At 37.2% G+C, this 120,760-nt stretch overlaps 2 protein-coding genes across 3 annotated transcripts; one reads left to right on the top strand and one right to left on the bottom strand.

Moving 5' to 3' along the window:
• Window positions 1-18,095: 18,095 nt before the first annotated feature.
• On the bottom strand, window positions 18,096-18,590 carry LOC132495779 (large ribosomal subunit protein mL51-like). The gene has a single exon (XM_060107717.1). The coding sequence runs from the start codon at window positions 18,588-18,590 to the stop codon at window positions 18,096-18,098; it is 495 nt and encodes a 164-aa protein (XP_059963700.1).
• Window positions 18,591-56,198: 37,608 nt separating this feature from the next.
• CASD1 (CAS1 domain containing 1) lies at window positions 56,199-119,756 on the top strand. Of its 2 annotated transcripts, none has more exons than XM_060107904.1 (18): window positions 56,199-56,528; window positions 63,892-63,988; window positions 64,532-64,652; window positions 81,165-81,209; window positions 82,235-82,297; window positions 86,581-86,625; window positions 87,051-87,174; window positions 88,386-88,600; window positions 90,449-90,871; window positions 91,912-92,001; window positions 97,854-97,973; window positions 98,976-99,132; window positions 100,502-100,581; window positions 102,841-102,942; window positions 105,747-105,887; window positions 106,407-106,484; window positions 109,228-109,320; window positions 118,374-119,756. In XM_060107904.1, exons 1-18 carry the CDS (start codon window positions 56,396-56,398, stop codon window positions 118,638-118,640), a joined length of 2,394 nt encoding a protein of 797 aa, XP_059963887.1. In that variant the 5' UTR covers window positions 56,199-56,395; the 3' UTR covers window positions 118,641-119,756. The 2 variants fall into 2 exon arrangements, with proteins under 2 accessions (XP_059963887.1, XP_059963888.1); XM_060107905.1 differs by lacking the exon at window positions 56,199-56,528 and adding an exon at window positions 57,840-57,870.
• The last annotated feature ends 1,004 nt before the right edge of the window (window positions 119,757-120,760 follow it).

Raw genomic sequence — 120,760 nt, 5'->3', positions numbered from 1 at the left:
AAGAAAAAGTGCCTGTGAAGGAAGTCTGAATAGGGAGGAATAGATTTCCCTCCACCTTCCCCCTATCCCTGGCAAAAAGGAAGTTGGAAAGAGGTGAGTAAATGAAAGAGGGTACCAGAAGGACCCTGGGAGCTTTGGAGCCCAAGAGAGCTTGCTACCTGGGAAGAAACAAGTAGGTAGACCTAATTAAGGACCACTGCCAAGAGCACTATTCAAGTGCTCAGATGATGAATGGAAGCTGAGAAAGCAGGAGCCTTCACGAGTGAGAATGTCACACTACTCCAGTTGGTCCTCTCTTTAGCAACGAGAAAGGACTTTAGAACCCAGTGGTTCACCTATTGATTTTGAGCAGTGGATGCCTTCTGGGGTACAGGATTTTACTGTTTGAATAACCCATGGAGGAAATCCTCCTGATTATAATATTTTAGGCCCTCTCAAACCGAAGATAGGACAGATGAAATCCTGGACAATTAGTGTAGTAGTAATGATGGGGAAATCACTCCTTGCGTTTCTGTTGCCAGTGAAGGGGTACAGAAATGAACAAGATTTTATTTTGTAAGTGGCTTAAGAGACTGTCCTACATCTGAATGATTTGTAAATATATAATAATTCATGTTCCTCTTTATTGGTAGTTACTATTAGAAGTGTGGGCAGTTTTAGTTACTGAACCAATCTTTGAAGTAAAGAAGTAAACCAGACTTTGAAATAAAGAGTACAACCAAAAATCGTATTAAAAATAATTGCAGCGTATGTAACAAATCTGATGCAAAAATAGATTTTGTATAGGCCCTACTAAAGTAAACAAACTACAACAACAAAACCCTGAGAAATCGCTGTAACCTTAAAGACCGATTTCCTGTGTTGAGTGGGTTTATATCTCAAGCCTGGAGAAAGAAGCAAGCTCTTGTCTTTCACACTTTCATTGACCATCATTATGCCCATTCAAATCTGCCTAAATTCCATCCACACATGAATTCATCTCTCCCTTAAAAGGTTCCATAAATGACAAGCCCAAGGGAGCATTAGGTTAGATGATAATTTTCAAAAGAAGATAAAATGTCTCTCATATAAATATAAAATTAACACCTGTCAAAGATGTTATTTAACTCATTAATTAAAGAGGGACCCATTTCAATGGGTTTAAAAAGGAACCTCAAAGAAGACATACTTTTGAGTCTGTAATACTGAGATGAATTTGCAAAACTGGTTTTCCCATAGGAGGAAAAATGTTTTCCTTCGATTAGACAGAATTTTTTTTTGCATGTCTACAGACAAGAATTATTTGCATTGTTATACATTTTCTACAACTTAACTTCACACTGTACAGAGTTGTAAAATAGCTTAGAGACAAAGTTGCATATCCCTAAAGGTTCAGATAATCCCCAAAGGCTCTAACATTACATTGAATATATAGACAGTAATCTCCTTTGCTTATCCTGAAGTCATAAATTTCCCCATTACAAATATTACTTGAATACAATTTTTTAAATGTCACAGCTATTTCCTCAATTCTCCAAGTCAAGCTGAAGATTCTGTTTTAAAGGAAATGTTCATCATTCATGTGGATTATAATAAAATGTCAAGATTTTTGATAATTGTCAAAGTATCAATGACAGTGAGTAGGCAGAAATGATTAGTTCCTATTCTGATACTTAGTAGATATACTTACAGTTTGCAAAAACTTAGGCAAGGATAAAGAGAGAGAAAAATATTTTGTCAATCATTACTTTAAAAATAATATTCAGCAGAAGAAACATTTTTTTTGTTGTTGTTGTTGTTGTTTTTTTTCTTTTTGCGGTATGTGGGCCTCTCACTGTTGTGGCCTCTCCCGTTGCGGAGCACAGGCTCCGGATGCGCAGGCCCAGCGGCCATGGCTCACGGGCCCAGCCGCTCCGCGGCATATGGGATCCTCCCAGACCGGGGCACGAACCCGTATCCCCTGCATCGGCAGGCGGACTCTTAACCACTGCGCCACCAGGGAGGCCCAGAAGAAACATCTTGATAGTCATCAAAAGCAATATCAATAAATATGTTTATATGTACTGTAATATTTCTGGGTAGAACTAAGATCAATAGAAGGATTCTGTTAATTCTCAGAAAAAGGTTATTGAGAGAAAATATAGCAAGTAGCTCAAATTTTATTAGAGACATTTTAAAGAGACTTGGGCCACTCAAATTGTCATTCTTGAAATATGTTTTACACTCTAAGACAAACAAAAATACAGTGAAGTAAATGCTAAGGATAAGTGACATATTAACTATGGATCAAAATATTGGTATAAAAAGGTTTTCTTTAACATATTACATATCACATACATTGAGGTCTCTTATTATAACACAAAGAACCCCAGCCTGCTTTTATACATTTTGAATTATCATATCTCTGTTTAATGTTGTAGCACTGATATATAATTTTAGGGCACTCTCCTTAGAATTTATTTAATGCCAAGGCTTTCAATCACAAATAAAATCCTGAATTATAACGCCAGGAAAGTATCTGATTTTTTAAAGAATATTACTTGCTGATATGACAGAACTATATTACAGTAAAAAGTAGGAATTTTCCGTGTATATTTTTCCAAAGAAAGCTGGGAAAACTCTGCTTCCAGCTATTATAGAAAAGTATATATCAGAATAATTATCTTGCCAAAATTAATCATACAATGCATAAAACAACAGTTTGACACATTAGAAAATACTGATGGCAGGCAGAACTTGAGAATCAGCAGTCCTGGAGAGAAGGCAAGCACACTGAGGTGAGCCTCTGCACTGTGTTTTTCCTCAAGGCACCTGCAGATTGGCAGCAGAGAAACAGAGGCTAAACACAAAGACAAACCTTGCTTGTAACACTCTCATTGGGCTGAAGAGACAGAATTCAGAGTTGAGGGTAGCCAATGCGGTTAAGACTTGAAGAAAATGAGAAAGCACATAAAAAGAGATATGGGAACATATGTATATGTATAACTGATTCACTTTGTTATAAAGCAGAAAGTAACACACCATTGTAAAGCAATTATACTCCAATAAAGATGTTAAAAAAAAAGAAAATATACAGATGACAAATAAGCACATAAAAAAAAAGTGTACCTGAAATTCTGCATGCAACTTCCCTGCAAATAATTTTCCAGCTCTGAAACCGAACATACAAAAAGCAAGACTCCCAGAAACCTAGCCAAAATTAGTAGTATGCCAGATAGTTAAGCAAAGATCTTGGCAGTATGGTAGTACTGAGAACATGTAGAACATAATTCAGGGCTCAAAAAGTAGAAGGGATGTAGGAAACACCCTTATGATTGCACTTGAGACCATAGAAAGGGTATACCCTAGAAATAAGGACTGTGTGCTGAGAATGAAGACAAATTTGGACAAAACCAATCGAATCAGAGTAGAGAATCCACCTTCAACTAGATCAAGATGATCTGCCATATCTCTCCCTGTCAAAATTAAATTAAATTATCTTGGGGAAAGACATCATCACCTAGGACCCCTGTAATTTTTCATTCAGGATATCAATATTCCATCAAATATTACTAGAGAAAACAAGAAATTGGAACATATAAAAATAGTAAAAATTTGAGAATAGAAATAGAACTAAAGATGACGCAGATATTGGAGTTATCATTAGATAATGTATTCTTTTTTTTTTTTTTTTTTTTTCAGTACACGGGCCTCTCACTGTTCTGGTCTCTCCCGTTGCGGAGCACAGGCTCCGGACGCACAGGCTCAGCAGCCATGGCTCACGGGCCCAGCCGCTCTGCGGCACGCGGGATCTTCCCAGACCAAGGCACGAACCCATGTCCCCTGCATCGGCAGGCGGACTCTCAACCACTGCGCCACCAGGGAAGCCCAGATAATGTATTCTTTAAAACAGAGAAAAGGATGGAAATTTTTCACGAAAACAGTTATCTACTAAATAGAATCAAGCAGAAATTGTATAAATGAAAAAGATAGTAATTGAAATTAATAATCCAATACATGAGTTTAATAGCAGATAAGGCAAAGTAAAGATCAGTAAACTGAAAGAGAATAACTAGGAAACATCCACTTGAAAAGTCAGAAAGAAAATTCAATGGGGACAATTCAATGGGAAAAGAACAATCTTTTTTAAAGTGGCACTGGGAGACTTCCGGGGAAGATGGCGGAAGAGTAAGACGCAGAGATCACCTTCCTCCCCACAGATACACCAGAAATACAGCTACACGTGGAATAACTCCTACAGAACAACTACTGAACGCTGGCAGAAGACCCCAGACCTCCCAAAAGGCAAGAAACTCCCCACGTACCTGGGTAGGGCAAAGCAGAGATATTCCCGCACAGAGGATCAGTGCCGACTGGCACTCACCAGACCGAGAGGCTTGTCTGCTCGCCCGCCGGGGCGGGCGGCGCTGGAAGCTGAGGCTTGGGCTTCGGTCAGAGCGCAGGGAGAGGACTGGGGCTGGCGGCGAGAACTCAGTCTGAAGGGGGCTAATGCGCCACAGCTAGCTGGGAGGGAGTCCGGGAAAACTCTGGAGCTGCCGAAGAGGCAAGAGACTTTTTCTTCCCTCTTGGTTTCCTGGTGCGCGAGGAGAGGGGATTAAGAGCGCTGCTTAAAGGAGCTCCATAGACGGGCGCGAGTCGCGGCTGAAAGAACAGAGCCCAGAGACGGGCGTGGGACGCTGGGGCTGCTACTGCCGCCGCCAAGAGGCCTGTGTGCGAGCACAGGTCACTGTCCACGCCGCCCTTCCGGGAGCCTGTGCAGCCCGTTACTGCCGGGGTCCCGGGAGCCAGGGACGGCTTCCCTGGGAGAACGCACGGCGCGCCTCGGGCTGGTGCAACGTCACGCCGGCCTCTGCCGCTGCAGGCTCGCCCCGCACTCCGTGCCCCTCCCTCCCCCAGGCCTGAGTGAGCCAGAGTCCCCGAAGCGGCTGCTCCTTTAACCCTGTCCTGTCTGAGCGAAGAACAGATGCCCTCCAGCGACCTACAGGCAGAGGCGGGGCCAAATCCAAAGCTGAGACCCGGGAGCTGTGAGAACAAAGAAGAGAAAGGGAAGTCTCTCCCAGCAGCCTCAGAAGCAGTGGATTAAAGCTCCACAATCAACTAGATGTACCCTGCATCTGTGGAATACATGACTAGACAACAAATCATCCCAAATTGAGGAGCCAGGAGTCAGTGCTGTGCCTCTGAGGAGGGAGAGCCAACTTCAGGACACTGGTCCACAAGAGACCTCCCAGCTCCACATAATATCAAACGGTGAAAATCTTCCAGAGATCTCCATCTCAACACCAGCACCCAGCTTCACTCAACGACCAGCAAGCTACAGTGCTGGACACCCTATGCCAAGCAACTAGCAAGACAGGAACACAACGCGACCCATTAGCAGAGAGGCTGCCTAAAATCATAAACAGTCTGCAGACACCCCAAAACACACCACCAGACGTGGACCTGCCCACCAGAAAGACAAGATCCAGCCTCATCCACCAGAACACAGGCACTAGTCCCCTCCACCAGGAAGCCTACACAACCCACTAAACCAACCTTAGCCACTGGGGACAGACACCAAAAACAACAGGAACTACGAACCTGCAGCCTGCAAAAAGGAGACCCCAAACACAGTAAGATAAGCAAAATGAGAAGACAGAAAAACACACAGCAGGAGAAGGAGCAAGATAAAAACCCACCAGACCTAACAAATGAAGAGGTAATAGGCAGTCTACCTGAAAAAGAATTCAGAATAATGATAGTAAAGATGATCCAAGATTCTATTTCCAAGATCCAAAATCTTGGAAATAGAATAGACAAAATGCAAGAAACAGTTAACAAGGACCTAGAAGAACTAAAGATGAATCAAGCATCGATTAAAAACACAATAAATGAAATGAAAAATACTCTAGATGGGATCAATAGCAGAATAACTGAGACAGAAGAACGGATAAGTGAGGTGGAAGATAAAATAGTGGAAATAACTGATGCAGAGCAAAATAAAGAAAAAAGAATGAAAAGAACTGAGGACAGTCTCAGAGACCTCTGGGACAACATTAAAAGCACCAACATTCGAATTATAGGGGTTCCAGAAGAAGAAGAGAAAAAGAAAGGGACTGAGAAAATATTTGAAGAGATTATAGTTGAAAACTTCCCTAATATGGGAAAGGAAATAGTTAATCAAGTCCAGGAGGCACAGAGAGTCCCATACAGAATAAATCCAAGGAGAAATACACCAAGACACATATTAATCAAGCTGTCAAAAATTAAACACAAAGAAATCATATTAAAAGCAGCAAGGCAAAAACAACAAATAACACACAAGGGAATCCCCATCAGGATAACAACTGATCTCTCAGCACAAACTCTACAAGCCAGAAGGGAGTGGCAGGACATAATTAAAGTGATGAAGGAGAAAAACCTGCAACCAAGATTACCCAGCAAGGATCTCATTTAGATTTGATGGAGAAATTAAAACCTTTACAGACAAGCAAAAGCTGAGAGAGTTCAGCACCACCAAACCAGCTTTACAACAAATGCTAAAGGAACTTCTCTAGGCAAGAAACACAACAGAAGGAAAAGACCTACAATAACGAACCCAAAACAATTAAGAAAATGGGAATAGGAACATACATATCAATAATTACCTTAAATGTAAATGGACTAAATGCTCCCACCAAAAGACACAAATTGGCTAAATGGATACAAAAACAAGACCCATATATATGCTGTCTACAAGAGACCCACTTCAGACCTAGAGACACATACAGACTGAAAGTAAGGGGATGGAAGAAGATATTCCATGCAAATGGAAACCAAAAGAAAGCTGGAGTAGCAATTCTCATATCAGACAAAATAGACTTTAAAATAAAGACTACTAGAAGAGACAAAGAAGGACACTACATAATGATAAAGGGATCGATCCAAGAAGAAGATATAACAATTGTAAATATTTATGCACCCAACATAGGAGCACCTCAATACATAAGGCAAACACTAACAACCATAAAAGGAGAAATTGACACTAACACAATAATAGTAGGGGACTTTAACACCCCACTTTCACCAATGGATAGATCATCCAAAATGAAAATAAATAAGGAAACACAAGCTTTAAATGATACATTAAACAAGATGGACTTAATTGATATTTATAGGACATTACATCCAAAAACGACAGAATACACATTTTTCTCAAGTGCTCATGGAACATTCTCCAGGATAGATCATATCTTGGGTCACAAATCAAGCCTTGGTAAATTTAAGAAAATTGAAATTGTATCAAGTATCTTTTCTGACCACAATGCTATGAGACTAGATATCAATTACAGCAAAAGAGCTGTAAAAAATACAAACACATGGAGGCTAAACAATACACTACTTAATAACGAAGTGATCACTGAAGAAATCAAAAAGGAAATTAAAAAATACCTAGAAACAAATGACAATGGAGACACGATGACCCAAAACCTATGGGATGCAGCGAAAGCAGTTCTAAGAGGGAAGTTTATAGCAATACAATTCTACCTTAAGAAACAGGAAACATCTCGAATAAACAACCTGACCTTGCACCTAAAGCAATTAGAGAAAGAAGAACAAAAACACCCCAAAGTTAGCAGAAGGAAAGAAATCATAAAAATCAGATCAGAAATAAATGAAAAAGAAATGAAGGAAACGATAGCAAAGATCAATAAAACTAAAAGCTGGTTCTTTGAGAAGATAAACAAAATTGATAAACCATTAGCCAGACTCATCAAGAAAAAAGGGGAGAAGACTCAAATCAATAGAATTAGAAATGAAAAAGGAGAAGTAACAACTGACACTGCAGAAATACAAAAGATCATGAGAGATTATGACAAGCAACTCTATGCCAATAAAATGGACAACCTGGAGGAAATGGAGGAAATGGACAAATTCTTAGAAATGCACAACCTGCCAAGACTGAATCAGGAAGAAATAGAAAATATGAACAGACCAATCACAAGCACTGAAATTGAAACTGTGATTAAAAATCTTCCAACAAACAAAAGCCCAGGGCCAGATGGCTTCACAGGCAAATTCTACCAAGCATTTAGAGAAGAGCTAACACCTATTCTTCTCAAACTCTTCCAAAATATAGCAGACGGAAGAACACTCCCAAACTCATTCTATGAGGCCACCATCACCTTGATACCAAAACCAGGCAAGGATGTCACAAAGAAAGAAAACTACAGGCCAATATCACTGATGAACATAGATGCAAAAATCCTCAACAAAATACTAGCAAACAGAATGCAACAGCACATTAAAAGGATCATACACCATGATCAAGTGGGGTTTATTCCAGGAATGCAAGGATTCTTCATTATACGCAAACCAATCAACGTGATACACCATATTAACAAATTGAAGGAGAAAAACCATATGATCATCTCAATAGATGCAGAGAAAGCTTTCAACAAAATTCAACACCCATTTATGATAAAAACCCTCCAGAAAGTAGGCATAGAGGGAACTTTCCTCAACATATTAAAGGCCATATATGACAAACCCACAGCCAGCATCGTCCTTAATGGTGAAAAACTGAAACCATTTCCACTAAGATCAGGAACAAGACAAGGTTGCCCACTCTCACCACTCTTATTCAACATAGTTTTGGAAGTTTTAGCCACAGCAACCAGAGAAGAAAAGGAAATAAAAGGAATCCAAATTGGAAAAGAAGAAGTAAAGCTGTCACTGTTTGCAGATGACATGATACTATACATAGAGAATCCTAAAGATGCTACCAGAAAACTACTAGAGCTAATCACTGAATTTGGTAAAGTAGCAGGATACAAAATTAATGCACAGAAATCCCTGGCATTCCTGTACCCTAATGATGAAAAATCTGAAAGTGAAATCAAGAAAACACTCCCATTTACCATTGCAACAAAAAGAATAAAATATCTAGGAATAAACCTACCTAAGGAGACAAAAGACCTGTATGCAGAAAATTATAAGACACTGATGAAAGAAAGATGATACAAATAGATGGAGAGATGTCCCATGTTCTTGGGTTGGAAGAATCAACATTGTGAAAATGACTCTACTACCCAAAGCAATCTACAGATTCAATGCAATCCCTATCAAACTACCACTGGCATTTTTCACAGAACTAGAACAAAAAATTTCACAATTTGTATGGAAACACAAAAGACCCCGAATAGCCAAAGCAATCTTGAGAACGAAAAATGGAGCTGGAGGAATCAGGCTCCCTGACTTCAGACTATACTACAAAGCTACAGTAATCAAGACAGTATGGTACTGGCACAAAAACAGAAAGATAGATCAATGGAACAGGATAGAAAGCCCAGAGATAAAACCACGCACATATGATCACCTTATCTTTGATAAAGGAGGAAGGAATGTACAGTGGAGAAAGGACAGTCTCTTCAATAAGTGGTGCTGGGAAAACTGGACAGGGACATTTAAAAGTATGAGATTAGATCACTCCCTAACACCATACACAAAAATAAGCTCAAAATGCATTAAAGACCTAAATGTAAGGTCAGACACTATCAAACTCTTAGAGGAAAACATAGGCAGAACACTCTATGACATAAATCACAGCAAGATCCTTTTTGACCCACCTCCTAGAGAAATGGGAATAAAGACAAAAATAAACACATGGGACCTAATGAAACTTCAAAGCTTTTGCACAGCAAAGGAAACCATAAACAAGACCAAAAGACAACCCTCAGAATGGGAGAAAATATTTGCAAATGAAGCAACTGACAAAGGATTAATCTCCAAAATTTATAAGCAGTTCATGCAGCTCAGTAACAAAAAAACAAACAACCCAATCCAAAAATGGGCAGAAGACCTAAATAGACATTTCTCCACAGAAGATATACAGACTGCCAACAAACACATGAAAGGATGCTCAACATCTTTACTCATTAGAGAAATGCAAATCAAAACTACAATGAGATATCATCTCACACCAGTCAGAATGGCCATCATCAAAAAATCTAGAAACAATAAATGCTGGAGAGGGTGTGGAGAAAAGGGAACACTCTTGCACTGCTGGTGGGAATGTGAATTGGTACAGCCACTATGGAGAACAGTATGGAGGTTCCTTAAAAAACTACAAATAGAACTACCATATGACCCAGCAATCCCACTACTGGGCATATATCCTGAGAAAACCATAATTCAAAAATAGTCATGTACCAAAATGTTCATAGCAGCCCTATTTACAATAGCCCGGAGATGGAAACAACCTAAGTGTCCATCATCGGATGAATGGGTAAAGAAGATGTGGCACATATATACAATGGAATATTACTCAGCCATCAAAAGAAATGAAATTGAGCTATTTGTAATGAGGTGGATGGACCTAGAGTCTGTCATACAGAGTGAAGTAAGTCAGAAAGAGAAAGACAAATACTGTATGCTGACACATATATATGGAATTTAAGAAAAAAAAATGTCATGAAGAACATAGGGGTAAGACAGGAATAAAGACACAGACGTACTAGAGAATGGACTTGAGGATATGGGGAGGGGGAAGGGTAAGCTGTGACAAAGCGAAAGAGCAGCATGGACATATATACACTACCAAACGTAAGGTAGATAGCTAGTGGGAAGCAGCCGCATAGCACAGGGAGATCAGCTGGGTGCTTTGTGACCGCCTGGAGGGGTGGGATAGGGAGGGTGGGAGGGAGACGCAAAAGGGAGGGGATATGGGAACATATGTATATGTATAACTGATTAAATTTGTTATAAAGCAAAAAAAGAAAAAGAAAAAGAAAAAAAAAGTGGCACTGAGACAACCTCAAATGCACGTGCAAAAGAATAAATTTGAACCATATACAAAATTAACTCAAAATGGATTGTAGCCCTAAAAGTAAAGCTAAAGTCATAAAACTTTTAGAAGAAAACATAAACCTTCAAGACCTAGATTTAGCAATGGTTTCTTAGGCATGACACCAAAAGCACAAGTGACAGAAAAGTTAAAGAAAGAAAAAAAATACATAAATTGGATTTCATCAAATTAAGACATCTGCACTTCAAAGGACACCACCAAGAAAATGAAAAAAAAAAAAAACCTCAAAGAATGGAAGAAAATATCAACAAATCATGTATTTGATATATATAAAGAATACATAAAGAACTCTTAAAACTCAGCAATAAAAAGACAAATACCTCAATTTTAAAACCGGCGAAGGATTTCAAAAGGTATTTCTCCAAAAGAAATATACAAATACCCAATAAGCACCCAATGTTCAAAATCATTAGTCAAATACAAAACTACAACGAGAAACCAGCTCCAAGCCATTGAAGTTGCTAAAAGAAAAAGACAAGAACAAGTGTTAGTGAGTTTGTGGAGAAATTGGAACCCTCATACATTTCTGATGGGATTATAAAATCTTCCAGCCACTTTAGGGAAAATGTTTGACAGTTCTTCAAAAAGTCAAACATAATATCAATACATGACCCAGCAATTCCACTCCTAGGTATGTACCCAAGAGAAAACATATGTCCATAGCAAAATGTATATATGAATGTTCAGAGCAGCATTATTTATAATAGCCAAAAAGCAGAAACAACCCAAATGTCCATCAAGTGATGAATCAATATTAAATGTGGGACCTATATGGGAAAAGAATCTAAAAAAGAGTAGATATATGTATATGTATAACTTGATTCACCTTGCTGTACACCTGAAACTAACACAACATTGTATATAAACTATACTCCAGTAAAAATTATTAAAAAAATATTAAATGTGGTATATCCGTACAATTGAGTAGCATTTGGCCATAAGAAAGAATGAAGTACTTATACATGCTCATATAGATAAACCTTGAAAATATTATGCTAAGTGAAAGAAGCCACACAAAGGTGATATTTTTGTGATTCTATTTATATGAAATGTCCAAAATAGGCAAACTTATAGAGACAGAAAGTAGATTATCAGCTGCCAAGGGCTAGGGAGAAAATGGAATATGGACTGATAATGGGTACAGGGTTTCTTCAGGAGTGATGATAATATTCTAAAATCAGACAATATTTGCAACTCTGTAAATATAAAATTAGACAGTATATTTACAACTCTATAAATATAATTTAAAAAACATTGAATTGTCATACTTTAAAAGGATGCATTTTATGGCATGTAAATTACATATCAATAAAGCTGTTGTAAATTAAGTTAAAAAACAAAAACAAAACTGAGAGAATTCAATGTAAATGTATGTGTAAATATATGCTAAAAGACATACTAGCAAGAGTTCTTCAGTTAGAAGGAAAATGATCCAGCTGGAAATCTTGTGATATAGGAATTAAGGAAAAGCACCAAAAGTTCAAAATGTAAGTAAATTTAAATTAATATTAGTTGATTTTTTTAAGTAACTTGTGTGATTTAAAATATATGGAAACTAAGACATATAACAACAACAGCATAAAAAGTGAGAGTTAATGGAGTGAGAATGTTTATGAGATCCTTACTTTGTCCAGAAAGGAGTAAAAACATTAATTCAAGGTAGATTCTAATTTAATGTAGATAGTAATAATTCAAGAATGCATGAAGTAATCTCTATATTAACCACAAAGGAATATTTTAGATGCATTACTATCAGGCATAGAAGTAGAAGAGAATAATAAAATATACTTATTAATTCAAAGTAAGTTAGGAAAAAAGAAAAAGGAAGAAACAAGCACAAGGAGAAATAAAATAAAATCAAGCCTAATATAGTAAATTTAAACACAAATACAATAGTAATTATATCAAATATAAATGGACTATATCCTTCAATTGAAGGACAAACTTATTCAAATAGATTTTTTAAAAATCTATATACTGCTTACAAGACTTTAAATGTTAGGAAACAAAAGTTGAAAGAAATGTATGGAAAAAGAGATTATATGCAAACACTAACCAAAAGAGAGGGGTTGTAACTATAGATAGATAAGATAAAGAAAACTTTAAGGAAAAAATTAATAACTAGAAATAAAGAGATGTGAAAATATGATTTTAAAAAACAGTCAATTCAAAAGTGTTTTATAATAATCTATATTTGTATGCACCTAGTAACAGAACGTCAAAATATGTAAAGCAATACATATTGCTTTACATATGTATTGCTTTAAGAGCTAAACTGGACAGAGCTAAATGGATAAATAGTTAATACACAATTATGGTTGGAGATATTAACAAAATTCTGGTAACGATCAATGCAGACAAAGATATTGGTAAGGATATATAGAAGAATTGAACAGCACAGTTACCACAATTGACCTGATTGAACTACATAGAAAACTCCATCCAACACAATAGAATTCACGTTCTTTTCAGGTGTGTATGAATCGTTTATCAAAATAAAGCATATTATCTCAAATATATTTGAAAGGATTGAGTTAAAAAGAATAAATTCTTTGATAAGTATGTAATTAAGCTAGAAATTACAAAGAAAGATAACTAGAAAACCCTCCAATACTTCAGAAATTAAACAATATAACTCTAAGTAACTCATAAGTTAAAAAATAATGATTGACAATAGAAAATATTTTAATTGAATGATAATAAAAATATATCAAAACTTCTGGGGAGGGCCTCCCTGGTGGCGCAAGTGGTTGAGAGTCCGCCTGCCGATGCAGGGGATACGGGTTCGTGCCCCGGTCTGGGAGGATCCCATATGCCGTGGAGCGGCTGGGCCCGTGAGCCATGGCCGCTGAGCCTGCGCGTCCGGAGCCTGTGCTCCGCAACGGGGGAGGCCACAACAGTGAGAGGCCCGCATACCGCCAAAAAAAAAAAAAAAAAAAAAAAAAAACTTCTGGGGAAAGTTAAAGGCTTAAGTGTATATATTAGGAAAGAGGAAAAGTTAAAAAACAGTTATCTATGTTTCTACCTCAAAAGTAGGACGTTAAAGAAAGAAAATAATAAAATGAGAACAGAATCAATAAAATAGAAACAAACATACAGAGAAATTTTTAAAAAGTGATAAAATGGATTGACTTCTAGGAAGACAAAACAAAAAAATATAAGAAAAGAAAATACAAATTACCATTATGAGAAATTTAAGTGAACATTGCTAAAGATTTTACAGTCATTCAAAATATAATAGGAGGATATTATAAACAATGTATGTCACAGAATTTGAGAACTGAGATGAAATGAAAAAAACTGTTGAAAAACACACCTTCCCTTAACTTATATAAGAATATATATATGTAAAATTAGAATAGTTGCATATTTGTTAAAGAAACTGAATCTGTAATGAAAAACTTTCCCATGAAGAAAAATCCAAGTCCAGATGGATCCGCTGGTGAACTACTACAAATACTAAAAAATAATAATAACAATAATTTTTCTGAAGAAGAGAAAAAGAGGGAACTCTCCCATGTTCTTCTATGTGGCCAATGTAACCTGACACCAAAATCTGTCAAGGATATTACACAAGGAAGGAAAATTATAAGCCAATATATCTTATGAACGTAGGTGCAAAAACCCTAAATAAAATAGTAATAAATTGAACCCAGGAAAATATGAAATCAGAAAGACACACACACAGAAAAAAAATCACAAAGTATTACCAAACTTGACCTAACTGACCTATAAAGAACAGTAATTCCAACACAACAGAATACATATTCTTTTCAAGGACATATGAAACATTTCACAAAATAGATATTATAATGGTCAACAAACCAAGTGGGATATATTCAAGGTATGCAAAGTTCATTTAATATATAAAATTCAATCAATGAGAGATCTACTTTCCGTCTGGTGAGTAAACTCCAACCAGATCAATCCACCCAGAGATAAAAATTGCCAATACAGGACAAAACACCATAACTAACTATAGGCATTGGAGAACAAACAAAAGTAAGCCAATTCTGGAGGCAATTTAAACTTGGAAGAGGGATAGCAATGGGGTGAATTTCCCATTTTTATAATTTGTAGAGTAAGAGGATATATTCATGCCATGAGTTTTAGGTTAGTTAAAACTCCAATAGAGTTTTAGGTTAGTTAAAACTCCAATAGAAAACTTTAGGATTTTTAGGCTACAGAACCAGAGGAGAGTTCAAAATGATCATAGCTGTTGGTAAGTGCTAGGGGATCTCACAAAGAAGAAAAGCAGGAAGCTCTAAATTTTCTGTATAAACTCTGTTCAAATTTCTAGTTGAATTTGATAAAATCCAACACACATTCATGATAAAAACTCTAAAAACTATCAATAGATAAGAATTTCCACCTCCTAATAACTGGCATCTACAAAAAACCTACAGTTAACAACATCATACTTAATGGTGACAGTCTGAAAGCTTTCCTCCTAATATCAACAACATTACAAGGATGTCCTGTCCTCTCTTATTACTCCTACTCAACATTGAACTAGCTATGACCTCCAACATAGCAAGGCAAGAAAAAGAAACTATAAACAAACAGGTCAAAAAGTAAGAAGTAAGTCTTTATTTGCAGACAATACAATCTTTTATATAGAAAACCCTAAGGAATATGTTTTAGAAATTACTAGAACTAATAAACAAGTTTACCAAGGTCACAAGATACAAGATTAATACACAAACTCAATTGTATTTCTCTATACTAGCAAAACAATCCAAAAACAAAATTAAGAAAACAATTTCAATCACAATAACATTAAAAATAATAGGATACTTACAAATAAATTTAATAATAAATTGAGCTACAAATTCAAGTTTGAGCTAATATTCAAGTTTGAATTACAGAACCAACAAAATAACGATCAAAATCCCAGTAGTTTTATTTTGTAAAAGTTAACAAGTGGGGACTTCCCTGGTGGCACAGTGGTTAAGAATCCACCTGCCAATGCAGGGGACACAGGTTTGATCCCCGGTCCAGGAAGATCCCACATGCTGCAGAGCAACTAAGCCTGTGCACCACAACTACTGAGTCCGCGTGCTGGAACTACTGAAGCCCATGCGCCTAGAGCCCATGCTCTGCAACAAGAGAAGCCACCACAATGAGAAGCACGCACACTGCAATGAAGAGTAGCCCCCACTTGCCGCAACTAGAGAAAGCCCACACGCAGCAACAAAGACCCAACACAGTGCCTCCCAAAAAAAGTTAACAAGTGATTCTAAAATTTATATAGAGATGCAAATATCTAGAGTAGCTAAAACAATTTCAAACAAGAAGAAAAAAGCTAGAGAAGTTACACTAACTACCTGATTTCAAATCATACTATAAAGCTACAATAATCTGGACAATGAGATTTTGGCATAAGAACAGACATACAGATTAATAGAACAGAACAGGCAGTCCAGAAATGAACTCACATTTATGGCCAACTGATTTTTGGCAAAGACACCAAGATAATCTGATGGGAAAGAAATAATATTTTCAAAAAACCAGAAAAAATATCCACGTTAAAAGTAAACTTAAAAGATGCAGACATAGAGAATGGACTTGAGGACATGGGGTGTAGGGAAGGGTAAGCTGGGACGAAGTGAGAGAGTGGCATGGACATATATACATTACCAAATGTAAAATAGATAGCTAGTGGGAAGCAGCCACATAGCACAGGGAGATCAGCTCAGTGTTTTGTTACCACCTAGAGGGGTGGGATAGGGAGGGCGGGAGGGAGACACAAGAGGGAGGGGATATGGGGATATATGTATACATATAGCTGATTCACTCTGTTATACAGCAGAAACTAACACAACATTGTAAAGCAATTATACTCCAATAAAGATGTTAAAAAATAAAATAAAAATAAACTTAGACACATCTTACATCACATACAAAGATTAACTCAAAATGGATCATAATACTAAATATAAGATTTAAAACTATAAAACTTTTAGAGAACATGTAGAAGAAGATCTTTGTGACCTTGGGTTAGGAAAAGATTTTTTAGATATGATACCAAAGCACAATCAATAAGAAAAAAATGATAAATTGAATTTTATCAGTATCTTTTAAACTTTATTCTTCAAAAGACACTGTTTAAGGAAATAAAAAGACAAAGCACAGACTGGGAGAAAATATTTACAAAACATATATCTGATAAAGGACTCATACCCCAAAAATATAAAGAACAATTAAAACTCTAGAATAAGAAGACATACAACTCAATTTTTTAAATGAGTAAAAGATTTGATGGCACATGAAAAAATGTTCAACATTATTAGTCATTAGGGAAAGGCAAATTAAACTACAATGAGCTACCACTACATCTGCTAGAATGACTGAAATCAGAAAGATTTAACAATAGCAAGTATCACTGAAGATGTGGAGACACTAAAATACTTTTATGCTGTTGGAGAGAGTGTGAAAAGACAAAAACAGTTTGGCAGTTTCTTGGATGTGTAAAATTATCATATGTCCCAGAAATTCCACCCCATGTATCTATCCATAAATAATAAAAAACATATGTCCACACAAAGACTTGTGCATGAATGTTCATAGCAGCAATATTCAAAATAGCCCAAAACTGTAAACAATACACATGTCCATTAACTGGTGAATGGATGCACACAATACGGTATGTCCATGCAATGAAATATTATTCAGCAATAAAAAAGAACAAACTACTGAAACTTGCAACAACACAAATGACCTCATAAATATTATGTTAAGTGAAAAAGACAGACACAAATGTTTACATAATGTATGATTCCATTTATATGAAATTTCTAGAGAAGGCAAAGCTATAGTGATAGAAAGCAGATCAGTGGTTGCCTAGGGCTAAAGGTAAGAATGGAGATTAACTACAAATGGGCAGGAATAAACTTTTGGGAGTGATGGAAATGTTCTAAAGTGGAATTGTGATGATGTTGCACAAATGCTTAGGTTTACTAAAATTTATCAAACTGTACACTTATGCTATACAAAATTGTAAATTACATCTCAATATATACTTTTAATCTTTAGCTGGCTCCCAAATCATACATATGTCAGAAAAATTCAGATAAAGATGAAAGAGCTTAACTGTGATTTTAGCTTCCACACAAGAGACAGAGTTTGAAGTTTGAGTCCAACTAAGTTTATTACCTACCAAAATGAACAAAAAAATCAGAATTTTTGGAAGACTATAACAGAATCCACAACATAACACTGACAATGTCCACGATATAATCTAAATTTTCTAAATATATATATATATATATTTTTTTTTTACAAAGAAGTCTCATTTTATTCTTGAAAGCATACAAATCCCTTTCCTCATAAGGAAGAGTACTTTCCCCTTCTCTTGGGTGAGAGATATGCCTCTTCCACAGTTCCCAGCTTTCTCTTCTACCGGTACTTGTACATGCCGGTTAAAGCGTTTGTAGAGATAGGTGATGCGTTTGTTCAGGTTGTGCAGGTCATCAATGAACATCCGATTTCCAACCATTCTCTTCTTTCGGATACAATGCTGCAATTCATTCCCCTTCCAGCCTCGAAGACATATGGGGCTCTTGATCAGTTCTTTGGGGTGCTTTTCAAAGTTTCCCAGGATCCCGATGTTGTCAGATACCCAAAATATGGCCCTTGTCTCATTCCAATGATCAACCACTTTGTGGGGAGGGAGGGTGACCCTTACATGGAACAATCTAGGAACACCCAGAGAGAAGCTTCTGCAGGCCAGCAGCACCTGGCCCCATAGGCTCCTGCCTGCCACCCAAGTGAGGCTCCCTGCCATTGCTCTCGTCTCCCCGACTACAACAGCTCACATCATAAGCACAGGAGGGAGGGCCAGATGTGGGCTTCAAGGAGATAACAAGAACCATCCCCGCTGGGTTCACAAGGGTACTACGTGCATGCAGCCATCTTGGGCTCTACCTCCTAAACATATATTTTTAAAAAAAAAAAAAAACAGGAAAATTTTACCCATTCTCAAGAGAAAAGACAATATAAATATCAACCCTGGATGATCCAGAAATTGAAATTATTAGATGTCAAAAATCTAGAAATAAGAAAATTAAAACCACCAAACCAAAATATAGTATTTAGTAAGAGTTTATTGTGCATATAAGAACAGTTTGTGAACTGGGATCTTTCAGATTTAAAACTAATATGAAGCTCAGGGGGATGACATTACAGGACGGTTTATAAAGTGAAAATGGTTGATTATTATAATGGGGGTTTCCAGATTGCAGGGGATTGGTTAAAAGTGATTATCTGATACCATTTTTAGGAAGACAACTTAAGTTTCTTTTATGATTATCAGAATCATTTACAAGAAGCAGTCCAAGTTAAGTTTCACTTGTTTTGAAAAATAAGCTAAATTAAGTTACACTTATGTGGTTTAAGTGGTTTTGTCTGCTCAGGGAATTTTCAAGTCTGGGCTCCATTTTGTATTTAATTTTAACACAGTCAAGGATCTTTAGAGCAGCTATTATAACTACACTCAGTGTGGTAAAGAAAAATAAGTATTTGAAGAAATAGCCAAAATTTTCCCAAATTTGGTGAAACACATAAACATAGAAGCTTGGTGAACCCAGAACATGATAAATATAAAGGAGCTATGTGTAGACACTTCATCATCTAACTGCTGAAAATCAAAGAAAAAGATAAAATCTTGCAAGCAGTCAGAAAAAAAATGACACAATTACACAGGAGAAAATGGTTCAAATGATCACAGACTTTTCAACTGAAACTATGGAGGCCAGAAATTCATGAAACAATATCTTCAGGGTGTTGAAAGAAAAAACTGTGTCAATCCAGGACTTCATATGCAGCAAATACATCTTGCAAAAATGAAGGTGAAATAATGTTTTCAAATAAAAGAAAACTAAGAAAACTTGTCACCTAACAGATCTGCTGAAACGCTAAATAAAATTCTTCAGGCTAAAGGAAAATGAAAACCCAGATCTTCAAGAAGGAATAAAAATACTTGGATGTAAATGTAAATACATGAGCTAATATAAAATATTATTTCCCCACTTAATCTCTTTAAAATTATATATATTAAAATATATCTAGGTGTTTAGGTCAAAAATTATAAAATTTTTGTGTGGGATTTATAATACATATAGATGTAACACATATGAAAATTATTGCATAAAGATTGTTTGTGGAATAACAGACCTTTATGGTTGTAAGTTTTCTACATTTTATGTGAACTAGCTCATTATTAATTCTAAATTGAAATGAAAAGTTAAGTATATCTATTAACCTTCAGAGCAACCACTTAACCTGGGATTATAATCTCTTAAAAAGCAAGACCTGGGGCTTCCCTGGTGGTGCAGTGGTTGGGAGTCTGCCTGCCGATGCAGGGGACGCGGGTTCAAGCCCCGGTCTGGGAGGATCCCACATGCTGTGGAGCGGCTGGGCCCGTGAGCCATGGTCGCTGAGCCTGCACGTCTGGAGCCTGTGCTCCGCAGCGGGAGAGGCCGCAACGGCGAGAGGCCCACGTACCACCAAAAAAAAAAAAAAAAAAGCAAGACCTGTGTTTTATTCATCTTTCATCCTGAATGATAAACCACTGAGTAATGAATCTAATGACTGAATAAATATAGTGAAACAGTTTGTTGAGATGTTTTGAATCGACTCTTTTAACTGGCACTTGTTCACAGCTGAGTTATGATTCTACTTTTAGCACAACTGGATGTAGTAAAGGCATAATAAATGCTATTATTATTATTATGTGTTCCTAACGATGCCTTTGGAACACAATAATGTCATGGGTCACAAATTTTGAATCATCAAAGAATAATCAATTCATAGATAAGGGCACAGATTTTAGAGTGCCAAGACTTAGGTTAGAGTCTCACCAACCACCTAGGTGACCTCTTAATTTATGTTTAAACTGAGATGGTGATCAAACTTGCTTTATAGGGCTGTTGAGAAGATTAAATAAAAATTCATGTAAATTGTTTAGCACGGTATTTGGGACAAAGAAAGTACTCAATAAATATAGGTTGCACTTACTGAAGGAAGTTTTGGGGTTGACAATACCTAATACAAACTCTTTAAAAATTTGTAATCCATGTGTGTATATATATATATATATATATATATATATATATATATATATATATATGTCAACTCTGTACTAATCAGAACATCTGATTAACCAGAACATCCATTCCCCAATCTTGGTGGATCACTGTGTTATGTGTTATGTAACTCTATCTTGTTATGAAAACTTCCACATTTTCAATCTAAAATACAACACAAATGAACTTACCTATGAAACAGAAACAGACTCACAGACATAGAGGACAGACTTATGGTTGCCAAGGGGGAGGGGGGTGGGGGAGAGATGGATTGAGAGTTTGGGGTTAGCAGATGCAAACTATTTTATATAGAATGGATAAACAACAAGGTCCTACTGTATAGCACAGGGAACTATATTCAATATCCTGTGATAAACCATAATGGAAAAGAATATGAAAAAGAATGTGTATGTATGTATAACTGAGTCACCTTGCAGTACAGCAGATATTAACACAACATTGTAAATCAACTATACTTCAATAAAATAAAATTTTTTAAAAAAGAGAGCTCCCACATTTTCAAATCATTTGTTTTGTTTCCAACAAATATAAAACAAGATTGGATCTACTATCCTATCACTTGAAATAGTAGCAACACAGATCCACTATCCCGCTGCAAAACCCTTGGGACGAGATGTCTTTTGGAATTCAGAATGTCTTGGATTTAAGAAAGTCATGACTATGTCATGACTTTAATACATAATTAATATGTATTAATAAAGAATCATTAATTAATGATTCATTAATACATAGGCCCTCCATATACACGGGTTCTGCATCTGGGGATTCAACTAACCACGGACTAAAAATATTTGTAAAAAAAGAAAATTCCAGAAAGTTCCAAAAAAAAATTTGAATTTGCCAGAGGCTGGTAACTATTTACATAGCATTTACATTGTGTTAGGTACTATACGTAATCTAGAGATGATTTTAAGTATATGGGAGGATATGTGTAGGTTATATGCAAGTACTACACCATTTTATATTAGAGACTTAAGCATCTAGGAATTTTGGTATCTGCAGGGGGGCCTGAAACAAATACCCTGCAGATACCAAGGGACAACTGTATTTACACAAAGTGGGGTAAAGTGAGGCTATAAATTGCCACAGATAATTTTCAGTCAGATCTTAACCACTTAATGAGTTTGCTACAATATGCGCCAATTTTTTTCAGGTTTTCAATTTTAGAATTGCAAATAAGGGACTGTGGACCTGTGATAGCAAACACTTAAACTGTATTTATCATGATCCAAGCATGTTCTAAATGCTTTATATATCAATATATTTGATCCACAACAAGCCTACCTGGTAGATACTAGGATTAGCCTCATTATACAAATGAAGAAACTAAGGCACAAAGAATTTAAGTAGTTTACCCAAAGTTACATACCTAATGAGATGTAGAATCAAGATTCTGTTCCAGAGCTCATTCCTTTACCAACTCGTTTTGCTGGTTTTCTGAATCTAATTTAAGTTCTAATTACCTGCAAAGCAACACATTTAAAGGTCATTCTAAATAACAATTTCAAAATTCACCTGGATATCAGTCATTTTCTGGCCAGAGACCATTAGGACTGTAGAAGAATGCCCTTGCTCTGTATGCACTCTTGCACTGTAAATGGAAATAGAAAATCTTACTCAAAGTTCCAATATGTACAATACCCACCAATATGTACCAATAACCACATTTTCTTTTTCTCTGCCATGCTGGCAGTGAAAGAAATAGCAGGGAGTGAGAAATTAGTGGGAGAGGCAAGCAGAAGGGAAAATAACATGTGAAAATCAATAGACTCCCAAGCGGGTAACCTTTTGTCATTCCCATGTGTTCAGCCGTCTCTTAAGAGAACAAGATGGCAAGTTGTCTGGGCTTGGCTAGAAGTTACAATGCCTTGGGTCTCCTAGAACTCCTCTTGAGAAATTATATAAAAGTCGCATTCGAACGCTGGTTATTGATTTAGAACATTTCTTACCTCTGATTCACTCAATGTATTAAAAACAACTTGAAAAACTTTACCAGAATTTTCTGCAACTTAAATTCAACTACAAACATATATTCTTTGAGGTCTCCTTAGTAACTGCAGAAAATCAAGTAATCAGCATTTTCCAAATTAGATTTCTTTATAGGTACCTAGTAACCATATTCTGTCCAAATATCTTCTGTTTAGGTGATTGGATTTGCAATCTAGGACATCACTGTTGAAAATGTACTTTTTTAATGAAATGTTTTCATTGTTAGTCAAAGAAACAAGGCATTCATTGTGTCCCTTGCCAAGCCGGATATAGTCAAATCTAGGCTGTGTCTGCAAGTTGAAAACCATTTTAATTATATGTCTATACTCCTGTTGGAAAACAATCTGCTTTATTTTGTACTCTTGTTTTCCTATTCTCATTTCATGCCTTGGGCCCGCAGGTAATCATAGTGTTGGCTCTCACATTTGAATAACAATTTTAGTGAGATTAGAGTTGGTTCTCCTTGGTTAAAATGTTGATTCACGGGCCTCCCTGGTGGCGCAGTGGTTGAGAGTCCGCCTGCCGATGCAGGGGATACGGGTTCGTGCCCCGGTCTGGGAGGATCCCATATGCCGCGGAGCGGCTGGGCCCGTGAGCCATGGCCGCTGAGCCTGCGCATCCGGAGCCTGTGCTCCGCAACGGGAGAGGCCACAACAGTGAGAGGCCCGCGTACAGCAAAAAAAAAAAAAAAAAAAAAAAAAAATGTTGATTCACTATAATACTGTATTTATGGTGTTTAGAGTACACACAGAAGGTGAAGAAGTCTAAGAACCAAAGGGTCCACAAGTTGCTTAATTCTAAAAAAAAAATGAAAAAGCTATGATAACTGGACCCAACTTGAAAGATCCAAAAAACAAATGAGAATATAACAATATATGAAATGAACCACCTCCAGACCCCAGCCTTGGATGTCATCAAGTATTAAAAAAGAAAGAAAAAAAGAAGCTTTAGATCAAATGGGCCAAAGTGGAAAAGGACAAAACTATATAGATGAAACTTTCAAACAACTCAGTAGCCCCTATTATCTCTCTCCCCAAGGACAGAAGGGTCATTACTGCCACTGAGGGACAGTGAAATATCCTCCTCATTGCCAAATTGAACCAATCTCCTCTCTTATGGGTGATCATAGCGAGGGTAAGTACACTAAGCGAATCAGGGAAAGAGATTGCCGGCAGGGATGTCTGCAGACAAGGCGTGAAAGAGCTCTTCTTTAGGTTTTACCAGGGCAATCACATTAAGGGAAGAGAAACTTTCAATCAACTAGAATGAAAAGGTTATTATCCCAGAAGTCCTCTTTTTTTACTTGGTTACAATTAAACATCATGGGTTAAGAAGAAGAAGGAAACTAGCATTTGAACACCACAGTGGTCTAGGCACTTTGTTCATGTGGTCTCATTTGATGTCATAATAAATTCTGTAACCTAGATGTCTTCTTCCCTCATTATACTGATGAGACTAAACCAGAAAAGCTGGGTAACTTGTCCACCATTAGTCTATTGGTAAGGGATAAGACAGGATTCAAACGTAAGGCTGTGTGACTTCAAAATATGTGCCCTTCCCACTGCTTTTGGAAAACTTTCTCTCCCAACAAACAGGTTCCCTCTTTCTTGCTTCTCTTCGCAGAAATATAAGCTCATTCCCTCCTCCCTACCTGAGGCAAGAATTCCCCTTCCAACTGGACCATCGTTGCCTCCCCTCAAACAGAGTCTCCTCTTTAATCAACCGTTTTACCTTGAACATCTTTAGGAAATCCCATTTACAAAAACACAGTGGTCTGGGAACCAGCAAAGTCAGGACAAAAGGACAAAATCCTTTCAAGATGTGCTTTTTGAAATGGAAGGAATGGACATTGTTTTTGTTTGTAATACAAATGAACTATTGGGTTTAGGTCTATTCTAGATCACCCCTCAAAATGATACTTGTGGGGCTTCCCTGGTGGCGCAGTGGTTGAGAGTCCACCTGCTGATGCAGGAGACATGGGTTCGTGCCCCGGTCCGGGAAGATCCCACATGCCGCGAAGCAGCTGGGCCCGTGAGCCATGGCCGCTGAGCCTGCGCGTCCAGAGCCTGTGCTCCGCAACGGGAGAGGCCACAACAGTGAGAGGCTCACGTACTGCAAAAAAAAAAAAAAATGATATTTGTGTACCCAAGTGCTAGTGATGGCCTAGACTACAGGCCTCTTCAGGGGATTCTGTCCCACAAGGATCTCTGAATCCAGGGATGGGAAATGTGGAAATGGACATTGAGCAATCCTCAAGTTCTTTCCTTTACTTTCTTTGTCTTCATACCAGACCTTACTGAACAGGTAAGGGAAAATTAAGGTGAGTGTGGGGTAAAAGGTTTGAAACTGCATATTAAATATGACTTTCTTAACAGTTTTGAGGCCAAAATAATGTATATGGCAGGGTGGGGTGGTGGGGAGGTAGACTCCAAGGAGAGTTACATGGACGGTGTAATGGCTATTTTGTCCAGGTCATAAAAAAGGCTTGACAAGGTATTCTCACCACAGAATACTTCTTTAGAAACCAGAATTTTTCTGTCCTTCAGATCTGCTGTTTCTCCTCTAGTCTGCAATTGGACAAATCCCTTCCTAGCTTTCTTTAACAGTGGATAACAGTCAACTCATTTTCTCAGTATTACTCAACTTTGTTGAACTCTCAGGTATTCTGAGAATACTTGTGATTTCTATGTGCTGCCCATATACACATTTTAAAAACTGCACTTGTAATCTTAATTTATACTTTATAAATGATAACCAGTTACAGTAAAAGTTTAAAGTAAAATTCCCCTGAAGTCAGTACATGAAGGATTACAGTTTTTCCCTGAGACTGGGAAATGAGGGAATATGAACCTTAAATGGTTAAGTTTAGGACACAATGACTGATAACAAGAGATATAAAAGAGAGAAGAAAAGCTCTCAGGTCAGTTAAGTTGACTGTGTTCTGAATGCATTAACAGTTAAGAAATGTTTATCTAACCAATTCCCTTAGTTCTGATTTCACATTCATCAAGTAAGTTTCAGGTTATAATTTTACATCTCATGTTCAATTATCTACAGAAAGAGAATGGACCGATCACAGACTACGGTTTCCTGACTAGTGTGACAACTGTACTTCTCATTAAAAATTAATAAATTGGCACTAAATTTTGGACATCAACCTTGTAAACGTGGTTTACATGAAACCATCACTGAGAAATGCATCCATTTCTTGAGCTGACTAAAGCTTCAGGGCTTCAAGCCTAGACAAGTCAGGGCCAAATGACTTACTGTGATAAATTCACCAAAATAAAGCCCCCTCACAGGGTTCTGTGAGGTGTCTACAAAGCCAGCTGCTGGCTTGGCCCTGACAACACACCTCTCACAGACTGGGTCTGTCTTCACATTTCTATTCCTTCTGTGCACCAGTGTTAACCATAGCAGCCCACTAACTCCTGGCATCCTAGCCAGCCTTATGGGCAGAAATTTACCACAAACAGCACATATTCTTCACATCTAATTGGGGGAAAATGCACTTTCATTGCTTTCTCATCCACTTGTGTCAACTGTCAATTATCACTTTCAGCAAGAAAAATGAAATTAAACAAGGGAAAGTCAATAATCACTGCCATCCTTTTGCCACCAAGAACAAGCTAATACATAAAAGATATTTTTAAAAAATATTCCAGACTTACAGACTTTTTCCAGTTTACATGGTTGCTTGTTTACTTTCACCAGTTTTGATAAGGAAATACAAGGTTTTTTTTTCTCTTTCTTGAACATCTAAGAGCAGACAGATTTGCACATCCATCATCAAGGTAGGATACTGTGAATATATTTTATTCATGTTTACCCATGTTATCTAGAGAGTTGTTTGCTTTTCTGACTATTTCTGGGGAAAAGTGAGAGCTCTACTTTACAGGACTATCACAAACAACCGTAATGTAATTTCATGACAGCCAACAGGAAGAAGCACTTCTCTATCGGTTTCCAGGTGTAAATTTGAATTAAATCAACTGATACTTATTGAGTCCCTAATTGTGTGCTCAGCACAGAGGTATCCCCAAGTTTATAGTCATGAAAATGTTATATTTGAAATAGGTTTTAGGAGACAGAGACAAGTGGGGTCTTCACTTGTTCTCATGTTGCTACCATAAAAAGTTTCATTTTTCTCTGTGAAAAATGAAGTAAGATCTAACCACATTACAGTCAAAGGAGAGTTAAAATTTAACTTAAACACCTTAGCCACAGAAGTCTTAGGTGTAGTGCTATTTGTCATTAATAGTCTTTGAGATTGGTTAATCAAGGGATGGCTGCTGCCATGCACAACGATGGAGTCTTGTGGAAAGAGTATATATGCTTCTGTCACTAGAAATGACAAGCAATATTATGATATAAACCACCCTATTCCAATTAATCAACAAAGTCTTGGTAAAAAGGGAGAAGAAAAAATGTTACACAATAATAAATGATAACCACAACAAATGTATATGATTTCTTACCTCTTGTATTAGCTCTTTTTAAATATACTTCTGTGCTTGTTTTAATAATGTAGGGGATGACATATCCTCTGAATGGATGAGGAGACTGAGGAACCATAAATTCCTCAGTGTCCTGGGGAATGTAACTATGCATTTTTAGGATAGCTTTGGAAAATGAGCGAGAGTGATCTCTGATGTGAAGATACAATTTTGCTAGGTTTAAAGAATAGACTATGCAAACAGTTAGGCTGTTCTGTTTCCCATGAGTGACCAACCATAAAGCCCCTCTGAGAACTACAAGATGCAATGTAGCTGACTAGAAACAATACTGAAAGTCTCACAGACTGAATTTTGGTGGCTTTCATACGTTTTTCTTTGTTTTGTTTGTTTGTTGCTTTCTTTGGTGAAGAATTTTTAATCTCCCTTCATCTCAACTTCTATTTATCCAGCCTTTTTCACAAAGTCTCTCAATCATTCCAGTGTAAACTGAACTAGTTTCTCTAGCCTCTGCAATTTAATACATAGGGGACATTTGTCATTAGCCATTCTACTTCTTAATAGCACTCTAACATCCTTTTAGGAAATGATTTCCCTTCTTTGTGTATTATCACAGTTGGAGAATAACTGTTGGGCCTGTCAGGCTCCCATCTCTAAATCCCGCCTGCGGGTGGGCGTATCAGCCCACTGAACGCTTTCATCCTACACTATGAACAAGTGAGGCAAGAACAAAACAAATGGTTGATAATCATATACAGGGTGTCAACATAACAGCAGAATCCTGGCAAGACTGTACTTCCGGCTTCTTTGCTCTTCAGAGCTACCTGAAATCCTCCCCATTCGCAAGCCTGGTCTCCCACCTAGCCTCCAACTGATTGTGAGAGTCCCTGATAGCTTTTGAAACAACTTCAGTTTTTGCTTAGTCAGTGAACTTCTGTTGCTTGCAACCTATATCCCTTATTAACATACATGTCAGTAACTGATTATATATTTTCCATAATTTCTGTACTTCAATTTTGTCTCCCCAACAGGATTTTTAGTTACAGAGTTAATATTTACTAAATGCTGAAAAATCTTACAATAATAGAAAACATAAACTAAAGAAGATTTTTTAAAATAAGTTATAAAGAAACAGACACTATAGCTAAAGTAACTTGCCACAGGTCATATACTTAGCAGTGGAATCACCAACCAGAACAAGGATTACCTGCTCTGCTGTTTATTACTCTTTCCACCAGAACAAGCTTCCTTCTTGTTCATTAAGTGGTTTTTTTTGGAAAACATTAACACTAAACTATGAATCATATTCTCAGATAATAGACAAAGAGAATATAATATGCCCTAAGAGCAGTTATACAGCACTCTAACAAAACAACAGAACTGCGTCCGTCATTTTAGGACATCATCCCACGGAGCTAACGGAACACAAGAAAGAATTCCCAAGAATGTGCCAAAGAAAGTAATTCCCCATAAGAACCCAAGGAAATACACTGCTATAATGATGACTGCAATAACTGATATACTATTCACAAGTCTTCATTTGTCATGAGCTTTATAGAGTTATTTCCATACTGAACAGAAAGTTTTCTCTCAGTTTCTTCCATGAAACAGCTGCAATACTTAATGTTCCAGGATTAACTAAAAGGTATCATGTTGGATTCAGAGTGACTATTTGCATAAGTGTGGGAGATAGAAGCTTAAGGATTATACTGAGAGATGGTGTAATTCATATTAAAGAAGAAGCCAGGAACATTGCTGCTAGAGGGCGGAGCACACGTCCCTTGCAGTCTATGCATTCTTTAACGTGGTTATGGAAGAACTGGTTCAAATGAGAGACAACACGCACTGCTCCTGCCAGAGATTTCCATCTCTGGAGTTTATAGCTAAGTCCAAGAGGAAAGGTTTACTCTTCTGGGAGTTAAATCATAAATATCAAAGAGCAGAACTTTTAGCTGCCATGCTTTCATAATTTTCCACACATTTTCTATTTGCTAGCAAATTAATAGTTTGTTCTTCTTTCTTTGGGCATGATTAATATGAATTATTTACAACAACACTTGGACCCATCATTTCAGTCTTAGAGCAAACAGATATATCATCTAGAATCTAGATGTCAGTTATAACTACTTAAGTATGTGCACCCCTGTGATGGGTAAGAATTTAATCCTCAGGAATGCAGAGTTGCGTGAGATGAAAAATCAAATAGCATAAATGAATTTTGTATAACTAGCTTGATATAGGAGTAGCATTGTGGTCATAAGAGAACAAATGTAAGATATCTTAATAGTTTTTTACCTCTGAGACCAGAAGTATTTAGAATTATATGATATGTGTGACCCATTAAATAAAATTATATTAACAAATTCAGAGTCTTCTACGAAGAGGGTAGGGCCAAGAAACTGTTTGAAAATTTTTTGAGGAAAGCAAAATTGCTATCAAAATATTTTACCATGGCCTACAAGGCCTTCTGTTACTTGGCTTTCTGCCCGTTTTACCAGAAGTATCTTCTATCACTGCCTGTCTAACTAAACTCCAGCCATACTGACCATTTTTCTTGATCTTACCTTGGGTCATTTTACACTTTTGCCCCAGAGTTTGGAATGAGTGGCTCTCTCTCATCATGGAAATTCTCAACCCAAAGAGGCTTCCTAGACCACCACAGCTAAAGTAGCCTCCTACCCACTCCCATCTTCATAATTACTTTCTACTTATTACTCTATTCTCTTCACAGCACTAATACCAAATAAAATTATCCCACTTATTTGTAATCAGTTTATTTATAGTTTGAAATCTATGGAGGAATGAGCATGAAACAGTTTTATTTTTTTCCAATCACTGGCTTCAACCTTGCACAGTTAAATTTTCCTTTCCTGCCTCTTAACAATAACTCAGGCAGCTCTCAAAGATGTTCGGTCACTTTCAGTTATTAAAAATTAGTCTAGTTCATTTTTAAACCTCAGTCTCATTCTCTTTCTCAGCATGTTCCTTCTCAATTCCTCTCCATTCCTACCAATATTAGGGCTTCTGGAATTGGGGATGAAAAGGGAAAAATAGGAAAAATAGCCAAGATCTTATATAACCAGGTGCCTGTCAATGGTTCTCTCTTGGTCACTGAGCCTTCTCTGGGTAAGACCCCCCGGCCTTTCATGTTCTGCTTGCAGCAAGCCTCCAACTGCTGACTCTTCAGAAAACCCAGAGAGATCCTTCACTTAGACAGTGTCACCCTGGCTCATGTCTTCCAACCTTCCCACAGCAGCTGCCCTAGTGGTATACCACAAAGCTCTTAGTGTCAAAACCTACTCACCAGGTGAGGTAAGAGAAGGTCAGCTCGAGTCCATCTACAGTTTATAGTGTCTACTTGAACTGCAGAACTCTCATATCCTTGCCATGCAAAGTTTCAAGGACAGGCCACTTCCTCTCTCTGTTCTGTCATTTGTTTCCAGGTTTTTTTCCCCCTATGTTAAAATGGCATAGAGGCTGATCAGCAAGTACATGCATAAGCCGATGATCCAACAGAAAATAAGATGCAGTCTCACTTTCTTGCAGATACCCCCAACCTCTATGGGTGGCTTTCTTGCAGCTTCTCTCACTTAGCTTTTGGAGTTAACAAACACTCACTTGACTTTTAGGAGACACCTCCTCAACTCCACCAAGCAGAAGAGGAGAAAATGCCAAGCACTCTCACTTTAGAGAGCTGCTTCGCTCTTTCTCTCTCCATCCCTCTCTACTCCCCTCTAAGAGAGACTGAATGGAAATGAAGAAAGGGGAGCTGGCCAAGCCTCCATGGGATGTTTGTCCCCAGTTCTTTGCTGTTGTCTTTAGAAGCTGAAGCACTCAACACATTTTTTAACCTCAGATTTAGCTCCTAAGTCATCAATATACGAGTAACAAAAAAGGTCTCTTTTACTTAGCATCCTGTACTAAACTTTATTTTACTTATGTGTGTTTATTTTTTAGTACCTCCCATGAGAGCAAAACTCTAAACAGGGCAAAGATGCCTTAATTCACTACCATATCCCCAGCCTCCAGTATATGACTTGATACATATGAGGCACTGAATAATATTGATTGATTGATGGTATAAATGCAAAAATAATGAAGTTTAAGGAAAGTTGTGGTTTGGGGGTTTTACTACTTCCCAGTGCTCAAAACAAGAAAAGGAGATCCTAGATCTACAAGAGTGACCAGACTAACTCTACTGTAACAAGCTAGTGATCAAACTGCAGTGAGAATCAGGGTTCCCCCCAACTTTTCCTTTTTTTCTCTCTCTCTTTCTTCCCTTCCTCCTCCATTACTGTCCTTGCTCGCTCCTTCCCTTCCTTCCTTCCTTAAACACGGAACAAAAATATGTAGTACCTCATATTCATACATAGGGTAAACAGAAAAGATATATTTATTTAAGGTGAAATTTTGAAATGTTGGGAAACCAGAACAGCAAGTTGACTAGTTTAGAGCAGATCTTGGATATAAAACTGAGTTTCAAAGGACCTTAAGCTAAGCAAACAGTAATATAGCTATAAACAAAGAACCTAGTGTTCTTCATATTTTAAATATGAAAAAGATTCCTGGTCATATAATTGCCTTTTCCCACAAACCTTTTCCCACTTCTTTTTCCTTAGTCAGAATATTCGCTTATCAAATTCACGCTGGGGAAAAAGAAAAGTACTGAGCAATGTCTCCCATGGTTCCCTTTAGGACTTTCCTAAATTCCCTCTTGAAGCTTTTCTGTAGGTCCACAAATGATTCCTGATTAAGTGCACCAAAAAAGGCAATATACTCTAATCCCAAAAGAGAAAACCAAAGGACTTACCCAGGAGCTTTCACACAAAGTAAGCATACCATTTTCAGTTAGGTTGCATGATTATTTGATGTGACCTTAAAAGGGGGGTCTAATGATAATGCAGTGTATGGCAACCCTCCCCCTCACCACGAAAAGACCCATTTTTACCATCACAAAGCTTGAGTTTCTAAAATGATCCATTCTTAAAATATTTCCTCACTTTTCCCTTCATTGCCCCCAACACTCTGCAGGTTTTTATCCTGACCCACATGGAGTAACCACTAAACACTATGGCAAACACCACACGTGTAATCAATGACCTTTGACCTCTCCTTCCCACTCACGACATCTGAACAACTAACAGTTGCACAGTTTTTAAGCCTAAAGCAGTCCTCAAATCTGCCCTGCCTTTCCCACTATTAAGCCAGTCAAGTGCACTGTAGAGAAAAAATTATGCTTCAGTGTAAAAGAATATGTATTATTTAGATCACACCTTTCCAAGTATCTGATTCTACTCTTTCATTAGTCTTGAGTTACTTTACAGCTCTGTAAGTTGTAACTGATAACAATGCACAATAATTATTGTCTATAAATGTGTAAGTTCTGCTTGGTAGAGAGTCAATTAACTTTTCTTCCTTCCCACCCACCACCCCTGAGGCCAGTATTACTTCGATTTTCACATTTATTTCAATATTCCTGATTTGCAAATATCTTTTTTTTTAATTTTCCCTTGAACTTGCAATACCTCACCAGTTTCCTCATTAATGAGTTAAATTAAATCTTTAACATCTATTCATTTTCATATTCGTATTAAGTTGTAATGTTACCTTTTTTTTTTTTTTTTTTTTTTTGCGGTATGCGGGCCTCTCACTGTTGTGGCCTCCCCCGTTGCGGAGCACAGGCTCCGGACGCGCAGGCTCCGGACGCGCAGGCTCAGCGGCCATGGCTCACGGGCCCAGCCGCTCCGCGGCATATGGGATCCTCCCAGACCGGGGCACGAACCCGTATCCCCTGCATCGGCAGGCGGACTCTCAACCACTTGCGCCACCAGGGAGGCCCTACCTTTTTAAAAAGAAGTATAGTGGGCTTCCCTGGTGGTGCAGTGGTTAAGAATCTGCCTGCCAATGCAGGGGACACAGGTTCAAGCCCTGATCCAGGAAGATCCCACATGCCATGGAGCAACTAAGCCCATGTGCCACAACTACTGAAGCCTGCACGTCTAGAGCCTGTGCTCTGCAAAAAGAGAAGCCACTGCAATGAGAATCCTGTGTACCACAACAAAGAGTAGCCCGTGCTCGCCCCAAAGAGAGAAAGCCTGCACGCAGCAAGGAAGACCCAATGCAGCCAAAAATAAAAAATTTAACATCTTTATTGGAGTATAATTGCTTTACAATGGTGTTAGTTTCTGCTTTATAACAAAGTGAATCAGCTATATGTATACATATATCCCCATATCTCCTCCCTCTTGCATCTCCGTCCCACCCTCCCTATCCCACCCCTCTAGGTGGTCACAAAGCACTGAGCTGATCTCCCTGTGCTTCGTGGCTGCTTCCCACTAGCTATCTATTTTACATTTGGTAGTGTATATATGTCCATGCCACTCTCTCACTTCGTCCCAGCTTCCCCTTCCCCTTCCCCGTGTCCTCAAGTCCATTCTCTACATCTGCGTCTTTATTCCTGTCCTGCCCTTAGGTTCTTCAGAACCAATTTTTTTTTTTAGATTCCATATATACGTGTTAGCATACGGTATTTATTTTTCTCTTTTTGACTTACTTCACTCTGTAAGACAGTCTCTATGTCCATCCATCTCAATACAAATAACTCAATTTCGTTTCCTTTTATGGCTGAGTAATATTCCATTGTATATATGTGCCACATCTTCTTTATCCATTCATCTGTCAATGGACACTTAGGTTGCTTCCATGACCTGGCTATTGTAAACAGTGCTGCAATGAACATTGTGGTACATGACTCTTTTTGAATTATGGTTTTCTAAGGGTATATGCCCAGGAGTGGGATTACTGCATCATATGGTAGTTCAATTTTTAGTTTTTTAAGGAAGGTCCATACTGTTCTCTATAGTGGCTGTATCAATTTACATGCCCACCAACAGTGCAAGAGGGTTCCCTTTTCTCCACACCCTCTCCAGCATTTACTGTTTGTAGATTTTTTGATCATGGCCATTCTGACTGGTGTGAGATGATACCTCATTGTGCTTTTGATTTGCATTTCTCTAATGATTAGTGATGTTGAGCATCCTTTCATGTGTTTGTTGGCAAACTGTATATCTTCATTGGAGAAATATCTATCTAGGTCTTCTGCCCATTTTTCAATTGGGTTGTTTGTTTTTTGATATTGAGCTGCATGAGCTGCTTGTATATTTTAGAGATTAATCCTTTGTCAGTTGCTTTGTTACCAAATATTTTCACCCATTATGAGGGCTGTCTTTTCATCTTGGTTATGGTTTCTTTGCTGTGCAAAAGCTTTTAAGTTTCATTAGGTCCCATGTGTTTATTTTTGTTTTTATTTCCATTCCTCTAGGAAGTGGGTCAAAAAGGATCTTGCTGTGATTTATGTCATAGAGTGTTCTGCCTATGTTTTCCTCTAAGAGTTTTACAGTGCCTGGCCTTACATTTAGGTCTTTAATCTATTTTGAGTTTATTTTTGTGTATGGTGTTAGGGAGTGTTCTAATCTCATTCTTTTACATGTAGCTGTCCAATTTTCCCAGCACCAAAAGAAGAAGAGGGAAAAAAGAGGCTGTCTTTTCTCCGTTGTATAGTCTTACCTCCTTTATCACAGATAAGGTGACCATATGTCCGTGGGTTTATCTCTGGGCTTTCTATCCTCTTCCACTGAGTTATATTTCTATTTCTGTGTCAGTACCATACTGTCTTGGTAACTGTAGTTTTATAGTATAGTCTGAGGTCAGGGAGCCTGATTCCTCCAGCTCTGTTTTTCTTTCTCAAGATTGCTTTCGGTATTTGGGGTCTTTTGTGTTTCCATAGAAACTGTGAAATTTTTTGTTCCAGTTATGTGAAAAATGCCATTGGTAATTTGATAGAGATGGCATTGAATCTGTAGGTTGCTTTGTGTAGTAGAGTCATTTTCACAATATTGATTCTTCAATTCCAAGAACATGGTATATCTCTCCATCTGTTTGTATCATCTTTAATTTCCTTCCTCAGTGTCTTATAGTTTTCTGCGTATAGGTCTTTTGTCCCCTTAGATAGGTTTATTCCTAGGTATTTTATTCTTTTTGTTGCAATGGTAAATGGGAGTGTTTCCTTAATTTCTCTTTCAGATTTTTCATCATTAGTGTATAGGAATGCAAGAGATTTCTGTACATTAATTTTGTATCCTTTTTTAAAAAAATTATTTATTTATTTATATATGGCTGTGTTGGGTCTTCGTTTCTGTGTGAGGGCTTTCTCCAGTTGTGGCAAGCGGGGGCCACTCTTCAACGCGGTGCACAGGCCTCTCACTATTGAGGCCTCTCTTGTTGCGGAGCACAGGCTCCAGACGCTCAGGCTCAGTAGTTGTGGCTCATGGGCCTAGTTGCTCTGCAGCATGTTGCATCTTCCCAGACCAGGGCTCAAACCCGTGTCCCCTGCATTGGCAGGCAGACTCTCAACCACTGCGCCACTAGGGAAGCCCATCAACTATAATCTCTTCAAATATTTTCTCAGTCCCTTTCTCTTTCTCTTCTTCTTCTGGGGCCCCTGTAATTCAAATGTTGGTGTGTTTAATGTTGTCCCAGAGGTCTCTGAAACTGTCCTCAATTCTTTTCATTCTTTTTTCTTTATTCTGTTCTGTGGTAGTTATTTCCACTATTTTATCTTCCAGGTCACTTATCCGTTCTTCTACCTCAGTTATTCTGCTAGTGATTCCTTCTAGAGAATTTTAATTTTCATTTATTGTGTTGTTCATCATTGTTTGCTCTTTAGTTCTTCTAGGTCCTTGTTAAATGCTTCTTGTATTTTCTCCATCCTATTTCCAAGATTTTGGATCATCTTTACTATCAATACTCTGAATTCTTTTTCAGGTAGACTGCCTATTTCCTCTTCATTTGTTTGGTCTGGTGGGTTTTTACTTTGCTCCTTCATCTGCTGCGTATTTCTCTGTCTTCTCATTTTGCTTACTGTGTTTGAGGTCTCCTTTTCACAGGCTGCAGGTTCATAGTTCCGTTATTTTTGGTGTCTGCCCCCAGTGGGTAAGGTTGGTTCAGTGGGTTGTATAGGCTTCCTGGTGGAGGGGACTAGTGCCTGTGTTCTGGTGGATGAGGCTAGATCTTGTCTTTCTGGTGGGCAGTACTGTGTCTGGTGGTGTGTTTTTTATGTCTTTTTTTTTGTGTGTGTGGTACGCGGGCCTCTCCCGTTGTGGAGCACAGGCTCCGGACGGACAGGCTCAGCGGCCATGGCTCATGGGCCCAGCCGCTCCGTGGCATGTGGGATCTTCCCGGACCTGGGCACGAACCCATGTCCCCTGCATCGGCAGGCAGACTCTCAACCACTGCACCACCAGGGAAGCCCTGGTGGTGGGTTTTGGGGTGTCTGTGAACTTATTATGATTTTAGGTAGCCTCTCTGCTAATGGGTGGGTTGTGTTCCTGTCTTGCTAGTTGTTTGGCATGGTGTGTCCAGCAGTAGAGCTTGCTGGTTGTTGAGTGGAGCTGGGTCTTAGCATTGAGATGGAGATCTCTGGGAGATCTCTTGCCGATTGATATTAGGTGGGGCCAGGAAGTGTCTGGTGGTCCAATGTCCTTAACTTGGCTCTCCCACCTCAGAGGCTCAAGCCTGACACCCAGCCAGAGCACCAACACTCTGTCAGCTACACGGCTCAGAAGAAAAGGGAGGAAAAAAAGAAAGCAAGAATAAAATAAAATAAAGTTATTTAAAAAAAAGTATATATATCATAAAAATTTTTTTAAATTATCGTTATAAAAAAAAGAGTGCAACCAAACCAATAAACAAATCCACCAATGATAACAAGTGCTAAAAACTATACTAAGATAAACATAAAAATCAGAAACTAGTCAGTCGCATACAGCAAACCCCATGTCTACAGTTGCTCCCAGAGTCCACCCCCTCAATTTTGGGATGATTCATTGTCTATTCAGGTATTCCACAGATGCAGGTACATCAAGTTGACTGTGGGGATTTAATTCACTGCTCCTGAGGCTGCATGGAGCAATTTCTCTTTCTCTTCTTTGTTTGCACAGCTCCTGGAGTTCAGCTTTGGATTTGGCCCTGCCTCTGCATGTAGGTCGCCCTCTGGTGTCTGTTCTTTGCCCAGACAAGATGGGGTTGAAGAAGCAGCTGATTGGGGGCTGTAGCTCACTCAGGCCAGGGGTAGGGAGGGGTACAGAATGTGGGGCGAGCCCGCAGCAGCAGAGGCCAGCATGACATTGCAACAGCCTAAGGCATTCCGTGTGTTTTCCCAGGGAACTTGTCCCAGGATCCCTGGACCCTGGCAGTGGCAGGCTGCACAGGCTCCCAGGAGGGGAGGTGTGGATAGTGACCTGTGTTTGCACACAGGATTCTTGGTGGCTGCAGCAGCAGCCTTAGTGGTTCATGCCCATCTCTGGGGTCCACACTGACAGTCGCGGCTCATGCCCATCTCTGAAGCTCATTTAGGCGGTGCTCTAAATCTCCTCCCCTTGTGCACCCCGAAACAATGGTCTCTTGACTCTTAAGCAGTTCCAAACTTTTTCCCAGACTCCCTCCCGGGTAACTGTGGTGCACTGGCCCCCTTCAGGCTGTGTTCACATAGCCAATCCCAGTCCTCTCCCTGGGATCTGACCTCCGAAGCCCGAGCCTCAGCTCCCAGCCCCCAGCCACCTTGGCAGGTGAGCAGACAAGCCTCTTGGGCTGGTGAGTGCTGGTCGGCACCGATCCTCTGAGGGAATCTCTCCGCTTTGCCCTCTGCACCCATTGCTGCACTCTCCTCCGTGGCTCCGAAGCTTCCCCCCTGCCCACCTCCCGCTTCCACCAGTGAAGGGGCTTCTAGTGTGTGGAAACCTTTCCTCCTTCACAGCTCCCTCCCACTGGTGCAGGTCCCATTCCTATTCTTTTGTCTCTGTGTTTTCTTTTTTCTTTTGCCCTACCCAGGTACGTGGGCAGTTTCTTGCCTTTTGGGAAGTCTGAGGTCTTCTGCCAGTGTTCAGGAGGTGTTCTCTATGAGTTGTTCCACATGTAGATGTATTTTCGATGTATTTGTGGGAGGAAGGTGATCCCCACGTCTTACTCCTCCTCCATCTTGAAGGTCCTCCCCACAATGGCACTTTTTAACATTCAAGGTCATCAGTTAATATGGCCCGCTTGGCCATCCTACTCCCCACTCTTTGATACCAAAACAGCCTAAATCATTGTTCTCTGAGTAAACCATAGAAGCTTTTGTTTCTTTTTTCTGGTTCTTCGCCAAGTCTATTCATCTATTCATGTCTTGTCTAACTCCACAGCTGGACCCATGGACCAGTGGATACACTGGACCACTGGGACAGTCTTGATTTCATAGTCAGGAAGGCATCTTGTGCATCTTGTGTATATTTATGCACAATCAAAATTTTTTCCTCATTGGTGACAGGACTATTTGGGAATCTGGTTTTATGATCTAATCATTAGGTGATCTCTGCCAGAATATAATGGGGATCAGTTAGGTGAGAGATGATAAAGAATCTGGTTTGTTAGCCTTTGTTTGTTTGACTATATGTAAACACAACTCAGTCAAGAAAACACTTTATGCTCACTGAAAGTAGAACATCACTTGAGATCTGCTTTAGTGAGTGTTTATGGTTCTGCATTTAATGTTAATCTATGATTGAGGTTGTAGAACTAAAGCTGCAAGCTCTTAGCAAGTCTTTTTATCTGTAATTGAGAAAAATATTTACCTCTCATTGTGTTTGATGTTTTCCTATCCTAGGATATATAAATTAATTAAATTATGAAGTCTCTCAAATCCGGGACTTCCCTGGTGGTCCAGTGGCAAAGAATCTGCCTTCCAATGCAGGGGACGCGGGTTTGGTCCCTGTTCTGGGAACTAAGATCCCACGTGCTACGGGGCAACTAAGCCCACGCGCCACAACTAAGGCGCTCATAGGCCTCAACGACAGAGCCCGTGTGCTGCAAACTACAGACCCCTTGCACTCTGGAGCCTGTGTGTCACAATTAGAGAGGGAAAACCCACATACCACAACTAGAGAGAAGCCCCTGTGCTGCAATGAAGAGCCCACGCACCACAACAAAAGATACCGCATGCCTCAATGAAGATCCCACGTGCTGCAGCTAAGACCTGACGCAGCCAAAATAAATAAATAAATTAATTAATTAAATAAAATGGTTTCTCAAATCCAAATAGCTCCATTCTAACTGATTCATAGAAAAATAAGCACTTATATAACTCTAATATTCCCAAATTTCTCAGGAAATAAAGAAATCAAACATAAGCTCAGGATCAGAAGCAGGTCTGTATGAAACATAAGTTCATGTAATAAAGTTTAATCTTTTACAAACTAGGCTGGCTTAATAACTTTTGGTGTGAAGACAGCAATGATTGTTCCCTGGTTTTATCAATATGCTCTTATTAGTTTACTATTGCTGCATAACAATAATTGCACAAACTTCTCAGCTTAAAGCAATACACATTTATTAACTCAGAGTTTCTGTTGATCAATCAAAGCTACTTTTATTAGGCCTACTGCAGTTAATGGAGAACACTACCTTGAGAGATTCTAGTAATGTCTCAAATGGGGAGATTGGGGAAGGGCTTGGGGATCTGGGCTTAAGTGGCTGAAGGTAGGTTTGTCAAGATAAGAAAACTAATTGTGATGGGGGACAGTCCTTGACATAATAGTTGAGGATTGAGGGACAAAGAAAAGTCAGCTTCTTGACATGAGTCTTGATAAGTAAATTTTTTAATAAGCTACCTATTTGGTCAAGTGAAAAATCTATCATCCTGACGGAGATAGAGCTGTTTGGCCAGAAGGACAAACTATATGGATAAGAAGCAAATAGTGAAATTGTTGATTGGCTACAGCTTTATATTCCTGGGCAAGAATTTCCTGGAACAAATATTAAGTCAAATTCATACAGGGGATCTCAGTTCTCAGTCCCAATAATTAAGCTATGTGAATACAAATGGTCTAAATAAATTCTTAAATTATAATTCTGATAAATGATTTTCTAAGTTGTTATATGTCAACTTAACCAAGATCTTTATTTAACTTTAAAACCTTGGACTACTCTTTTTTTTAAATTAATTTTTATTGGAGTATAGTTGCTTTACAATGTTGTGTTAGTTTCTGCTGTACAGCAAAGTGAATCAGCTATACGTATACATATATCCCCTCTTTTTTAGATTTCTTTCCCATAAGGGTCACCACAGAGCATTGAGTAGAGTTCCCTATGCTATACAGTAGTTTCTCATTAGTTATCTATTTTATACATAGTAGTGTATATATGTCAATCCCAATCTCCCAATTATTACCACCACCCCCTTCCCCCTTGGTATCCATACATTTGTTCTCTATGTCTGTGTCTCTATTTCTGCTTTGTAAATAAGTTCATCTGTATGATTTTTCTAGATTCCACATATAAGCAATATTATATTTTTCTCTTTCTTTTATTAAATTAATATTTACTGGAGTATAGTTGCTTCACAATGTTGTGTTAGCTTCTACTGCACAGCAAAATGAATCAGCCATACATATACATATATCCCCTCCCTTTTGATTTCCCTCCCATTTAGGTCACCACAGTGCATTAAGTAGAGTTCCCTGTGCTATACAGTATGTTCCCATCAGTTGTCTATTTTATACATAGTATCAATAGTGTATATGTGTCAATCCCAATCTGCCAATTCCTCACATTCCACCCCTTTCCCACTTGGTATCCATATATTTGTTCTCTACATCTGTGTCTCTATTTCTGCTTTGCAAATAAGGTCATCTATACCATTTTTCTAGATTCCACGTGTATGCGTTAATGTATGGTATTTGTTTTTCTCTTTCTGACTTACTTCACTGTGTATGATACTCTCTAGATCCATCCACATCTCTACAAATGACCCAATTTCATTCCTTTTATGGCTGAGTAATATTCCACTGTATATATATATATATATATATATATATATATATATATATATATATACCACATCTTTATCCATTCCTCTGTTGATGGACATTTAGGCTGCTGCCATTGTAAATAGTGCTGCTATGAACATTGGGCTGCATGTGTCTTTTTCAATTACGGTTTTCTCAGGGTATATGCCCAGAAATGGGATTGCTGGGTCATATGGTATTCTATTTTTAGTTTTTTAAAGAACCTCCATACTGTTTTCCATAGTGGCTGTATCAATTTACATTCCCACCAACAGCGTATGAGGGTTCCCTTTACTCCACACACTCTCCAGCACTTTTTTTTTTTTTTTTTTTTTTTTTTTTTTTTTGCAGTACATGGGCCTCTCACTGTTGTGGCCTCTCCTACTGTGGAGCACAGCCTCCGGACGCACAGGCTCAGCGGCCATGGCTCACGGGCCCAGCCACTCCACGGCATGTGGGATCTTCCCAGATCAGGGCACGAACCCATGTCCCCTGCATCGGCAGGCAGACTCTCAACCACTGTGCCACCCGGGAAGCCCTCCAGCATTTATTGTTTGTAGATTTTTTGATAATAGTCATTCTGACTGGTGTGAGGTTATACCTCACTGTAGTTTTGATTTGCATTTCTCTAATAATTAGCAATGCTGAGTATCTTTTCATGTGTTTGTTGGCCATCTGTATATCTTCTTTGGAGAAATGTCTATTTAGTTCTTCGACCCATATTTTGATTGGGTTGTTTGTTTTTTTGATATTGAGCTGCATGAGCTGTTTGTATATTTTGGAGATTAATCCCTTGTCAGTTGCTTCATTTGCAAATATTTTCTCCCATTCTGAGGGTTGTCTCCTCATCTTGTTTATGGTTTCCTTTGCTGTGCAAAAGCTTTTAAGTTTCATTAGGTCCCATTTGTTGATTTTGTTTTTATTTCCATTTCTCTAGGAGGTGGGTCAAAAAGGATCTTGCTGCGATTTATGTCATAGAGTGTTCTGCCTATGTTTTCCTCTAAGAGTTTAATAGTGTCTGGCCTTACATTTAGGTCTTAATGCATTTTGAGTTTATTTTTGTATACAGTGTTAGGAAGTGTTCTAATTTCATTCTTTTATATGTAGCTGTCCAGTTTTCCCAGCACCACTTATTGAAGAGGCTGTCTTTTCTCCATTGTATATTTTTGCCTCCTTTATCAAAGATAAGGTGACCATATGTGTGTGGGTTTATCTCTGGGCTTTCTATCCTGTTCCATTGATCTATATTTCTGTTTTTCTGCCAGTACCATACTGTCTTGATGACTGTAGCTTTGTAGTATAGTCTGAGGTCAGGGAGCCTGATTCCTCCAGCTCTATTTTTCTTTTTCAAGATTGCTTTGGGTAATCAGGGTCTTTTGTGTTTCCATACAAATTGTAAAATGTTTTGTTCTAATTCTGTTAAAAATGCCATTGGTAATTTGATAGGGATTGCACTGGATCTGTAGATTGCTTTGGGGAGTGTAGTTATTTTCTCAACGTTGATTCTTCCAATCCAAGAACATGGTATATCTCTCCATCTGTTTGTGTCATCTTTGATTTCTTTCACCAGGATCTGATAGTTCTGAGTACAGGTCTTTTGCCTCCTTAGGTAGGTTTATTCCTAGGTATTTTATTCTTTTTGTTGCAATGGTAAATGGGATTGTTTCTTTAATTTCTCTTTCTGATTTTTCGTTGTTAGTGTATAGGAATGGAAGAGATTTGTGTGTATGAATTTTGTATCTGGCAACTTTACCAAACTCATTGGTTAGCTCTAGTAGTAAAACCTTGGACTATTCTTAAATCTAGTTATTTAATGCAGAACCTTGGACACCTAGATGGTTTCTAAGTGAAATATAAATCTGAAATGTGGTCACCCAACATATTTTATATATATGTGTGTGTGTGTGCGTGTGGGTGTTTCTTATCGTGGATATATTTATTGGTCATGATAATGATTGTATTCATTTTGCTAACTTAAAAAGGTGAAAAATGGATGCATGTGACCATAGAGGGTTTTATGTGTGTATTTATGAGTTTTGTTGATTTACTGTGTATGACAGATTCTTCTACACTCCTTTCTAGTTTTCTCTATGAAATAGAAGTTAATTAATTTGACTGAAAGTTATTAATCATACCGGGAATGAAAGACTGCTAAAGCAATAGTAGCAGAAAAGTACAATGGTGAATGCAAGATAGTGGAATGTATTTTTGTTTTCAAGGAAAGGAGAGTAGTCTTTTCTTAAAGATTCTGGTTCTTCCTGAATGTGAAAAAGGATTGTGTAAGACAAATCTTGAATAAATATAGAAAATTATAGATTGGCAGGAAAAATTGTATTTGCCTCAAACTATAAATAATAAGCCTGAAAAGAAGCAATGAGATGGATTCAAATTTTGACAAAGTTCACTCCATTTTGATAGGTTTATTTATAAGATAATTTAAAAAGTAGGGCAGGGAGCTCATGAACCCCTTACTGCTAAATGTGATATTAATGCAAATCTAGAATTTGGTTTTCTATATGTTAAAATGACAGTTTATCTTGAACTCTTTTGTCTTCTGTTAACAAGGGGTAGTAAATAGTTATTCTTTTACATTCTGTGTGACCTGTCTGCATGTTGGAAATTCCATATCCTAACAAAACTGTTTTCTGTGTTTTGTGACAACTTTGTCGAGCACTTTATTACTAAGCAACAAAAACATAAGGTTCCTCATTTCTGAAAAAGCTAAAATTCCTTTCAATTTTGTTACCTTCTTCTTCTTTAGAATACTGTATTGTCACTTTGATTAACAGGTAGCCAATTTACTGTTTCTCAGGCACACCTGATCCTGTCTTAATAAATGATCTAAAGCACTCTAACTCTCTTGATTTTGCTTTTCCACCATCATATCTTACATTCAGAAAAATAAAATTTTCAGGATTTTCTTTACACATAAAACTTCTTTGAAATTCCCCTAAGGCCCCTGGAAATTCATGAAGATTTGTTCTTTGGCCTTATAAAAGAGGTGATGCCCCAAATAACTGTTTTCTTGACATGTGTCATATTTCTAGATTAGCTCAACTCTAGTGTAAGCACTGATCAAAAGAGTGGTCAAATTAAAGGGTAAATTTTATAGATAAAATATTATTTACATATACGTTTTGGAGATTGTACACATTATAAAATGAATTGGAAGGCCCTGGAGATTTCTCAGTGCTCTCATTGTCCATAATATGTTCTTACTCCCAGGAAAAACACTGATCAAATTCTTACAAAAAATTATGTACTGCATTCAATAGAGAACTTTACTGTCTTCTGCTTTGACATTGTTAGTTACCACAATATATTAATCATTTAGTGCTTGTCAAAAGGCTCACAGGTTAAAATTTTAATCTTCTACAAAGGAAAATCTCAGAATTTCATGGAAAGGACCATACCATGTACTCTTAATTGTTGATAGTTCAGTGAATAGGCTCATGAATAACAACTTTGGAGCATAAAGATAACATTGCTTGCACAATTGTCAGATATATTTGGGAATGACTTGGGATTTTCAGGACTCTTCTTAGTTCAGAAGGAGATGACTTCGTGAAAGAAGGCTGATGACCCAAGATTCAGTAGAACAAGAAATAAATACATAAAACTGAATGGGGACTTCCCTGGTGGTGCAGTGGTTAAGAATCTGCGTGCCAATGCAGGGGACACCGGTTCGAGCCCTGGTCCGGGAAGATCCCGCATGCAGCTAAGCCCGTGCGCCACAACTACTGAGTCTGCACTCCAGAGCCTGCAAGCCACAACTACTGAAGCCTGCGTGCCTAGAGCCCATGCTCTGCAACAAGAGAAGCCACCACAATGAGAAGCCCATTGCGCACCGCAACGAAGAGTAGCCCCCACTCGCCACGACTAGAAAAAGCCCGTGCACAGCCAAAAGTAAATAAATAAATAACAATAAATTGATAAGGAAATTTTAATTATAGTTATTTGGTTTGGAATACTGATGGCATTTATTTGTGAACTGTCTATTTTCTGATGCTTGATGAAGAAGTCCTCTACTTGGTAATTTATCTCTAACTCTCAACATCAAATGTAACTCTCAACAACAAATGAAACATTTAAAAAAATGGCTCCCTGGTGGCACAGTGGTTGAGAGTCCACCTGCCAATGCAGGGGACATGGGTTTGTGGCCCGGTCCGGGAAGATCCCACGTGCTGTGGAGCGGCTGGGCCCGTGAGCCATGGCCACTGGGCCTGCGTGTCCGGAGCCTGTGCTCCGCAACGGGAGAGGCCACAACAGTGAGAGGCCCGCGTACCGCTAGAAAAAAAAAAAAAAAAAGGCTCCTAACTCTCAGTGTCTCCTTCAGAATTTAGAACCAAATATCTTTAAGGAGTCTCCAAAGTTACTTGCATAGGGTTAAAAAGAAGCTGTCTTCCTTTCACCAGGTATCGAATTCTTATTTAAAAAATTGTGTGTTGCACCCCAAAAGAGAAGATTCTGACATCGTCATAAAAGGTTACACCTGGGAGTCATATTTGAAAATAAATGACATTTAATCAGATAAGGAAATACCATCATTAACAAGCAACTGTTGTATTTTATATGTGAAAACAATGCCTACAAATCCCACCTAAAAAAACTAGCCTGGTACCTGTTTTATGGTTAAAGCCTCACAGGTCAAAAGCAACATCACTTACTGGCTGGCCAGGAACCTCAGCATGTTGGGGACTTGAAGTGAAAAGGAGTTCACCAGAATTTATAAGAAATGAAATGAAATCCTGGTGCATAGATTTTCTTGGGCTTGGTTTCCTAATCTTGGGATAGAAAAAAATAATAGATCCTTTTAAATTATTGAATCTTATACTTCTTAATGACAATACTCAGCAGAATTTAATTCTTTGGGCTCTACAGTTGCTCAGTACTGAATGCTCAAGGAGGCATATCCGGACGGTTAATAACTTTTGCTGAACTGTGTAAACAATCACTCCAAAGCATAATGAAACCAGCCTTTTGTGTGTGTGATCAAAAATAAACCTCTAGAGGGGCTTCCCTGGTGGCGCAGTGGTTAAGAATCCACCTGCCAATGCAGGAGACACGGGTTCGAGCCCTGGTCCAGGGAGATCCCACATGCTGTGGAGCAACTAAGCCCGTGCGCCACAACTACTGAGCCTGCGCTCTAGAGCCTTCATGCCACAACTACTGAAGCCCGTGCACCTAGAGCCCGTGCTCTGCAACAAGAGAAGCCACCACAATGAGAAGCCCACGCACCGCAACGAAGACCCAACACAGCCAAAATTTTTTAAAATTTAAACAAACAAACAAATAAATCTCTAGAGATTATTTACCATCAAAAGAATGGGCTGTTAAGCAAAATTATTTAAAACTTGTAAATAAGGCAAAAGGTGGATGACAGGACATTTCAATATCATACAAGAGTATTGTTTAACAGACTAAACCAAGGATTATTTAATTATCTAAAGGAATGTATCTATGTTTGACTTGGTTATTTTCTATTAATTAAACACCCAGTCTCCATGACACACATGTTAACCAGTAGAGAGCAAATTTAAGAAAACTTCTGGAGAATTTACCAGTGACAGTGAACTCCGAAGGAAAAAAGAATCTTTTATTAAGCATCACCTAAGTGTAAAAAACTATACATTACTCATTTAGTCATAAAAACAACCTTGAGTGATAGGTCTTATTATCCTCATTTTACAAGTAAGAAAGCTGGGGCTTCCCTGGTGGCACAGTGGTTGAGAGTCTGCCTGCCAACGCAGGGGACACAGGTTCGTGCCCCGGTCCGGGAAGATCCCACATGCCACAGAGCGGCTGGGCCTGTGAGCCATGGCCGCTGAGCCTGCGTGTCTGGAGCCTGTGCTCCGCGACGGGAGAGGCCACAACAGTGAGAGGCCCGCGTAACGCAAAAAAAAAAAAAAAAAAAAAAAAAAAAGAAAGCTGAAGTTCAACAGGTGAAATGATTTGCCACATTATTTAGCTAGTAAATGGTGGATCCAGGTGTCAAACCCCGAATGTTCTTTCAAAGCCTACGCTTTTGTTTTACTACATTATTCTACCCCCGCAGTAAAAACTTTTTATTAATGACCACAAAGCTATACCTGCCACTTCTGCAAACCGAAAATGATATCTAAATGTCACCCCCCAAAAATATGCTAGTTAGAAAGGCAGAATTTCATGATGGGAAATATAAGTGTATGTTCTGTGCGCATAGAGTAAAAGATCTGTAAGTCATCTCCTGCAACCCACTAAGTGTTCAGTTGAAGATTGCTCTTTATCATCTAGCTAGATGGCAATTAGAAGCCTGTGAGACAAAGTATCCCTCAGGAAAAACTGGCTAAAGAATAAATCATTTAAAGTGCTTTACAGACATTACCTAATACATTTTCACACACCCCTGTGAGCTACACAGTGTTATACAAAAAGCAATCCTAATTTGTTTATGATCGTTCAAAGGTGACAGAGTATAAAGTGGAAGGCCAAGATACTGCTAACAACATTAGACTTACCTGAGGCCTTGGGCAGTTTTGGCCATTTCAGCTGAAACACCACTAAGTCAATTAACCTCTATTGTTTTCCTTAACCTGTTTAATGAAAATGTCAGTACCATTTGGGCCAGAGGGCTGCTGAAACCAGACAGGTCATTTAGAATTTTTTTCTTCCCTTCAAGTTGCCCCACTCTGATCTGATCAATGGTTAACATCCTTCACCTTAGAAACAATGGGAGATATTCATATTTGCCTTCCCTAAGGGATTTTTTAAAAGCTGTGAACTGTGAATTTCCAGCTAATTTAAAACAACTATTCTACAGAAAGGAGAATGTGTTTCAGCCCTTGAGGAAGACCCAGGGCAAAATAATTGCTACTCTATTATCCCTTTCCCCCCTTGATTTGTTAACTGTTGACAGGAAATGTTGATTTCACCTGAAAAAAAAACTGTGTAATTTGGGAATTAAAGTGGAAGATGAATTTTTCTGTCCTGGAGAAAGGGTACTGAGGGTGGCAGGGTGGGGCAGAATTTCACATGTGAAAATTAAATATGTGTTAGATTGTCTGGGCTTTAATTTTTAAACATATTTTGATGTAAACAAGAAGAAACTGAAGAACTGTTAGGATAATCTTTCCCAAGCTTACCCCCACTCCAGTCTTTCCCATGTCAGTAAGTGGTCCCTGAAGCCACCAGTTGCTCAAGCCAGAAACAGAAGTCACCCTTGAGTCTCCTTCTCCCTTGTCTTCCCACATGCAACTCCATCAGCATATTCTGTCCATTTTATTACTAAAACCTGTCTCTAATCTGTCCACTTTTTTTCCCCATCTCTTCTGCTTTCACCTTTGTCCAAACAGTAAAGTGAATGAGGGTAGGGAGTGAAGAGCTTTCTCAAAAGTACAGATACTTGGGAAAAACTACAATTAGTAGCAGAAGGAAAGGACATAGAAGAGAAGCTGAAAAGGTGGGAGAAGCAGAATACAATTGGGATAAGCAGAGAATTTAGACAGAAAGGACTGGACACCTAAGGTTGACTCCCAAGTGTTTCCCAATCTGAAGACAAGAAGGACAGGTGTGAACAGACTGTGAATTCAGGATGTGTTTCTTATACTGAAGACTATAATATCATGTATAAACTTTAACTTTATACAACTTCCAAATGATTACTGAGATTTCTGTATCATGTTTTAAGGTGAAATCTTCCAGATTAAAAAAAAACTAAACTAAAAACTAAAAGCATATAATAAAATAACTGAGTAATACTTTATAATTTCTTACTCTTTGGTATCAGTTTTTTTGACATTTGAGTACATACAAATCAGATATTTGGTTTTTGTTTTGTTTTGTTTTGGGTATACTTGATCAAAAAATCCAAAGGCCAATATTCAAATTCATGGTAATAAAAACACGTTTTTTCAGTTTTGTAGAGGAAATTGTTCACTTGTTCAAACAAGCCAAATTCACTTTGGAAAATATTTCTCTATCCCACAATCTTAAAAATTCTAGGAAGAAAAGTGTCTCAATTTTCTCCAGTGTTTTTCATTAAATGATTTTTAATCTGAACTTAAGAAATATTAATATTTATTCAGTTCAAGGCACATTCATGTATTAAAAGATAATTTTTAGAAAAGGATATGGCATGACTTTCATACAGATATAAAATGAACATGTGTCAAAGCTTTTATTTAATTCATTAATTAATGAGGGAACCAGAAAGATATTACAATTGGTTCAAAGGAGAATTCAAAGAATCACATATATACGGGCATTGGGAATGGTGAAATAAATTTGCTTAACAAATGTAAAACTTCAAAACTGCTCAGTATCCATAGAGCAATAATCAACTGAATCCCAATGAGATACAATTTGCATTTCTATGGACAAGAATCATTTGCATTACTATAAGTATTATATAATTTACAGCAATGTAAAATAACTCAAAGACAATAAAAGATTCAGAGACCCGATAGAATCTGATAATCTGGACAATGCCCAGTTTCCCACCAAAGACAACCATAATATCTTGGTCTATTTCTAAGTCTTTCACAAGTTTTCCCTACAAATAATATAAAAAGTATTAATTCCCTGTGCCCCAATGCATAAAATCTGGAGGGAGAGGAATGAAGAAGAGGAAGATAAACATAATAACTGAGTAGATTACAAGGCACAGTGGGATATGTCCCAAAAGAACTGATAGTTTCCCAATACACACAATATGCACAAGGAAGGAAGATATCTGTTCTGATTGGGTGCTGCCTTGTGCTGAAGGCATACTTAGCATAGACAGAAACAAAGTACTGTGACAAATCAGAGGAGGGAAAGAGTTAAATTCCCACAAGGAGCCATGGGGCTTAGTTCATGGAAGAGGCAAAATGTAGCAGGTCTTTAAAGGAGAAAGTTTTTCTGATGGTGGTAACCATTTCACAAAGTATGGGTATATGTGAAAAATCATCACGTTGTACACTATAAAGAATTTATTTGTCAATTATACCTTATTAAGGCTGGAGGGGGAAAAAAAGAAGAGAGATTTTAAATAAGTAGCATATGAGGTACAGGGGGGAAAGTATTCAAGCTAAGGGAATAGTAAGAAAAAAAGCAACAGATATATAATGTTCCTGGCTTGTACTCTAGCATGGTTGGATAAAATGAGAACTAAAGAGAAGAAATGGAGACTTAGGCCAAATCACAGACAACCTTACACGTATTAAGAGGCTGGGAATTCATTTTGTTGCAATAGAGAACCACCAAGTTTTCAAGCAGGGAAATGACAAGATCAAATATAAGCCTTAGACAAATAATTCTAGAGGCAATTGGTTAAAAAGGGATTGAAAAAGTGAGAAATTAAAGGTAAGGAGGCCAGTAGAAATGTGTTGCAATGATCAGGTTGGAGCCTAAACCAGAGCATTCTGGGCAGAAGGAAAGAGTTTTGAGGAAAGAGTTAACGAACAGAATACAGTTATTCACTAAGTGATTCTAGGCTTTTGACTGTGCACTCATATCAGTTAAAAATTAGAGCATATTTATTTAGTTATAAAATATGCACAGCTCTACCAATGAACTAATCCATGTAATCTGAAACAGTCATACATATTCACAAATTTTTTTTCTCTCAAAGAGAGAGAGGTTTAATTCATGTTCAGATGCTTAATTTATAAATGGCTTGTTAATTTTGATGGTATACAGATACTTCATATCTGTAGTAACTCTCATCTCATCACTTACAAGCAAGATCCGTGGTTTACAATGAGTGGATGTAAATTCTTATTTCAAATAATCTTGATAATTTTGTAATTTTTCCTGATTTATTACAGATTTACGTTGTTCATATATGTATATGCCAGGTATGATATTTGTATGTTATATAAGCTGTATATAATCTGTGTCAGGTATATATTATAATATATACACATACTTCTTTTTTTTAACCATGTAATGCAGCTGATGAAGAGTTTATTTTAGGAGAAGATTCCATGCTGTATATTCTTCTTGTTTGATAGTGCTTATATGGTTAGAATCATCTTTAATTCACATTCCCCATGGGGATTTTTAAAGCCACTTTCCATTTTGTGAGTTGAAGTAAGAGTAGATAATACAATCTGTGAATCCATTTGATAGGCTCATAGGCACAGTATGCTGAAAGTCAACAAATAAGGGAGCTCTTGTCCATCTCTCTCCCCCATGTGTGAACTCCCACTCTCCCCTCAGAATTCCTCTTCAAGTGCACTTGACATGACTCTACATATAGACCAAGTCAGAGTACCAGGGGAGGTCCTTATATTAAATATTAATGAAGCCTTATTTTATTGTATCTAGGAATGCTGAAATAACTTGCTGGGCTCACGATGGATCTGCTCCTGCTGAGCCATGCCATGTCAGCAAACCAAAACTTAGAAAACTTTCATATCTCTATAAATGCTCTGCTTGAGCAGAAACGCAGTATATCCAGTCAGGCAACCCCCAAAGAGCAAGCCAACTCTAAGCTCTATCCTTATTTCCTTGTTTCTTCTCATCCCAAACAAGGCTGACTATGTGGCCCCAGCCAACCAGACATTTTCTGTTTTTCTCTTCCTTGTTCTTTATTCTTTACCCTATAAAAGCTTCCACCCCATTTTACTGTTCTCTGAAAGGAGACTATCCACTTCATGAAGTGTTAAATAAAGTTTGTATCACCTAAAATGTCTTCTTTAATCATTTTTTAACAGGAATTAACTATAAATAGAAGCTTTGGTAATTTGTTCTCACTATCATAAGGCTTACCTTATGAACACACCTCCCCACTGAAACCCATACTTTAGATATGGCAGAGGAGAAAGAAGATGAGTCAGAGTAGCAGAAATGAACTGAAGGATAGTGGTGGCAAGGAATGAAATGGTAAACATAACAAGATGAATGGTTTTGAAAGGAAAATAAAACTGGTTTCCAACACACTGAGTGTGAGGTACCATGAGACACTCAATGAAGCAGTTTCTGAGGTACGTGAAAGAGGTCTGGAGCACATAACAGGAATCCAGGTTACATGCATGGATGCAGTGTGATAGCTGTAGTGTAGGTTTCCCAAGAAGAAAAGCAGGCAAACACTTTCATATAAGGGTTTGAAAAAGCAAGAGGACTCTTCTTGGAGATGCATGGGAAAGAAAAAAAAGAGAGCCAGAGGGTGTAGTGGTATGGAAGTCAAAAGAGAAGATTTTAAGAAAGCAAATATTTCAACAATGCTGCACAGTCAAGAAGGATAAAGCTAAGATAAAGACATTGGATATGGTAATTTAGGATGTGGTTGACATTTGAAACAGTGGTTTAGGTAACGGAATAGAAGCAGAAGTCAGTTTTCAAGTATTTAAAGAACCAATAAGTAATCAAAACAACACAAAAAAAATAGGAACAGTAACCACAGACTGTTCCTCCAAGAAGTCTGATAGTTAAAGGAGAAGACAGATTGTGTGGTGAATTAAAGAAGGTACGTGTTGGGCAAACAATGAAGAGGGAGAAATTGAAAGTAGAAATAAAGAAGGGAAACTTATGATACCAGGTTCTCAACTGAAATCTTATTGACACAATCAAGGACACAGATGAAAGAGACAGCTTTGGGAAAGAAGAGGAAGAATTTTTCAAGTCAGAAAGGAACTATAGTTAATTATACCATATTGCTTATTCAAAAGCTGCTAAGAGGGTAGATTTTTTTTTTTTTTTTTTTGCTGTACGCGGGCCTCTCACTGCTGTGGCCTCTCCCGTTGCGGAGCACAGGCTCCGGACACACAGGCTCCGCGGCCATGGCTCGCGGGCCCAGCCGCTCCGCGGCATGTGGGATCCTCCGGGATCGGGGCACGAACCCGTGTCCCCTGCATCGGCAGGCGGACTCTCAACCACTGCGCCACCACGGAAGCCCAAGAGGGTAGATTTTAAAAAAGCTCTCATCATAAGAAAAAAAATTCTGTAACTAGGTATGTATGCATGGTGACCAATGTTAACTAGAGTTACTGTGGTGACCGTTTTGCAATATATACAAATATCAAATCACATTGTACACCTGAAATTAATGTAATGTTATATGTCAATTATACCCAAATTTAAAAATCCCATCAGTATAAACAGTAATGAAATGAACACAGTGGAGCAGGAACAGTTTATACCAAAAGACTCTCACCTCAAAACTGAGCTCCTCCTATTGTGCTGGCTGGTCCTTTTCAGTCCTTTTTCCTGTCTTCTTTATCCCCATGACCTCCTGTGGTACAATAGGAAATAGATGTTTGGTTAAAAAAAAAAAAGAAGGGAAGGAATAAAGTGTAGTCAGGTTTTTTTGTTTGTTTGTTTTGTCTATTTTTGTTTTGCTTTAAGTAATGCATGGTTGAAAGACTTCCTATCAAATGGTTTCTCTTTTTATCAGATTATTAGGGTTGACGTAACCTGCTGAGCATTAGTTAAACATTCTGGACGGTTTAGGGATAGACAAATAAACATGGAGCCACTAACTAGTTTTTAGCATCATCAGATTTGAGTTTAAGAAAGTTCCGTCTGGTTAGAGAATGGCAGGGAGCTGTAAGATTGAATTTTTGAGACAAACATGAGGAAGATGAATTTAAGGGATAAAAAATTCAGGCAAGGGCTTCCCTGGTGGCGCAGTGGTTGAGAGTCCGCCTGCCGATGCAGGGGACACGGGTTCGTGCCCCGGTCCGGGAAGATCCCACATGCCGCGGAGCGGCTGGGCCCGTGAGCCATGGCTGCTGGGCCTGCGCGTCCGGAGCCTGTGCTCCGCAACGGGAGAGGCCACAGCAGTGAGAGGCCCACGTAATGCAAAAAAAAAAAAAAAAATTCAGGGAAGAAATCATGCTTTCACCAAGGCAACAACAAGGGAATGGAGAGGAGGCAACATATTTGAGAGTTATTTAGAAGGGAGAATGGAAGTGGAACAAGTGAAGGCTGAAAAGACAACACTATTCTTTCTAGAACTTGTCAGAGAAGGAAAGAGATGGAGAGGTAAACACACAGAAACACAGTCCATGGATGAGCTTTACTAACAAGATAAAATTATTGGTGGAAGGGAAACATCCAAGAGAAAGGGAAAGTTTAAAGAAGACAGAGAGAGGATGATTGACATAGGGATAACTGATGGAGTCATCAACAACCCCAAGAAAGGGGGACAGAAAGAGATTCAGAGCAGAGGAGAGGGATTAGCTTTAAACTAGTGGGAAGGAAGGAGGTCCACAAGCTATTTACAACATTTCAGAAAGCCTTCTGGAAATTGCAATTAAATAAAATGTCAAGTTTCTTTACTTTTGGCAGGCATTAAATCAACCCTGCAGGCTAACATTGGTTATCATACGCTGATCAGAAATTCTAATTTGCTGTTGATGACATCATAGAAATTTCTAGGATGTGATTGGTAGACCATATACTGTTAGCAGAGTTATTTATCTGTTTTTTACAATATCAGATTTAATTCTTCCAGCATGTGGAACCTTGGATCAGAAGAATGACAGCCAAAATTAAGCGACCATTTCCAGGGAACAGTGCCTAGTGTTTGTACACTTATTTAGCTTTATTGCTTATTAGCATTACTTCCATGACAGTGATGTATGTGATTTCATTTAAGTGACAAAATCTTTCAAGATATGGGGTCCATGGATAAAAACATAATAAAAAGAGTCCTTAGATGAAAAGAATTGGGATGACAAGATCTGTATAGTCCCTTCATATCTTACATTCTATCATTTTAAGAGGGGCCTATAAACACAAGTTCAGGAATGGCTAAATGGGAAAGTTGCAAAGAACACCTGAAAACACCCTAACTAATCAATAACTCACTCTAAACAAGGCAAGTAGAAAGGGAAGCAATGCAAATAACCGCTCCCACCTGGAAGGCAGCAAAGGTGAAACCAAAAGGAGAAAACAAAACATGGGGGAATAACAAGCTCTTAACCAAGGCAAAGGAGTGCTCCCTGTTTTGATAACCACGGAACATTAACCAACTTCGGGAGCAGGAATGACTATCCTGAGACGCTTTTTCATGTTTGGCCCATCCTAGCCAACCCTTGTGTAAACAAAAATTAAGAGTGGGGTTCTTTTCTCACCAACACCTACACTAAGCTAAGCTTCTACTCTGTACTCTTTGTACCTTCTACTCTGTACTTTGGTAGAGTTTCACCCACTGGAACTGGCCAAACCGAGGACTTTTTTTCAAGTTTCAAGAGAAATGGGCTTCAAAGCAACGAGTTAACAGTTAAGACTGGGGCTTCCCTGGTGGCGCAGTGGTTGAGAGTCCGCCGGCCAATGCAGGGGACACGGGTTCGTGCCCCGGTCCGGGAAGATCCCACATGCCGCGGAGCGGCTGGGCCCGTGAGCCATGGCCGCTGAGCCTGCGCGTCTGGAGCCTGTGCTCCGCAACGGGAGAGGCCACAGCAGTGAGAGGCCCGCGTACCGCAAAAAAAAAAAAAAAAAAAGTTAAGACTGGTCTTACCCGTGGGTTGGGTGCTAAGGCTACCAGCAGTCTCTACACCTGGCAAGCATGGGGGGCAGCCAGGCCAGATAACCTGACGATAAGCCTCGGTGACACTGGGGTGGTCTTCGCATCCTGCTGGGCAGGTTCGGGGAGTAGAAAGTTCACGAAAAGGTGTGTTGCGGAAGGAGGGAGTGGAGTGATGTGTACTTGTCTTCCGGAACAGTACTTTTATTGCCCCCACCTGGGCTCAGGTAGCGGCCAGTAAGCTAATTGCCCCAGGCTCGCGTTCAGGTCGGGGTGGAATCCTGCTCCCCTCTCCTCACATCCCCATGTCTCTGCCGCCACTGCCGCCCGCCGCAGCCCGTGACCCGGTGACCCCGGAGGTCCGTCTGGGGCCCGTGACCCCGGAGCACCGGGCATCCGGACCCCCCTCGCAGGCGCAGCCGCTATTAAGGCAGGAGGCTAAAGGGGAGGAGGAGGAAGGGGAGGAGACAGGCGTCCAGGGCGCCTGGGGAAACGGCACGGCGGAGCAGCGGCGGCGGGGCTGGGGGGAGGCCGCTGAGGCGGTCGCGGCCGAGGAGGGGCAGGTAGAGGCCGGGGGCACCGCGGGGTCAGGCTCCCCGGCGGGCGGCGCGAGTGGCGGCCGCGGGGGCTGGCGGCCGCTCCTCGCCTGGCTGCGGCGGCGGCAGCTCCAGTGCTGCCCCTGTGCGGCGCCCCTTCCCCGCTCCGCCGCGCGCTGTTGTCATGGAGGAACCAAGATGGCGGCTCTGGCCTACAACCTGGGCAAGCGGGAGATCAACCACTACTTCAGCGTGAGGAGCGCTAAGGTGCTGGCGCTGGTGGCCGTGCTGCTGCTCGCACTGTGTCACCTCGCCTCCCGCCGCTACCGAGGTGAGCGGGCCCTCCCCCTGCCCGGGCCGGCTGGGGGAGGAGGCGACGCGGAGGCTGGAGGCAGCCCCCCTCGCCCGACACACGCCCACGCTCACGCGGCCGCCCGCCGGCGCGCCCAGCCCGCGGGGGAGGAGGTGCCCCCAGGTGGCCCGGGCGGCGGGCCAGGCGCCCCCGACCGACCGAGCGGACCCCAGTACAGGTGGCCACGGGTCGAGAGCCCATGGTCCTGCGCCCCCCGAGCAGCCTGCGCTGGGGACGGGGGCGCTTACCCGGGCCTGGCCCAGTGGCTGCTGGGGTCCCGGCTCCTGCGCGGGCTGCGCCGGGGGAGACGCGCCAGGCCCGGGTCTCGCGTGCAGGCGGCCCTCGGGGGCCAGCCCCGGGCGCGTGAAGGCCAAGGCCGCCCTGCAAGGGGGCACCTTCGCCCCCAAGTAGTGTCGCCCATTCTGCGCCCTAGGGGTTCAACTCTTTAGCCTTTGTTTTATCCGGCCTCTGCCCTGGAACAGCGGGGCCAAGCTGTTTGACAGCGGCATGGGCCGCCCCATTTTCCTTTGCCGCCGGGTGACAGCTGGCAAAAGATGCTCTTGGCCAAGTGGAGGAGGTGTCACCCAGGCTTTGTGATTCAGAAACGTTTAAAGCGTTCTGGTTGCACACTTTTTACAAAGTAAAGCCATTGGGGCAGATATTTGAAAAGAAGTTACAGGTTGACAGGAGTTGAGTTGGGCAATGAAAACAAGTTGGAAGCAGTTTGAGAGGAGGTCTTCGGTGTGGGTTTTGAGACTGGTGTAAAGAGGAAAAGGAAATATAACTTCCTTGTTTCAGAACGAATTATTCTTCAGTCATCAAGGGGCATTTACTTGTCCTTGTTGATTGATTTTTCTCTTCATTTTCTCTGTAAAAATGTTACTAGTTTAGAGTTTGACCGGCTGAGGGAAATTAATAACGATAGGATCTTTTATTTGTGGCTCTTAGTATTATCGAAGCCATTATCTGGACAGCTCTTGGTGATTGTGAGATTAATTGGTCAAGATGTAATGTGTAACAGGTGCGCATTTAACGCATTTCCCGTTTAACTTCACACCTACTTTGGCAAAATATCCAGTAAAGGGGCCACTGGAATCTAAACTCTTCTCATTTTAGGGAATCTTTCAAAGTGAAGGACATTTTGATCAATTCTGCTGTTTTGTTTCTGCAGTGCTTGAGAATTAAAATTCTTATACTCTAGTACTGTACTGGATGAATAGCCCTTTATATAAATACACTAAATCGATTGAAAAAGATAAATTATTTATACCCTTTTGGCCTTTCTCCTCCAGCCTCCTATAGATCACCGCCACATGACCTGGTAAGACTTTGTTTCATCTGCAGTTGCTGTAACAGAAGTCCAACACTTTCATATACAAAATAAAGCTAGCAATTTGATGCATTAATTTGTGGTAATTTAAAAAAAAATTTTCTGACTGCTATCATTTTATGCTATTTTGGTATAAGACGACAGTAATCTAACTCAATTTTATGTATGTGGTAGTGGAGATAAATTTTATAACTGTGATGCTATGGTCCTAAATGTAAACATCTAGTGCCCCTCACCTCCCTTTTTAAAACTGTGCTTTTATCTTTTGATAAGCTTGGACCCTAATTATTGTATTTAGATTATATGTTTCATCCTTTCAAGTTCTCTCATCAGCAGGGAAAATAGAAGTCAGATGGAACCTTATGAGTCAGTGTAGCAATCTGGGATTGTTTATAAAGCCTCCTCCAGAAGCTAGTCATCAGCTTTCGTAGGTGCTTCAGTGTCTTGAGTGTGAAGCAGTACACCTGGTGTGTGTACATGCCCATACTGAATGTCAAGAACTTGAGCCAGGGACTGGGAAAAATAACGATCGTACCAGGCACTTTTTAGCCAACCTCATGCTTTGGCAGTGTGAAACTGAGTCAGATGCAGTGCCTTTCACACAAGGATAACCATACGCTTGAATCATAGTATCATAAATCTTTAGAATAAGAAAGGATCTTATACTAGATATAGAGGTTTAGGCTATATATTAAAATCTTCAATGCATGCTTATGAGTTTGCCTCAGGCAAGGTAGACTGAATGCAGTTGGAATACACATATTCAGTATCTCTTGCTTTACACACTACAGAAAGTAAAACATTACACACGACAGGAAGTAAGCCTTGGCAAAACTACATGCTATCAGTGAGCACTTTATTATATGCCAGGTGCTCTCTACTAAAGGTTTTACATCTTTTAACTCATTTTGTCTTTACAACCAGTCTATGAGGTAGATACAATTACCAGATTTCATCCTCCCCTCTTCTTCCCCCCCACCATTTTTAATATCTCTGTAATCAAGATGAGTTTTTAAAACTTTAATTGCATGTCAAAGTTTAATTGATAACATTTTTATCTACTGTTATATAAAATAATGGTGTATTTTATAATCAGTGGTCTTAGATTCAGCGAATTACAGTATTATTTACATTTTAAAAATGAGGCATGAGAGGTTAATTTGCCTAAAGATACACAGTTAGTCTGACTGAGCTAGGATTTAAAACCCAGTTAGTCTGCCTCATGTCATTATGTTATATTCTGCCTTTCTCAGAGCCTCTTAGACAATGGTGATGTATAAAAGGTGGAGTGAGAAAGCATTTTCCAGCGGGACATGGGTTAAACCATTTAAAAATACCAATTCAGCCACACAGTGCCAGCCAAGAGTTTTCTTATTCTTTTTCCAGTAAATGGTGATTTTCTAAAAGTTGCGTGTGTAAAGCTTACTTTTTATTACCTATGTTTATCTTTTTTCCTTCTTCCTAAACTCCAGGCTCACAGTCCAAATATGCTTTGCCCTTTTGCATATCTCACAGATATCTGATTTTCTCTGCCTGCAATAACCTGTCTCTCTCCTTGAAAGAAAGTACAGATTTTTCTTTCAAGTCCTGGTTCGGATGTCACCAGCACAGAAGTAGGAATTAGGAATTCAATTCAGTGTTTCTACAGTAACTAGTACATACTTATCATTTTGTATTATAATAATTTGTATCTGACAGCCCCACACAAACTTTGAGCTTCCAAGGGTATTTTATCCATCTTTTAAATCATCAGAGCTTAACACATGGTAGAAACTCCATAAACAATTATTGAATAAACAGATTTTCAAAGTCCTTATTTCCTTCTCTTTTCCTCCTTGCATTTCGTCCTTTTGGTTTTATTTTAATTTCGTGTTCAAATAGCATGTTCTGATCTCAACTTTAGAAGGTAGAGTTTTGTGGGGGTTTTTTGCATTCTTAACATTATTTTCACAAAATATAATAGAATGACCTTTTAAAAAATATTCTTTTAATTTTATTTTTTCTAAATTTTAACATTACTGAATCACAAAATGTCCATTAATACTGTGATTACAGACTAAAAACATCACTTCTGTGACAAGAAGCCAGTATCTGTAGCCTTAAGGGTAGTTCCAACCTGGATGAATTTAAATTTTTTAATTGTTAAAGTTAACTTGCTTCAAACGTCTTAATTTTGTTGAAATCTAATTCCTTTCTATCACTAGGCGTATTAAATGCAAATGTTAAATATTATTGCATGTTTTGGAGAAAAATAAGTTCAAAACTTCAGAAGTTAAAGCAAGAAAGAAGTAGCTCTAGGTCTCTCAGCCTTTTCTTTCTTTGACTGCTAGAAAGATCCTGATCTACATGACACCACTTGTAATGAGGCACTCCTAGCTTATCTAAAGAAAAATGTAAATTGTGACTTTTCAGCACAGACGAAAGTATAACTTGCTGAATTTTAGGCAAATAAAATATTCTGCAGATCATATTGTAAACTCTATGATCTGGTATTTTCATGGTGGATAGTAAGAAACGCACAGCCTTGGCAGGATGATTAAGTCTACAGTTTCAATGTGCCAGAGGTATTCTATTCAAAGGAAAATAAAAGCTACGGTTTATTTAGCACATCAGATGTTTTCTTTAGTTGTTCTATTTTGTTTTTCAGGTTTTTAAAAACTTGTTTGTCTTTTTACTTATTTTGTTTGCTCTTAGTATTTTTCTATTATAGAAAAATCATGCATGAAAACCTGAGACTTTAGATTGACAAACCAGAATGCTTATGCTTAAGATAACAGAATGAAGAGGAAGACAGCTATTCATCTAGATAATCTTTGTATTGGAGATAGCTGAAGTAGATAATTCTATCCCTTTAGTTGCTTGTTTTTTTTTTTAAATTGTGTTCCTAGCTTGATTTATCTGAGCACTTGGCAACTTTCATTTCACGCTGGTTGTATTAAAGTAGCTATCAAAATTATATGAAGCAATTGAAAATAATGACTGCGGTTTTTTTGTTTTCTTTTGTTTGGGGTTCTTCTGGGTAAATTTTGAAAGGAATATAATGTGCCAGCAGATGTTTACATGTAGTTAGTATGCATAATAAAAATGTGGCACATTAACTTATTTTAACATTTAGATTTACATTTAGTGATTTGATTTTAAAAATATTTCCTTCCCAGGAAAAGAGAACTAGTTTTAGAGTATAGAATTTTGTGGAGTTTTCTTTTTTAGATCCAGTTAGTTTTTAAAAATCAGATTATAATAGTATTTATTATTACTACTACTTTCATTATTTTGCTGACAAATATATGAAAGCCAGTCTCCTCTTGCCTTGTCATTTATCTAATTAGCAGTTCTTTTACTTTCCTAACAATTCATCATATTACATCCTCTCTATTAAAATAGCTGGTGTAGTTTTGTCTTTGGAATGGACCTTAACTGATGTGATACAGAGACTATTAATTTCAGATACAAGGATTATTTTTTTTAATTTGCATCATAAAATATATTATGAAGAGTCACCATTAACTAGCATTCATTACTAGGTTAAGAATTTCTTCCCTGGAAAGACCAGTAGTTTCTACAATACTGGGTTTATAGTGTCTTGGTTACTGACAACTTCAAATCTGTTTTGCTATGAGGTTTTTCTAATGTGGGTTCTTGAGATTAGAGCTTTTGTTTTCTACTAGCTGAACTACTGAAAAATAATGTCTGAGTAGTAATATTGAAGAGAGGAAGAAGAGTTTGGCATTTTAAAACACATTTTCTGGTGGAGAAAATTGGTTATTTTAAGACGTTGGTATGGTACTTCAGTCTCCACAAAATCATATTGATAACCCATAGACATGATTAACAAAGAGTATAGTCCCACACACTGAAGACTGATCAAGGTGTGTTCCTGTTTAGGCTTCTATTAAAAAACAAAAATCAAGTAACAACAACACCAAAAAAAAAAAAAAAAAAAAAAGGAAGGGATAAAGAAGAAAGAAAAACTTCACAGAATTAATACCAGTTATTTACAACTTCTTATAACTTTTTTAGAAAATAGATGGGTTACTAACTTTTCACTTGGTTTAATAGATGTATTTAGAGAGGTAGAAATGCTATAAATATGGAATTTTCATCCTAATTTTAAACATTTACTAGATTTTTAATAGGATTTTACTATATGGCCATTATAAAAGAATGCAGCAGGAGTGCTGTTTTTAGGAAATAATTGTGTGTTCCTTTAGTCCTTTTTTTTTTTTTACTCCTCCTTGATTGTTTATATAGCATAATTTTTTAGAACTAGTATTAGTTTTTAAGAATTGGAAAGAATTAAGAACTGATTATTTATAGTTTCTTTAGATGTTGTTAAAAAATCTTTCAAATACAGAAAAAACTGCTCAGGCTACATATGTAACTGCAAAAATGTAATAATTGGTATTCTACTTTCCTTATCTAGTTTTTCACCAACAGAATAATGCAGTATTTTCACTTTTCCTTCCTGTTCTGTTTTAGAATTTATGATACTGTGGTATCAACACTTTCATTATTTATGCATACCTGTCTTGTATTTGTATCACCATTATCTGTATGTTGACCAGATAAATGGATAACTGGATTGAGAAAAGAGATGTGTTCTTCTACTTTAACAATCTTTGGGTCTTCCCTATCCCCACCATTTTGTTCTGTAGTATTCTTTTTACCAGATGCCCTATCCTGACCTTAACTATTTGTAAAACAAATAGAGGTCGCTGTTGACTGTTAATAAAGAACTAGAGATGAAATTTAAAAACACATGTATTTTATCATAACCCCACAGTTAATGTACACATCTCTTTTTCCCTCATCCATTTGACATATTTGAACTTTTTTAATGTCTCCAGTCCCCTTTTTAACCACGTACATTGACCATGTACATTAAGCTAATGTACGGTAAAATGGCCAAAGGAAGCAGGGTAACCATCTGTCCCAGTTTACACAGGACTGAGGGGTTTTGCAGATGTGGAATTTTCTGTTTAAAACTGTGGCAGTCCCAACCACACTGGGAGGAGTTGGCTGGTCATCCTAACGGAGGCAAGAGACAATCGAGAGAAGTGGAGGGGCTAAATATTAACAACAGCATTCATTACTGATACTGATCATGTGTATCTTCAGCCACCATTTGACTAACATAGTTTTAAGTCTTATCTTTGTGAGATTGCAAAAGGATGAAAATTTTTTTTTTAGTTGCCTTAATTTAGGATGAAATTTTATTGAGCTTTTTCAGAAGTTCTTGCATAAGTCTTCCTTTGCACATTTACAGAATAGGAATACCCCACTTCCAGGGAAGCTGTGAAAATTAGGGAGTAGATTTATAAAATACTTCAGTATTTACTAGGTTTCCAGATATGCTAATGCACTGAGTACTATAATAATCGAATAGGAAGTCATTTCCAAAGTCTTCTCTTTTATCCCTTAAACTTTTCTTTCCCAGCTAGAAGTAGGAGTGATAAACAGATATAAAGGCTAGTTTGAGGCAAGGTGATGTCCTTGGAAGGAAAACCTGAAGCAGAAGGAACTACCAAAGCAGTGAATGTAGCATTGGGGATGAAGTATTTTCTAGGTAAAGTATCTGTCATTAGTGGCTCTTATCCTCTTTTTTTTTTTTTTTTTTTGCGGTATGCGGGCCTCTCACTGTTGTGGCCTCCCCCGCTGCGGAGCACAGGCTCCGGACGCGCAGGCTCCGGACGCGCAGGCTCAGCGGCCATGGCTCACGGGCCCAGCCGCTCCGCGGCATATGGGATCCTCCCAGACCGGGGCACGAACCCGCATCCCCTGCATCGGCAGGCGGACTCTCAACCACTTGCGCCACCAGGGAGGCCCTCTTATCCTCTTGAATATTAATATATTAATATTTGCTTCTCATGGATGAGTGATATGTACCTAGAAGGTATAGTGAAGTATAGAAAACTCTGTACTCCCTCATCTCAAAGGCTTAAATGGGGTCAAATAACCAACATATAAGAATTTAACTATTGTTTACAACATTATTGTGTTTAATTACTATAGGAAATGATTCATGTGAATACCTTCTCTCAAGTGGCAGATTTCTTGGAGAGAAAGTTTGGCAACCTCACAGCTGTATGATGCATAAGTACAAAATCAGGTAGTTTCTTCATTTTGTTGTTTGTTTTCTTTTCTAAGATGGGTCTTAATATCTGGTAGAAAAGCGTTGGTGAATCAGGGAAAGTGATAGATGGTACTTCTCTGTGTGATGGTAGAGAATTGCTGACAGGGTAGGAGTTGGGGGTGAGTCCAAAGGAATATTCTTGCTCTAAAGCATTAGGGAAAGCTTTGGACCAATCTGCTTTGTCTCAGGTGAGAGATAACCAGGCCCAGGGCAATAGCCCATGAATGAAGGACTCTTGCTTTGGGACTTGGATAGCTACCTCATGGAGTTATTCTGAGACAACAGGTATAAAGCACTTACTATGGTTAGAGTACATCTGAAACACTTATTAGATGAGGGCTGTTATTATCGAGAATTAGTCGATCATACACGGACTGGTAGGTTAAACCTTGCCACCTTCTAAAGCAACATAACTGTGTATGTAATAATGCTGTACTACTTTCTTCACAAATTATGTGCTTTGAAAAGTGCCAGTATGCTGACTTTCCTTATTCTAATTGATGTCTTTGTTGATTTCAGTGAAGCGAAGAACTGCCTTGTAGATAAACATATTGCATTCATTGGAGATTCCAGAATTCGTCAATTGTTTTACTCTTTTGTAAAAATAATTAATCCCCAATTTAAAGAAGAAGGAAATAAGGTAAATTTTGTCTATTCATTTCATTAGCATATTGTTTTAGAAGTTTGCCAACTAGTTATAGGAGGAATGTGCCTTTTCTCATTAACAAAAGGAACTATAAAATTTTACTTTGGTTTTAGGAAAGGTGGAGGGGGAAAACAGGGACAATTTGCCATAATGGGCAACATAAGAAAAAGAGGTGGTGGGTAAGGTATTGGCAAGCTTTTTATTGACTTAAACTTTTCGTTTTCAGAAATATTAAAATTCTTTCCATGGAAAACTTTTTTAAAAATTGTAGAAAGAACAAAGAAGAAATATCCCTTATCCTCCTTTTAATATTTGACATATTTCTTTTCAGACTCTTTTTTGGAAACAAAATTGTAATAGTTCAGCATGTACAATTTTATATCTTCTATGCCCACCACTTATCCCAGTTTACCATATTATACAATCAACGTATGCATCTTCATAATGGCAGCATATTATTGAATGGATATAATGTGATTTTATATAATCTCTTAACTTTTTGTAGCTTTCTAATTTTTTTTATTTTACAATTTAAAAAAGGACATTTTTATTACATTTTTGTGTGAAAACTGCTTTTTAAATTATTTCCTTAGGATGGAATCTTTACAATGCAAATACTAGGTTAAAGAATATAAATGCTTTTAAAATTATTGATTATATTGTTAAACTGTTTCAATCTATACTGTAAGTAGCAATGTACATTGGGACCTAATTTTCTGTAACCTTTCTGGCACTAAGCATTCATGCTATATAGTTAAAATGACAGTGTAACAAATGTCTGCTTTTTAATTTCTCATTTTAAAAATGTCTTTTTTAAAAAGCTAACAAGTATGAACATCTTTCTGTTAATTAATCAATTTGTTAATTAGTTAATTTGGGGGAAATTATCTCATCATATCTTTGTACATTTTTAAGTGATCTAAGGTTCTAATCCCTGCCTCCAATTGCACATGGTTGGGAGTGGGTAATGGCAAGAAGAAAAAAGTAAAGTACAAAAAGTTCAGAACTGTAGGGGTAATAGCTCATGAATTTACGATGAAAATCTACCTGTACACATCAGCTTGCCCAGCGGCAAGGAGTTGAAAAATCAGGGACTTAACAGCTTAAGTAGCTAGTTTCACAGTGATGATGGTAATGGATACTAAGTCTTTAGGAACTACTCCTTGTGAGAAGAGTCTATAGGCTATTAGAGATTTTGTCTACCAGGAAAAGCTAGTATAGATTTTAAAGCTGAATAATAGAAAACAACAAAGTCAACCTTTCATTTTATTTGGTATCTATAAATGTATTTTCCACTTGTATTTATACATACAAAATTATACAGAAGAGTTGAAACTATTTAATGACCTGAGATTCTTACAGTTTAAAGTAAAAAACTTAGTAAACATTTAAAAAACAGATGTCTGATTTAAAAAGACATTTTTAGTATTTCTAGGCCTAGAATAGTGTGACTCTTGAAAATTGGAATAATGTATTTGGCAACAGTTGAAAAAAATCTGTAATGGTTTAGTCTATAGCCAAAAGTAGGTACAATATGGTACACTGTTTCTGAGCTCTAGGTTTCCAATTTTTATTTTCTAGAGGTTCCTAGTTATCCCACAATTATCAGACAAGATACATTTTATTTTATATGCATTTAAAAAATAAAGACAGTTTGTCACAGTCTTAAAGAGACAGTTATTGTGAAACTATTTAGATTAAACTGCTAGTGGAACATTTGCCAAATTGTATTTTACTTATTCTCTTGTTTCTGAACACCTTGAGGACATGTGTATCATCATTATTTTTTGAATACGTTTCTTGTGCCTGGCATGTTGTGAAGTCAATTTTTTTTTTTTTTTTTTTTTAGCCTTGGTAGTGGGATTCTTTAGGTGGAATAGGAGTATTGAAGATAATATTTTTTTGAATTTATTTCTTTTCTGTATTGGGGCAAATTTTTTAAAAAGGAAGCTTTAGAGCAGGATTTTTTTTTTTTCAAATTATATTTTGTGGAAGACTAGTTCTGTACGAAGCTCTGGTCAAATAAGTTTGGGCAGAGCCAGATACCATATCCCCCTCTTAGATGGTTTTAATTTAGGCTAGGATATTAAAAACTTGAGAAGTCTTGCTGTAAAGAAACCTGTTTGTGTTACTTCCAGCCAGAGGGCAAGGTAGATACTCTGGGGGCCTCTTCCACTTCAAACCAACTAGATCCTAGATTAAAAAAATACTTGTTGATGTATTTCTAAACTTTGAAATGGGAGACACACCCCCCAAAAGGAACAAACTGTGAGGCAAAACCAGAGATGGGAACAATAACAGTAGGCATGCAATAGAGATTCAGGTTGCCCTAAAGACAGATGCCAGTGGCTGCAATACCCTATATGTAGAAAACTAAGCTTTGAGCCAGTGTATTTATCAATAGTAATATTGGGAGCCAGAGGACAGTAGACTAATAACTTTAAAGTTCTGATAGAAAGTAAGTTTCAACCTAGAATTGTATCCCTAGCATACAGATTCCTCTGTTCTTGAAATATAGGACATTTTTCAGATAAACAAAAACTGTGAGGGTTTACTGCCACATTAAACTTATATTAAAGGGTTTTCTAAAGAATAAACTTCAAGAAGGAGAGAAATAATTCAGAAGAAAAATGATCTGAAACAATGGTTAAAGAAAATAGTAAACTTGTATATAAATCTAAAGTGTCTGTGTAAAATAATAATGTCTTTTTACACTTTACAAAAAGACAGTACAATAGCATATAAATCAGAGAGAGATGACCACAATTAAAGTGTTCTAATGTCCTCTTTACTCTTTAAGGTATTATTTTACTGTTTTAATTCATCAACAAACTACACAACACTTTAATGTTTATTTATTTTTATTTATTTATTTTTATTTTTGGCTGCATCAGGTCTTCGTTGTGGCATGTGGGATCTTCATTGCAGAATGTGGGATCTTTTTTTGTGGTGCACGGGCTCTTCCTTGTAACACATGGGCTTCTCTCTAGTTGTGGCACGCGGGCTTCTCTCTAGTTGTGGTGAACAGGCTCCAGAGCGCATGGGCTCAGTAGTTGTGGCACGCAGGCTTAGTTGCCCCATGGCATGTGGGATCTCAGTTCCCTGACCAGGGATCCAGCCCGCATCCCCTGCATTGGAAAGCAGATTCTTTGCCACTGGACCACCAGGGAAGTCCCCAGGTATTATCTTACTTTAGAACTTAAGTTGATGCCCTTTAGTCCAAGGGCAAGGACTAAAAGGATGGAATTAAGGTGGGTAATTCTAAACCAGAAGAAGAAAAAAATTAAAACCAAACTCATCTAATACCAAATATAATGCACACATGTACATACACATGCACACATGCATATATATATTCCGATACACATACATATATATATGAACATTTATATGTACATGTAAAAATCAGTGTTTACATTTCATATGTATATAAAAATATGTGTATGTGTTAGGGAGCTAGAAATCAAAAAGTAAGATAATAGAAACATTTATAATCAAAATAAATGTAAGTAGTCTAAACATGTCAGCTAAACACAGATTTTCAGATTGATTTTAAAAAGAATTTTCTGCTGCTTAAAAAGATACCTGGGCTTCCCTGGTGCCACAGTGGTTGGGAGTCCACCTGCCGATGCAGGGGACGCGGGTTCGTGCCCCGGTCCAAGAGGATCCCACATGCCATGGAGTGGCTGGGCCCGTGGGCCATGGCTGCTGAGCCTGCGCCTCTGGAGCCTGTGCTCCACAGCGGGAGAGGCCACAACAGTGAGAGGCCCGCGTACTGCAAAAAAAAAAAAAAAAAAAAAAAAGATACCTAAAACAAAAGGACATAGGAAGGATTTAATTTAAAATGAGAAGAGATTTACCAGACAAATATTTATTTAAAAAGATAAGTTGTATTAATATAAGACAAAATAGATTAAGAGGCAAAAAGCCTTATTGGGGATACTTTTTAGTGACAAAAGATTCAAATCACTAGGGAGATTTTGAATTGTAGGCATTTAATAAATTAGCCCTAAAATTTATAAAGCAAAAGTTAACATGATTACAGTGAGAAGTTGACAGATTCTCTACCACAGTGGGAGAATTACTCACTGCTCATGCAATTAATAATAGTGCAAGCAAATAAGTAAACATAGAGTAGACTGTTAACATGCTGATTTTACGAACTTATAGTTCAGTACTTAAAGCATACACTAAGACATCAGAGAATATATTTTTTCAAAGCACACATGAAATCTTTTTTTGATCACATATTGGGCCATTAACCAAGTCCTGACAATATCAGAGAACTGGTATCATTCTCTGTTAGGTAAGTTCCTTTGTATTCTAACTCATTCTGATAAAAATTCTAGAATCCTACAGTAAATGTGCCAATGGTAAAATGCTAGACACATTTCCATTAAACTCAGGAAGAAAACAAGGAAGTCCATTATTGCTGCTTCTATTCAATATTGTATTAGAGATCCTTAGCCAAAGAAAGATATAAGATGTAAGGATTAGAAATAAACTTGATACTTTATAATAGTTATCTACACAGAAAATCCCAAAGAATCTATAGAAAATTTACTAGATGTAATAAAAATTTTAATAATATAGCTGATTATAAGGTAAATATATGAAAATTAATTGTAATTCAATAAAGCTGTTAAAAATTAATTGCATATCTACTTGTCAGGAATATAGAGTTCAAAAATGTTATTTAAAATATACTGTAATAACAAAATAATAACAAAAAGCACATAGTACATAGGAATAAACATAGTAACTAAGGAAGGTGTATATGCAGAAAACTCATGAAATTTTATTAAAAGACAATTTAAATATAATTAAATGGAAGTTATGTACTGTATTCTGGAATGGGAAGACTCAATATTGTAAACATGTCAGTTATTCTCAAATTAATCTATAGGTTCAAAAAATTCTAACAGGATTTGTTGTAGAACTTTACCAGTTCATTCCAAATTTTATATGGAGGGCAGTGGACCAAAAATAACTGCAAGAGATCTAAAGAGCAAGGTAGAAAGGACTTCTCCAATATCAAGACCTATTTTAACTAGACATCTTTTAATTGACAAAATGTGGTATTGGGAGAGCTAAACAAAGAAACCAATGGAGCAGAATATACAACTCTAAAATAGACACAGTCATATACAAAAAAAACTTAACAGATATGCCATTGAAGATCCATAGGGATAGGAAAGTCTTTCAATTAATGATGCTGAGTCAATTGGTTATATAACGGAAAAAAGTGAAATTGGACCCTTACCTCACACCATCAAGTATAATCATTTCTAGATGAATTTAGACTTAAATGTGAAAGTCAAAACTTTGAAACCTTTAGAAAAAAATATAGAATATCTTTGGTACCTTAGGTAGGGATAAGTTTGGTACATAAGAAACAAAAATGCTAACCATAAAATAAAAGATGAATAAATTCACACTCTTTAAGATTACGTGTTCATCAAAAGATACCTTAAAGAAAAAAGACAACTACAAACTGGGAGACGATATTTGTTGCATATATCCAAGAGATAAAAGGAACCAATTAATAAAAAAGACAACCCAGTAGAATAAAAAGAGGAAAGGCATGATCAGGCATTTCACAGAAAAGGAAACATAAATCCCAGTGTAAATCTAAAAGATGTTTAACCTCATTAGTAATAGGGGAAATGCAAATTAAGACCATAGTGAGATAGCATTTTATACCTACTTTAGTGGCAAAATTAAGTTTGACAATGGCAAAAAGTATGAAGTCTAACAAGATGTATTAGAGAGGCTGTGTCTCAAACCACTGGTGAGGGTACATTGTTACAAACACTTCAAAAAATAATTTGCATTATTATGTGAGGGTGAACATTTGTATAGTCTATGAACATTTAGAACTATTACAGAAAGTGACTCATGTAAAGAGATGTTCAAGAAGGTAACTATCGGTGCTGTTTATAATCTAGATTTGGTGCATTTTATCAATTAACCTAGATTCTAAAAAAATAACGAATATAATATTTGATGTGTATTGATAAAATAAATTGATATATAAAATGAAACTAAAGAGACATGACAACTAAATGCAATACCTGTTTTTTCTTTTCTTTTTTATTGAAGTATAGTTGATTTACAATGTTGTGTAAGTTTCAGGTGTATAGCAAAGTGAATATATATATATATTCTTTTTCAGAATTCTTTTACATTATAGGTTATTAAAAAATACTGAGTATAGTTCTCTGTGCTATACAGTAGGTTCTTGTTGGTTATCTATTTTATATATAATACTGTGTATATGTTAATCCCAAACTCATAGTTTATCCCTCCCCCCACTTTTTCCTTTGGTAACATTAAGTCTGTTTTCTATGCCTGTGGGTCTATTTCTGTTTTGTATATAAGTTCATTTGTATCACTTTTTAAATTCCACATATAAGTGATATCATATGATATTTGTCTTTGTCTGGTTCACATCACTCAGAATGCTAATCTCTAGGTCCATCCATGTTGCTGCAAATGGCATTATTTCATTCTTTTTTATGGCTGAGTAATATTCCATTGAATATATGTACCACATCTTCTTTATCTACTGCTTTGTCAGTGGACATTTAGGTTGCTTCCATGTCTTGGCTGTTGTAAATAGTGCTACAATGAACACTGGGTGCATGTATCTTTACAAATTATGGTTTTCTCTGGATATATGCCCAGGAGTGGGATTGCTGGATCATATGGTAGCTCTATTTTTAGTTTTTTAAGAAACCTCCATACTGTTCTCCATAGTGGCTGTACCAAATTACATTCCCACCAACAGTATAAGAGGGTTCCATTTTCTCCACACGTTCTTCAGCAGTTATTGTTTGTAAACTTTTTTTTTCCTTTTCTTTTTGCGGTATGTGGGCCTCTCACTGTTGTGGCCTCTCCCGTTGCGGAGCACAGGCTCCGGATGCGCAGGCCCAGCGGCCATGGCTCACGGGCCCAGCCGCTCCGCGGCATATGGGATCCTCCCAGACCGGGGCACGAACCCGTATACCCTGCATCGGCAGGCGGACTCTTAACCACTGCGCCACCAGGGAGGCCCGTTTGTAAACTTTTTGATGATGGCCATTCTGACGGGTGTGAGGTGATACCTCATTGTAGTTTTGATTTGCACTTCTGTAACAATTAGCAATGTTGAGCATCTTTTCATGTGCTTTTTTGGCCATCCATATATCTTTGGAGAAATGTCTATTTAGATCTTCTGCCCATTTTTTGATTGGGTTTTTTTTTTTTATATTGAGGTGCATGAGCTGTTTGTATATTTTGGAGGTTAATTCCTTGTCTGTTGCATCATTTGCCAATATTTTCTCCCATTCTATGTGTTGTCTTTTTATTTTGTTTATGGTTTCCTTTGCTGTGCAAAAGCTTTGAAGTTTAATTAGGTCCCATTTGTGTATTTTTGTTTTCATTACTCTAGGAGGTGAATCCAAAATATATTGCTGCACTTCATGTCAAAGAGTGTTCTGCCTATGTTTTCCTCTAAGAGCTATTAGTACATTTAGTTCTTTACTCTTACATTTAGTTCTTTAATCCACTTTAAGTTTACTTTTGTGTTTGGTGTTAGAGAATGTTCTAATTTCATTCTTTAACATGTGGCTGTCCAGTTTTCCCAGCAGCACTTACTGAAGAGACTGTCTTTTTTCCATAGTATATCCTTGCCTCCTTTGTCGTAGATTAATTGACCATGGATGCTGCATTTATTTCTGGGCTTTCCAGCCTGTTCCATTGATCTGTATTTCTGTTTTATGGCAGTACCATGCTGTTTTGATAACTGTAGTTTTGTTGTGTAGTCTGAAGTCAGAGAACCTGATTCCTCCCACTCCATTTTTCTTTCTCAAGATTGCTTTGGCTATTTGGAGTCTTTTGTGTTTCCATACAAATTTTAAGATTTTTTTGTTCTAGATCTGCAAAAAATGCCTTTGGTAATTTCATAAGGGTTGCATTGAATCTGTAGATTACATTGGGTATTGTAGTCATTTTGAAGATGTTGATTCTTCCCATCCCAGAACATGGTACAATATATCTTTCCATCTGTTCGTGTCATCTTCTATTTCTTTCATCAGCGTCTTACAGTTTTCGAAGTACAGATCTTTTGCCTCCTTAGGTAGGTTTATTCTTTCTGATGTGATGGTAAAAGGGATTGTTTCCTTAATTTCTCTTTCAGATCTTTTGTTGTTAGTGCATAGGAATGCAAGATATTTCTGTGTATTAATTTTGTATCCTGCAACTTTACCAAATTCATGGATGAGCTCTAGTAGTTTTCTGGTAGCATCTTTAGGATTTTCTATGTGTAGTATCACGTCATTTGCAAACGGTGTCAGTTTTACTGCTTTTTTTAAAAATTTGGATCCCTTTTGTTTCTTTTTCTTCTCTGATTGCCGTGGCTAGGACTTCCAGAACTATGTTGAATAAAAGTGGCAAGAGTGGACATCCTTGTCTTGTTTGCTGATCTTAGAGGAAATGCTTTCAGCTTTTCACCATTGAGTATGATGTTAGCTGTGTGTTTGTCATATATGGCCTTTATTATGTTGAGGTAGGTTCTGTCTGTGCCTACTTTCGGTAGAGTTTTTATCATAAACGGGTGTTGAATTTTATCAAAAGTTTTTTCTGCATCTATTGAGATGACCATATGGTTTTTATTCCTAAATTTGTTGATGTGGTGTATCACACTGATTGATTTGCAGATATTGGACAGTCCTTGCATCCCTGGGATAAATATCACTTGATCATGGTGTATGATCCTTCTAATGTATTGTTGGATTCAGTTTGCTACCATTTTGTTAAGTATTTTTGCGTCTATGTTCATCAGTGATATTGGCCTGTAGTTTTCTTTTTTTGTGGTATCTTTGTCTGGTTTTGGTGTCAGGGTGATCATGGTCTCATAGAATGAGTTTGGGAGTGTTCCTTCCTCTGCAATTTTTGGAAGAGTTGCAGAAGAATAGGTGTTAACTCTTCTCTAAATGTTTGATAGAATTCACCTGTGAAGCCATCTGGTCCTGGATTTTGTTGGGAGTTTTTAGTCACAGTTTCAATTTCAGTGCTTGTGATTGGTCTGTTTATATTTTCCATTTCTTCCTGGTTCAGCTTTGAGAAATGTACCTTTCTAAGAATTTGTCCATTTCTTCTAGGTTGTCCATTTTATTGGCATATAGTTGCTTTCAATCGTCTTTTATGATCCTTTATATTTCTGTGGTGTCCATTGTAACTTATCCTTTTTCATTTCTAATTTTATTGATTTGAGCCCTCTCCCTTTTTTTCTTGATGAGCCTGGCTAAAGATTTATTAATTTTGTTTATCTTTTCAAAGAACCAGCTTTTAGTTTCATTGATCTTTTCTATTGTTTTTGTCTCTCTTTCATTTATCTCTGATCTGATCTTTATGATTTCTTTCCTTCCGCTAACTTTGTGTTTTGTTTATCCTTCTTTCTCTAGTTGCTTTAGGTATAAAGTTAGGTTGTTCATTTGAGATCTTTCTTGTTTCCTGAGGTAAGCTTGTATTGCTATAAACTTCCCTCTTAGAACTGCTTTTGCTGCATCCCATAGGTTTTGGATCGTCATGTTTTCATTTTCATTTGTCTCTAGGTATTTTTTGATTTCCGCTTTGTTTTCTTCAGTGATCCATTTGTTGTTTCATAGCATATTGTTTAGCCTCCACGTGTTTGTGTGTTTTATACTTTTTTTCTTGTTAGTTGATCGCTAATCTCATAGAATTGTGGTTGGAAAAGATACTTGTTATGATTTCAGTTTTCTTACATTTACCCAGGCTTGCTTTGTGGCCCAGTATGTGACCTCTCCTGGAGAATGTTCCATGTTCACTTGAAAAGAATGTGCATTCTTCTGCTTTCAGATGGAATGCTCTATAAATATCAATTAAATCCAATGGTCTATGAGTCATTTAAGGCCTGTGTTTCCTTATTAATTTTCTGTCTGGATGATTTTTCCATTGACATACATGGGGTGTTAAAGTCCCCCTATTACTGTGTTACTGGCAGTTTCTCCTTTTATGTCTGTAAACATTTGCCTTGTATACTGAGGTGCTCCTATGTTGGGTGCATATATATTTACAATTGTTATCTTTTCTTCTTGGATTGATCCCTTGATCATTCTGTAGTGTCCTTCTTTGTCTCTTGTAACATTCTTTATTTTAAAGTCTATTTTCTCTGATATGAGTATTGCTACTCCAGCTTTCTTTTAATTTCCATTTGTTTGGAATACCTTTTTCTATCCCCTCACTTTCATTCTGTATGTGTCTCTAGATCTGAAGTGGGTCTCTTTCAGACAGCCTATATACGGGTCTTGTTTTTGTATCCATTCAACCAGTCTGCGTCTTTTGGTTGGAGCAGTTACTCTGTTTACATTTAAGGTAATTATCGATATGTATGTTCTTTTTGCTCTTGTTTTGGATTTGTGTTTATAGGTCTATTTTCTTCCTTCCCTCTTTTGTTCTCTTCTGATTTGATGACTATCCTTAGCGTTGTGTTTGGATTCCTTTTTCTTTTTTGTATGTATATCTATTATAGTTTTTTGGTTTGTGGTTATCATGAGGTTTTGATAGCAGTCTATATATATACATGATTGTTTTAAGTTGCTGATATCTTAATTTCAAATGCATTTCAAATATCCTGCATTTGTACTTTGCTTCTCTCACAGTTACTGGTTTTGGTATTATATTTGCATGTGGGTGTTTTGCTACCTTTACTCTATGTTTGCCTTAACTGGTGAGTTTTCCCATTTCATAATTTTATTGTTTCTAATTGTTGCCTTTTCTTTCCATCTAAAGAAATTCCTTTAGCATTTGTTGTAAAGGTGGTTGGGTAGTGCTGAATTCTTTTAGTTTTTGCTTGTCTGTAAAGTTTTTGATTTCTCCATCAAATCTGAATGAGAGCTTTGCTGGGTAGAGTATTCTTCATTGCAGGTGTTTCCCTTTCATCACTTTAAATATATCATGCCATTCCCTTCTGGCCTGTACAGTTTCTGCTGAAAAATCAGCCGATAGTCTTATGGGGATTCCCTTGTATGTTAGTTGTTGCTTTTCCCTTGTTGCTTTTAATATTTTCTCTTTGTTTTAAAATTCTGTCAGTTTGATTACTGTGTTTCTGGGCATCTTCCTCCTTGGATTAATCTTATATGGGACTCTCTGTGCTTCCTGGCCTTGGGTGACTGTTTCCTTTCCCATGTTAGGGAAGTTTTCAACTGTTATCTCTTCAAATATTTTCTCAGGACCTTTCTCTCTCTCTTCTTCTGGGACCCCTATCATGTGAATGTTGGTGCATTTGACATTGTCCCAGAGGTCTCTTAAACTGTCCTCGTTTTTTTTCATTCTTTTTTCTTTTCCACAGCAGTGATTTCCAGCACTCTGTCTTCCAGTTCACTTACCTAATTATCCATTCTTCTGCCTCATTTATCCTGCTGTTGATTCTTTTTAGTGTATTTTTCATCTCAATTACTGTATTCTTCATCTCTGTTTGGTTTCTCTTTATATTTTCTGACTCCTTGCTATAAACTTCTTGTACCTTCTTGCTCTGTGTATCCATGCTTTTCCTGATTTCTTGGATGATCTTTACAATCATTACTCTTAACTCTTTCTCAGGTAGATTGCCTGTCTCTGCATCACTTAGTTCTTCTGGGTTTTTTTCTTTTTCCTTCATCTGGAACATATTCCTCTGCCATCACATTTTGTCTAAATTTCTATTTGTGTTTTTATGTATGTGGAAGTTTAGTTATGTTTCTCGACCTCGGAGAAGTGGCCCCGTATAGGGGATGTCCTTTGTGTCCCAGCAGTACACTTTCCCTCTCATTACCCAAGGTCCAGTGACCAGCTGGTCCCAGGGTAGGTTCTGACCTGCGTTTGCAGACTTGGTTCCACAGGCTGCCAGATCATAGTTTTCTTGCTTCTGGTGTCTGCCTTGTGGTGTGTTAATCTGGTCTAGATGTTTGTACAGACTTCTGGTGGGAGAGGCTGGTGCTTGTGCACTGGTAAATGGAGCTGGGTCTTGGCCCTCTGGTGGGCAGGGCTATGTCAAGGGGCATGTCTAGAGGTGGCTATGGGCTTAGGAAGTCTTTAGACAGCCTGTCTGCTGATGAGTGGGGCTGTGTTCCCAGCATGTTGATTGTTTGGCCTGAGGTGTTCCAGCCTTGGAGCCTACAGGCTGTTAGGTGGGACCTGGTCTTGATGCTAATTACCCAAGAAAGATGTCTGTCTCCAGCAAGAGTTCAAGTAGAGGAACACTCCCCGATATTACACCACCAGCTTTTATGACCCCCAGAGAGAGCCACAGATGCCCAGGCCTCCCAGGAGACCCTCCAAGACCAGCAGGTAGGTCCAGTCCAGTGTCTTATGAAGTCACTGTTTTTGCCCTGGGTCCTGGTGCTCACAAGACCTTATGTGTGCCCTCTAAGTGTGCCCTCACAAGACCTTGTGTGTGCCCTCTGTTTCCCCCATTCCTGTGGAGCTACTGCAGTCAAGCCCCACTGGCCTTCAAAGCTAAATGCTCTGGGGGTTCCTCCTCTCAATGCCGGACCCCCAGGCTGGGGGCCTGACATGCAGCTTAGAACTCTCACTCCTGTGGGAGAACTTCTGTGATATAATTATTCTTCTTGTGGGTCACCCACCCAGGATATGGAATTTGATTATATCATGACTGTGCCTCTCCTACTGTCTTGTTGGTTTCTTCTTTATGTTTTTGGGTGTAGAATATCTTTTTTGCTAGGTTCTAGTCTTTTTTTAATCCATGGTTGTTCAGCAGTTAGTTGTGATTTTGATGTTCTCATGAGAGGAGGTGGGCTCAAGGTCCTTTTTCTCCACCATCTTGTCTCCAATCGGGTACACAATACCTGGTTTTAATTGAATTCTAGATTAAAATATAAGAACTATAGGGCTTCCCTGGTGGCGCAGTGGTTGAGAGTCCGCCTGCCGATGCAGGGGACGCGGGTTCGTGCCCCGATCCGGGAAGATCCCACATGCCGCGGAGCGGCTGGGCCCGTGAGCCATGGCCGCTGGGCCTGCGTGTCTGGAGCCTGTGCTCTGCAAGGGGAGAGGCCACAGCAGTGAGAGGCCCGCGTACTGCAAAAAATAAATAAATAAATAAATAAATAAAAATAAAATAAAATATAAGAACTATAGAGAAAACATTATTGGGAAATTAGGGAAAGTTGAACATGCACTGTATATTAAATTAGATAATATCAATGTCAAATTCTTAGGTGGGACTGTAGTATTGCAGTTATGTAAGAGAATGTACATATTCTTTGGAGATGTGTACTTAAGTATTTAAGGGTGAAATTGTTATTATGTCTGCAGTTTACTTTCATATGGTTCAGTAAAGGAGAAAAACTATGTATAGAGTGGGCCAAAAACTGCCTTCGGTTTTTAAAGTAAAAATAAAAGACACATTTTTCATTTTCACGAAGAATGTTATTGAACAATGTGTTCACCCTTTTGTTCCACTACCTTCTGCGATTTTTCAGGCAACTTCATAATTCCATCTTCCCAAAACTTTTTATCTTTTTGAGCAAAGAACTGTTCCAGGTGCCTTTTACAGGCTTCTCGGGAATTGAATTTTTCTTCCATTAAGAGAATTTGTAAAGACCTAAATAAATGGAAATCCAAAGGTGCAATGTCTGGTGAATACAGCGAATGAATCAGAACTTCCTAGCCAAGCTGTAACAGTTTTTGCCAGGTCATCAAAGAAACGTAATCTTGTGTTATCCTGATGGAAGATTATGCATTTTTCTGTTGACTAATTCTGGATACTTTTCGTCAAGTGCCACTTTCAGTTGGTCTAATTGGGAGCAGTCCTTGTTGGAATTAATCATTTGGTTTTCCTGAAGGAGCTCATCATAGAGAACTCCCTTCCAATCCCACCATATACACAATATCACCTTCTTTGGCTGAAGACCGGCCTTTGGTGTGGTTGGTGGTGGTTCATTTCACTTGCCGCACGATCTCTTCCATTCCACGTTGTTGTACAGTATCCACTTTTCATTGCCCGTCACAATTTGTTTTAAAAACAGAACATTTTCATTACATTTCAGTAGAGAATTGCATGCGGAGATGTGGTAAAGAAGGTCTTTTTCTCTTAACTTACGTGGAACCCAAACATCAATGTGATTCACATAACCAGGCGGGTGCAAATGATTTCCAAAGCTTGATGTGGATATTTTGAGTATGTCAGCTATCTCCTGTGTGGTATAACACTGATTGTTCTCAATTACTGTTTTGAATTGATTGCTATCAACTTCAACCTGACCGTGGAGCATCGGCCAGCAAGAAATCTCCAGCATGAAACCTCACAAACCACTTTTGACATGTTTGATCAGTCACAACACCTCCATACGCTGCACAAATCTTTTTTTGCATTTCACTTGCTTTTTGAAATAATGAAGCATAATATGCCAAAAACGTCATTTTTTCTTCCATCTTCAATATTAAGATGGCTATACAAAAATTCACCAATTTTGATGTCTTTCTTTAAATGCACGCTGATATGATAGCTGTCACATACAATCTAACAAAATTGTTTCGAATGAAGTTAAAGACAATTAAGTGCTACTAGAGCCACCTAATGGAAAAAACTGAACTTTTGGCCCACCCAATACATGTGGTGCGTAGAGACATGTGAAGCTAGTGTAGAAAATATTAACCATTGGTAAAGGGTATTAACTTTGCTATAATAAGTCTGAAATTTTTCAAAATTAAAAGTTGGAGTGAAAGCCAACACAACGGAACAGTATATCATTTGAAGATACACATACATGTGACAAAACTGTATAATAAAAAAGAAAGCAAAATAAAATTCAGGATGGTTGTTCTTTTTGGGCAAAGCAAGGAATTTGAGAGTGAGAGGGCCACATAGGTCATTCCATGTGTTGGTAGCATTCTGATTTGTGCCATGGATTCACAAGTGCTTATTTATTTTTACTATGCCTTGTGACTTACATATATGTGATATATTATTTTGTATATAGCAAATGTTATATGAAAATAATAAAGGAAACAAAGATTGAATTGATTGAATTAACTGTGCTATGCAAAAAGGAAAAAAATTTCATGATACACGATTTCTCTGAGTAAGAATTTGTTAAAGGTTAGGATGGAGCAGGAAGAGAACACCTATATGATTTTCTCTGTCCCAGTATTTCCCAGACTTATTTGACCAAGAAAACTCTTCTCATACATCATACCTTAAAGTTCTGTTGAATTAATGGCCTCAAGAGTCCTTTTGGGGAAAAAGGGTACAAATGAACTTATTTACAAAACAGAAGTAGAGTCACGGATATAGAAAACAAACTTATGGTTACCAGGGGATAGGGTGGGGAGGGATAAATAGCGAGATTGGGATTGACATATACACACTACTATATATAAAATAGATAACTAATAAGAACCTGCTGTATAGCACAGGGAACTCTACTCAATACTCTGTTATGGCCTATATGGGAAAAGAATGGATATATGTATATGTATAACTGATTCACTTTGCTGTACATCTGAAACTAATAGAATATTGTAAATCAACTATACTCCAATAAAAAAAAATTTTTTTAAAGTCATTTTGGGAAAAGATGCTTAAGCAGGACTAATAAGAATTTTAAAATTTAGCTTGTTGATAAAAGCAAACTTTATTTCATTATAAAAACAAATACTGTCTGGTTAAATTAATGGAAACATTTCAACCTTGGTTTTAGGGAGAGAATTAGCTTCTTATTAACCATCCCTGTTCCATCCTGGATATTTAACTATGAAAGGATTTTTATTCTTTTTATGGAACACTTAGTTACAAGAAGTTGTAGTCTCTGGATTTTAATTGTTTTCTACAACTGGACTATTTACTGCCTTCTAAGTGAAATCTACAATAACCTAGAGTCATATATGTCCATTCCTGTTTAGACAGGGCCTGTACTAGTATATTGGTGAGAATAGACTAGATGTTGCTGCAGCAACACAATCTTAATACTTAGCACTGCTTGTCCTAGGTGGTTTGGCAAAGGGCTTTGCTCCATGCAGTCATTCAGGGATTTTTGCTATTGGAATTTTTACTATTTTCTAGTTGTACCATTTGGGACGTTCAACCTCGTCAGTCTCTGTATCAGGTTAAGGCAGAGACTAGAATTGCCCTGGGAACTTCAGCCTGGAAATGACCCATATTACATTGGCAGCAATCTGTCTCTACCACAGATAATAATACTAGGACTAAATTTGAATCATGGGAAGCTTGGCAAAAAGATAATTTACATAGGCGTGTTCACATACCTGCTTATTCATAGTTGGAGTTTTATCTTTAAACTACATCTTACATGTTGAAGATCACATAAACAGTTTAATATCACTTATTTTTTGGCAGTCTATGCAAGTCTTTTCCCCTTCAGGTTGAATGTAGTTAATTGGGATATGGTGTATAAATGAGTCAACAAAAGCAGCTAAAGGAGGAATTATTTACATACATTAATCTACACATTAATATTTCTCGTCTCTCCCCCTTTTTTATGGCAGCATGAAAACATTCCTTTTGAAGACAAGACTGCATCAGTTAAAGTGGTAAGTTCATATAACAGTAAGCTAAATGTTATAATGTTGAAACTATTCATTGGTTAATTTATTTGCAGATCAGCTAGTGCTTTGAACATGCTAAATGTGCTTCAGTGTATTGGGAGCAGATAAGTAGAGTAAAATAATTTAATAAATGTGTGCACTATTTTGTGTAATAACATAGAAAATTTGGTCTCTCAGGTTTTTATCCAGGAAAAAATAATCTTGTACGTTAATTTGAAACCAGTATGTATTTAGGATCAAAGTTCATAAAAGAACATATATTAATTTCTTGAATTCCCAGTCACAGGTGACTTCTAGATACTGAGAATACAGATGGGGATCAAGACAACAATGTCCTAGATCTAATGGAGTTTATGAGTCATTATAGTTTTCTGTGTGCAATTAAACATGGGATAAGGATGGCAAAAAGGAAAAAGTGGGGCATTAGAAATGTATAGAACAAGGAATTATTAAAAGTAGTTTTTCTCCTTGAGGAAATAATGTTTTAACTGAGGCCTCAAGCTAGTTAGTCTTAGGGGGAGAATTTATTAGCATCATAGGCAGAAGGAACAGGAACAAAGCCCTGGAGAAAAAGGAGCACATAGAGCATTGCAGGAGCTGAATGAGAACCAAAAGGACACTTAGCAAGGGGGAAAATGGCAGGAGAAAAGACAGAATGTCTAGGCAGAGGCCAGATCCTGCAACTTCTTAGGAATTTTAAGGACTCTGGAATTTATTCTCAGGGCAACTGATTGAAAGTCCTTGCATACTTAAGCAGGGGTGTGGCAAGATCAGATCTAAAATTTTAAAACATTACTCTGACTAAAATATGGGGAATATTTTAGAGAAAAGCAAAAGTGGACATAAGGAGAACTATTGTGAGACTCTTACCAAAATGAGATGAGAGATGAAGATATTGTAGATAAGGTAGTGTTTTACTTTTAAGTACTCTATAAGAGATATGGTAAAGTTTATTTTGAATGGTGGATACAATATTTTCTTTGACTTCTTTTCTTACATTTCTCTTTTAGGATTTTCTGTGGCATCCAGAGGTTAATGGTTCTATGAAACAGTGTATCAAAGTGTGGACTGAGGTCTGTATTTGAAAATATAGGCCTTGCTGGTTTTGAGCAATCGCATTTTGAAAGCTCATTCTCCCGGACTCACCTGTCCCACTCTCCTGTACTTTATACCAACCTTTTTGATTTCGACCATGCTGAGTTGATTATCACTTTACTGAGAGAACAAAGTTTTGATCCAGTGCCTCAGTTATCACCATTCTAACCCTATGGTGATTGTGCTTATACCACACTTTACTGATTTAAAACTTTCTGTTACTGTTGTAGCTCAGTTAATTCAAACTCAGATCATCTTTCTAGCACTATATACATTCTCTTGAGCACTTGTCCACTTTGTTCTTCAAACTCATGTCCTGAGACTTCAGGAAACTTTTTTTTTTTAATATCCTGTTTTCTTCCCTTTTATCATTATATTTGTGACCTAAAAGTCGAGCCTAATGTGATTTGGCTTGTAATGTTTGGAGATAAATTAGATATAAGGCAAGTATGCTGTTAACCTTAGAAAACCCCTAACTTCTCACAAGTCCACTTTAGAACTTCCACAGTCTCTCCATATAGCTCCTTGTCAGTCCTTTATTTAAACCTGTGTTCTTTTCCAGAGGTGTTTGCATTTGGGATGGATAAAACAATATTGAATTTTGTTGACCTTGTTTTGCTTAATTACTTGTGTTGCAATGATATTTTTCTTTGCTTCTTTTCACAATAAGTGTTTAGTACGGCAACCAAATAGACTTTGGTAGGATCCAGTGAGAACCTAGTCAACATATTTAACTTTGTTTCTTTAAGAAAATGTTTAAGTTTTCAAAAAACAAACATTCAGACAACTTCTAGAATTAAACTTTCTGGAAAATTGGGATCTCACATAATTTTGTTTTGTTTTTATTGATGTGTTTTTAAATGTCCAGAAGTATAATGTTATGAGTATATTTCAGATGATTTAAACATGTGTTTTACCTTTGTGCTGGACCTGAAAGTATATCCATTAAAGTAGTAGAAATTCACAGTTAAACAAACATCAGTGTAATATAATTTATAAGTCAGGCAAGATCACAAAAAACCTTTGTTATTTACTAACCTGGAGATACATTGCATATTCAGATCTTCTGTTCTTATAATTTGCTAACACTAGTTTTTGGAGCTTTAGGTTCTGTTGTAAAACTCCTTATGATTATTGGGGGAGAGGAAAGATTCAACTTATTTGGATAGATGGCCATGTAATTACCTGAGATTGATTAGTTCATTGGTTTCAATCAAAGAGTGTGTATGTATGCATGTATTTATGTATTTATTTTTTAATATTTCCATAATAAGCTGCTAGATCCTGAGAATACAAAGTTCTATATTTTTATTATGTATGTACTATTACTAGCTTTGTTCTAGGTATTAGGAATGTGACTGGGAATTAGCCCCAGTCTCAGGCCGTGAGGAATGTGCAATCTAGTAGATAGTGACTTTCTTATGAATAAATATGATAATATGAAGGGTAACAGTAGAACTGAGTGCAAAGAACTATGAAAGCACCATGGACAGAGGCACTTAGGATGAGGGTGGTTTAGAGTAGTGAGGATCTAAGAAAGCTTTACAGAGGAGATAATATTTCTAGAAGAACAGTGGATTAGAAAGATATACTTATGAACTGAAATAGCCTTATAGATACTTACAGGCATAAAAGCAAGTTTGAATTTAAACAACTCTACTGTTATCTAACAGATATTTATAAATTAGCTGCCATATTTTAGGCACCAGGCTAAACACTGTTGATACCCTGGTTAACATAACGGAGTTCCTCTCCTCAAAGAGCTTCTAGGTGAGTGGCAGATATAGGTATTAAGGAAACCAGCAATTTAGATTTAATTCTGTAGGTGAACGGTAGTCATTAAGTCTGAGCTACTTAGATGGATCTGGGGAGTCTTGGTATGGAGTGAGTTGGTATTTGAGGTGACTTGAATAGAAATAATTGAATAGGCAGCAAGTATAGATTAAAGAAGAGAGTGTAGGAATGGAACTATAAAAAAGACATGAGAGAAGGTAGTAAAAGGGGTAAGAGGAAAAGCAGAAGAATAACTGTAATATCACACACAGGGAAGGAAAGAGTTTTAAAAAGTGGATAGTAGTGTCACTTTAGGAACTATAGGGTAGAATGAAACTACAGGACTTGGCAGTTCAGAGTTCATTAATGAGCTCTGAGGGCAGTTTTAATGGATGGTTAATTCAAAATCAAAACATGATAAGTTGAGGCATAAATGAGAGATATAGAAATTAGCATAGTGAAAGCGGAATGCTCTTCCAAGTAATCTGTTGGTCAAGAGTGTGAACAGGGGCTTCCCTGGTGATGCAGTGGTTGGGAGGCCGCCTGCCGATGCAGGGGACACGGGTTCGTGCCCCGGTCTGGGAGGATCCCGCGTGCCGCGGAGTGGCTGGGCCCGTGAGCCATGGCCGCTGAGCTTGCGCGTCCAGAGCCTGTGCTCCGCAGGGGGAAGGCCACAGCAGTGAGAGGCCCACATACCGCAAAAAAAAAAAAAAAGTGTGAACAGGAAGAATTTGAGAGTGAGACAGGATTGAAGGAGGTTTTTTTTATGGCTGTGTTGGGTCTTCGTTTCTGTGCGAGGGCTTTGTCTAGTTGCAGCAAGTGGGAGCCACTCCTCATTGCAGTGCGCGGGCCTCTCACTATCGCGGCCTCTCTTGTTGCGGAGCACAAACTCCAGACGCGCAGACTCAGTAATTGTGGCTCAAGGGGCTAGTTGCTCCGCGGCATGTGGGATCTTCCCAGACCAGGGCTCGAACCCGTGTCCCCTGCATTGGCAGGAAGATTCTCAACTACTGAGCCACCAGGGAAGCCCCTGAAGGAGGATTTTTTGAGGATAAAGATGATTTAACATTTTGTGGATTGAGGGAAGAAAGAAGATTAGAGAAGGATGAAATGGATAACTCAGGAGTCTGAGGAGATAACTTACGGATATAGCTCCAGAAGTAAAAAGGGAGGAGATATAAATGCAGAGCAGTGGGTTAGCCATTAAGCAGAATAGGAACATATTTTGTTTACTCTCCTGTCAGAGGAAGGTAGACTGGGTGAGCATATGGACAAAGTTATAAGAATGGAGGAAGGAAGGCAAGAGCACACAAGCTGGATGAATTCTGTTTTCTCTGTGAAGTTTGAGAATTAGGCTTTATGCCGAAAGTGAGGAGGAGGACAGGAGGGACCTGTGTAAGGAAAAAATGATTTGGGATAACCACTGTGAAGAGTGAGAAAGGGAGCCACCTACGGATGAGGAGGAAGTTTCACTAAAGTAGCAATGTAAAATGGAGCATGCTAGACTGGAAACTGGAATATCTCTGATGAGAAATAGATTAATTTTGTTATTACTTTTCTCTGCTTTCATAGTTTTCTCCACTGAGCATGTTTTACCTTCATAATGAGACAGTAACTGTCATTTCTATTTTTGTATATGGGTTGGACTCTTTCTGATTTCTTGTTTTTAATTGTTTCTTGTGCACATGATTGTATTATCAGATGTTTGATGTTGTGGAAGATGCACTGAACCCAGTAGTCGGAAGACTTAAGTTCTGGCTTTGTCCCTGCCAGGCCTCAGCAATAGCTATAAACCTTTCTGAGTTTATAGCCTTTTTTTATAAGATATGTATAATATCTTCCTGCCTATCTAACAAGTGGCAAGAATCTATATTAAAATGAGCTAATTTAAGAGAAATACTTAGTAAATTACTAAGTACTATATAACTGGTAGTATTATTAATAGTATAATTTGCACTAGGTGAGGATCTCTACCAAATTTCTCATTTTTTTCCACATTATGATCTATAATAATTATCAGTTTACTTTGTTAAATACATACTAGATTGGCTTTCCCAAAAGATCGTGTTTCTTTAGAGCACTGCATTTTATTTAACACTTAAACTGTATACCCTGTAGGCTTCCAAGAAGGCTTTTTAATTGGCTGACATAATATACTAGAGCTTTACACAGTTTACTCAGAATTCAGAATAATATTAGGCTGTGTTAGATTTCAGTAGTGTTTTTTGTCTTTGTTTTTGTTTTAAAGAACACCAAAGAATTAGCCATACAAGCCTCATGCCATCCTGTATAGTCATATAACCATGTAAGGTTTTAGGCATGGGGTGTCCATCTTGTTGTAACAAGAATATGATAAGGAACCCTAGAAAATTAAAATGCATTTAAATGGAAGAAGAACTTAAATTTAAGGGGAAAAATTAAGGGATATTACTTGCATTAATTTCCTGAACTGAATATAACACTATTATAAAGATTTTTCTTTCTTCAGGATTCTGTTGCAAAGCCCCATGTGGTTGTAGCAGGAGCTGCCACAGTAAGTTATTATCTGTATTCTTACATAATGATTTTTGTTTCATACTTAAGAACATACTAAGAAAAAATTAACTTATGTTATATAGAATTCTTGTTTATACTTATATTTTAATTCCTATTTCAATTAATTAGATGGATAATTTTTTAAAAAGATCTGAAGAAACTTAGGAAATTTGATGGTAAATGTCAATATTATTTTATATCTAAAATTACATTCTTCTTGAATGTTATACATTGAAAGTCTAATCTTATATCAGCTTTTTATAACTGCTTTCATATATTTCATGAAATAATTTGACCATACTTTATTCTAATATTGAATAAGAATGGGAATTATCTTAAAATAACCTTTGTTACAATAGAGGAAATTATATACTTTAATTTTTCTGTGACAAATAATTAATGCTTAATTTTTACTTCTCTTAGTGGTCTATTAAAATTCACAATGGAAGCAACGAAGCACTTTCCCAATATAAAATGAACATTACCTCCATAGCACCACTTTTAGAAAAATTGGCAAAGACTAGTGATGTGTATTGGGTCTTACAAGGTAAGGGATAAGTAATGAAAAAATGTCATTTTGTATATATTTTTGAGGCATAGGTTTCTATTATCTTCTATTTCAAGAAGCAGAATTACTAGTTTGTGAGAATAAATTTTGAAATAAGGTTTGAAAAATTAGAATAAATTTGAGCTATTTGCTTTCCTGTTTTGAACTTAAGGAATAGACAGACTAATAAATATAATAAGTAAAAAAAAATTAATAATAAATAAAGAGATTCTCCAAGGAACCTTAGCAGGTAGAACAGTTGCAGAGTATAACAAAGAGAATAAGTCCTAAAGGCAAATAAGATGTTTACCTCTGATTTTTAAATTTCTTACCAAGTATATTTATTGTGATTGGGAAATAGAGAAAAAATTGTCTGGTTCATAATATTAGGTTCACTGGAAGTAAATATTCTTTGGAATCGACAATATATTTAAATTCAAACCAGCTAGTTTATACTTGGTAATGAAATTAAGAGAAAGGTGACATTAGATCAAGTCATTTCAGGAGTTTATTGAATGTCCCTTATTTAATGCCTAGCACAATATGAAATGCCTTGGGTATTTTAGCAATTCAAGTTGTTTGTCAGAAACTCTTATGATTGTTTCCAAGTTTAATGTCAAGCTGAGAGAAACAACACGGTGGTGATAATCTCTTCCAAAATCACTATTTCATTTACAGACTCATTGTTAACCTTTCTATTACTAAAGTGAGGAAAAAGTTAAATTTAAATGATTTATGGTAAGTGATAAAAGACCTCGATCCTTAATAATATTACCTCCTAATTGTGTGAACAAAGTTTGCAAAATGAATCAGCAACAGGAGGAAAAAAAGATTGGCTGCTATTCTTAATTAGGCCATCTTCCATAATCCAGTTTTAAACTCCAGTTACCTGCTATAACCCAACATCCAAAGTTTTTAGACTCTTAAGACATGCTAGAACATAAAAATGTTTCCTGAAAGCTGTGTACCTAAGAGGGAAGAGGTATAAAAGTTCTTTAACTTTAAGAGGGTTATGGATTCAAAAATTGAATACAAGATAGGAAATCTATCGCAAACCTTGGCCAACTTTATTTTAAAATGAATTATTAAGTGCTTGGAATTCTCTGAACTTTAACAACAAAATGTGAAATGCAGTTAACTGACTTGCATGATTATAATTTCTACCAGTAGGGATTTTTAAGGGTATTTTTAAAAATATGTTTCATGTGCAGATCCTGTTTATGAAGATCTATTAAGTGAAAATAGGAAAATGATCACTAATGAGAAGATAGATGCCTACAATGAAGCTGCAATCAGCATTTTGAATAGCAGCACCAGAAATTCTAAATCGAATGTTAAGATGTTCAGTGTTTCCAAATTAATTGCTCAAGAAACCATCATGGAATCTTTGGATGGCTTACATCTTCCTGAATCAAGCAGAGAAACTGTAAGAATTCTTGTATCTGTCAGTACAGACCGTAATATCTAATTGGTTATAGCTGTATGTCACTCTAACGTGGTAATAAATAATTAATTTAATTGCAGTCTTAATTGCTTGCAGTTATTCTATCTAAACATATATCTAGAAATAATTTTGCTTTCCATCACCTAGCTGAATATATAAGTGAGAGTTTTAGTATACTCTAAGGGAGAAAGTTATGGAAGGGAGGAAATGGGATTTCATTTAGTGAGTGCTAGTTACTCTTAATATCCCTTGTTTCATATAAAGCTTATAAGTTCTCAGCACACTCATGTTTGAAAACTACTGCTTTATATTCTCTTTGCCTTGAACCTTAAATTTACAAGATTAAACTTCTGTGAAGGGGTTCCCTGGTGGCGCAGTGGTTGAGAGTCCGCCTGCCGATGCAGGGGACATGGGTTCGTGCCCCGGTCCGGGAAGATCCCACATGCCGTGGAGCAGCTAGGCCCGTGAGCCATGGCCGCTGAGCCTGCGCGTCCGGAGCCTGTGCTCCGCAACGGGAGAGGCCACAACAGTGAGAGGCCTGCGTACCGCAAAAAAAAAAAAAAAAACTTCTGTGAAGAGCACATTTTTTTAATATGTAGAATGATTTTTATTATTTTCTTCTAGTTCTGATACCCTAAGCATGATTCAATGTACAAAGCAGATACTGAACAAATCCAGATTGATGGGTGGAAAAGGATTTTAGGTTAAGTACAAAAGAGAACTGCATAATTATAAGTTTTCACACATAGTACAATAGATATTACTTAGAGTTATTGTTTTCTTGTAAAGCAGTGGTTCTTAACCTTTTTGAGGATCACATAACCCTGTATCTGATAAAAAGTAATGGTTCTATTCCTCTCCTGAAGAAAAATGCATGTCTGCATGCACACATACACACGGTTCTCCATATTTTTTCAGGGGCTTTGTGGACTCCCTGGAACTGGTTAAGAACCTTAGGGTGGAGTTTGTAGGCTAGTATCTGCAAGAGTTCCAGGCTCAGAGTCTCCTGAAGTCTCAGAGCTAAGAGAATGAGATTTTCTAAATAACTGAGTACTTTGAATGTTTTAGGCTTAAATAATGTAATCATCTTAAGAGTTCTAGGGGTACCTAAACTATAAAGTTTTCATAAACTAGATTTGACTGAACCTTCAACTAGAAATACTTAACAGCTTGCCTAGAATATTTTTATTATAATGAAACCATGTTGAAGATTCTACACCTTATTTAAAATTAGAAACCTTAAAACTGTTGAATCCTAAGTGGTCCATAAACTGTAAACCAAATGAAGGGCATATTATAAATACTGTTAGCTAAGAATTAATTATTTTTGGTGGCAGTTATTTTATATTCTTTTTTCACATCTAAAGACTGGGACTCTATCTTAAGTATCTTGGTATCTTTTGTATTGAAAATCTGCTAATTAAATTTCTTTGGTCCTTGACATCTGTCAGTATTTTTGTAACCAAAGGTCACAGCCCATTAACAGCCATGAAATCAGCATTTTTTTCTTTTTTTAAAGAATAGAATGGAAAAATGTCAGATGCATTCCAAGTAGTAAGGATAGGTATTGTTTCCCATATATGTGTTCTGAGTCACATTATAAAATGAATTTTTCATTATGGTTAATAACCCAAGAAGTTGGAAAAACCCTGAAGTAGTTATTTACAGATTGAAGGAATACCATTATTTACATGAATGTTTGGGAAATGGTAGCAAAAAGTACAAAAGCATTTTGGTTTCAGTGCTAAAACGGTAGTATTCACAGGAGAAAATCTAATGGGAAATACATTACTGACAAGATAATAACGAAATAACTTGATTTGTTCACAGAGTGCAATGATTCTTATGAACGTGTATTGCAATAGGATTTTGAAGCCTATAGATGGTTCCTGTTGTCAACCTCGGCCTCCTCTTACTCTCCTACAGAAGCTAGCTGCTTGTTTTTTCACTTTATCTATTATTGGATATTTAATTTTTTATATAATTCATCATAATGCTCATCGGAAGAATAAGCCTTGTACTGATTTGGAAAGTGGAGAAGAAAAGAAAAATATTATCAATCCCCCTGTGTCTCCATTAGGAATACTTTTACAGTCTTTCTGCAAACTTGGCCTGATCATGGCTTATTTCTATATGTGTGACCGTGCAAATCTATTTATGAAGGAAAACAAATTTTATACACACTCAACTTTCTTTATTCCAATTATCTACATCTTGGTTTTGGGAGTATTTTACAATGAAAATACTAAGGAGGTAAGAGTCATTTTCTTTTTAGTTCATGTTATCCTTTTCATCTCATTACAAAGTGTAGATTAAAGAAATAATATCATTTATCATGCCATAATATACAAACATTTACATATATAGAAGAGGATGAAGGAATACTGCAGCTGTACTTCACTTAGTGGACTCTTAACTGTTGCTTTTTTGAAACAGTTTGGAGAAAGTTCATAGTTTCATAAAGATTGTTGAAAAGTTGGAAAATAATGACCTGTGAAAAAGATATCATGACTTGGTGTCATTTTGCCTGCTTGAGGATGGAGAAAGTTGAGGTGCTCCCAATTTTGTAATGGTCTTCAAACATGAGATACTATTATCATTTATAAGTTAAAAACATATAATTATACTAATAAACACTTGTTACATTTATATGTTTATATAGTCAGACATGTACACATAAATTAGAACTTACATAATAATGTGGGCACTGTTCACAATATTCTGAATTCCTATTTTAGTATTGCTGTAATTGCTCAGAATATTAATATAACTCCTTTATAAGTCATGATTTATTTGAATTAATAAATTCTATTGTAAGATATCTTTCATATGAGGATGATTAATCAGTTCTTCATTTCCAGTGGGAATATTCTAGAGAAAATAAAGTATAATAAGGGAGATTTTTTTCACAATAAAGTATAAAAGAACTGTAAGATCTTTTCTAACTGAAATTCTAAAATTTTCTTAAAGAAAATTATTAAATGCCATTTTTTTAGATTTACAAACACATCTGTCATAGTTTAAAAGTAATCTTAATATAAAACCATAAGTATCAACTTAAATATTTAAAGTCTCTTTTATATTCATTTTCAAATTCATATTATACTTTAGTTTTATTATCTCTTTTATCAAGAAATAAAATGACAATCTTTAACTGATTTTCCCCCAAGGTTCTTTTGAAAGAAGCATTAGCTTTTATATCCTATGAGAAAAATGTTAACATATTTAATGTATACTGTCCAAATAATAGCTTCATGATGAATTTTAAAACAAATGTTGATTCTTTTACACAGACTAAAGTGTTAAATAGAGAACAAACAGATGAATGGAAAGGCTGGATGCAACTTGTGATTTTGATTTATCATATCTCTGGAGCAAGTACAGTAAGTATTTTGAATTTAAGTTCTGAAAATATAGGAAATAATGTCACTTTAATGCTTCCTTAAGGGCACCAGTTCTTTTGTGTTTTATATTCTCTACCATTTGGAGACCCTTCTTATTTCCCACCCAATTTTTCTGTCTTCCCATTTTTCTCCTACCATCTGACTCTTTGAGAATGTATAGTCTTAAAAGCAAAATAATTATTTTTTAAAAGATAAAGCAATAATTTGTATTTACTTTGCCTTAATTTTAAGGTAGTAGGAACAGCTAATAATCTAAGGGTATTGTTTCATGTCCTTCTGCTGAACAACTAAAGTTATCAAGAAACTTTCTAGATGATACTTAATTGCAAAGGATTTAGAATAGGCAAGTTACTATTAAAAGAAATCAAATTAGATGATTATATTTTATATTCTATCCTTCACTGTATGTTAGGAAGTTTGACCAACCATTTTTATATTTTTAAAGTTTAAAAACTTAGAACTCTCTTGCCCCAGTATTCAGAGTACTCAGATACCGATGGTCTGCTGTTGTTGACCATGTATTATGTGCCATACTTCATAAGTATTACCACTTCCATGAGATGGAGGACCCTTCCTTTGCTCATCTAGTGCCCTCTGTACCTGGACAAAATCATTTTTCCCTTAGCCGTAGGTGTCTTTTTATGTCTTTTAGACTTTGTATTCTCATGATATGGAGACATCTTGGCTTTGGTAGGGGTAGAAAAAATGCGTTCAGAATTGTAACATTACAGCTGCATACATTTAAAACAAGCTTTTAAGAGTAAACCTAGGTATCTAATAACCACTTTCACACAAGTTTTTATAGGGAAGGTGCAAACTGATTTCTGTAAAGTATGTTTTAAAAATTTAACAAATTCTTTCATAATTTGGGAACTACTGAACTGGTTTTTATTGCTTTATTTGCTTATATAAAGCACACGTCTATAAACAGTAACTTAACATAGAATCAGTGATTCCATTTAACATTGAGTCAATGTTAAATTGAGATAGTAGGGGAGTGTTGCCCAGAAAGGAGTATTTTGAAATTTCCATTGCAGCAGTTAAGAAGATAAATAATACTAGGGTTTTTCAGATATCTCTAACAATTAGAAAATACTAATGTTATTCTTCATTAAGTCTCTTTATCATTTTCAAAACTTACTGGCGATTTCATGGATGGCTCATTTGAAGGGCAAAAGGCAGAGGAAGAAGTATAATTTTTACTGAAATTGTATGGCTATGATATGTATATTTGTGACAACAGTAAAACTCCTGTGACACTGCAGCTGAAGGGGACCTAGTGAATTCAGGTAACTGTGGAAGAACCAAGACAATAAAAGAGATCCAAAGCAAGGAGAGATGAAGATAGTAAGAATTAGTTCAAAAGCCCAGTTCAGAATTTGTAGGATAAATTTAGCAGATTTTCTAAAAAGTAAAGATGAATATTGAATCATAGAAATATCTCTGACATATGAAGAAAGATTAGTTTAATTTGAAGGGGGGCTGGGGAGAGGGTTTTGTTTTAAGAAAATGCCACTTAAGACATAATTAATTGCTAACATATAAAGGGTAATAGTACTGTGTAAAAAAAAAAAAAAAATTCGGAAAGAATTAATGGCAGATTCAGTTCTTCAACTCATTGATTCCAGAAAAGATTTGGATCATAAAAGGATGAAAGCAATTTGGCATTCTATTATAATTATTTGCCAAGCTAGCATTCTAATACATCTTAGACTATATCCCAATACATTCTAAGTTACAATTTATAAACATCTATATTCTGGAAGGACATACTTTTCATTAACATATCAGTTGTTATGATTAATTAACATATCCCTGTTCATTTATATAGAATTTTGTGGTTAAAAATTACCTGTATCTACACTGGCAAAGCACTATTAGCATGGGTTAATAATGTATTGGGGGACTTGATTCTTGGATATTTGTGGGATTACCCTCATTAAAAACTTTTTAATGGTCATGAGTATTTTAATTACCTAATCTTAATGCTTTTTATTTTGAGTAAAATATGTCAGACTTTAGTTGTGCCATGTTTTTATAGTAAAATAGAAACTATGTCAAAAATTACAGAGAATTATTAAAATAATCCAGATGGTCTGTCAGATTGCAATTGTTGGTGTAAACATTCTTTTAAACATAACTTATATCAGATATGGATAAAATATTGTGAATTAAATACAGAGAGTGAAGCAAGTTAGGTATATACAGTAGATGATTTTGTGTTCCACTGTGGCTTTTTCTCCTTTGAGAGTTTGTAAATAACTTCCATGAAAGGACCTGAATAAAAGGTCTTAAGGGAAAATTTGTGGGGCTAGAAAAAGAAGAGAACCAGCATTCAGCCTATTAATTCTAATGAAATTGGATTCTCAATACACTTTTAATACTAAATTTTGTTGTAAGTAATACTTGACTCCTGAAAGACAAAAAGGAAAACAATTCGAATTAAAGGAGACTAAAGCAGAATGAAAACTAAATGCAATGTGTGATTCTTGGTTCAAGGTTCCTAAATCAAAAAAAAAATTTTTAATCATAAGGGATATCACTGGGACAATCAAGGAAATTCATATATGGATTATACAGTAGATACTATTATATTAAATTTCATGGGTATTATAATGATAATATAAGAAACTATACAGGAAACTATTCTTTCTTAGGTGATACTTGCTAAGATATTTAGGGATGATGGTCTAGATTTGCAGACACATGGTCTGCAAATACTTTTAAATAGTTCAGCATGGTAAATAGTTGTTTGTTGTACTATTCTTGCAACTTCTCTGTTGGTTTAAAATATCTTAAAAAGTTGGGAGAAGTATTACATGAAATTTGTAATAATCCACCATTGGTAGAAACTTGGCAAATTGTTGTGATAGTGTTTAATTCAATTTAAATGGTTGTATTTACTGTTTAAATATAATCAAGTCTCAACATTGTAGGCCCAGACCCAGTCTTGAAGGGACTCGAAAGCATGTGTTATGGAGAGTGGTTCAAGTAATTGGGAATGGTTAGCCTAGGTTTGACATCTGTTTTCAAATATTCATAGAACTATCAGATGTAAAAGTGATTAAGTGTGTGCATATGGCTCTAGAGTTAGACTGTCCATTTTGGTGGCCACTAGCCACACGTGGCCATTGAGCACTTAAAGTGTAGCTAGTCGGAATTGAGATGTGCTGTAAATGTGAAATATATATGAGATTAAGTATGATTAATTACGGTAAATGCATACAAAGTTCAAAATATTAGTATGAAAAAATATGAAATATCATGGTATATGTCAGAATGATAATATTTTGGATATATTGAATTAAATAAAATGTGTTTATTAAAATTAATTTCACTTATTTAACTGTTTAAATGTCTGGCAGCCACATTAAAAATTTACCTGGGGCTCACATTTTATTTTCATCACACAGCACTGCCCTAGAGAGCTTAATTTGGTAGCTTTTACATAGAGTTTGATTTCAACTTTTCATGAAAAGGAACTTTATAGCAATTAATGACCATCTGAAAATGGAATGGATTGCCTTGGGAATTTGTGTGTTTTCTGCTATTAAAAAGTACTCAAATACTTGAAGGGAATTTTTTTTTTTTTTTGCGGTACGCAGGCCTCTCACTGTTGTGGCCTCTCCCATTGCGGAGCACAGGCTCTGGACGTGCAGGCTCAGCGGCCATGGCTCATGGGCCCAGCCGCTCCGCGGCATGTGGGATCTTCCCGGACCGGGGCACGAACCCATGTCCCCTGCATCAGCAGGCGGACTCTCAACCACTGTGCCACCAGGGAAGCCCTTGAAGGGAATATTTTAGAGTGCATTCAAGAATGAGGTAAAGATACAGGTTTAGGTTAGATAAGTTTTGAGGCTATTTCAATACTGTATTCCCACCTTCATCCCAGTGATTCTAATATGTTATACCTTCATTGAAAATTTCTGATCTAATGATGAGATAAGACATTTAAAAAGAACTAATGATGAAAAGCAATAAATATAAACTCTAATATATAGATTGTTGGTGCTAAAGGAACTCAAAAGGAGAAATGACTTTCATCTGAGAGTAAAAGACTGGAAAATTTGACCAGGTCTCTAAAGAAGGATAGGCTTTGTATAAACAAAACGTGGTTAGGAGAACATTCCAGGGTAGAAAGAACAGATAAACAAAGAAGAGGTGACAGGAAAGTACAAGAAAGACCAGTTTAGGAGACAGAGAATCTAACAGTTTGGCTAGAGTGGAAACTATGTTGAAGAATTTATGACATTATAATTCAGGGGGTTTTCCTTCCAGAAAAAAGTGTTATCCCTCAGAAAAGAAAAAGATGTGTTCAAGGATGCATTCGAGGATATATACAAAAGATGCATATGTTCGAGGCCTTATAAAATCTGTTTAAGGCATCTGCTCAATTATTTTATCCTACAAAGTATCACTTAGGGAAGACATGTTAAACTAAAATGGCCATAACCAGTGTTAATGCTGGATAATTACAGAGGTGATCAGGTGAGTCTATAAAATAGAAGCCAAAAAATGTTTACATAGATTTAGTAATTATTCCTACAAGAATGGCCTTATAATTACAAAGGTTGGATGTCACTAAACAAGCCTGTTAAAGATAATTTTAAAAAGCAGTACACTACCTGTGTTGTAGAGATCATGACTGTACACCTAAAGGACTAATAGGTGGTGGGGAGAACACATGACAGTGTTCTAAGGTTAAGAGAGTTAGGACTTGTAAATGAAATAATATTTCCAGTGACTCCCATAAAATATAGATTAGAAATATGTTATATTTCTTTCAGCTTAGACAGAAGTGAAGATGTGATGCTCTGAAAACTCATGGTAAAGATGAAACATTGATGCAGGAGTGTAAAATAAAATTGTTTTATAAAATAAGATTAGAAGGGAAATAATATTTCTGAATTATGTTTGCATATGTTTTTTAAATGTAATTTTTGCTAAATAATCAAATATTTTAAGTAGTCATGTGACGATTTTATTTACAAGTCTAAATTCTGTATATTTAGGGGGGCCAAAAATGTAGGATTTGGGGGGATTTAATTCTTTAGGATTTTTTTTTTAATTTATTTTTGGCTGCATTGGGTCTTTGTTGCTGCATGCGGGCTTTCTCTAGTTGTGGCAAGCGGGGGCTACTCTTCGTTGTGGTGTGCGGGCTTTTCATTGAAGTGGCTTCTCTTGTTGCAGAGCACAGGCTCTAGGCATGCGGAATTCAGTAGTTGTGGCTCGTGGGCCCAGTAGTTATGGCTTGTGGGCTCTAGGGTGCAGGCTCAGTAGTTGTGGTGCACAGGCTTAGTTGCTCTGCGGCATGTGGGATCTCCCCGGACCAGGACTTGAACCCACGTCCCCTGCATTGGCAGGCGGATTCTTAACCACTGCGCCACCAGGGAAGCCCTTTGTTTTGTTTTTTATCTTCTTGAGAAAATGTGAACTCCAGAGTGACCTTGTATTCAGCATATATATGGTGATTAATAATTATGGATATAATATATTTAATTCAAATTGGATGAAATGTACAAAGCGCCTCACATTTACTAACCCATTCATTCCTCACAAGACCCTTTGAGGAAGGAGAAGTTAGTCTCATTTTGCAGTTTAGAAACTCAAATTTAAGTTTAAAGTCACATAGCTAATGAGTGGCAGAACCAGAATTTGAATCTAGGTCTCTGATTCCAAAGTCTACTTTTTTTAACCCCTGCTACAAGGCTTATTTTTTAGAATAAATCTTCTCATTGAGCCAATGCTGAATGATAATGATGCTCCAGGTTATGATAATTTAGGTATAGTTAGTGTCAGCATGTATTTCACCTGTTTATTTTTGTCAACAGTTTTTGCCTGTGTACATGCACATTCGTGTTCTGGTTGCTGCGTATCTATTTCAGACAGGGTATGGGCATTTCTCATACTTTTGGATCAAAGGAGACTTTGGAATCCATAGAGTTTGTCAGGTAGGAATGCACGGTTACTTGTTTTCTTTCATTTCAACATGCTTTTGTGCCTAACTGTGGAGAAACTATAAATATGTCCATTTTAAGGCCATGGATAATTTGAATTTATGAAATAGCACTTTAAAGTTTTGTTATTTCCATGTTCTATGGTTAATAATCAAGATAAATAATTTATTACTGAGGGATGAAAAAATAGAATTTAGATGAATGTATAATAAAAGCAAAAGGGAGAACATTACTGATTCACTTTCGTTTTGTAAAAATGTACAGTTATGTGGGATTGTTAAAACATGCTATGTTTTCTCTAAGAAGAGGATTAATATTTTTTGTTTCTACCTTGTGCTAGGAAGTTTGTAAACATTATTTTATTTACCCTTCATTACAACCCTGAGTTGTGATCTTTATGTTTACAGACAAAGACACTGAGGCTCAGAGAGGTTAAATAATTTGCCTAAGGTCACACTGTAAGTGATAAAGCTCTAATATTAATCTGCTCAAATTCTGTGTTCTTTGACATCACACTGTCTGAAATGACTGTTACAAAAGTCCCAAAGATACTTTTGTTTTTCAAAGACAATTTTTAATTTGAGTAATATTATTTGTATCTATTAAAATGTTCAATTTAATACCAAATGAGGTAAATCAGCATCAAACAGAGATGAAATGGACACCCTTTTGTTGAGGTAATCTAATCTCTGTTTATGAACTGTAGCTCTAGGAAGGAGGTTTATAATTCTTTTGCTGCATTTAACAAGATGGCAGTTGTAGCCAGAGGACAGCTCAGGTTGGTGCTTTGCTGGGATTCAGTTAATATAATGATGCATAAATATTTTATATTCAACTCTTTACAATGATTTTAAAACAAATGTGATTTTAGGGATTAGTAAAACATACTTGTACAGTTATTATTTTAGTCTTAAATAAACATTTATACTCTGTCAGAATCTGTCTGCTTTTCATGCATACCTGGAATGAAAACCATTCTCTTCTCCTTTTTAATAGGTCTTATTTCGTCTCAATTTCCTGGTAGTGGTGTTATGTATAGTAATGGATCGGCCTTATCAATTCTATTACTTTGTCCCTTTGGTCACTGTATGGTTCATGGTCATATATGTTACTTTAGCACTATGGCCACAGATAATCCAAAAAAAAGCAAACGGTAAATATACTCTCTTACTAACGTTAGTAAATATATTCTTTCAATGTAAGTTCCTTTTCAGTTGCTAAAGGCTATTATTTTTATTGAGACATGTTGACAGGTTAAATTTATGTGTAGCATTGACATTTTGAAATTTTGTTCTTAAATTATGTTTTTAAAATTTTACAGTTAAGTAGTTCAAGTAGTATAACAGTGCAGAACAATAGTTTGCATTTATATTGTATGTGTTTTCTCTTTTTTAAAGTTAAAGTTTCAAAGCCATTTTACATATCTACTAGTGCAGCCGTTTTCAGACTATCTCGTTTGGAGTCAGAATGGAGAGAGCCAGAAGAGAGGAAAGCCAAACAGGGCTCCAGGGCAACACATCCTGCTTAAATCTTGGCAGTTCTGCTTTATTTGATTTCTTATATATATTGAGATTTTGAGTAAACATTATGTCAAACAAGCTTAAAAATCACTAATATAGTTTATATTCGAGACAACCCTTTAAGCAGTTATTATAAACCTGTTTTTTGTTTAAGGAAACCTAAGTGCCCAGAAGGTGTCATCTTCAAATTTCACATAGCCAGGTCTGATAATGTTCAAAGTGAGGTCACAGTCGTTTATCTTAATGCTTTTTCCCCTCAAGATCATGTCATTAAAATAAAAGCCTCCCTTTTTTGGAAAAAGAAAATTTTTTATCTTTAATAATGTATTAAACTTAAATCTTTCAACCAAATATTGTATATCAAAAAACATTTTCTGTTGACTTCTATTATAATATCAAATAATTCTTCAGGAAAGGGTTCAGTAAAGTCCATTTGTGTCTTTGGATAGGCTCTGTAGTTTCATTCCTCAACACAAACCCAGCATATTAATAAAGTGATAATCAGTATGTATAAACTGTGAACACATAATTTAAAATATGCATATGTTAAAATACATCTTATGGTTAAATTAGTCCACTAGGGAGTTCTTAAGCTCTCTCCTTAGAACTGTAATGTTTAAGCAGTATTACCTAAGTTATATTAAACATGAGGGTTTGTTAGAGTTACATTGAACCTATTGTTCCAAATTTTGTTGTAACTTTCAATAATGTGTAGTATAATTGAATCTAGGAGGTACTTTCAAATATATTTATAGTGGATAAATAGCAGGTATATGGGGTATCAGATTAATGTTGTAGCCTCATTCCTAGTAAGGACCCTCCACCTTTTCTTCATGTCCTACTTGTAATTTATACTACTTAGATATATTTTTTGTATCCTGTAGGCAGCCTTAAATTATTTTTAAGAGCTATGCAGGGTATTAATATGTTAAATAGAGACATTTAATGTGTTTTCTAATGTAACTTTACATTTCATAGTAAATTAAACATTTTCTCTCTTAGGAAATTGTTTCTGGCATTTTGGCTTACTGTTGAAACTAGCCTTCTTGCTGTTATGTATATGTTTTTTGGCATATTCTCAGGTTTGTATAGTCTTTCTGGTTTATATTTCATTCTATTTTATTGTAAAGTTCAAATCTGTATGAGAGAAGTCAGAGCTTTTTTTAAGCCTCATTTTTTAATGGCTGTAATAAAAGTGTCACTCTGTAGCTGACTACTCAGTGTGGTTCTTTTGAGACCTATCTACTTTAGTTACCACTGTTTTTGTTGTAAGAGCAATTTAAAGCTCTTCCTCTGGCAATTGTTCAAAATCCATTTTAGTTGACTTTGATCAATCAAACTTTTATTGAATGCCTCTTATAAGACACTACTATAAGTGAAGATCAAAATTCTCTTGACAGAATTTGCAACTTGATTTGTGCATTATTCATGGCACCGAAATGTAACTTGATTTTTCCATAACTGCACAGAGTAAAATTTTGGCTGTTAATAAAACCAGCTTCAGAGTGAAGGGGTTTGTATATATGTAGTACGTTTAACTTAGTAAAACTTTTGGTCATTTTCTTATCTCCCCCTATTATGATGGTTGAGGTTTTCTCAGCTATTTTAGCAGGATGGCAAATTGCTACCTGCTGGTCAGTCCATCAGACAGACATATTATTTGGTCAGCATGATATTTATAACAAAATATTGTACTTTGAATGCCTATAGTTCTGACATACTCTGTAGTTTACTCCCATCTCCAACACTCTCTGTCTTGTATCTGGCTGTGCCAGGTAAAAATGCCATATAAGCATATTGTGTGTGTGTGTGTGTGTGTGTGTGTGTGTGTGTGTGTGTGTGTAGCTGTTTTGTTTGTTTTATATGCTTTCCTACTTATTTTTACACTTAGAAATAAAGCATACTTATTTCTGCCTGACTTCCAAGGTTTTTTGCAGGAAATATATAAAATAATAAGGAATAGGCAAATGTATAAAGAAATATCCAGGTAACTGCCCATTACTTGATAATTATTCATTAAAATTCCCAACACTCCCTGGTTCATCTGAGGGAGAGAAAGGAATGCGGACCAGCAGTTCAATAGAAAGAATTAAGAAGATTTCCCCAGCTTAGGATCAGTATTGACCACTGGACAAGAAAAAAAAGTACATAGCCCAGTGTCTTTCACAAAATGGGTGCTCATTAAATACTTGATGATTAATCATAAAAAAATAATTTTTAATGAGAAATTTTTAAATTATAAATATATCATATATGTGATATATGATCTACAGGGCCATGTATCTCTAATATATATAGATAAAATATAGGAATATATAATAGGTATATACCTTACATTGCAAGTCTTGGTAATAATCATCTTTAATTTTCTGAGGCAAAGGCTTTGATAGAACCTATTTTTATAAGCTATTAGCATTTTAAATTCTGCAGTTAAATGGAGAATATTGCATTTTTTAAAAATAATAAAGTTCTTTTGACCTAAAGATTTGGTATTACCTAAAATATAATACTATTTTCATATTTTGCTTTGATTTTTATTAGCCTTCTTAAAAATTGTGATGTTACACATTTTTTTATGCTGTGGCATTATGTCTAATAATGGAGTTTCCTTAATAGAGGTTGTCTTCATTCTTTAGTCTGGAAATTGAGGTTTTTGTTCTCTTTTTTGAAAGACTTCATTAATGTGCAGGAATGCACCCAAGACTTCTGCCCCTTCATTCCCAGATTTTCCAGGCTGTCAGATTAATAAGGGGGTACATTCACTAACTCGACCAGAGTAAAATTGTAAACTTTGTTTCAAAGGCTAGTATGGTTGATTGAGTAAGGTGACTAATTCAGAGGATTCTTTTAACTCAAATGGTTAATTGTAGATTATTAAGGACATTTAGATAAAGAAAAACTATAACTTTAACCATCATCCTTTAGGTTATTGATACTGTGTTGGCTGAAGTATTTTGTATTTTTGTGTTTTGATCAGTAAATATTAACTCTTTTGTATACTAGATTAAAAACCTTAAATGGAATAATTTTCCAATTACCAGCTTGGGTTTTTTGTTTGTTTGTTTGTTTTATTTTGCAGTCTCAGTAGCTTTTCATATGCAGTGAAAGTAAGTTAACAAAAATGTTTTAAATCATCTTTATTAGCCTTTAGTAGAATATATTTATTTTCAAATGAATTTCAAATGAAATGACATTTTCAAATGAAATATTTAAGTAGAATTTTTAAATTGTGAATGATCCTTATATAATCTTAACTTTAGAAAATGACAGTTTATAATAGAATTGCAAGGCAAGTATTCACTTGTACCATCTTAATTTATTTTCTGGATTCCTCTTCTCAGGGTGCATTTGAGAAGATCTTTTCTCTTTGGCCATTGTCCAAGTGTTTCGAACTGAAAGGCAATGTATATGAATGGTGGTTCAGATGGAGGTTAGATCGTTACGTATGTATTTACCTAGTGATCTTTTGCTATTTCAAATTATACTTTTAAAAATTTGGAAAATTTTTATCTATTTTTATTTAGTTTTGGAATAAGGAAACATGTTGATTTGGTAAATCAAAGCAGTCCAGTCCTCCCCTGTTTTTATAGTGGAGAAAGGGTATGCATATGTACATATATCAGTAGGAAAATACTATAAAAATGTTATCTATAAAGTGACCTTTATTTGAGTCATAATTTTGACTTAGAGATGATCTCTCATATATGTGCTTCAGCCATTCAACACAATACTTATTAAGCTCCAATATATGCTCTAGATGTTGGTGTTATGAGGGATATATTTTAGAGAAAGAAGACATACCACCAGGCTTCTAAACCTTATAATCTAGTTTAAAACTCTGGATTACTAAAAAAAAAAAAAAACAAAACTCTGGATTACTACTTATAATTAGTGCTAAACTCTGCAGTATGGATTTTATAATAGAAGTGTGCAAAGAAAAGAGAGCAATGTCATGGATTATTCCATGAATTTTATCTTGAAGGCTGGTTAGGATTTAATTGGCCAAGAAAATGTGAAACATCTAGCACAGCATTTGGAAAGTAATAGACACTGAATAAATATTAATTACCCCTCTTCACTCTTTCCCTTTAACTTCCATTTTTTACTCTTCCCTTTTTTCATTCAACACATATTTTCTTAGTGCCTTTTCTGTGCCATTCCTGGTTTCTAATACCTATGCACTTTCCAGTTATTCTTTTTTTTTTTTTGCGGTACGTGGGCCTCTCACTGTTGTGGCCTCTCGCATTGCGGAGCACAGGCTCTGGATGCGCAGGCTCAGCGGCCATGGCTCACGGGCCCTCCAATTATTCTTAATAAATAAAATATTTACTTTTAAAATTCTTTTCTCTTTATTTTTCTAATTGTACATTGCATTTCAAAACCATATGTGAATAAAAAGCTTTGTTAAAGCCTTGACATAAAATAATTTTAAATTCTCAACTTTCTCATTAGAGCAGTCTACTGTGATAGCTCATGTTAAGTGTTTATTTAAAAAAGAAAGCTGGGACTTCCGTGGTGGCGCAGTGGTTAAGAATCCGCCTGCCAATGCAGGGGACATGGGTTCCATCCCTGGTCTGGGAAGATCCCACATGGCACGGGATCCCACATGCCACACAGGCCTGTGTGCCACAACTACAGAAGCCTGTGTGCCTAGAGCCCATGCTCCACAACAAGAGAAGCCACCACAATGAGAAGCCCGCGCACTGCAATGAAGAGTAGCCCCCACTCGCCACAACTAGAGAAAGCCTGCGCGTTGCAATGAAGGCCCAATGTGGCCAAAAATAAATAAATAAATTAATTTTTTTTAAAAAAGAAAGCTATTGTGCTTTCTGATCCACCTTTTTTTCATTCTTATGTGCATATACTGCTTTTTAAAAGTATGCTCTTGGTAATGTTACTGTTTTATTTGCTTGGAAGTACCAATATAAAATATATTTTATCTTGGTTGAGTACATTTAAATTTTATCATGTGTCTTCAGAAGAGTTTTTATCATTATTTTTATTTTTTAATTTTTATTGAAGTATAGTTGGTTTACAATGTTGTGTTAGTTTCTGCTGTACAGCAAAGTGAATCAGTTATACATATATCCACTCCTCTTTAGATTCTTTTCCCTTATAGGTCATTACAGAGTATTGAGTAGAGTTCCCTGTGCTATACAGTAGGTTCTTATTAGTTATCTCTTTTATTATTTTTAAAATTTTATTTAATTTATTTTATTTTTGGCTGCGTTGGGTCTTCATTGCTGCACCTGGGCTTTCTCTAGTTGGGGCGAGTGGGGGCTACTCTTCGTCGCGGTGCACAGGCTTCTCATTGCAGTGCCTTCTCTTGCTGCGGAGCACGGGCTCTAGGCACATGGGCTTCAGTAGTTTGGCGTGTGGGCTCAGTAGTTGTGGCTCACAGGCTCTAGAGCACAAGCTCAGTAGTTGTGGCGCATGGGCTTAGTTGCTCCATGGCATGTGGGATCTTCCCGGACCAGGGCTCAAACCCATGTCCCCTGCATTGGCAGGTGGATTCTTAGCCACTGCACCACCAGGGAAGTCCCAGTTATCTATTTTATATATAGTAGTGTATATATGTCAATCCCAATCTCCCAATTTATCCCTCCCCTGCTTCCCCCATGGTAACCATAAATTTGTTTTCTATATCCATGACTCTATTTCTGCTTTGTAAATAAGTTCATTTGTACCATTTTTTTAGATTCCATGTATAAGTGATATCATATGATATTTGTCTTTCTCTGTCTGACTTAGTTCACTCAGTATGACAATCTCTAGGTCCACCTATGTTGCTGAAAATGGCATTATTTTGTTCTTTTTTTAATGGCTGGGTAATATTCCACAGTATATATGTACCACATCTTCGTTATCCATTCACCCGTTGATGGTTGCTTCCATGTCCTGGCTATCGTAAATAATACTGCAATGAACGTTGGGGTGCATGTATCTTTTCGAATTATGGTTTTCTCCGGATATATAAATTGTCTTTATTTCTTCACTTGCTGCTGAGACTGCTTGGAGTAAAACCAGCTTATCTTGTGTCATTGCAAGAGATGTTTGCTTGTCTATTGCAAATTGTTTCCAACAATCATTGACTTCATTTCTTGAAGTTTAAGTTCTTCATAGAAACTTTGGACCTTTAAGCTTTTTACCTACATACTTTTATACATACTGTTCTCCTTTACCAATTACATTTGCTATTTATTGAAAAGTAGCTGTTTAAAACAGGTTTTCTCTCCTTATTTTTTAGGTAGTCTTCCATGGAATGTTGTTTGCTTTCATTTATCTGGCTTTACAGAAGCGCCAAGTACTTTCTGAAGGAAAGGGTGAACCTCTTTTTTCAAACAAAGTTTCAAATTTTCTATTATTTATTTCAGTAGTTTCTTTCTTGGTAAGTTTCAAAATGTAATTTTCTAAATTTCCAAAATCCATGGTACAGAAAATTAACTTCTAAGAGATAGGAGTTTAATCATTTGTTTTTAGTAAATAAAATCTTTACTTTTGAAATTCTTTTTCTCCTTATTTTTTAATTGAACATAAATTCTAAAGAGAATAGAAATATATGTATGTTAAATATGAAGAATAACTGAGATCTCAGTGAAATAGGAATTTTAAAAGTTGTAATAAGTTTTGGAAAAAATATAACATAAGGTGTTTGACAGGAAGAGCCATCACTGCCTTATGATCACTACTTCCAGAAAATCACAGAATTATGCTCCCCTGTCTCGACTTTCTGATATTTGAGCACACCAAAAAGAGTGATGAGCAAACCTGTGGACAGTTTTTACTGAAGCTTTTTTAATAGCATAATGAAGTATAATGTTATAAATAAAACTATTTTTAAAGTTGAGTGCTGCCTCTTTAAGGCATATATATTTTTGTGAACTGATGCATATATTTTTTATTTTAGACCTATTCCATCTGGGCTAGCAGTTGTAAAAACAAAGCAGAGTGCAATGAACTCCACCCATCTGTTTCTGTGGTACAGGTAATTATCTTTATTTAGAGAAATTTTTCTTCTTAATTTTTGATAAGAACAGAGTCCTTAGAGGCAGCGAGATTTGAGATTAAACTCTATTAAATGTAGGTATATCACTTAATCTTTCTAAGGCCTACCTTCCTCTAGTGTAACAGAGATATTAAAATCTCTTTTAAAGGGTGGTTATTAAATGTATGGAAATGATCAGTGTCTGTCGCTTAATAAGCACTCGGAAAATGTTAATTCTTTTCTCCTGTTTGCTTTTTCATCATTTATTTATTCAAATTTCTTTATTTACGTTTTTACTTAGAAGATCATTAAAAACTGTGAGACTATGTGTTAAGAACCATGCTACTGGGCTTCCCTGGTGGCACAGTGGTTGAGAGTCCGCCTGCCAGTGCAGGGGACACGGGTTCGTGCCCCGGTCTGGAAAGATCCCACATGCCGCGGAGCGGCTGGGCCCGTGAGCCATGGCCACTGAGCCTGCACGTCTGGAGCCTGTGCTCCGCAATGGGAGAGGCCACAGCAGTGAGAGGCCCGCGTACCACAAAAAAAATAAATAAAAGAACCATGCTACATGTAAAAAGTACATGTAGCTCCTGCCCTCACAGAACTTACAGTCTAATAGAGATATGGATCAGTAAACATTCATTCATTCATTCATTTAACAATTTTTAAAATTCATTTAACAAATATTTGATACTTACTATGTGCTAGATATTATGCTGGGGGATATAGTGGTGACCAAATCAGACATGGTCCCTACCCTCACAGAGCCTATATTCTTCTGTTAGAGATAGTAATCATATAATCATATAATCACCATGTAATTATAAATAGAAGTACATGATGCTACAATGGAATATAATACAGGATATAACCTAGTTGGAGTTGGAGTGAAGGTAGTTAGGGTTCAGAGATGATTTCCCTCATAAGATTAAGCTGAGAATGGAGGAATGAAGGCAGGCAGCGAGAACTTAGGCCCTGTGACAGAAAAGAGCATATTCAAGGAACTTAATGAAGGCCACTGGGGCTAGAGCTCAGAGACCCAGGGTCAAGAGAAGTATGTTGCAGTGCCTGGGAGGTGGGCAGAGGCTAGGGGCAACCCAAATCAGATTTACCTTTTACAGAGATACCTCTGGTTGCAGGTAATCATATGGTATTGTGATTAGTGTAGTGATGGTCAAGTACAGGGTACTTTGGAAACACATGGGATTTCTTCCTAACCCATCTTGATACCAGCGCAGGGTTCTTGGAGAAAGTATGTCTAAGCTGAGGCCTAAAAAATGAGTAGTTCAACAAAGAGGAACAGGGAGGATTTCTGGAGGATCTTCTTTTAGGTTTTAAGTTCTCTTCAATGAAGAAACTATTTTATCCCTCTTAAACCTCTATATAGTCAGTAGAACCAAGCATATGACAGACTCTCCAAACACAATTGATAATGACATTTTAAACATTGTACTGTATTCATATAACATTTTCATGACTTCTTCAGACAACCAGATAAAACACTTTCTGTATCATATCTGATGTCATTTTTGTAATGACATGAAAGGAAGGGGGTTGTTCCACTAACAGTGCACTAATACCGAACAATGTAAGGGGAGCTAAGGAAGAGAGTGACTGCACATAGAATAACACTAACACAAGCACTCCTGAGCCTCACCACCTTTTCTCCTAGTCACTCCACTTCACATGCTGATCTTTCCTTAGTTATTTTTTCCCCACATTTACATTGCTGCCAGTAGAAGGAGACTTTTGAAGAGAGCAAAAAGATGGGGGTGGGCGGCTCCCAAAAAAGCAAATACTTCATGGAAGAAGCAAAATTGTATCATGGAATTTTATTAAATTTTGCTACATAAATATATCATTTCTTGGACTTCCCCGGTAGCATAGTGGTTGAGAATTCGCCTGCCAGTTCAGGGGACACGGGTTCGATCCCTGGTCCAGGAAGATCCCACATGCCACGGAGCAACTAAGCTCGTGTGCCACAACTACTGAGCCTGTGCTCTAGAGCCCATGAGCCACAACTACTGAGCCCACGTGCCACAACTACTGAAGCCTGCGTGCCTAGAGCCCGTGCTGCACAATGAGAGAAGCCACTGCAATGAGAAGCCTGCACACCGCAACAAAGAGTAGCCCCTGCTCGCCGCAACTAGAGAAAGCCCGCATGCAGCAACGAAGACCCAACACAGCCAAAAATAAATAAATAAATAAAAATTTAAAAAAAATATATATATATATATATCATTCTACACAAAGGGCTTCAAGATGAGTTTATATTTTTTCTAATATACATAAAACTGTTCAGCCCTATACTGTGTAAAACCTGCACTTGTTTGCAGTATACAGACCACATGCTGAGAAATCCAGTTTGAGTAGACTCTGGATCAAAAATAACTTGAAAAAAACCATTTATCTGTTGAAGAAAACCATTGTGTCAATGTATCAAGTTCAAGAATAAAGTTATCGGGCTTCCCTGGTGGTGCAGTGGTTGAGAGTCCGCCTGCCAATGCAGGGGAGACGGGTTCGTGCCCCGGTCTGGGAAGATCCCACATGCCGCAGAGCAGCTGGGCCTGCGCGTCCGGGGCCTGCGTGTCTGGAGCCTGTGCTCCGCAACGGGAGAGGCCACAACAGTGAGAGGCCTGCATACCACAAAAAAAAAAAAAAAGAATAAAGTTATCACTTGAAAGAAAGCAAAATTCTTTTAATAATCAGGTTACTAATATTTGCCTCTGTGTTTTTTCTTTAGATTTTAGCCTTCATCCTAATAAGGAATATCCCTGGATATGCCCGTTCAGTTTACAGTTCATTTTTTGCGTGGTTTGGAAAAATTTCATTAGAGGTTGGTACATTAATATTTTGGTCTGTCTTACTCAACCAAGTGTTATATGCAGGTGTATATGTGAATGAGTATATAGGTGTGTAAGTCTGACATTTTTTTTCAATCAAAGCTATGTTATTTATGAAATTATAGGGAAGAAATTTAGAACTTCAACAGCAGTATTATAGAATGTAATGGCTAGACATTACATTATTTAAAGCCTTATTTAAATGGCTAGACATAGATGACTTTCAAATATTCTTTACATTGTCTTAAGCTTTCAAGTACAAGATGCTGAGATCAGAAGAGAAAATGAAATAGATATAAATGAAATTTGTAAATAGACATAAATGAAATCAAGTTGAGAGGATTTTGATTTGTTCATTCATAATTAAATATTATAGTACTGGAATTTAGTTTATTGATGCTTATTTAAAAATTCACTCTTATGATTGGAAGTTTGGGGAAAATTTTTAAACTCATTATTTTGTGTGCAGTACCTAATATGAAATTATCTACAGAATCAGTTTAAAGTAGGTTATGAAATACATTCTGAGTATTCTGAGTTTTATTATTTGAAATAGAACATTTTAACACAGAAGAATTCATACTATAATCATAAAAGATACATTATAGAGTTATAATATTTATTAAGTTGTCTTTAAAATTGGGAAAATTTCTCTGTGATTGTTACACACACACACACACTTCTTTTTCAGATTTTCTTCCCTTATAGGTTATTACAAAATATTTAGTATAGCTCCTTGTGCTATTTAGTAGGTCCTTGCTTGTTAGTTATCTATTTTATATATAGTAGTGTGTTAATCCCAACCTCCTAATTTATCACTCCACCCCCTTTCCCCTTTGGTAACCATAAGTTTGTTTTCTATATCTGTGAGTCTCTTTCTGTTTTGAAAATAAGTTCATTTATTTATTTATTTATTTATTTATAAGATTCCATGTATAAGTGATATATGATACTTGTCTTTCTCTGTCTGGCTTACTTCACTTAGTATAATAATGTCTAGGTCCATCCATGTTGCTGCCTATGGCATTATTTCATCCTTTTTTATGACTAATATTCCACCACACACACACACACACACACACACACACACACACACACACACACACACACACACACACACACACACACACGCATCTTATCCATTCACCTGTTGATGGATATTTAGGTTGCTTCCATGTCTTGGCTATTGTAAACAGTGCTGCAGTCAACTTTGGGGTGGAATCTTCTCTGGTTTTCTGGCTGCAGTTTTCTTCTCATTTTCTGCAGATATAGGCTGAGGAGTGGGATTGCAGGATCATATGGGCACTCGAAAAGAATGTGTAGTCTGCTTTTTGGGGATGTAATGTCCTGAAAATATCAATTAAGTCTAACTGTTCTATTGTATCACTTAGGATCTCTGTTGCCTTATTGATTTTTTTGTCTCGAAGATCTGTCCATGGATATGCGTGGGGTGTTAAAGTCTCCTACTATTATTGTATTCCCTTCAGTTTCTCCCTTTATGTCTGTTAGTATTTGTTTTATGTATTTGAGTGCTCCTATATTGGGTGCATATATGACAAGTGTAATATCCTCTCCTTGATCCTTTTATCATTATATGCTGTCCTTCTTTATCTTTCTTTATGTCCTTTGTTTTAAAGCCTATTTTGTCTCATATGAGTATTGCGACCCCTGCTCTCTTCTCATTTCTGTTTGCATGAAATATCTTTTTCCATCCCCTCACTTTCAATCTATGAGTGTCCTTTGCCCAAGAGTGGGTCTTTTGTAGACAGCATATTGTAGGCTCTTCTTTTTTTTATCCAATCTGCCACTCTGTGTCTTGATTAGAGCATTTAGTCCATTAACATTTAAGGTAATTATTGATAGATACATATTTATTGCCATTTTAAACTTGGTTTTCTTGTTGGTTTTATATTTCTTCTTTGTCCCTTTTTCTTTTTGTTTTTCCTTTTGTGGTTTGATGATTTTCTTTTGTATTACGTTCTCTTCTTTTTGTTTTCTGTGAATCTGTTGTATGTTTTTGATTTGCTATTGTCCTGTTTCTCAAGTATGTTAACCCCTTCCTGTATCTACTTGCTTTAGACAGGTAGTCATACCCCTCCCTGTATCTACTTGCTTTAGACAGGTAGTCATATAGGCTCAAACACATTATAAAAAAAAGTCTACATTTTCTTACTGTCCACCACCACACTTTATGATTTGATGTCCTCTCTTACATCTTCATGTTCATCCTTTTGCTGCTCATTGTGGTTATCATCGCTTTCTCAGAAATTAAAAAAAAAATTTTTTTTAATCTGTGTACAGGCTTATTTAAGAGATTTACTTTCCAATTGTGATTATTTCTTTCCTATAGATTCTTACTTCTTTTCCATTTAGAGAAGACCTTTCAATATTTCCTTTAGGATAGGTATAGTATTGCTGTATTCTTTTAGTTTTTGCTTGTCTGAGAAATTCTTTATCTCTCCTTTTATTCTAAATGATGATCTTGCTGGGCAGAATATCCTAGGTTGCAGATTTTTCCCTTTCAGGACTTTCAGTATACCTTGCCACTCCCTTCTGGCCTGCAACATTTCTGCAGAGAAATCAGCTGATAGCCTTTTGGGTGTTCCCTTGTAATTAACTCTTTGTTTTTCTGTTACTGCCTTTAGAATCCTCTCTTTATCTTTAACTTTTGCCCTTTTAATTATATGTCTTGGTGTAGGTCTGTTTGGGTTTATCTTGTTTGGGACTCTTTGTGCTTCCTGTACCTGGATATCTGCTTCCTTCTTACGTTTGGGAAATTCTCAGCAATAATTTCTGAAAAATTTCAGAATACATTCAATACAAATACATTTTCAATCCCCTTTTCTCTTTCTTCTCCTTCTGGGATCCCTGTTATGTGTGGATTGGCATGCTTTATATTATCCCGTAGGTCTCTTATATTACTTTCATTTTTTTTCATTTGGCTTTCTGTCTGCTATTTTAATTGGGTGATTTCCATTATTCTATCTTCCAGATCACTTGTTCATTCTTCTGCATTATTCATTCTGCTCTTCATTGCCTTTAGCTCAGCTTTTGTCTCTGCAAATGAATTTTCTAATTTGTCTTGGCTCCTCCTTTTAGTTTCTAATTCCTTTTTACAGTAATCTGCATTTCTGTTGATAGCCTTTCTTAATTCCTTCAGTATTTCATTATCTCCTTTTTGAACTCAGTGTCTGTTTAAATGAAGAGGTCTATTTTATTGCTTGTTCTTTCAGGGGAATTCTCTTGATCTTTTAATTGGGAGTGGTTCCTCTGCTTCTTCATTTTACTTATATTTCTCATGCTCTATGAGTTTAGGAGAAACAATTACATGCTGTGGTCTTGGAGGGCTATTTTTATGTGGGAACATCCCTGTGTAGCCTGCATGGGTTTAATATTTTTTGGTACAAGGGCTCTTTTCAGTATGGATGCCTGCTGTCTCTTTCCTCAGTGTATGCTGGCCATTATCCCTTTGATAGGAGGTGTGACTGATGTTGTGGTGACCAGAACCTGCACTGGATATTGAGTGGGCCTCCTCTTTGCTCTGTGGTTGCTACAGCCCTGTTTGGGACAAGGTCTACTCCCTAATTGTTGGGAGTAGAAGCCCCCGATCCTTTTCTGACCTGCATTTCTGAGCTACAGTGCAAGATAGTCAGGATTGGAGCACTCCCACTGGGACAGGAGCCACTGAGTTTTCCTCCGCGGCCGCTGGAGCTGTTCACCAGTGAATGTGCTCTGTTGTGTCACCTTTCACCTACTGTGTGGGCTCACAGAGTAAACTTGTTGGTGCTGCCCTTGGCCCCTCCTCAATGCTGGGAATACCGGCAGTCAGCCCTGGTGTCCCACAGGTGTTGTTTTCACAAGGCCACCAGTGCAGATTGACTGAAGTCAGGTCCCAGGACCACAGTGCTCGCACATCTGAATCTACTGTGGGAGCTATGGAGGCAGTTCACAGGCAGTTCACCCTGGCCCAGCCAAGCCCTCACGCACACACACCCACAAAGCCCACAGCTGCTAAGGCCAGATACCTCCCAGCCACAGGGCACCTGTTATCTGTTCAGATGTCCCGCAGGCACTGAATTTACAAAGCCGGTGGCAGAGGTGTAAATCCGTGGCTCACACAGCCATGGGGAGAGATTTCAGCCCTGCTTCCTGAGTTGCATGGCCCCTGGGGCTCAGCTGTGGTTTCAGCCCCACCTCTGCATGTGGGCAACACAATGACATATCCTCCCAGGGCCTGCCAAGGTGGCGGTTGGTGTGGGAGCCTGCCAAGGCAGCGGCGGCTGAGGCACATTCTCCTGGAGGCCAATGAGGTGAGGCAGGGGCCAGCACATGAGCTGCTATGGTGGCCCCATCCTTCACACACCACTTAACAATAGCCCTTTGTTTCTGTGGCAGGCCCAAGCATCTTCCTCGAACACCCACTACTGCAGCCGTACCACACTCCAGCCCCTTCAGGCTGTCTCCGCGCAATCAACCCCAGTCCTCTCCCCAGGTCTACCTCATTGCGGTTTTGATTTGCATTTCTCTAATTGTGATGTTAAGCATCTTTTCATGTGCTTTTTGGCCATCTGTAAGTCTTCTTTGGAGAAACATCTATTTAGATCTTCTTCCCATTTTTTCATTGGGTCATTTATGGTTTTTTTTTTTTATTGGAGTATATTTGATTTACAATGTTGTGTTAGTTTCAGGTGTACAGCAAAGTGAATCAGTTATACATATACATATATCTACTCTTTTTTTTAGATTCTTTAAAGAACCACCTTTTAGTTTCATTGATTTTTTCTATTGTTTTCTTCATCTCTATTTCATTTATTTCTGCTCTGATCTTTATGATTTCTTTCTTCTAACTTTGGGTTTTGTTTTGCTCTTTCTCTAGTTGCTTTAAGTGTAAAGTTAGGTTGTTTGAGATTTTTGTTTGCTGAGGTAAGCTTGCATTCCTATAAACTTCCCTCTTAGAACTGCTTTGTCTGCCTCCCATAGGTTTTGGATTGTTGTGTTTTCATTTTTCATTTGCCTCTAGGTATTTATTGCCTCTTTGATTTCTTCAGTGATCCACTGGATCATCCAAGTGATCCATATTGTTTAGCCTCCACCGTTTGTGTTTTTTACAGCTTTTTTCCTGTAATTAATTTCTAATCTCATAGTGTTGTGGTCAGTAAAGATGCTTGATACTATTTCAGTTTTTGTAAATTTACCCAGGCTTGCTTTGTGGTCCAGCATGTGATCTATGCTGGAGAATGTTCCATGTGCACTTGAAAAGAATGTGTATCCTACTGCTCTTTCGATTGGAATAACCTATAAATAGCATTTAAGTCCTTCTGGGCTAATGTGTCATTTAAGGCCTGTGTTTCCTTATTGATTTTCTGTCTGGATGATCTGTCCATTGATATAAGTGGGATGTTAAAGTCTCCCACTATTCTTGTGTTACTGTCAATTTCTCCTTTTATGTCTGTTAACGTTTGCCTTGTATATTGAGGTGCTCCTGTGTTGGGTGCATATGTATTTACAGTTGTTCTATCTCCTTCTTGGATTGATCCCTTGATCATTCTGTAGTGTACTTCTTTGTCTCTTGTAACAGTCTTTATTTTAAAGTCTGTTTTGTCTGATACGAGTATTGCTATTGATTCCCATTTGTATGGAATACCCTTTTCCATCCCCTCACTTTCAGTTGTATGTGTCTCTAGGTCTGACATGGGTCTCTTGTAGATGGCATATATACTGGTCTTGTGTTTGCATCCATTCAGCCAATCTATGTCTTTGGAGCAATTACTCTGCTTACATTTAAGGTAATTATCAGTATGTATGTCCTTATTGCCATTATGTTTGTTGTTTTGGATTTGTTTTTGCAGGTCTTTTTTCTTCCTTTCCTCATTTGTTCTCTTGTGATTTGATGACTATTTTTATAGTGTTATGTTTGGATTTCTTTTTCTTATTTGTGTGTATATCTATTATGGCTTTTTGGTTTGTGGTTACCATGAGGTTTTGATATACCTGTCTATACATGATTGTTTTAAGTTTCTGATATCTTAATATCAAATGCATTTCAAATATCCTGCATTACTTTCCTGTAGTTTCCTCCTCTCACAGTTACTGGTTTAGATATCATGTTCGTGTGTAGATGATTTCCTGTTTCCTGTATGTTTGCCTTTACTACTGAGCTTTCCCATTTCATAATGTTCTTGTTTTAGTTGTGGCCTTTTCTACCTAGAGAAGTTCCTTTAGCATTTGTTGTAAAGCCGGTTTGGTGGTGCTGAATTCTTTTAGTTTTGCTTGTCTGTAGAGCTTTTGATTTCTCCATCTAATTTGAACAAGGGCCTTGCTCAGTAGAGTAATTTTCATTGTAGGTTTTTCCCTTTCATCACTTTATATTGTGCCACTCCCTTCTGGCCTACAGAGTTTCTGCTGAAAAATCAGCTGATACTCCTGTGGGGATTCCCTTGTATGTTATCTGTTGCTTTTTCTTTTTCTTTTTTTTTTTATTTTTTCATTATCTTTAATTTTTGTCAATTTGATTACTATTGTCTCACCGTGTTCCTCCTTGGGTTAATCCTGTATGGGTCTGTGAATTTCCTGAATTTGGGTGACTGTTTCCTTTCCCATGTTTGGGAAGTTTTCAGTTATTATCTCTTCAACTATTATCTCAGGTCTTTTCTCTCCCTCTTCTCCTTCTGGGACCCCTCTAATGCAAATGTTGGTGTGTTTGACATTGTCCCAGAGGTTTCTTAAACTGTACTCATTTTATTCTTTCTTCTTTATTTTGTTCCATGGCAATAATTTCCACCACTCTGTCTTCCAGCTCACTGATTCATTCCTCTGCCTCATTTATTCTACTATTGATTCCTTCTAGTGTATTTTTCATTGCAGTTATTGTATTCTTCGATTCTGTTTGTTTGTTCTTTATACTTTCTAACTTTTGCTAAAAACTTCTTGTAACTTCTCACTCACAAGTTCTTGGATCATCTTTACCATTATTACTCTGAACTCTTTCTTGGGTAGACTGGTTATTGCTACTTCACTTAGTTGTGATTCTGATCTTGTTCCCTCATCTGGAACATATTCCTTTGCCATCTCATTTTAATTTTCTATTTGTGTTTTTATATATGTTGTAGTTTAGTTATGTTTCTTGACCTTGGAGCAGTGGCCCTCTATGGGGGATATCCTGTATGTCCCAGCAGTACACTCCCCTCTCGTCACCCAAGGGCCAGGGACCAGCTGGTCCCACGGTAGTTCTGACCTGTTTTCGGACTCAGTTCCACAGGCTTCTGGATCATAGTTTTCTTGCTTCTGGTGTGTCCCCTCTGGTGGGTTAGTCCAGTCTAGACGCTTGTGCAGGCTTCCTGGGGGGGGGCGAGGCCAGTGCCTTCCCTTGGTGGGTGGAGCCGGGTCTTGGCCCTCTTGTGGGCAGGGCCATGTCAAGGGGCGTGGCTAGAGGTGGCTGTGGGCTCAAGAAGTCTTTAGGCAGCCTGGCTGCTGGTTGGTGGGGCTGTGTTCCTGCCCTTTTGGTTTTTGGCCTGAGGTGTCCCAGCCCTGGAGCTTATAGGCAGTTGGGTGCGACCAGGTCTCAGTCAAAGGACCCAAGATGTCTGCCTCTAGCCAAAGTTCATGTAGGTCCCCGCTATGCCTGCCACCAGCTTTTATGACCCCAGAGAGAGCCTCCACACCACCACCCCCTCCCCAAGAGACCTTCCAAGACCAGCAGGTAGTTCTGGCCCAGGCTCCTGTGGAGTCTCTGCTTTTGCCCTGGGTCCTGGTGTGCACCCTCCAAGAGTGAAGTCTCTGTTTCCCCCAATCCTGTGGAGCTCCTGCAGTCGAGCCCCACTGGCCTTCAAAGTCAATTGCTGTGGGTGCTCCTCCTCCCAATGCTGAACCCCTAGGCATGGTGTGGAGCTCAGAGCTCTCACTCCTGTGGGAAAACTTCTGTGATATAATTATTCTCCAGTTTGTGGTTCTCCCACCCAGGTGGTATGGGATTTGATTATATCATGAGAGCGCCCCTCCTACTATCTCATGGTTTCTTCTTTGTGTCTTTGGATATAGAATACCTTTTTTTGGAAGATTCCAGTCTTTTTTTTAATTGATAGTTGTTCAGCATTTAGTTGTGATTTTGATATTCTCCTAAGAGCAAGGTCCTTCTGCTCTGCCATCTTGTCTCTGAATGTCCTATTTTTTTAAGTCTCCTTTAAAAGAGAGATTGTATAGAATTTAGCATTCTTCATCATGCTGATATTTGTTGAAATAGCTTAAGCATTTTCCTAATCTTTGATATTTTGAAGCAATGTGATGGTAGAACCACATTTGTAATCACAATCAAAAGTAGTAATTGTGTCCTCTAATATGTATACTCACATAGAAGTTGAAATACACTTTTTTTGGGGGGCGGTACGCGGGCCTCTCACTGTTGTGGCCTCTCCCGTTGCGGAGCACAGGCTCCGGACGCACAGGCTCAGCGGCCATGGCTCACGGGCCTAGCCGCTCCGCAGCATGTCGGATCTTCCCGGACTGGGGCACGAACCCGTGTCCCCTGCATCGGCAGGCGGACTCTCAACCACTGCACCACCAGGGAAGCCCTGAAATACACTTTTGAAACATTCAAATGCAATTCAAGACATTTGTCTCGTGCATAACAAACACGAGGACATCTTAAAAAACATGCCATTTCCCACTCATATATACATATACATAAGTATATTCACAAATATACATATGCAGTACAGACGTGTATACACACACACACAGTAATTCTTTATTTGGCGTCTGAATACAAAAGTCCATATATCATTGCATGATATAGAAGACAGCTGACAAAGAAATGTTTTTAAAGTTAGAAGGTTCCTGTGGTTCATTTCTTGGGGACTTTGAAGCAGTGCTTCAGCAATTAGGACACTAGACTGCAATAGACTTTTCAAGGTCAACAGTGAAACATAATTAAATGGTTTTGGAAAAGCCTTCTGACATAATTATGCTATCATATGTTTAAATTAGGAAAATCTGTAATATATTCATGGACCCTCTGAACATACCTAACTTGACATATTTTTCCTTTCAGCTGTTTATTTGCCAGTATCACATATGGCTGGCAGCAGACACAAGGGGTATCTTGGTACTCATACCTGGAAACCCTATGCTCAACATCATTGTCAGCACTTTCATATTTGTTTGTGTGGCACATGAAATTTCTCAGATCACTAATGATCTTGCACAGATTATTATTCCTAAAGATAACTCATCTCTGTTGAAAAGATTGGCATGTATAGCTGCGTTTTTTTGTGGACTCCTCATCTTAACATCTGTTCAAGATAAATCAAGACATTAGGATATTAAAACCTTAAACTCTTCAGATGAACTTTGTGTCTACGTGGAGGAGAAGAGCATCTATCTGAAGATACAAATGTATATGTAAATAAAAATGTGTGTGACAAGAAGATAGCTCAGTGACATCTGTTCAACGTGTGTGGTTGTATATTTTGGAAATGTACATATATGATGTGAAATACTGAAGAAAATTGAAGCAGAGTGCATTGTATAGGACTGCATGTGAAAAGTCTTTTCTACTGGATCTGTATTTCCTTTTATAAGTGATTTTAAGTTAACATATGAAGGCAGGGAAATAATTACCTTTCCAGTAAAAAAAATACAGATAATTAGCTTAGTGACACCACTGAGTGTTTTGATATTTACTAAATTTGTGGTAATAAAATTGTATGCACCTATATTCATCATGGAACTTCCTATTTCGCTGCAAACTTTCTTACTTGGAAAGACAGCAGTATTGTTTTCTTATATGTGCAATGATGTGGAATGACAAACAGTATGTCTTCTGTGTTCATGTTCTGATTGTTACGTTTCCTGACATGAGTTTTCTTCCTAACTATGGTTTTCAGGTATATAAGCCTAAAATCTTTGTACACTTTGTCTCAAAGTTGTTCTAGGCTCCATCACAGGGTTTTGTCATTGATACTGTTGTAGCTTTTTATAAAAAGGCCAAATTTTCTTTCTAGTCCAAACATTCACCTGTTTCCTTTCTTTAAGCTATACCAGTGTAATACCAGTTACCCTGTGGATCCATTGAATATGCTTTCCCCCATCTAATTAATTTTGTATATTATTTCCAATGTTTGGAAGCTCTTTATAACCATTTTGGTATTTCCTATTACTCCCTCCTATTTTTAAAAAAATATTTATCAATCTAAACTTGTGCAGTGTAGTAAAGATTCAAGTTATGTTTGAGATGTATAACCATAAGTAGAATTTTAAGTAAACTGGTGACCTTGGGCAATGTATGTTTTTGGTTTTGTTACAAGCTAAGTGTTAGAGGTATAAATTTATTTATCTGTTGTACAGATTTGATTATAAATTTTAATGTTTGAAAGATTGCACTTGTTTGCTGTTACTGTGTATGGGGTAAAATATTTTTTGTTCATGGTATAAAAAATATGGAGTAATTTAAACAGTAAATAAACATTCTGTGGATGCTTATTTTTGTATTGTAAAGTATCAATTAAACTTTTTTTTTAAAGCTGGATCCATTAATGATTGGTTCAAATGTCTAATTCATTTCCTCAGCTTAAATTTACTTTTTCAGTCCCTTAGCGTGTATAGGTAAGTCACTGTGATAGTTAAAGAATAATTTAGTTATCAGTGCTTCAGAGGATAATCTGCCTTTCTGCTCATGAGTTAAAACATTGTTTTATTAGTCATGTTAAAGATTTTTTTAATTTCTTTCTTTAGCACTGGATTTATGTGCTAGTGATATATTTCCATTAATTGAGGAATATTTCTCAAACAGATGTGTGGTCTTTCTTTTCCTCTCTTCTCCTGCCCTTACTTAATCTTTTGACATTTCCCAGATAGACCATTGTAATGATTCATTGCCCTGCCTCCTAGACTGCAGGCTTATAAGTAGAGAATAGTATAGTTATAAATCAAAAACTTCCAAGTACTGTGATCACATTATTCTTGCTGGTGTGGCTTGCCAATGAGTAGAGTGCATTTTAATTTAGCTTGTAAGTTTTATCATCTGAGAAAGATTCCTCCTGATGAAACAATTGAAAAAGAAAGATGACCATTTGTTTTTTAGAAGTACTTACATCTTCTAATAGTGAAGCCAAGTGAAAAGTTTTTTCCTAAAACTTGGAACTGGTAAGCCCTATTTCTTTATCACGTGTTCTCATTTAATTTATATGTATAAAATAAAAGAGTGGCACATAAAAATTAAAATCAAAATATGCATTTGTCATTAAAATACATTCTATTTATATTTGATTTTCTTAATGAGCCTTTATGGATAAGAGGTTATTGTGGTATAAGTTACCACAATGATAGCATCTGTGGTATGTTTTAATATTTTTTCTGCATTGACTCACCGTGATTATTTGCATTGCTCAGTCATACCATTCTTCAGAAAAAAGATGTTTAACAGAAGATTTAGATATG

This window comes from Mesoplodon densirostris, chromosome 9 (assembly GCF_025265405.1).
Source record: "Mesoplodon densirostris isolate mMesDen1 chromosome 9, mMesDen1 primary haplotype, whole genome shotgun sequence".
Taxonomy (NCBI): domain Eukaryota; kingdom Metazoa; phylum Chordata; class Mammalia; order Artiodactyla; family Ziphiidae; genus Mesoplodon; species Mesoplodon densirostris.
Note: the sequence above shows the minus strand (reverse complement) of the source record. Positions and strands in the feature narration are given on the sequence as shown.

What these genes read in the sequence shown, in the direction of transcription:
- LOC132495779 (XM_060107717.1), bottom strand. Translation starts at nt 18,590, where the DNA reads ATGGCAGGGAGCCTCACTTGGGTGGCAGGCAGGAGCCTATGGGGCCAG.
- CASD1 (XM_060107904.1), top strand. Translation starts at nt 56,396, where the DNA reads ATGGCGGCTCTGGCCTACAACCTGGGCAAGCGGGAGATCAACCACTAC. An exon ending in ATGCATAAGTACAAAATCAG is followed by an intron (nt 63,989 to 64,531) that starts GTAGTTTCTTCA and finishes TGTTGATTTCAG; the next exon opens with TGAAGCGAAGAACTGCCTTG. An exon ending in GAATCCATAGAGTTTGTCAG is followed by an intron (nt 97,974 to 98,975) that starts GTAGGAATGCAC and finishes CCTTTTTAATAG; the next exon opens with GTCTTATTTCGTCTCAATTT.